At 39.4% G+C, this 144,179-nt stretch overlaps 5 protein-coding genes across 6 annotated transcripts in view; 2 read left to right on the forward strand and 3 right to left on the reverse strand.

The window, feature by feature from the left end:
• chrna5 (cholinergic receptor, nicotinic, alpha 5) overlaps positions 1-15,884 on the forward strand; it is a 16,419-nt gene extending 535 nt beyond the window's left edge. Inside the window, exons 1-6 of one of the 2 annotated variants that reach the window (XM_088921839.1) lie at positions 1-413; positions 6,951-7,102; positions 8,870-8,914; positions 11,259-11,368; positions 12,748-13,585; positions 14,806-15,884. The exon at positions 1-413 is cut by the window's left edge and continues 535 nt beyond it. In XM_088921839.1, coding sequence (XP_088777965.1) covers positions 338-413; positions 6,951-7,102; positions 8,870-8,914; positions 11,259-11,368; positions 12,748-13,585; positions 14,806-14,964 — 1,380 coding nt within the window. In that variant the 5' untranslated portion in view covers positions 1-337 and the 3' untranslated portion in view covers positions 14,965-15,884. The remainder of the gene's footprint in view (positions 414-6,950; positions 7,103-8,869; positions 8,915-11,258; positions 11,369-12,747; positions 13,586-14,805) is intronic. The other variant, XM_088921840.1, reaches the window with a different exon arrangement.
• Positions 15,885-17,984: 2,100 nt separating this feature from the next.
• Positions 17,985-19,035, forward strand: LOC148831436 (endonuclease domain-containing 1 protein-like). The gene is made up of 2 exons (XM_088920026.1): positions 17,985-18,155; positions 18,484-19,035. Exons 1-2 carry the CDS (start codon positions 17,985-17,987, stop codon positions 19,033-19,035), a joined length of 723 nt encoding a protein of 240 aa, XP_088776152.1.
• Positions 19,036-25,797: 6,762 nt separating this feature from the next.
• Positions 25,798-41,986, reverse strand: blm (BLM RecQ like helicase). The gene is made up of 22 exons (XM_088920398.1): positions 41,160-41,986; positions 40,690-40,801; positions 38,820-39,631; positions 38,509-38,647; positions 38,139-38,251; positions 36,511-36,643; positions 34,803-35,590; positions 34,130-34,306; positions 33,626-33,744; positions 33,351-33,464; positions 32,292-32,390; positions 31,720-31,868; positions 31,155-31,261; positions 30,532-30,692; positions 29,983-30,178; positions 29,598-29,788; positions 28,627-28,771; positions 28,242-28,441; positions 27,664-27,859; positions 27,413-27,535; positions 26,912-27,119; positions 25,798-26,539 (listed from the first exon to the last, which is right to left on the reverse strand). The coding sequence occupies exons 2-22, from the start codon at positions 40,785-40,787 to the stop codon at positions 26,362-26,364; spliced, it is 4,446 nt and encodes a 1,481-aa protein (XP_088776524.1). The 5' UTR covers positions 40,788-40,801; positions 41,160-41,986; the 3' UTR covers positions 25,798-26,361.
• A 1,140-nt stretch (positions 41,987-43,126) lies between these two features.
• On the reverse strand, positions 43,127-51,063 carry ctsh (cathepsin H). The gene is made up of 12 exons (XM_088920399.1): positions 50,882-51,063; positions 50,442-50,473; positions 49,766-49,871; positions 49,607-49,677; positions 48,996-49,100; positions 47,981-48,067; positions 47,492-47,547; positions 46,188-46,269; positions 45,831-45,899; positions 45,575-45,681; positions 44,320-44,445; positions 43,127-43,979 (listed from the first exon to the last, which is right to left on the reverse strand). The coding sequence occupies exons 1-12, from the start codon at positions 51,000-51,002 to the stop codon at positions 43,904-43,906; spliced, it is 1,038 nt and encodes a 345-aa protein (XP_088776525.1). The 5' UTR covers positions 51,003-51,063; the 3' UTR covers positions 43,127-43,903.
• A 4,674-nt stretch (positions 51,064-55,737) lies between these two features.
• Positions 55,738-100,520, reverse strand: rasgrf1 (Ras protein specific guanine nucleotide releasing factor 1). Its single transcript, XM_088921837.1, has 27 exons — positions 100,191-100,520; positions 83,993-84,099; positions 79,102-79,249; positions 77,270-77,362; positions 76,398-76,651; positions 76,043-76,122; positions 75,129-75,322; positions 74,542-74,651; positions 73,923-74,041; positions 72,741-72,901; positions 72,053-72,116; positions 71,490-71,632; positions 71,247-71,329; positions 70,486-70,734; positions 68,549-68,919; positions 66,824-66,943; positions 64,805-64,975; positions 64,303-64,409; positions 63,636-63,748; positions 63,124-63,184; positions 62,006-62,109; positions 60,653-60,737; positions 59,996-60,193; positions 58,282-58,361; positions 57,576-57,693; positions 56,910-56,978; positions 55,738-56,132 (listed from the first exon to the last, which is right to left on the reverse strand). The coding sequence occupies exons 1-27, from the start codon at positions 100,464-100,466 to the stop codon at positions 56,040-56,042; spliced, it is 3,771 nt and encodes a 1,256-aa protein (XP_088777963.1). The 5' UTR covers positions 100,467-100,520; the 3' UTR covers positions 55,738-56,039.
• Positions 100,521-144,179: the final 43,659 nt, after the last annotated feature.

Below are 144,179 nucleotides of genomic sequence, written 5' to 3' on the forward strand. Positions count from 1 at the left end.
GGGCTTGAATTGTCGAGAAGTGTCTGCTCATTTGCTAGTGCTGAAGCAGCCTGGAATGGTTGCTTAGGAAGCTGGCTGACTGACTGACTGACAGTCAAATCTTTAGGCATGTATAATAGTGTCTACCCTCTGGCTGCCAGTTGCCTCCCCTGAGGTTAGGGGAGTGTGTCAGATGGACAGAGGAGGGATGGAAGGAGGGGGGAGGCAGCCTGTGTCTGTACACTGTAGTCTTGCTGTTATGTGCACACAGCAGACAAGCTGTACCGTGTTTATGGATGCCTAACAACACTGCTGGGTCTCTCTCCTCCTCTCCCTCGCTGTCTGAGGAACTACTAACATGATGAGAGCAGACAGGAGAATCGTGATGCTGCTGACATTCCTCTGTTATTCCTGCTACCTGTGCAACTCTCTAGGTAAGTCTGTCTTACCTGCCTCCATATCTCCCTGCTCTCTCTCCGCGGAGAGTGTGAAGGAAAGGAAACAGTGATGCACTTACAGGTCAGCAGAAATACAATCACAGATTGAGAGAGCCAGTCCTTTTGCACACAAGCCAGCAGATAGAAGTTAGATTCTATTAAATGACTGTAGAATACATTTTATGATAATCAGATTAATTTAACAAATAATCAGAAAAGAAACAATGGGTGAAATCAGCATTCTATCCTGACTTCAGTTTGACCTATATCTTTGTTTTATTTAATTGCTTTGACAGAAGTTTACTGGCAGTTAATGTAGGTGAAATGTCTTTGGGGCCCTTTGTGTGAAAAAGCTCATGGTATTGTAAGAGGCTCTCCCAAAAAATGTGTACAAATATTGACAACACACTGGGGGAATCAACAGAACTGGCAACGGACATTTAAAATAGTTGTCATATGAAGTTTTCAGAATGTTTTAAATAATATAAAGATTAGGAAGTGAATTAAATCAACCCTGTAAAGAATGTCGAATGCTTTTGTTATTAGATATTTATTTTTTTTACATTTATAAAAAAATACAATTAGAATTGCACTGGAAAATCTTGATGCAGATAACTGCATTTTAAAGAACTGTAAGAACACTCATTTTCTTTTTTGATCATTGTAGTTTTTACTTTTGTGCATTTTTCATACTGTTCAAGATATCATCTGTAAAGTTACAGTAAATTAAACTGAAAATAAGGTCTTCTAGGTTTCGAATCCTCTCCAATTGTAGTGTCAGGAAAGAAAAGTATTAAGGAGTAGTATTTATTTATATTTACACACTTCAGCAGTATATACAATTAACATTAATTTGAAAATCTATTAGGAAGTTATAAAATGCTCCCTAAACGTTTTTAAAAATGTTCTGAAATGCTCCCTAAACTATTTTGGAAATGTCCATCTGATCATTACAGTATCAAAACAATAGGAGAAATAACACGAGAAGCATAATTTATATCATTTTGTTTTATTAGCATTAGCAGTAACTGACATAACACGTTGCTGTGACATATTATTTAACATGTTACACTGTAACATGTTGCTGAAATTGAATAACTTAATATTTATGGGAGAATGTTGAGGAACTGTCTACAAGTGTTGAAGCAATTTCCACTCTCTGAAGGCAAGAAGAGTATTCAGAAATGTTATTACTCCTTTTGTAAACACATTGTGGGCAGAGTGTGAGTTTGTACTATGTACATACAGTATGTCTGTGGAAAGAAACTTTAGCTTTAGGTTATTAGAAACCAAATGAAATCAAATTAGAAACCACATACACAATGTGTTATGTTTTTAACGTTTGAGTGTTTTGCCATACTTTATTTCATATGGTACTGGAGACATCTTTTCATGTCCCAGATGAAACCATACACATTTATTGAAAGTCTGCCTTGGCATTTTTAGTAAAGATCCCACAATACCTTGAAATAGCAAACAAAAAATAGAAATCGAAAACATCTGAGGCTTAGAATATTAGTAAGGTTAGTGGACAATGTTTATTTGGTTAAAAATAAAATATCTGTCCTTAATTTCTTTTAATTCTGTTCCATACTTTAGAAATAAGTGCTTCATTGCGCTGATTTTTTTTTCTATTTCAGTTCCTTTTTTAATGATTTATTCTGAATTAGAAAAGGAAGGCATGGAGGCAGAAAATAATTTTTAAATCGTTTATGTGAATTTTGTACGAAATGTGGAGTTTCTGCGAACAGTCTGCAAGAATGTAGTGAAAGGGTCACTGAAATGGTAATATGCTTCTTTTTCTCACAGCACAAAGCTTTCATTTACAGCCAGTGTTTGTTTCATATTTGCCTCTCCTAATAGAGGGCAAAGCTTATCCAGCTGCAGGACTGAAATACTGTAGACGATATTTTGAAAGTATTAGGCAGTCAGCAACTGTAGCCTTGTGCACTGACCTATACATGTTTTATTTGTTCAGAATTTCTCTCACCCCTCATCTTTCCAAGGGTCATTACAACACAATTTCAGCAAGAAGTCTGCAATGAGGATGATTTTTAAATCCCCTAGTAACAAAATAATTAATGGTAATATCCGCATTTGAAGCCTAATAAACTTTTCCATAATCGGTATGTACCAAGACAACTGTATACAAATCAGATAAAATAAAAAGCTATAGATGATGTTTTCTGGAGCAACATAATGACTCCATCCAGTATATAATAGTTCATAAGGATGTTATTTAAGAAGTCTTGTCACAAAGGAAACTTGTACTATATTAATTATATATAAAGTAAAAATATATATACAGTATAACATTTTTAGATAGCAGCCTTATACTTCAGCCTTATATTTACCGTATACAACATTATCCAATGTTGTGTAATAAAAAAGTTCCTTTTTGATATAACACAACACCAAATTTCAAACATTTTGTTCAGCTGTACTTTGAAAATTACCCAAACCAAAGACATAAAAACTACTATTTTTCAGTGCTGTTAGTACGCTTGGTGGGACTAACAGGACCCATTGCTTTTGAGGATAAGGGTTAATCCCACAGCGAATTACAGAAGTACAAAACCTTCCTATTTCTATGTTTCTGGAAACAGAAAGAACTTAATTTACCAATTTCTTTACAGCATATAAAGTCAGTTTTATCTAATGCATACCCTTTTTTCTTTTTTATTACACTGTACATTGGATTTTTAGTCAAATTATTGACTATTCAAATCCTAATGATCATGACTGCTGGACTTCTGTAGCTACTACGCTTTTCTTGGTTTGAGAATAAATTAAATTTCTAAGACAACAAAAGAGACAAAAAACTAATAATTCAAAATAATGCAATCCTTTAAGATAAGAGAATACGTTTGACACCGAGGTAAAATAGAAGAATTGATCAGTGGTTATATCGTTATTTCACAAAAATCCTTTCTGGGAATATATCTGTCACAAATCTGCGATTGTATCTTTCTTGCAGAAACAAACCCTCGAACACAACTAAATTGGATCTTTAGAATCCCATCTCCTTAAGGCTTAAGGTTTTGCGTATTTGAAGAATACGAGGTAGTTAAAAATACTCCAGAAGGAAAGGCATTGCCCAATACTCTCTAAAACAGCAGAGACTTATTGCCCCCCTAAGATTAATTCTTATACAGAAATTAGAAATCTCTGTAGGCTAAATGAACATTTACTTGTGACCCTGTGTTTATTTCAGATTGCTGAATGTCTGAAGTTAAGTTAATCAGAGAAAGCTTGTTGGTGTTGATGACCACATGTGGACCATGCTCTGGGTAGAGATGGCACCTTCTCATAACCAGGATTAACCAGCGACAGGATTAAGACAGCTGACTTTAAAGTACATGGTATAGTGAAGGAGTGTTAAAATGAAGGCTGAGGGTAGAGTTGAAGTAAAATTCACAGCCCCCCCTCAAAACAAATACTTCATGTAGTAACAACATATTTAATACCAGATTGTTTCAGGTTACAACTGTGCCATCACCATTTCTTAATGCTATAACTGAAGAAAAAACCATGAGCAGAAAGAAAAGACATACATATGAGGAATTTTAGTATTGATGTTTAGTCTTTTCCTACCTCTTCCTGTTTTTTTATGCTTATATTCCACACATTCTATAGGCATTACAAATGAACTCTCTTTCTTATTTGTAAAGCCAAGATCAACTATGAAAATCATGAACAGCACATTGCACAAATAGTAAAAGAGAGACAGCTGACACTTCTTTTTTTATTCCTGAGTAGGATTCAAGGCTATAGCTGGAAGTGGGTTTAGACAGATGATTCAAATGAAGAATAGGCAGCAGCTCACACATTTCCTTGCTAACAGGTGTAAAATTAATTGCAAAGTGAACATGAGAGTCAAGAAGCATAATGACACTACTATACTTTGGTTTTTATAGGTTGGACATTGGTTCTTTGTGTTCAGCAAATCCAATCAGGACCCCCAAGGAACAACCAAGAGACGTGCTGTCAATAAAATCTTGATTAATTAGTCTTTTACTGGGACATAGTTAATCATCATTGTTAAGAATAAAGTAATAAAGAATATTTTCAATTCAGAATGACAGGAGTTGATATTCCAGTTGGAGTCATTGATCGGACGTTTGGATTGGGGTAACACTATTTAGGTAAACATAGCTGGTAAATAGGTTCTGTTACTGAACCATGATATATACTGCTGAATGAAAATTTGTAGTCCATAGATTTTTTAATTATTTTTTTATTTTAGAGGAAGCCTTTATTACAGCCAGCTTTCTCATGCAATCATACATCTTTGTGCTTTATTATACATCATTAGCTTTACAATTTTTATTACAAAAAATCAATATTGTCACTTTTCCCAGAAACATTAACATATAATTCGTCTGTCCCTTGATAGGTGCAATTTCTCTAAAATATCAATTTATATCAAATAAACATGGTGAGATTTCCTAATGTGCTATCACATTTTGTGCCAAACAATACCATAACTGTTCAGTGAAACTTTAGCAAAATTACAGTCTGAGCTATACATTTTATTTAGCCTCACTCTTTTCAAGAGAAACCTGAAATCTGATTTTATTCTTTCTAGAAAAAATTAAGATAGTAAATATTACCATAATACAACTTATTTTATATTTTGCTTTAGATTTGGTTAAAAGTTTTAATTTGAGACAGAAAAAAAAGACTTTCATTTAAAAATATTTTTGATGATTTAAATGTGAAGTCTGTAGTTGAAATGTTAAATATGTAGTTTAAGACTACAAACCCTGGTTAAAATGACTTTTAACTAAAAATGTCAAACCTTTAACAAAAGTGGATAAATACAAACAAAATTGTGACACAAAACACAATTTTGTGGTACGAATATGGTACGATCCAAAGTTATTAATAGCCAGGCCTGTTGCTTGGCATGATCTGTTCTTTTAACTTCTTTCAGTGAACTTTCAGTTTTATTCCTGCTTGACTACAGATAAGGGGCTGTCAGTACTGTATTTGCTTGTTAGCAAATTGCACCAGAAAGCACATCACATCTTTCTCTCAGTTGTCACAGAGCTGCACTGTGATTGATCCCAGATTTCGTGTACTGAGGTTAGAAGGTCAGGGCAGAGCAATTGACAGACAGGCTGACTATGGGAAACAGACTTGACTCCTCCATAAAGGACTCTGAAAGAAGAATAAGCCAAAGACAGCACTGAACTCTTTCCTCCCATTTACTTTCATATAGTTATAGTGATGAGCTGCGGTATGACTAATAAACAAATTAAAGGTAATGTATTTCATATAGTAAAATCCGTCACAGTGTAAAATAAGAGACACCTTTTAGGGATGTAATAATTATGCATGAATTATTTACTTTCATAGAACACATGATAGACACCACCATAAAAAGGCTGGCTTGGTACTTATCACCTTTCATCAGCGGTAATGAATTAACCACACACCTGAAGAAGGCTCTGAGTAGAGTAGAGGAGTTTATTGCCATATGTACATGTACATTGGAATTCTTATTTGTGTTGATCTTTTGGGATATACACAGTATAGCAGACAACACCACACAATTTAGGCAGTACATTACTATATAATAAATAATATAACCATAACAATTAATATTTTGTAGATATAAATTGTGGCTCTGTAGCCAAAATTAAATGTTATTCTTATTTCTTCATCCTTTATACAGTAGTAACAAATTAGCCTCTACGTGTTCCAAATTAAAACATACCCTTCCTTGTATTACAATGAATAAGGCATGTACAGTATTTGTGTTTACTAGCACCAAACAATGTTTCAGTAATGATTTAGTAATGCATACATTATAGGTGTCACCTCTTAAGAGTTACTCTAAATCATTTATAAAACATGTGAATACACAAGAGAAAAGTATTGAAGATTTGTTTTTCAGATTTCTGACCAGCCTGAGCTCTTGTTTACTTTATTCGTCTTTTTTTACTTCATTATTCAATTTTAATGTGTTTTCCAGGTCTTCAACAGTTCCTGACTTAATGATATGTACAGTATAAATCCTTTTAGGATTCTAGTCCCTAGAGAGAGACAGGATACTGGAAATCCATGCTAGAGAAGGACAAAATCTATAGTCAAAACCATGTACAGTGAATAATAATCATTATGGATTATGGACCAACAAAGACATTATTTATGTCTCTAATTTCGGGTTCATCACTTCCACTCCACATAGTATCTGATTGCTGCAGAGTCAGCATTTTCAGAGAGTGGAAATGGCAGGTATATACCCAAGCTTAAGATAATTTATGTCATTAATAAATTGTAATAAAAAAATTCTACAATGAAGGTTGAAAATAATATGTGATAGAAGAAAGGTATTATGTAATGGATGTACAGCAAATGTGAAAATGTTTTAAGAGTTTTTCTTTCAACCCTAAATTATTCAGAGGATGAAATGCTTTAAAGATTTTCTCTATATTTATTAAATGATGGGGGGTATTATTTATGTTCTTCTCTCAGTGGTCTAAGTAGAAAACTCTCTAAAGCTTGTATTTATGTGTTCTCCACAAGGGATTTCCAACCTGTCTTCCTATGCAAAGACTGAAGATAAGCTTTTCAAGGAACTCTTCAGGAACTATCAGAAGTGGGTGAGGCCAGTGGAACACCTGAATGGCACAGTGAGAGTCAAGTTTGGACTAGCGATCTCTCAACTTGTTGATGTAGTGAGTATTTTCTGGTTGCAGAGCCAGTATCATTTTCATAGTTACAGACATGACATGTGTTGTTGTTTTGCTTGCTGAGCTGTGTGTGTCGATTTCACTATGGCAAAATCAGAAATATACAAGACAGGGAGTGACGATGCCTGCTTCACTTGTAGAAAAGAATAACGGACTGAGGCAGCAAAACAAATCAGAATTCTCCATGCTAACCGAGGGAGGTGGAGGGAGAAAATGATAGCTCAGACTACATAACATTTCATTCAGTTTGGATAGAATGGGACGCTGGAAACAAAAAGGATATGCTGGAATGACAGAGAAAACAGTGTTATAAACAGTGCAATAGTAATGCAGGTTTTGAAACCATTTCATATCAGAAATTTCTGTTCCACTATATTTCCAGAATGCCACAGACAGCACTAATTTCATCACATGGAAGAATGAAATTACATTTTAAAGCCATTTTTAATCAAACAAAAACCTGCAAAAGAGATTAGTGTAACTGAACTTTAATTTTGCTGTGAACCTGAAGTGATACAGATCTGCTAGTTACAGATGTGATATTTATCCTATTAACCTCCTTCGCTGGGCCATTGTCAGCCAGCCCCAGCCTGTCAATCACAGATGGTCCTGCTGTGAAGAGTGAAGGCACTATTATGATCTAGGTTACTAACTCACATTTCCACATTAGCCACAGGAGATGAGACATGACCATCTGTGATGTCTTGATTGACCTTGTGGCTGTAAAATGTGAATATCTCTCTCCAAGATTTTGCTTGTGTTTCTGTTTTTTTTCTGTCTCCAACCTAGGTTACTCATTAACATTGTATAGTAAGGTACTTCATAACACTGTTTTTCTAATGTTTAAAACATTTATGGAACTTTTATATTGCAGTTTTGGAGCATTAATTAAGCAATACATTATAACATTAGACACGGGCCAGATTTGCAGTTCATTTTGACTTCACTTGCTTAATTTCATATTATCCCCGTGTAATAAGTGAAAAGTATTCATCCCTTTTAATTGATAGAATAAAATATGTTATTGATTGTTCTATATCCAAAGAAACATTTCCTTAAATGTTATATTGTATAGGTCATGAATCACTTAGAAGTGAATGCAAGAAAAGAGATCACTTAATGTTAGAATTAATTAGCCATTAAAGAAAATTAGAGGAGTTCAGCCTTATTAGGCTCAATAATCCAATCTAATTAGATTTAGACTGGACATTGTACTGTGTATACCAGAATCTGTGGGCATGGAAATGTCTATGTCTGTAATAGAAAACATAATCTATTAAACTGATAATGGCTTAGTCACTGATCTAACAGGATTAATTGTTGATGGTGAAAAGTAAAAGTAAAAATAATCTGAATTTTATACACTATGTTTATGGTTTCTACCTAAGGTTTATAGGACCTTAATATTCTTTTATAGTGTTACAGTATTATTTTAACAAGAGAGAGCTATTTTTTTCTATTTTGTCATAGTATTTATTGTAAATATTATCCCTTGGTTTCACTAGTGATGATAATACCAGAACACTAACCTCATGTTTGCAAGCTTTTAGAATGTTGGCTCACTTAAGAATTTTCATGCAAATAAATTAATATACAGTATGTATCAAAACATTTCAGTTACAGTTACAAAGCCATTGTTAAATGGCTTGATAAACTTCTACAGTAGATGAATATACAAATCGTGGCCATTTCACACATACACTGTATATATCATTATATGAATTACTTTTCAACGTGCTTAATTTGACACAGGATGAGAAAAACCAATTGATGACAACAAATGTCTGGCTGAAACAGGTAAGAACTGTCTTCGACTAGAATATTTGTCATCTGCTGTATTATTCTCACTATACATTGCATGCTTTGAATAGTTTATGGAAGGGAGTGAATACCTTTGTCTGTAACAGCAGCATTTTTATCATTTTTCAAATCAGTATGAAAACCTTTAAACAATAAGCTATAGGAAAACCATTGTATGAAAATAAGTGGTGTACACAGACATAGAGAATGTATGATACCACAGGAAGTACACAATTAGCCATTGTGCCTCTATAAATATATAAAAGGGTAAATGAAAAAAGCAGCAGCATATTCTAACAAAACACTTATGCATTTGCTATTATGTATTAGCATGTTAATCACCAATGTTTTCTTTTTTACACTTCAAAATAAAAGATTACTGATTTATCTTATTTATTCACTAATTTAAACAACAGTGTCCAAAAACCTGTTTTTGCAGTCCTGCAGAAGACCACAAATGGTATACGTATATGTATGTTGCACTTAAACTCTTAACTACGACTTGGTAGGATGAGCAAGTGCTCTTTTACGTTTCATAGCGTTTTCCCCTTAAAACACTGGGGAGTAACAGTGTTAGAGATGGAGGTTTCAACATTTATGTCTGAAATGTTGATCTATACAGTATATCCTTGATAAACTGTTATTTGCGTTAAGTTCTCTCTTCCCCTTCTCTAGCTCTCCTTTCTCACAATTGTCTAAATCCACGCCTCCACAGCTGCTGCAGTGCGGGCACCATGTCTGACAGATTTACGAGAGACCATGAAACAATGCTGCACTAAGCAGGCTGCATTGCCATTATTCCTGCCTGTCACTGCCTGGGGTCACAAGTTTACAGGGTCCTGCTCTGCAGGGCAACACACTGCCCTTGCAAGCAGACAGATGGACAGTCTTTGGTTTGTCATCCCTTCAACGTCCAGCCTTGTCTTCCCATTATGCCACTCAAACTTTTGCTCTCAAACCACCTCCAGCAAATCTGTAAAAAAAAGCACTCCCGGCTGCAATCAATTTGAGTTAATATACCTGCACACAGTTCTGATTAAACACGTACCCTTCGTGTAAATCATGTCATTCAGTTACTGCAGACAAATTAACATCAATTCGGAACTGAGTGGATTTTTTTTTTCAATGTAACAAATTGAGATAGTTTATTATACATGGTTAGTGTCACACCATTACCATCAATTGTTATGACAGGATGGTAGAAACTGAGTTGCGAAGGCCAGATGATCGTGTAAGGTGAAATACTGAGCATTGCAGAGCAGTTTGTGTTTTCTTAACCCACATGGGTGAATATGCTCTTTTGGGAATATTACAAGGCAGTGTTTTCCAGTAATGGTCCTGTATTAACCCCACTCTTCCCACATATTCTGGTCTTCATTCCTGCTGAGCTCTTGATTAATTAATTGTATGGAACTATTGAAGAAAAAAACAAAACATTCATAATTAACTAAATACAAATATAACAATGTGATGTTATAATTCAAATGTAGACGGAAATAACATTATGACTAGATATTGTTCTTATCGATGTGATTTTCTTCTTGATCTTATTTGACGTGTGCAGATGAATTGGTGGTTATCTGCATGCAAATCTGAATGGAGTCTGAACACAACATGTTGTGTTTGAAAAAATGCTGTGATCATTGACTTGCTGTCAGGGGACTGCCACATGTGAACCCTTGAACACTGACAGATATCGCTTAAAAGGAAGCAAGACTTGCCAATAAAATGCTTTGATTGCAAATCCATATTCTCTTTCATTTCAGCATGTGTTGAATTCATTGTCATGAAATACAAAATCTAGTGAGATGAAATCTCAGAGTTTTAAGTGAGCTAAATGTTTATAAGGACTACAGTATATTTGCTCAGTATGTGAAGTGTTACAGCATTTTTAATAGAATGAAGGGATGTTAAATGTACAGCAGATTTTTAAGCATAAGGACCGCTGTCATCTATTACTTCCAGTTGACAACACTTCTTATGGTGGCCAATACTTGATTCATCTGTTGACTACATGACTACATTGTAGGAAACTAATCTGTCTTATTTATCATATAGATAATTCATACATACATTTTTAGCACATATATTCTGATTAAAACAGGCAGACAGTCAACATGTACTGTATATTGATGAAAGCCTAACAATTCATCAACCACTGGAGCAGTACTGACATCACAGAAAGGTAATGAAGCATGAGATCAATCTCATTTAGCAATTAATGGGTTATCGCAAAGCACCTTCTCCTTTGAGTGAGCTGGTTCATGGATATCCCATGAATGTGTGCTTCGCCAGTGGTCATATCTCACCACTGAAATGATCTTATACTTATTTTGGTTAGGAATGGGTAGATGTCAAGCTGCGGTGGAATCCTGATGACTACTTGGGAATAACTTCAATCCGAGTTCCTTCGGATTCAATCTGGATCCCTGACATTGTTCTGTATGACAAGTGAGTTCCTTACTTCTTACCATGTTATTTCTTCTATATTTAGAATTCATCATCATCGCAAGTCCTTGGGGAGAGTAACAGTTACCTCAATTGTCTACCTGCAGTATTATCCTGGAAGGGAATTTATTGTATTGCAAAATTTCATCTCGGTTTCATTTTTTATGATTTTCTGGTAAACATTGAAAACATATTTCCATACCACTTTATAACATTAAATCCACTACCGTCTACAAAATAACTTCTGCTTATATACAGAATCCAAAATAAACATGTCACTTCAATTTAATGAAATTAATGATTTAATTTAATAAGTTTAATAAAATATTTTCAAAATTTCTGCTACTTACATTTAGATATTTATAAATTTGCTGAAATGATCATCTATGAGTGCATTCAGGATGACACCTCCTGAGGAAAGAGCTCAGATTGCTGCTATTAAGAGAGAGATGTGAAATGTAGTGAGTACAGATAAGTCTAAAGAGCATGAAATACAGTTGCATTACAAAGAGTGCCGTTTTCTCTTGTAAGGTCACATAATTAGTTTTGTAATGTGGCAGAAGTCAGTGAGTCTTAATGGGAGAAATTAACAATATTTTTTCTACTTCGAGCAAAATGAACAGGGCAGACATTCAGTAGGTCACAAAGACAGACTGGTTACTTCTAGAGAAGCTTTATCTAAATGCGCAAGACAAGCAGCACAAGAATATTAATTCTGCACTTTGAGAGGAGTAAGAACAAATTACATTTATTAACAAACCACTGTCTCTCATCTGGTATCAGCAAAAACAACAGGTTGTGTGCAAGCGATCAAATAACTCCCGTCATGGAATCCTTGCACCTTGCACTGGCTTCCTATCTGGTTTTGAGTCAACTTCAAAATCCTCATGCTCACCTAAAAGGCTGTGCATGGCTCAGCACCTCAGTACCTATATGACTTATTATCTGTCTATGTCCCACCTTGCAGCCTTCGTTCATCGGACTCTGGTCTTCTATATGTCCTCCAATCTTGTTTACATTCTAGGGGTGACAGGGCATTGTCTTGACATACCCCAAAGCTCTGGAATTCTATTCCCAAGGATATCAGAATGTATTTGTTCCTTGAGTGTATTTAAATCTAGACTTTTATTTAGTGTCTGCTTCATTTTCCAATGGCCATGGATCTGCTCCTCTAACCTATTGTGCTTCTTACTGTACGTGCCTGTTTTGTCATTTGCTATCCTTATACAGTAACTGTTTTTTACAACTAACATAAAGGGCTTTGAGAGCTATTTCTAAAGTGAAATATACAATCTGATCTTGATTTCAGTACATACTTTTCTATGACATTTTGCAATTTTAAGATGTAATATAAGAATATCTCTTCAAATCTTTCCCCAAAGTGCTGATGGGCGGTTTGAAGGTTCAGTCACCAAGACGGTGGTTAAGTTTGATGGTACCATTTCCTGGACACCACCAGCCAACTACAAGTCTTCCTGCACCATCGACGTCACTTTCTTCCCCTTTGACCTGCAGAACTGCTCAATGAAGTTTGGGTCCTGGACCTATGATGGTACCCAGGTGGATATCATCCTGGAGGATTTCCATGTGGACAAACGAGATTACTTTGACAATGGAGAGTGGGAGATTGTCACAGCCACAGGCAGCAGGGGTGTGCGGACAGATGGTTCCTGTTCTTACCCTTTCATCACCTACTCCTTCATCATCCGCCGGCTCCCCCTCTTCTACACCCTCTTCCTTATCATTCCCTGCATAGGGCTATCCTTCTTGACCATACTGGTGTTCTACCTGCCATCAAACGGGGGAGAGAAAATCTCCCTTTGCACCTCGGTGCTGGTGTCTCTCACTGTCTTCCTCCTCGTCATAGAAGAGATCATCCCCTCCTCTTCCAAGGTGATTCCACTGATAGGAGAGTACCTGGTCTTCACCATGATTTTCGTCACCCTCTCCATCGTTATCACTGTCTTTGCCATTAACATCCACCACCGCTCCTCCTCCACCCACCATGACATGGCCCCATGGGTTCGGCGTATCTTCCTGCACCGCCTGCCCAAGCTCCTTTGCATGCGCAGTCATGTGGACCGCTATGCAACAGCCGCGGGTGGAGATGTTAAAAGTCCTGGGTTCGAAACACCCTCTTCCAGGTACAACCTGCAGGCAGCACTGGACTCCATCCGTTACATCACTCTCCATGTGGTGAAGGAGAATGAAGTCCGTGAGGTACAGTATGTGACGCCAAAGAAAACAAAGAACTGCTGCAGTGCCATCCTTTCCAATTCAGATAACAAAATACTTTTCAAAAGATAGAAACACTAGTTTGACCGAAGGCAAAACACTTTGAAAGCAGTTTGAAGGGCACTGCATCTGTTCTTAAATGTACATGCTTTGAATTTTCCATTTTTTTTATTTTGCCAAATACTGCAAATATGTGAGATTTATGTTTTCCATCCTCGACTTTAATCACTCCAAAAATTTTAGATATTGAGACTCCACTTTATATGGAGCTTTGAAGTGAAAATTAGATACCATATACTGTACAGTATATGTATGTTGAATCTTCCTAGCCAGTGCTCATCTCTATATAAAATATAGAATTAACGAACATGAAAATGTAGAGATGTGGGTTAGCTTAATTTAAAAGGAGTAATAAATTACCTCTGGCTTTATGTCCAGCGCAGGGCACACACACTCAAACCTTATCCCAGAAGCTAGTAAACCTACCAGTATTTTTTTGACTGTGGGAAGAAACCAGAACACCCTTCACTGCAAAATTTTAGATTATTGAAATACACTTAATAAAATTGGTTTTGTCTCCACCTTTTATTTTACATTAATGGGGCTTTGAAGCTTTTGTTTGCTGTTAAGAAGGGAAAGATCCATCCATCTATCCTTCCATTAATTATCAGAACTGCTTGTTCTGGTGGGGATCATAGAAGTAGGAACAAGTAATAGGTTTATTCCATGCTGAAAAGAGAAGAAAGAAAACACCTATTACTAAACCTAAACCTATTACTTGTTCCTTTGCAGCTTATGCATGCTGACACAGCTTTCTGCCTTAACTATCATAGAAGTAGTACCATTAATGCAGATGTTTCTACAATAATAGCTTCATTTTATTTTTTTAAAGGCATTAATCATAGTGAACCATATAAACATTACAGAAATGTAGACTCTTATAACATTTGACTGTTGTAATATTTCTTTTAATTTAAAACATTAAAAATACCTCCACTAAAACAATTCAATGTTTTTATAGTATTCTGATATTTTCGAAGACTGGTGATCAATATTTTAATCCTGTAATATATTTTTCCTCCAGAGTTTAGTTTTAATTCTCGATATTTTTTTATTACGACTGAAACTTGGTGAAGAATACATTCCATTCAAAGCTGGAATAAAATTATAACTGATTTCTAATGTTGTAATTTTTTCTTACTCAGGTGGTAGAAGATTGGAAGTTTGTGGCGCAGGTGCTGGATCGAGTGTTCCTTTGGACATTTCTCCTTGTTTCAATTCTGGGATCCATTCTTCTCTTTATTCCTGTCATTTACAAGTGGGCCAATATCATTGTCCCCAATTATGTGGGTGGCAGCAGCTAAGAGCTAAGCAGAACAGCAAGAGCCGTGCATCACAGCTCTTCTTTCTTGAACACTACTTCCACCCCTGAGATACTTCTTCAGGAAGATTCAGTTTCAGGAGAAAGACTTACAAAATGTATGTGTAATCAACTTCATTCTTAAAAATGAACTTGTCATGACCCCTGTTTGGTGTTTACACAAGAAGTAACAATTTAACAATTTCCATTTGTTTTTATTTATGATACCATAGAAGTTAATTACTGTAAATGAGATGCACTTTTTCTTGCCATTTCTTATAAGTATATGAGGTGTTGGAAAGAGCACGGTTATATTTAAAATTTAATATAAAGTTCCCATTGACCATCCATGGATCAAAGTAAGGCCTTCCCATTCAGGTTGTGGTCTACAAGAATGTAAAGCACTTTGAATTTTGTTCCACACTAGTGAGAATGTTAGAAAATGTTAGATGGATTCCGTTAAAATGAAACTCTTTCTGGTTAATGCTAGAAAAGACAATGTTGATCCATATTCTTTGAAACATCTGAAATCAGGCTTTAAAGCAAGTGAGATAGTAACTTGTCCGGAATGCACAGAAAACAAATAGTAAAAGAGTAAAGACAGTGGTATTGCTCATTATTCCAAAAAAATCTATCACATTAATGTATAATGTGTAATTAATGTGTGATTTTACTGTTACTGATTAATGTGCTTTTAAATACATAACATGCATGGAGAATCTATGCAACTTTAGCATGGTTTATCAAAACTCTCCATGGTTACGGGTGTAATCTTTTAGATTTTGATGGCCTTTTACTACTGCTGTATCTTAAACAGAAGCAAGATACAGAAATATGGGACTATCAGCAATGGGAATGCCCAGTTCAATAAAAGTAGTGTTTATATGCATTTAAATACCAATAAAATATATTGCAAGTCTTGTATATTTATCATTCTTGTTTTCTGCATTAGTTAGAATTGTTTGGATTTTCTTTATTGGTCTGCAGATGAGAAATGCTAATCATAATATATAAATGCAGGAGAATATGCCACTGTGAAATGTATTTTGGTATATAACGTCCCACTGAGTTCTGCTGAATTCCTCACAACTAATATAATTTGATGAAATACGTTCCTGTCAGACAGAAATTGTGTGTGTGGAATGGATGAGAATATAATAGAGAAATGCTCAAAATAATGCTGAATAGTTTATCTTAGAATATGTTCAAAAATGAGTTAAATTAATGGATTGTGAGCAAGCAGATGTTTTGCATTAAAGCCAACTAAATTTTCAAAAACATTTAATAAATTGAAAAAATAATATTTTTCATAATGTCAAAATAAAAACTGGTGCTTTAGGACCTACAGTATACAGACCACAGGATGAGCACCCCCTACTGGTCCCACTGACACCTCTTCCAGCAGCAACCTTTCCCAGGAGTCTCCCCTCCAGGTACTGGCCAGGCTCACGCCTCCTTATTTTCAGTGGGTAGCCTGTTATGAGTTGCAGTGTGAGAGAACTGCTGGATTTTGATCCTCAAAGTAAAAAATTCACATTACAAAAACATTTTTTGTATTTAAGAAATGTTCACTATTACCATTTTGACTGTTGCTTTAAATCCACAATATTTCAGCACCTTGTGAACCTAAAGTCAACAACTCTGGTAAGAGTCATAGGGAAAAAGCATTGTTACATACAGTATACTACAAACAGTTGTTTTGTCCTGCAGTTCTTATATAAAATTATATAATAGCTTTGCTTGAGTCATGTTCATTCGCCTCTAGGATTTATTTTGTAACCTTCTTTGTCCATCAGACTCACAATTCAATGTATTAAAAAGTATTTTTTGCAGAAGGACAGTTTATTTATTAAAGACTATATTTGTGTATGATGAGAATAGTTTAAAGACAAAAATGAGAATGAATTTACAAATCTGATTTAGAATTCCATTGTTTAATAATTAAAAGACATAGAAAGTGATATTTATGAATAACTAAAATAAAAGTTACTAAAACCCTTTTTTTAGTAACTACTACTACCACCATGTTGTTATAGATCAAATACTGCTATTATTGTTTTACGTTAATCATGGGGAAACATTCAAATTCATATTCTGGTGTTCCGTCTTATCAAATACATGCAGCATTCAGCCGCTCTCATTATCATTCTGATCCTTCTTCTGAGAAAATTATGGGAATTCTCCATCCTCCACTTTCTCTTTGTGAAGTCTGTATTTTAAAATGTTAAATACAGAAAAAATTATAAAAGGAAACAGACAACCACAGCCACCCCCTTCCTGAGGAGTAGAATATGCTACAGTGTATATAAAAATATAAGTATAAGCCAGGATCAAGTGATGACAGGGCAGCAAATTCATCACCAACATCTTTTTAGCTAACAGTCAGACAAGTCAACCAAATCTGTACTACTGTCAGAGTCTCAGATAAAGTCTCGCAGGCATACCAAGTATAAATAGGCATGGCTTTGCAAAATTGGACTGTTGATATTGTATTTGGAAAGGTGAAGCATAATTTAATACATCCAATTTGTCCTCACTCTTCCATGTTTTTTATTGTCCTTGTTGTTTTCACCTCGTTTAATCTTTTTGTACTAGTTCCTTTACATGCACATAGTTTTTACAGTCCTTCACTCACTTCTTTTCAGGTTTCATGCATCCACAATACTGGCCCTGTTTTTGTGAGATAAATCTGTCAGAATGGGATGGGCACATTTGCACGCCAGTACTCCACGTATTCCCCGGGAGGGGCCAAATCAGCCTCAGGCTATAATTTAACTGTTGCTCGTTCATGAAAGCAATATGCAGCTATGATTTGAAAGGCAGATCTGCAATTAATTTCAAAGCCATTTTATGTAAAACGAGAAAAGAAACCAACAGTATTCTTTTTTAAAAAAAATGTATTTTTGCCATCTCTTGCTGCTGTATTCTTTCCTGGAAACTTGGCAAACAAACGGAGAGGTAGTTAAGACTTTCCTCACCTCAAACTGCACCTTTTTCTTCAAAAGCTTTCTGGAACCAATCGGAATGGAGCCTAACAGACCTGCACGCATATGCCAGGTCTATGGCAAGTTTGCCCGTTTTGCAACACTGTATGACAGAGAAAATCGCATTCCTGTCTATTCTGCATTCATCTTCACCCCAGGACCACTGCCCTGCCTTTTCTCTAGGAGGGAAGAGTGGTTTATTGAACCACAGGTAAGTCTCCTTTTCTTCTTTATTGTGTGAATTTAGATGGAAACCTAATTCTAAGTGCATTCCCAAACTGCCACAAAATGCAACAGAAGTCATTCTAATCAAATGCACAGAAAGTTGGTGTACATTTAGTCATAGGGAAAGTATTACATTACAATTGGAAAATCCTGCTGTTAAAGTATCAATAAAAATAAAATGGCTCTTTGAACAGGGACTATGTTATTTTATACATACTTATAACACAATAGTCATTCTGTAAGCATGCCAAGACCCGGCATATTTAGACTTCTTGTTTTGTACGACATAACAGGGTTTGTTTAATGTTTTTCAGCTCACTTACAGCAACCGGCCACCAGAAATGATGCTAATGGAACACCTCTATAATTCTGAACACAAGCCAAGGCCAAAGAGTGATTTTTGCCAGCTCATTACAGACAGCCAAGCGACAGACTGTGACTATGCCGCTTCTGGTTTTGACAAAGGACACCTCAACCTCAACTGCTTCCAATTTGCTGAAGGACGAGATGCTACCTTTACCCTCACCAACGCGGTGCCCATGTACGAGAATTTTAATCGGGTTGTATGGAGTAAAGCTCATGAGAATGTAATGATGTCAGGTCTTCTCACAGCTTGCCCTCCTCCTTTTGTTGCTTATGTTGTAACTGGGGCAGTACCTTCCAACCGGTTTGCACTTGGTCGGGTCAATGTCCCTGACTGGATCTGGTCAGCAATATGCTGCTCTGGCAATGGATACAATATTGCCTTCATAGGACAAAATGACCCTAATGGTTTTGCGAAGGTTGTACCAGTGACTGAACTGGAACGGCAGCTTAAACTGCTTTACAATCATTTTGTCACAATATTTCCTTCAGGGTGCTACTGAGCTCCAATTCGATCTCAAACACGTAGAGCAGCCCAAAAACAAGAAGGCCAGTTTGATCCTGGTGGTATTCAATAATTGAAACAAAAATATCATATATCCCCCGAGTTAGTATTTGTTTCACGGACTTCAAACTGACTTCAGATTTAATAAGAAATTAAATGTGATCAAGCCAAATGACACTGTAGAGGTGTTGGTGAATTCTTTTTTTACGTGTAGTTTGATTTGAACTAGTCTGAGTTCCAAGGTTTTAGAAGATCTTTAAAAAGCTAGTGAATGTCTGACATTAATCTATAGGTGTTGAAAGTCAGTAGAGCTTTGCAGTTTCCTTTCTGTAAGCTCTTAAGTCAGTGGGTGGACCTGTCACTTCCTCTAATGTTTTCAATTAAAATAAAATAGCCAAAATTAGTACCTCACACTATCATAAGGCATCAGTTATCAGCTGCTTTTATTTCTTTTGTACAAGTGCCTGATATGTATATCTGTTTTGTGTTATTGTAAGAGAGCAGAATGTTTTTATTTATTTAATTATTTTATTTAATTGGCTGTTACACAGGGTTTTTTATTTTCTCTTACATAAGGTAGAATCACATGTACACTAATTTTACACACAACCCTGAATATGTTTTTACTTTGTGATGTTGGCTAAGAGCAAGGTTTACTTACTGAATTTATGTACTGTATAATTGTAATTTTTGCATTGCTATGTATGATAAATGGATATTGATTAAATCCTGCCTTTCATGTTAAAAGTTTCGTTCATGATTTTTCCTTATATCAACTTTATTTTATTTTATAGAAGATGTTAAAGGAATTGATGTCTCCCAAACACCTCATGAGGTTATATGATCAGCTAAAGATGAAAGAGAAATACTTTGTATTATAGTAAAAGCTTGTAAACTCAGTGATTCTAGTTACCCTTACATGAGCTGGCAGCTTACAGGAGCTTACATGAGTTGTCAGCTGCCAGGACAAGGAATTCAATTAATGATGTTTTCAACCTCTGCTACTGACCACCAGTTTGAAAAGGCATTCAGCACTGACAGATACAAATTCAAGAAAGCAGATTTTCTGAGCGGATCTTTAAAGATGAAAAAAACTGGAAATAGATGACACTTCGCCCTTTTTCTGTGCTGCTAGCAAACACAGTGATGCATTCTGACTTCATCACCTGTCAAAAAAGATCAGACTAGTGACAGTCCAGCAGGGGGCCCTAAAGTAAAAGAAACTGCACAGTATACTGTATCTTAATGATTCCCTTAGAACAGCACTTTTCCATCCCAAACGATCCTGAGGCATGGCATTCAAGTTTTCAGAAATACTATTTAATTATGAATTAGCAACTTGATTTTTTGTTTGTTTAAAGCACTTAATTTTTGTGAGACTTTCAATCGATTATACTATCTGTGACGTTGAAAATCAACTTGTAGTGGTGGATAAGAGTTTAATAAATGCATCCTTTGTGATATCTTATATATGATAGTACACATAACAAGTCCCACTATCTGTGTGTCCTATACTTGCTGGCCTTGGTGAATTACATTTCAATAACAAGAGACATTTATTGTAAAACAAGTAGAAATTACACTGAACATTTCTACTACAAAGAGGGTCAAAGTAATTGTTATCATACATTGTGCTTACATCGTTGCGGTGTCTGTTGGATTTAATGCCCTAGTATAGTGATTGAAACAGTAAGTGACCGTTGTGGTTCTGCGCGGGCTCGTGCCCTCCGCCGCTCCACCTCGCTGGTTCATCCCGCAACACCTGGGGTGTGAACCCAGGTCTCCGGCGTAACGCAACAGGGAACCAGCCGCCTGAGCTAAAGGAGACCTCCCCCCGCCAAGGCGGCTGAGGTCCCTGCTACGCGCAGGGAGGGTGATGACATCTCTGTGTCCAAACTAGCTCCGCTACAACTATACTGTAAAAAGATGCCGTCCTTCAGATGAGACATGAGGTCTTGACTCTCTGTGGTCATTAAAATCCCAGGGTGTTTCTCGAAAAGAATAGAGTGTCACCCCAGCCTCCTGGTCAAATTTCCCATTGGCATTTACTAATCATGGCCTCCTAGTAATCCCCATCTATGAATTGGCTTCATCACTCTGTTTTCCTCCCCACTGATAGCTGATGTGAGGTGAACATACTACTGTGTGCACTATGGCTGCTGTTACATCATCCAGGTGGGGTTGAACAGTGTAGGTGGTGGAAGAGAGTCCCTATTATCTGTAAAGCGCTTTGAGTGGAGTGTCCAAAAAAGCAAAGTGAAAGGAATTATTATCTTGTCAAAGAGATGAAAATAGAGTGCCATCTGTCAGTGGGTATTAGTATTACATCCAAGCACAAATTAACTTCACAAAGTTAAAAAAATCTATAACCTGGGACAACTGAAATCCTCCTATTGCAAATATCATTAATTCCTAGCCATTTTAACTCAGAGTATCTTGTTTTATTTATAATATGAAATGTCTAAATTTCAAAATATAGTTATATTAACTATGAAAACAAATAATTGAAGTGTCAGTTGATATGCTCTTCTGATAGCAGAGAATGCATGGTTGGGTATGTGAGAAAACCCTGGAAAGAAAATGTAAAAATAAATTTAAAATTGGCTCGATAAATATTTGCGTTTTTTCCACAGGTTGCCTTACATTGATTCCATAAAGATGAGTTAAAATAAATGACTCATAATAAATAATAAATAATGTTAACTGAAATTCTGCTTCAGAAATCCTATCCAGTTCAACATTGTGCATTTTCATTCACATATCATGAGCCAATCTGTGAACAGAAATTTGAAACATAAGAATTGAAATCTGCCATAATATAAGGCAAAGGGAAACTTTTGTAGCATTGCCTTCTGGTCAGCAGTTAAGCTCTACATATTGAAAACACATTACTATCTGTACATCAACATACTATCAACATACTGACATACTGATGTCAGGAACTAAATATATTTCTTACAGAATTTATAATTTATAAAAGTGACTAATGTTCAAAGTTTTCTGTGTTAATGAAGATACTGCCTAATTTAACACCGTTTCTAAAATTCAGAATGTTAAATGACAGATGTTTTTTAAAAGTTTTAAAACAACTTCTTTGTATACATCAATATAGACACTTTTCAAAATGTCTTCATCCTTTTTAAATTATTGACATGGATTTATAATAAGTACTGTATACTTTTGTTGTTTTTGCCTGTAAGCCTATAAAGCTAGCAGACTCTTCAATGTGCTCTTCCCCTCACACATGCTATGAGTCAATCCACTTTGAGACTCACCTAGTCACCTCTGGCTCTGATAGCAAGTCTGGGCCAGTCTCTTAAGATGTGCAGCCAGAGTGCTTCCAATTCTTACATCTACTGGTTTCAACTGAAGAACTTCAGTGAGCTACAGCTGGTTTACCTCACTGTAAATTCAGAAGTTTCTGAAAAGGGTGGCATCATCTTCAACAGGTTTACTGTCTCCAGAAAGACAGTATGGAGCACAGCTCTCAGCACTGACAAAGTGGAGCCTGCTGATGCTGGAGTTTACTTCTGTGCGTTGAATGCCACAGTGAGAAAGTCTAAAGATTCTCCTTAGTCAAAACTGGCCACAAATCCAGCACTGAGCATAAAAACTGTTTAAGTAGAGTGTGAATGTTAACCCAAACCCTAGCTGTGGCTTCAACAGAGCAGTTCCGCAATTAATATCTGAAGCCCTCCAAACAAAACCAAAACAAAACAGTTTGAATGAAAGTGAAACAATCAAAGGCATTGAAAAAAGAAGTTTCAAATGTGTGAGATTCTATGTTTGGTTGCAACTTTTGTTTCGACTGACTCAGTTTTGGGATACAATTACTGAGCGGTGCACCGTGACATTCAGGCCCCAGAGAGTTATCCAAATAAAAAAACTATTCAAATATGAGCAAGAAATCTCTCATCTGATTCTATATTGCTTGGTTACAAATTTTGATCCGACCTACTCAGTTCTGGGATACAATTCCTGCACGTTGTACCCCACCATCCAGGTACAAGAGAGTTTCTGAAAAAAATATTGATTGGAGCAAAAAATCACTCGTCCTAAACTTCACCTGTGCACCAGGCTTAAAAAATGTCTAATTAGAGTGTGAATGCTAACCCTAACCTTACATGGGGTGTCAACTGAACATTTCTGCGATCTATATACGGACATCTCTAGGCTTCAGATTTTGACATGTTCACCAAACTAAAAATTATAAGTGGGAAACAATCAAGACCATTGATCAATGCCCATGCAATTGAAAGTGATTCAGTAATGCTTGGTGACAACTTTTGATCCGACCGAATCAGTTTCTTGATACAACTACCACGCGGTGCACCGCGCCATCCAGGCCCCCCAGAGTTTAGGAAAAAAAAATTTCAGATAAGGAAAAAGAACACTCATTCTAAACCTGACTTGGACCCCAAAATACGCTGCTAAGCAAATAAATTGTCTAAGAAGAGAGTAAAAGCTAACCCTAAACCTACCTGGTGTGTCAACTGAGCATTTTGGTGTGTCTGCATCTGAGCCTCTCTGGTCATGGGATTTTTACATGTTTCCCAAATCAAAAGGCACGAGTGGGACACATTCAAGACCGTTGAACCAAGCTCTTGCCATTGAAAGAGATTTGGTAATGCCTCGTGACAACTTTTGATCCGAACGACTCAGTTTCTTGATTTAACGACTGCTAGGTGCACCACGCCATCCAGGCCCCCCAGAGTTTCTGGAAAAAAAATTCAGATAAGGACAAAAAAACACTCGTTCTAAACCTGACTTGGGCCCCAAAATCCAGCCCTGGGCTTAAAAATTGTCTAATTAGTGTGTGAATGCTAACCCTAACCCTAGCTGGGGCTACAACAGAGCATTCTTGTAATCTGTCTCTGAAAATCTCCAGTTATCAGATTTGAAAATATTCCTCAAACCAAAAAGTAATTTTATCTCATTCAGTTTTCTAATACAATTCCAAAGCACTGCAATATACCACAGCCAAAAGTCTCAAAAATAAAAGTTTCAGACAGTAGTAAATTATCATTCGTACTCACGCTCTCCTTACACCCAAAAACCAGCACTTAGCTTAAAAATGTCTAAGGAGTGTGGTTATGGTAACCCTGATCATAGCTGGGGCTTCAACTGAGCAATTCTGCAATCTCTCTTTGACCACCTCTAGGCACCAAATTGGCAGATGTTCCTTAAACCAAAAGGTACGAGTTTAAAACACTCAAAACCATTGAAAAAAGCTGTTGGAATTTGATGGGCTTCAGTAGAACAGGTTTTCTTACAACTCTTGATCTGACTCGGTTTTAGAATATAACTTCTGAGCGCTGTAATAAGTTGTAAATTGTTGATAGGAGCCTATTGTCACTTGTCCTAGTGCTGACTTGGCACAAAAATCCAGCGCTGAGCATAAAGATTGTCTAAGTCATCTGGGAATGCTAACCCTGACCCTAGCTGAGGTTTCAACTGAGGAGTTCCAGAATCTGTCTCTGAAGATCTCCAGTCATCTGATTTTGAAATGTTCCCCAAACCTATAAATATGAGTCTGAAACAATCAAAACCATTGATAAAGCGTCTAGCAAAATAAATTATGTTAAATTATCTATCTTCTTGAGGTACATTTTCAATCAGTTGAAAAATGCTGGTAAAATGGTATTTAAGAGAGTTTACCCAATAGAATAACTTTCCTAAAAATTTTTGATCTGACTTAGTTTTGGAATACTATTATTGAACAGTGCAATATATAACATAAGCAGTCATTTCTTTCTCTCAAAGAAAACAAATGGAGATAGGAGCAAATTATCGCTCAACCTAAAGTTGACTTGGGACCCAAAATCCAGCTCTGAGCGTAAAAAATGTCTAAGTATTGTGGGAATGCTAACTATAACTCTACCTGGGGTTTCAAATGAGCAATTCTGCAATCTGCCTACAAAAGCCCTCTAATCATCAAATTTGAAAACGTTTCTCAAACCAAAACTAGGAGTCTAAAATAATCAAAACCAAGCTCTTGAAAATTAATCTTCTTCAATAATGTTTTATTTTTAGGTTAACTTTCAATCAGCTGGAAAACACTGTTAAAATCCATTTTATACTTCAGGATAGTGTAGGGTTAGGGTTACAAGAATCATTAAATGTTGACTGCAGTTATACGTCTAGCTGCAGTTTAAATGACAAAATTAATAAGGGTTTACCCAATAGAATAGATTTTCTTACAAGTTTTGATCTGATTTATTTTTAGAAAACTATTACTGAATGGTAAAATATACAGTATCTTACAGTATGTTATGACAGATTCAGTTAATGCCTATTGTTTGCTCTGTTTAGTATTATATCCTGACTATTCTAGGTTACTGTCAGAAAAAAATGATAATTCAACATTACCGAGTGCTGTGTTTCTTCTTGAAGCCTGTAATAAATCAATACCCAGCCTGGGTGGTGTGAGGCAGGCTTTCTGCACCAGCTGCCTCAAAATGCAACAAATTAGATAGTAACAGCTTCACCAATTGAATTAAAGAAGAGCCTAAGGGAAGCCAGAGTGTGTCAGAAGAGGAATTTAGCTAGTCCACCAACTAAAGTACGGTTTTGAAAAGTGAGTCAGAACCTTGGCTCTCCAATCCTGCTTACAATGAGGCTCCATCATCTTAACATGAAAGTCATAGCTCAAAAAGGTAGTTTATTAAAACTGACAAATTTAAAAAATAAGATTTATTATATACATATTATAATATTAAAAAACCAAAAGCACAGCATAACTGTGCTTAGTAAAATTTAATGGCAATATTTAAAATATATTACAAAGGTAACATATTGAGCCAGGGTCATCAGCTGCAATGCCCATTGCTGGGCACATCTATAAACTGCACAAAAAAATAACCTGAACAAAATAAACAAGCTGAGCAGTATATGTATTTCTCTGAACACACAAATATTACTAACGCTGTTCACATTGTATGTTCCATTAATACAGATTTGGTTTACTTACATATTTACCAGTTTGTCAAGTCATGAAAAAAATCAAGTTTTCCCTTCAGATTGTACTTCAAGTAAAAGTTGATTTCAGAATTGGATCTCCAGGTTTTTAACAAAGTAAGATTTTTGGAAATATTATACTAGCACTTCATAAACAACAAGTTTACAATTTCTATCTGAAAGTTCTCTACAGGCTCGTATCCACTCTCACCTTCAGAAGTTCTGAAAGACAAACACTACTTACTTACACACCTGTGTTACAATGTCACTCGCTCCGATCAAAGGAATAGGTAGACACATGTTTTTAATGTAAATCCTTTAAACAGTGCTGCTCCTTATGAGAAGGTCTGTGTAAATGTTCCATATTTCACATGTGTGAAAAAGCAGGCTTCAGAAAGGGACGCTGGTTAGATCGTGGAACTGGTGGTGCCATGAAGCCTGGTCTCTTGGTGGCCATCGCTGGCTTAGAGCTTCCAGCTGAATTTTGACCTCTGTCTCTAGACCCACCTTTGGAAGCTGTGGATGATGCCCTAGCGTTGTTGCTGCTGGACCAGAGGAAAAGAAATCAACACGTTTACACAGAAACAAAGTAAACCAATAAGCCTTATGTTTGGCGCTCATCTCTGAGAAGCTGGGAACTTACAGAAACAAAAGGATCACTACAGGAAAGCATAAACACAAGGAAATCATAACTCGTTCAAACAGAAGGGGATATAAAGAAAATACCGGCATCAGAAAGTATGGAATTTAACAAGGATAATCTTTCTGTCTCTGTTTAATGAAGACAATTCACAGTTTTAACCACTGTTAGGAGAAAGCGGGGAAATGTATACATTAGCTCAATAAATGACATGCTATACAGTTTTTACGTTAATAGATAAATGATACTCTGGGAATTAAGACTGTATGACAGTTACCCTTTGATGGAGGAATTATAGCCTCCTTTTCTCCTCTTGGCCTTGTTGAAATAGGAAGGTTTCTTTCGCTTGCCTCCCCTTTCACTTGTGCTCTTGAAATAGCTGGACCCTCCTGCGTCCTCATCGCAGAGCTCCTGCTCCTCCCTTCTGTTCCTCTCCACATCAATCCAGCCGTCATTGCCGACTGGCTTTTCCGTGTGCTCCTCCACTACAGATCGAGAAACAAGTCTTTTAATCTGAGGAGCTAAACTGTGGAAAAGCAATTAATGCAACACATTAATCAACAGAGACCCATTTGCTGACGACCGGGTTTAACTCATTAACAATCTCCAAAAGGAACCTCAAGCTGTTTTACATAAAGGAGCAACACCTGTACAACTGCTGAAGAAATAGCATAAAACAGAAATACCTTCCACAGAGTGTCTCATACCACGGTGCAGTTAAGCATGCAAGCCAAGGGAAACATGAAGACGTTGATGATATTCTCCGGTGTTCTCTTACCAGGCAGTTGCCAATCGGAGTACTTCTGAAGAAGCTGAATCAGCTCAGCTCCATACTTTTCCAGTTTGTCTTCTGTCACTCCGTCAATCTGAAGGAGAACTTCAGGATCAGCGGACAATGTCTCTGCAAAAGAGTGTTACATGAGGTTACATACCATATCGCAACCAGAAGTTAAAAATCAGCACCAGTAGGTGAAGACTCAGAAGAAAAAGCCCACATTGCAAAACACGCTCTACAAAGATTTGGTTTACCTGCAATCTTTTTTAGAGTGGCAGTAGAAAAGATATTGTAATAGTGTATCCCAAAGATTTTTCCCAGCTTCTTGCACAGATTGTTAAGCTCCTGAAGGCAATTCTGGACCATCTCTTCCCGCTTCGACATGTTTTTGGTCACTGACGCCCTATGTTTTTTGATGCTGGAGGCACTTTCAGTGTCGTAGAACTCTATCTGTGGGTGAAGATGCACAAATACAAAGACATTTGAGAAAACACTGGGTTGTCATTTATAAACTGACTCGAGAACATTAGCCAAGATCTCAGAGACTTGGCACTATAAGGTGGTAATGCTCCGGTGCATTATGTCTGTATGCATTTCTTGCAACAAAGTTGCCTACGTACAGTATTTGCAAGGTGATCAACACAAAACAGCAACCCTTTGTTTTTGTATATGACCAAGATACCTATAAACATCAGGTTAGACAATTCTTTATGCATCCGGTAGATCTGGTAAACTACCAACAACAGTTTAAAGGGAAGCATTCACCCAACAGGTTCAAGAGAAATAACGTGTTTCAGTTACAGCAAATCCCGCTATCACAGCCTTTTCTTACCTGCATGAAGCCACTGAGAACAGCTGCAGCTTTCTGGCCTGCAGAGATGTATGCCACAGCTTGGTCATTGGCTGTGATGTACAAACTTTCCTCTAAAACATTTTCCAGCACCAGCTTTCTGAAGAGTCTCTCGGCATTGTGCCTGGAATAGGCTGCTCCCTTACCATACAAGCCCGTTTGGATACGGGCACTTTTCGTACCTGCAAAATGCATAAAGGACACAAAAATATACATTCAGGTACCAGAAACTATTGATAATTTTAATAAAAAGCATTCACGTGCAACATAACTTAGTACAGGATCACTACAACAAAATTTGATCATGTCTCACTCACAGTTTTCATAAATTGAATTAAGTCTCTTTTACAGTGATTTCTCCACTTACCAATGAAAATATCCACTAGCATATTAAGAGTCAGTCTGTTCAGCTGCGCTGACTTGGCCTGTCTCACTCCAACCTTTGCACAGTGTTCCTGAACAAATCTAACAACGTTCTTCACTTCTTCTGTCACATTCCTTGACTTGTATAGCTGCAACGTTACGGGTTTTGAAAAGACAGTTTAATTCCACAACAAAACAATGCAACTCCATTGGGCTAGCTTTAAAATTCCTATTGTAAGACTCACGACTTACGACAAGAAACAGTAAGGCAAGTTTCACCTTCAACCAGATGAGAAACAAACGTATCGTTGGTGTTCTATTCCCAAGACAAAAAGTAATGTAGAGGCCAATCGCATTTTAACACTTAATCCAAGGCTAGCTTCACAAGGACTGGAGAAAAAAAGTATAAAACTTGAATGAATATGACAATTTTCTCATTTTCACTCCTGGCAGCCCACTGAAACTAAGCAGGTGTGAGCCTGGCCAGTACCTGGATGTGATCCTTCCTGGGAAAGCTTACGTTAACGTTAACTCCATGGTCTGTGTGGGTCCTAATGCCCCAGTATAGTGATGGGGACACTAGAGTGTAAAAAGGCACCATCCATCAGATGAGATGTAAATCTGAGATCCTGATTCTCCGTGGTCATTAAAAACCCCAGGGCATTTCTTGATAAGAGAGAGTGTCAATCCCAGAGTCTTGGCCAAATTTTCCAAAGGCCCTTACTAATCATGGCCCCTAATAATCCCCACTTATGAACTGGCTTCATCAGTCTGCTCTCCTCCCCACTAATAGCTGGTATATGGTGAGAGTTCTGGCGCACTTTGGCTGCCGTTGCATCACCCAGGTGGGGGCTACACACTGGTGGTGGAGGGGATCCCCATTACCTGTAAAGCACTTTGAGTGGAGCATCCAGAAAAGCCCTATACAAGTGGGGTGAAATAATAATATATTAAAAATGAAAAAACACATCTTACTTTAGCTCTGGCACAATTGTCACAGGTGACATCAGGGTGCTCCTTGCAGAAATTGGGGTTAAATGTGCGCTCCCCAAAGTATGCCAACAACTGTGTTCGCCGGCACTCGACCACATTCTCGCAGAAATGCACCATACTGTACAGGTTGGTGATGTGAGTCTGTTTGGTCTCCTTGTTGCCATCTCTCTCCACTGTGTACAAGAGGAGGATGGAATTAAAAAGTTAAGAGAAAAAATAATTTAGGAGCACAAATCTCAAATCTGGAAGTTGAAATATGCGGCACAGTTTTCACAGCCCCATCTGAAATCATCATCATCATGGTAAGACTGCAGAATCACACTTCGCTGCACTGCAAATTGCTCAAGAAAGGTTTTCAGGGACTTACTGTTTATGAGACGCTTGATTCGAATAGCATCGTTGTAAGAGTAGAAAAGGACACAATGGGAGATTTCACCATCCCTGCCAGCCCTGCCTGACTCCTGGTAATACCCTTCCACAGACTTGGGCAGGCTGGCGTGGATCACAAACCGCACGTCTGGTTTATCGATGCCCATTCCAAAAGCAATGGTAGCACACATTACCTGATGGACACAGAGTTCAAATCCGTTAAAATAACTTGTATTGTTATGCAATTAGAAACCTACAACGCACATAAAATCAGATGATCAGATAACAAAATGAAAACCACTAATACAGTGGCCAAAGCCCACATTTTGTTAGAAGTAAAACATTCATTTCTTTTGACCAAAAAAGCTAAAATCAGCTAAATCATTTTTTTTTACATTCTGAAAAGGGCACTAGAAGCAATAAGAGACGGAGCAATTTAATTATATATTCTTAAAAGATATGCAGTTATAAGCTAAGAAGAATATTTAATTTCGAGGCTAATAATAAAATTGATTAATATATAAAATAAATTAAAATGCCTACTCACCTGGCACTCATCCTGCTCAATCCATTTCTGCTGTACATAATCCCTGTCACTGTCCTTCAACCCAGCATGATATGCTAAAGCTGTAATTCCACCTCTCTGCAGGCTTTCAGCCATGGAATCACAGTTGTTTCGAGATAAGCAGTAAATAATCCCAGAATCACCTGTATGCAGATAAAAAAATAAAGATAGGGCTAATTAACTGAATCTTTCCTTAAAATGGAAAATAATCTACAAATATAAAAAGACAAGAAAAGCCCACCCAAAACTGCTGGGGTTCTGATCAGTAAGAATCAGTTAAAATAATATAATACTTTTTGGAGTACAAGGAGTTTGCATCTGTATCATGATGAGGGCTTGTACAGTATATGCTAAATGTTGACATGTTCCAATAAATTAAACTTAAAATATCAATGAGAACCTCATTTTTTCATGCTTTTACTTTATTTATAGGACTATACAAAGCATTACTCTTTCCTGCAAGCTAAAAATATAAAGCCTTTTCACCTCAAAGTAAACTAAACATGTTGAACTGTTAGTATTCCCATTTTCATCGGCCGTTTAACCATATGTATGATGCTACCGAGTGCACGACCCAGGCACACACGCTGTGGAAGCGTACATACGTGGGTGGTATTTCTTGATCCATTCAAGGCAATCCTCAGCAATCTTCTTGGGCTTTTTAGGCAATACCGCATACTTTAGGTTATGTCTGTTGAAGCTCATTGTAAAGCTACAAAGAGAAAAATAAACCATTAGTTTTCTTTTTTTGAATAAACATCTTTAATACTGATAAATCAAAAAAAACATCTATAAACATCAACAATAATGAAAAATTTCACTTAGTGAAAAAACAAAAAACGTTTGATAAATACATCACCAAACCCATTTTCTGGGTGGTAGATGTGAGAGAATACTGAATTCCCTGACATGTAGAGTAAGACATGCTAGATTTTATCGTAAATAATGCCATTTTCAGGTCATCAGATTGATACTGCTGCTTTCATTTAAACAGTCTTTTTTAAAATAAATATCATCACAAGGAACACAGGGACAGGCTAGCAATGGAAGGAAGTGCCTCTGCCCATCCCACCCCATGATTATTATCATTAAGAGAGGAGGAAAAAGGAGGACGCCGTCCTCGTTCGGCCACGTGGTTGTCGAGCCGGGCAGCGGCGCAGGGACACTCACACCTGTGGCTTCAGCATCTGCAGCTGGTTGAGGATGTCCTTCTGCACTCGGGGGTTGGCCGTGGCCGTCAGCGCCATGATGGGCACGCTGGGGAACATCCGCCGCAGCTCGTGCAGCCGCTTGTAGTCCGGCCGGAAGTCATGGCCCCACTGGAAGAAGAACGGTGTCCGTAAACCCCCGACTTTTCACCGGGAAGACATGGACAAACCCCGCGAGAAGAGCACTTGCTCTTCAGAAGGCTGACATGCTTGGCTTTGGCCTGACCGTTTGGTCTGAGGACCAACCGCCTGGCTGTATGGACAAGAACAGCAAAATCCCCGTATTATCAACCAAAGGGCTGGTGCATTGGGGATGGAGGAAGGGTATCGGCATCCTGAATTCAGCAGGTAACAGCCTAATGGTCTGTATTTCTATCCCAGCCAGAGAACTTCTCCAAAGCTGCCATAATGAGCTCCAATTAAGACGCAACTAGGCTGGCTCATGCTCTGCACCATAAAATATTTTTTAAGCCCTTAAATTATCACGTATGATAAAAAAATACATTGTTTTACAATAACTAAAAAAAAACTTACCTGGCTAACACAGTGAGCTTCATCGATGACGATGCGCGAGAGGAGACTTCTCTCGTACAGATTCCGAAGGGCACTGATAAACTTGTTACTTGCGCAAACCTAATTAAAGCAGAAACATAAAAATCATCTGGCTCATTTAAAATTCTGCTACTTTTGTTCCAGTGCACCTTCGCAGAAGTTCTCTTTGATTTAACATATCTGTGTGTATGGCAATTTTCCTCTGTGAATAAAAACCGAACAGCATCAATATGTGATGCTCCAGTCCCTGATGTTTCAGGGCCATGGTGAATGACAAGCCAAGCTCCAAGCGCAGTTGTCAGAGGAGTCTTGGGAATCTTTGGGAAGGCTTGGCGAGAGCGAGGCAATAGTGGGAGATGATGCAAGTTGATAGGAAGAGCCAGAGGAGCTGGATTAGTAATGAGCAGGAAAAGGCTGCCTTGGCTGCAGAGGAGACAGGAAACAGAGCTGGAAACAGAGTTAGTCTGAACCAGGCGAAGACTCCCTGAAGAACGGGACTGTCTGGTAGTGGCAGTGGACAAGGCAGGGGAGGAGATGACAGTGAATCAAGGAAGGAAAAGGGGTCGAAGATCACGAGCCGGGAAAAAAACAGCGAGACCAGAATAACCCCGTCGATTCAGTGCTTGGGACACAGAGCAAAAACAGGGAAAAGGGTGCTTTTCAGGTCTGCGTCTCAATTACTACGAGGCTAGCACTGTACTCTTATCTCATAAGCAGGGGAAAAAGCCTTAAAAAGCCTTCTCAATCGCCTGAACGATTTTGGGATGGTCAGCCTGATTCAAAGATTGAGAGATTCAAAGCCTTTGAGAGATGCATCCCGAGTGAGTTCACAGGGGGTCGAAAGGAGGCCGATAGCCCGTGTGAATGTGCTGGTTGCCTGGGGCAACATCGGGAAGCAAGCCGCTCCCAGCCCAGGTGCAACACAATATAAATAAAACCTCAAGACACAACAATATAAAAATAAATCAATGTGTGACTTATGCCATTATAAAACTATGTTTAGTTCAAATAATTTTCTGTTTTGTAGAAATTATCCCCTACCTTCTCTGGGGTGCAATATAAGAGTTTAATGATGGGATCCTTCTTTGACAGCTGCATGTAAACTCTTGCAGATTCACTGTCACTCTTGAATCCTGTTAAACCTGCGGCAGGAATCTGTGGTTTTCAAAAAATTAAACAATAAGGAAATAATTCAGAATACAAATGCAATTTCAATAGTAGTCCAAAAGATGCCCAATAATGAAAAAAAAGTGAGTTTAGATGGTCGGTAGTATGAAAAAAATCTTCAATTCACGAACATTTATCATACAACTTACATCCAATGTTGTGAGTTTCTGCACCTGGTCAACTATCAGAGACCGGAGAGGAGAAATAACAATGGTTACTCCTGGAGACACACAGGCAGGGAGCTGATAGCAAAGACTTTTACCACCTCCTAAAACACACGAAGGACAAAGAGATCAAATTAGGAACTGGGCCATCACAGCACATTTTTTTTACAAATTAGAACTATTAAGTGTTGGAAATAATGAAAAATACCAAATTCAAAGAAGCTACAGGTACATAAATATTATAGGAGTTTTGTATTTTTTATGTCTTGCCTATATAAAATGGCATACTACATTTGTAAGTTTCTTTTACTTAATTTTGTTTGCATTTTGCTTCCCAAGTTTGCTCTGAAGGTGGGGGGATTCAGTAGATATTGTATATACCCCAAATCCAACTGCACTGCAACCTGCAATGTTGTTGCTAAACTCACTGCACTAAATCATTTTTAATGAAATCAGTGTGCCTTGGCTCAGCACGCATTCTATACATACCAGTTGGCATCAGTACAAATGTGTCTTCGCAATGCAGCGTGGCATTGATGGCTTCCAGCTGGTTGGTTCGAAACTGACGAAGACCAAATCTCTTGTTGAAAATCTTCGTCATTTCCTGTGAATAAGGGAAGTTGCATCCCCTGAAGCGATCATGTGCCGGGTTTCTGTTAATGGGCTCTACAAGAACAATGGTGATAAATAACAACTGAGAAAAAAAGGACAGCAACTTAATGGATCGTCCACGATTTATATGTGATATGCTGCTCACTAAAAATCCAGTTGGTACAGCTAATAGCATCGATATAGTTAAACGCATAAGTCTCAAATGGAATTGTGTACCTGCTGAACAATATGAGTACACAAAAGAATGATATTAAAAAGAAGTCTTGGTTTGATACTACAGTACATTGTGCTCAACTATAAGAAAACAAGATTAGCATGTGCTGTATATGTTAATCACGGCATGTACACACTTTGAGAAACACCTTAAACATTCTAAGATTCTAATTCTAACATTCTAAGTACATACAATGTAGTACACACTAAGTACATGAACTTACTATATTGATCTTTAATATTAAATACCTATAAAACCCTTATTTCTGCTGTCCAATTTGACGTGTGATCATACTAGCAAGGCACACATAACCATAGCAAATAGGAAACCACTTGCCTGGCAGACTGCACTCAGACGTAGGCTTCGAGGGTTTGGCAGCTGAAGACAAGAAAGACGAAGAAGGACTTTTCTTTTCCCACAGTGATTTGCTGGGGTGCCCTTCTCTTACTGGCTGAACCCCCTCAGTGCCCTGCTTCTTGGAGGCAGAATCATTGCCTTCAAAATAATCCCCCATGTCTTGCTCATCAAAGTCATCGATGTCAAAGTTATCAAAGGTGAACTCGTTGTCGATGTCATCCAAAGATGGGTCCACACCGTGGGAGTCCGAGACGCGATTGTTCGTTTTGCTCTGAATTCTGAGCGAAGGCGTATCTGCTAGACAGACACAGTCGTCAGTTTCTTCCAAGTTGGGCATTTGATTGCCGGCACTGCTGAAGGAGGGGAATTTCGAATAAAAGGTGTCTGAACGAGAATCTTTACCATTATTGCCGACGCCAAGTTTCTCCTTTCGAGAGTCAGATTCTCCGTTAAAACTCACGTTAGGGACACCCCTCGGCCTATAAGAGGGACTCGGAGACTGAATTCCACCGATATCACTCAAGTCGGACTCCTCGAACACACTTCCGTCACCGTCTGCAAAAGGTACGGAGGAGGGTTTCCTGAAACGGAAAGACTTCGCAGAGGATTGATCCTTTCCACTGGGAATGGTTTTGAATGAGGAAGAGTGGGAAACTGGGGTCTTGAAGTGAGACCACTGGTTGTCAGTTTTGGCGTTGGAGGCTTCGTGACTGCCAGTCCATCTTGGCGCTTGTGGTGTTCGACATGATTCTGCAAAAAACCTTCTCCTAGAAAAAAAAAAACAACGTGTTACTGAAGAGTGACAAGTGACAGACCTACTCATATATGTTTTTAATGCACAAATACACTGGCTAAATGGGTTTGTTTAGGGGGGGAATCTCAAATGGCTCAACCAGTAAAGACGCTTGCTCTGAGCACAGGTTGAGCTTCCTGATCCTGGGCCATGCCACTAGCTGACCGGGACCAGGATTCTCCAAGTGTTGACCACAACTGGCGGCGCACTGCAGAGTGGTCACACACCACTTCCCTGGCTCTGTCAAAGGCTTGTGGTGGTGGCAGTGAGAGAGGTACCCCACCTCCTGTAAGTCATGGTGGGGCCTGTTACGTAGGAACATGGGTGGGCAGGTCAGAGAAATCCGCCTGCCCCTTTTCATGCTCCCCGTGAAGTGGGTGTGTATAACTGCAAATAATTATTAACTCCTACATATTAAAATATCAAAATAAAAGGGATTTGCCTGCTCAGGTTTATATGTAATCTCTTCAATAATATCCCTGCACTTAAACTGGATGCCTCAGATCTTTCAACAAAATCATCCACAATGAATAATCTTTTAAGGACATACGTAACAATAATGCACAGTTGAAAAGTTATGTGTATTTTTTTTTACTTTCTGAACGGTCTCAACAACTCATTTTTTTAGACTAAGGAATCACACTTCTTTGAGCTGCAATCTCATTATGAACCAGACTGTGACTTACAATATCAGAAAAAAGAATAGGAGGATACTGTTTAGTCCATAATGCTTAATTAACATTTTTCTTAAGGTGACACTTCAAAACAACAAAAACATGCATCTCAAACTTTTACAAACAAAAATCACCCCACTGCAAAACTAGACAGAATATCATTCACACAGTTGGTCAATGGCACTGACCAATTCCCTAAAACAGCTGTTCAGACACGTACCTACGAGCCCGCTGGAAAAGGAGATCTCTACCACAGGACAGTGCTGTCAGCTCATGCTCAGGTATTGAGTCCACCAGCTGACATATCTCTTCCATGATGCTGAACAGCTGATTTTCTGAATCTGTCCCACTGACTGCATAAAGCAAAAAAAAAACATATGTCAAGGACTCAGTTACACAGTAGGATGTAGATACAAAGTGTCCTTAATTTATTAACATTTTAGTTGAATTATATGAATGTTTTTCTGACTACAAAAGATTTGTCTCCCAACTCTGAAAAATGTATGGCTATATAAGGGTAGATTATCTTTGAAAACATCAGAAACGCTGTTCATGGTCTAATTTTGGGTTTATATATGCAAATATTAAGTCTGTTGATAAAAGACTATAATTAATACTTATATTCATATAATACATATACACCTGGAGGCATTATAAACTTAAAAGAGTAAATTAACTAACTGCATTTGTTACATTTCAGTAAATCTCTCTCTGTACATATTAACACCTATATACGAAGCATGAAAACAGCTTATGCCTTATAACTGCAAACTTTTTAACAAGGAAATCATCTTCTTTGCATCAGGTTCACAGGTTTAATAGATAAAGAATTTACCTATGTTGTATACTGATTGACATTTGCCCTTGACAGGGATGATCAACTATCAGCATAGTTGTTCTGGGTTTTATTTCTGTCCTATTCCTGTTTTAAAGCCTGGTCAGGCATGTGCCTGCTCACTGATCCTCACATAATGTCACAGCTCATCCCATGAATTTTAAACAGAATTCAATTCCCACAAACAAAGCATCTATGCTTGAATTGCCACATGGCCATATTGCGAGAAACCCATGGTTACAAGACATGTACAGTATTGTTGCATTGGGACAATGGGATACATTGATGTCAGAATGAAACTACAGGAAATGCAGCAAGTGAGGTCCCAAGACATAGTTAACATGGCTCCATGCAGTCAGAGCTGGTTAAATCACCACAAGTGGAGTTCTGTTTACACCAGATACTACTGCCAGACTATCACACTTGGACCTGCCCATCACCACAGGCGAAGTGCTGTGACTTGCAGTCTGTCATTGATGGACTGCATTGTTTAGCTATAACATCCTAACATCCTTACAATTGAAAGTGAACACCACAGACAGAGAGCAACAGTCCACCGACTTAATCTAGCTTCAAATTTACCAATGTCTTAAAGATGCCGTTCTTATGAGAAAAAGAGGAAATATCAATCCTCCTGTGTTTTTATTTTTTTAATTACATGAGGCGTGACTTTCAACAGGTTAAATCTGTTACCAATCAATTCTCTCAATAATAAAGTGACTTAGCGTCATGAATGATCACAACTAAATAACACCAAAACTGTTTCAAATCCAAAATCCATTTACATTATTTTCCTAAAAAATTACTTATAACATTAATTAAATACATATATTCACACCTGCAAATATCAAAACCATGGATCTCAAATGTCATAGCACACCTCATGATATATGGGTCTCGATAAGGGTTCCTGGAGCCTGTAGAGTATTTTGTGATTGGGATAGTGTACACAGTTCAAAAATTGATGATTGATGTTCTCTGGTATTATTTTTCTTTTGTCAGAAGTAACTTACCTTTTCTCTCTTCAGAATCTCCATCATCAGCTGTTTTATGTTTCTGCTGCTTGGAAACCAATTCCTTTGATGAAAAGTGTCCATTGTAACTTGATTCATGAGTCTCAGCTCCACTGAAATGAAGTTCGTTGGATATAACTCAGAAGCATCATGCACACAAGTCAAAAACACCAACATTTTTAAACAAAACACTTAAAGTATTTTTAGGATTCCCTGTAGAAATGCTAAACTAGCATTTTGTATAGAAAGATAATATAAAAGCTTCAAAATTTGGTTTTGTGTATAAAACACGGAGAACCAAAATTGCTGCTGGATCGCTGAGACAAGAGACAAGAAACATTTAACTGCACGTCGTAAGATCCTGATTTACCTGGAAGGCTGCTTCATAAGCAGTGGAGAAATGGTTTCACTCTCAGGAGATGGAGGGACAAAATCAAGTTCCTCGTTGTCATTCTCAGACCTGTTGTCAATTTCTGCAATAGGGGTGTCTATCTGCTTACTCTGCAAATCTTAAAAAAACAAAATTTGAGTTATTAATTTGAAAATGGCCTTTTTCTTCCCAACAAATTTCCTTGCAGCTTAAGCATTTTGTAGACAAATAAACACTTGATCAATTAACATGATTAAACTACCTCGTTATAAAGGAGAGATAAAAGCAGTAGGGTGTTGAACAAAGCTTACCTTTCTTTTTATTGGGGAAATCTCCCTCCTCAACACAGTCATCTTCACTGTCACTCAATATCTGAGCAATTTGCGATAAATGTCTTTTTCTTGCAAATTTTATGGGAACATCATCTTCCTCTTCCTTATCCTCGATGCACCCCTGAGGTTTCTCAACAGCAGCAAAGGCATCTGGTAAAGGTCTGCACTGGTCCGTCAGAACTGCAGGGCCGTTCTGGGCTCCGAGCGGTTCTTGATTCTGAAGCCCGTTGCTAATGTTGTGATCTGAAGACTCAGACAGAATTGTTTCGGCAGCTCTGCTGGTTTTCAGACACGGTTTATTCAAATTTGAGGCACTTTCCTTTTTAAAGTTCTCTCCAGGATGACTCTGGCTCAGCCGTGTAACACTTTTCTCTTTAACAGGAGTACCAAAGTCAAAATCATCAAAATCATCCCAGTCATCTATACTGACGCTAAGGGAGTTATTCAACACTGCCTTTTCGCTGTCATTTTTCTTTCCAACATCCGTGTTCACCAGAGCTGACTGCGGAGAAGCTTTTGTAGTGGACAAACTTAGTTTGATATTGCTCACAGGAGGTCTTGTTACAACAGGTGTAAAGTTCTGTGACTTGGCTTTGTGAGTTGGCTCAAATAAACTGTTGATTCTTGCTTGCTGTTCTTCAGGCTTGTTTAAAGATGTCAGAGGTTTAGTCACTTTACTATGGTGGAATGCATTGACATCCCTGTCCACTAAAGCATTAGAAATTGTTACCTTGGGGAGGACTGCAACTTTAGTAATTCCCGAAGCAGATTTCTTTTTAAAAGAAAAAGTCCTGTGTAAAATAATAGGATGAAAATTAACCCACAAAAAATAAAATAAAAATACTATATCGAGCCTATGAGAATCTTGATAATCCCTTGGTTATCAACAGAATGGAACCAACCAAACCTTAACAGATACAGGCATGTGAGCTGTCAGAAAACCCAAACAGTGCGGCTTCAGTTTCCACTTAAAGCTACAATTCTTGTGCAGTATATTTGAAAGGAAGAAAGAAAATGTTTTTTTTCAATAGATAACAGTGCACTTTAAGGTGCAATCACATTACAGGATCAATGACTTATTTTTTTCTAAATTTTACAAAGCACCATAGCCAAATCAATGAGAAAGGTTTATTCAAATTGGAGATCCCAAAGTCCATTTTGATGGTCTGCTGTTCCTTGCTTTTTCCCTCCCATCAGAACTTTCATTTACATAGTTGGTCTAATTATTTAATTAACTGCATAACTGTAATCCCTCATACAAGGCTCTGATGCATTTGATAGGTAATTGCACCTTTCAAAAGTGAAAGTTCTCAGTAGTCAGATATGCCAGACCTTAATCCTATATTGACCTAAAAAAATCCCATCAGTGAGTAACTGAAATATACAGTACTTGCCACAATACTGTTCACACGGTTGTTGTCAGGAAGCATAGCTCCTTCATTGGTGGTGTTAATGTTTAGAGATTTGAATATGAATTTGAAACACCTACTAAGCAGACAATGCATAAACAATGACAGTGCAGAAAGACAAAGAGCCTACATATGCAATTTAAGAATCTATTTTATCTAATTTAAGGCGTAGAAGCTGGATACTTCTAATTTGGTTGGATTTAAAACAGAAATAAAACGATCAGACACCAGCAACCTAGGTACTGATAGCAAACTACCATCTAAGTCAAACCATGCTACACATATTTTGTACAGTACAATGACAAATTAACGAGGAAGCTGGTATTAAAATAAACACGTGTATAGATTTATAAACAAAGATAACAAAAGAAGCCAAATGGAGCTCCCTACTGATCTGTAGAGTGTGTTACTACAGAGGAATATTAACCTGGTGTACTTACCCTGATCTGGGTTTATTTAAGGACAGCCTGTTCTGCACAGCTTTACTGGAATGCAGCTCCAGCTGTTTCTGTAGGTTATTTTGTGGAAGAGCTTGCATGGTGTAAATTATAGCTGTAAATAAATGCAGCACGGGCGTAAGTTGGCTGTGCAAATACACTTTTAACTCCGATTAAAAAGGACAAAATTTAATTTCAGTGTCGACATTTGAAGATGATAAAAAAGATCTCACTTAAATTACACAGGAGGTGTTCTTAGAAGTCCAAATAAAAAGTAGTGATTAGTAAAAAGATGACTGCTCAATATGTACTGACTACGCGATGCGAACTCGCACACAATAATACAACGTAGGAGCATTTACAGTTTTAAATTCCTTTTTTCTTCTGTCAACTAAATACACGTCAACGCAAGCATGCTTTTTATCGTTTAAGGTAAACACACAACATTTAAAACAAAATACTAAAGACTTTACCTTACGTAACAGCACTACCCATTCAACAACATTTCTGTATTTTACAATTTTGCCGCGGACTGCCATGACAAGTTCTTCCGGTTCATTTTCGGACAAAAACGGAAATGGCTCTGTTTTGGTTTGTTCCGTTTTGTTCACTGCGATATAACAATGCTTTAGAAAAGACATACTTTCAAAAACAAAAAATAGCATTCCTGTGTTATGGAGGTGTAACTTGAATGCATGTGGCTTCGAGAGAATCGTTTCCTGTATTGTGGTAGTATAAGACATAAAAAAGATCTTTAGAAAATTATGCGCACCAAAAATGTTTTTTTTTTTAGGTAAATACGTCTCGTTGTACCAGTGTATATATGTACTATATTTCAAGGTTTCTAACTATTAGATACCGCGGTCCTAGGAAATATAAACATCGCCGTAACTGTAAATAAAGAATATTAAGAGGAAACTGTTAGTCTTGATAGTTAAGTACCGTGAAAAAACGTAAAACTAGCAAAGATTATTTTACATAAATCGCCTTGCAAATTAGAGCACAATACCGAAAAAACAACCCTAGATTATGACATTATAGAAGTGATGACTACCACACACTGACTATGAGGCGAATGCATGATTTTATTGTATTTCGCACACGGATTGCGGTCCTACTGTATTCATTTATGATAAGAAATTAGTGTAAAGTAGTGGATTAGCCTCTGGATTTCGGACCCTGGTGGATTTTAATTATAGAATTTACTGCTGTGAAGGTAAATGGCTGACCCTGCGCTCTGACCCCAAGCTTCTCTCCCTGTCTGTGTATGATGGAGAGCAAGCTGGGGTATGCGTAAAAGACGAATTCCTAATGCAAGTAATTGTATAGGGCTAATAAAGGGATGTGATGTTATGTTCTGTTAATTCACTCGAAGTTTCTCTGCAAATGTCCTTCTTTATCCGTCTCCTGGACGACTTTTGTAAATGAGAATTCTCTGTTGACCTACTGGTAAAATAGAGCAATAAAATTTGTTTTTAAATACTGAACTGTGTCAGGTCAAATGTTTGCCGATTTTGTTGTAACCACAAAGTATTGAAAACATTCTACGTAAAACGCCAGCGTGTAATATTCCCTTAATATTCCAATGTTTTACTAGAATTTACTAAAAATCTGTGTACATCTTTTATAACAGGAATGGTTTATTTTATCTGATGCAAAATTTAGTAAAGTTAGCATTCTTATTTAAAATACTTAAAGTAGGCCAGAAGGACAGTCATTTTTTTTTTCAGTTCATCACGATGCAATGATATACTCCATCCGTATTATTCACTCCTAGTTCTCCTGAATGGCTGCTGTGTCTCATTTTGTTTTCTCGGTGGACCCCTAATGACTGTATTGGAATCAGTTATTGACTTAATCACCCGTTTCCAGTCCTTTATTTGTTTCCTGCAACACCTAGCGTTCTGCATTCCTCTAACAACTGAAATTAACTGGTCCTCTAAACCAGGAGTTCCTACAAGCCGGTAAGCTTCCATGTTTTTTTTTTGTTTCTATTTAAATGTTGGATAATTTAAGTTACGTAACAAATGTAATCATTAAAAAGCAACCATTAACATGTTAAGGCACTGAAAATAAAGAGTTGAAATTAATCATATTATGTATCTTTAAGTATATATTTCCTCTGGGTGCCGAGGATTCTTCACAGAGTCCAAAGACATACAGTTGGATTAATTTGCGTCTGGGGAAAATTGGCCCGGGTGTGAGTCTGTTTGTGTGTGAGCCTAGCTATGGATTGGCGTCTTGTCCAGGGTGTACCCTGCCTTGTGCCCATTGCAACCTGCAACGCTGTATTGGATAAAGGTTCAACTATTTAACTGAGCATGTGGGTGGAACACAATCCAGCTGGTATGTGGGTCTCCCAGCCTAGGACTGGGAATCGCCTGCTCCAAACTATTTGCTTTGCATCAAAACATTATTACTGAACTTATAGAGAAAAAAATTATCAAGTCAGACTTTATTCATAAAATCACAAAAATAAAAAATACAATAACCCAGAAATTGAACAAAACAAATACATTGTGCAGTAATGGAACAAATGCAAAATATCTTTTTTTTTTGGCAATTATGTGTTTTAATGGTATTTCATAGTCTACCAAGTGTTCCAATTACTGCACAATTGAATGTAGTCTTTGTAAAAGACGAATTAGGCTAAAAGGGTAAATTAGGCAAAGTGTAAACGACTTTAGTAAAAGGAAAGAAAGGATAATCACAGTACATAACAGACTTATTGCCAGCTCCATTCAAAAAGTGCTGCAACATCAGACCCATTTTGTGAGCAACCTAAAGATTCTTTAACTTATAGCCTAATAATGCATTATTATCATGTTTGATTACATTATGTTTTTTTAGGAAGAGAATAAGGCACTGAATAATTTGGCAGGTCAGGCATGGGAATCTTTGTTGAACGTTAGAAGGTTCCTGTGTTTGGCTTTGCTACAAAGATCACGTGGCCAAATTTAAGAGTGGAGAGCAGCAACTCTGGCTCAGCATTTGCACAACAGCAATTTAAAAAATGCTAAAAATATTTTTTAAACACCACAGATTTTTCCAGTTCCCCCAAAACTGATTAAGTGTCATTTAGTTTGATTACATGCTGTAGTGCTGTTAATAAAAGTTGGGAACGTGAACTTCTAAAGAAGGTGTGCAGAAAGACATATTGAGCACTGAGCATCCCTTCTCCTCCCAGCCTCATTTCAAGTCTGCCCATCTTCACAGCTCACACCAGAGGGATCGGATAAGAGGAACAGCCTGCCAGCCCACACATGTTTTTCCCTCTTTCAATGTAGAAGTACCTGGGGGGAAAAATCAGCTAATTTATAATGAGTATTTTTTACCACCTATCAATAAATAGAATTAGTCTAAACCAGGTCCAAATCACTGATTGTTTTGCTTACTATACTATTTGCTGATTTAGTTTACATTCTAAGCATTGTGGTACATTGCTCATCAGCACTTTGCTTTGTAGAATGTACTTTTTTGCAGATATGTAATTTAATTGCTTTAGATTAAGAAATTTTCAGCTTAACAAATTCTTTTTTTTTCTGCTAAAGGATAACAGAATTAAAATGTTTTGATTATACTGACACCCACTGCAGATGTCCTGGAAGAACATGGTAGCATATGGAACCTTACCCATTTATCCCCCAGTATTTTCCCCAGGAGTTCTTTACAATCCAGCAAGGGGTGCCATTTTCTTCTCCGTAACCCACAGCGAGCACAGCATGGTTTACTTTGTCTGTAGTGTTGTGACATTCAGTGCTGCAGGAGAAAAAGGCAGAGTCATCCACAGGGCTGGCAGTGTCCGGTACCCCAAACAAGACACAGAACACCAAGCCTCTGCTTCTGTGTGGTAGGAGGCGAATACTTCCTAACTCAAAGGGGAACTGTAACCCTATTTTTAAATTTCGGGGTTAGAAAGAATCGACACTGATCATCGCTTTTCAAACCACAATGAAAGAAAAATGTGCACAGTAACTTGTAAAACCTCCAAATTACACCACAAAAGGTGTGCACAGCGCTATGTTCTGCGATTCAGAACGAGGCAACAAAACGTCCGGTAATGTGTGCGGCCCTATGACATTGTGAACAAGCAGGCTTGTGAATACATCTCTTTTAATCCAATAGAAATATTGCTTTCGATTTTGAGACGGATTTGCCAACAAATACTACTTGTTAACTATGCATGCAGAATAAGTTGGAATATTTCTGTGGTGAAATGTCTGCTACACAGCCTGAATTGATTCACTTGTACATCACGTTACATTAGTCATAACAGAGACTAGTGAGGAGGAAGGGCCAAATTATGTCGCTATTAGTGGGAACTCAAATGCAAATTTGTGACAATATGGCTACTTACGGTACATTCACAAAGTGCACAATTTTATGCTTAATTTGACATTTTAATTTTTTTTTCTATAACCTCAATGAATTTATTTTGTTACCAAGATTTAATAACCGGTCGGAGAAATTGGGACTACAGTTCCCCTTTAAATGGCTAACAAGTTAATACAAGAACACAGTGTGCAGCACAATATTAGAAAAAAAGTTCTGAGCCCCTGTTAAGAGTAAACCTAGGGCCCCTAATAAAAGCCTTTTCATTAATTTGATCATTTTCTCCTTGTCTTCCAACCCTTGTACCAAGCATTTACATCACTCTCTTGTTGTGTGCTGCACCTCACAATTCATATCTACAAGGAATCTGCTGCATGAACTGCATTTTCTTCCATGGATCGAATCACTGCACACTGGGGTCCTGCTGTGATTAAAAAGAGGGCCTGTCTGGGGCAGACAGGCAGGGATACGATGTTGTTCACCACAACATCAGGCTGAGAAGATCAGAGGGACAGGGCAGTTGCCTGTTGACTCTCTGCAGGCCAGCTCAGCTCACCTGCTGTACACTCCATCGTGGTAGTGCATGAAATCGGAGGTCACTTCATAGGCAAAGCTGACGGGGTTGAATCTGGCCACAGCATCCACCATTCCCATTTCATCATACTGAGGGGGAAACAAGAAGAATATTATACAGTATATAATATAATGACAGTATATAATATAATGAAAAGGTCATATCCAGCCAAAAGCGACCCCGTCTCCCCTCTCCCTCGGGGTTTTCAGTGTAAGTTGAGCAGCAGGTGGAAACTCACTTTTGTTATGTTGATGACCTCTTTCACAAAAGCAGCAGCCTTCTCTGGCTTGAACTTGCAGCTACCATTCTGTAAGCAGTAGATAAAAAGAGTATGGAGTTTGGCATGGAATAAACTTCAACGCCTGCCATAGGATGCTTTCTCTATAAACCTGAAGTAAACCTTTAGTTGTGTCTAAAACAACACTTGAGGGTAGAAGGCAAACTATGCATAGCTAGAAAGGCAACCATAAAAACTGTCATCAAAAAACTCTTTACCTTAAGCACTTGACCACACAACTTCCTGCACCTGTCCCTACAAGTACTTTTCCGCCACATTTACAGCTCCTACTGCCGAGAGTAATAACGGAAATCCTACCATTGCTTCATATGGATAGTCAGCTTCACTCATAAGGCCCTTGTTATATTTGATGTATTCAAAAGCTTGACTGGGAAGTCCACTGTCGGAAAGAAGAATGGTACTGGATTACTCATAGTTTGTGAAGAGCATTGTCAGTATATATAACATCTCCTTTGGAAATATGTTAAAATGTATTCTTACTATGCTGCTGTAATATTCTGATGTTATTTATGTTATTTTATTTTACAAGGTGTCACGGGAGTAGGAGATATTCTTGCCTTTATTATGAACTCCCGAAGCCTTTGCAGATGGTCTATCACCTGCTGTTAGAGGCGATTTGCTTTTCTAGACTGGTTTTCACACTATATAAATAAAATCACTATTTTGCTCTTTTGTGTCCATTTCCCTAAAGCACTGCCTATTTAAAGAGAGCACAACACTTTGATACCCCACCTGGTGTCGTAAGTAATAGGCAAGACCCATTTATACAGCAGGACATTTAACTGGAACAGTTCAGATTGAAATAACTGAAATGACTGCTGAGCTCTAACCACTACTCCATGCTGCTACCCCTGATCTGAAACCAGGCAGACAGTAAGTCTATAATCTCATACTAGCTAAGATACCTGCAGCCCATAGTTGTGCTTTGGGGTGAATCCTTTTGTGTCTTTGCAATGCAGACTGATGCCCACTGAGCAATACAGGAGAGGCAACTGTCTTGTGATGTTAACCAGTTGCAAACCTGAGGTTCACAGGGAGATTTGGGTACACTGTCTGCCACTTAGTGTGATCCAAATACCCCTAGGGGTTTTGAGTGATCTTCCACATCAATCATATTCACTAAGGCTGGCAACAACATGAATCTGGATGTTGTAAAGCACTACTAAAAACATTAAGATGGAAAATAAGGGGAAACAGACAATGGAAATCCAGTGTCCAGGTGCCTAAAAACCTTGGTCATAATTTTTCCTGTAGGCAAATATCCATCTCTTTGAAAGTGAAATGGAAGTCTCTGGAAATGCACTCCAAAGGTTTCCCCATTTTCCTTGGGAAGAAATGCGGCTAACACACAGATGACATTGAATTGTAGCATGCATTGTCATGGTTATGGTCAACAAAATTTCCAAAGACTACAGATAAATGGCCATTAACCACTACATGTTGGGAGATGATTACAAAACAATCTACAAAAAGCTTTCCTGTACCGTTATGGTGAAAGAAACAAAAAACAGACCAGGCCAGTGAAGTTTTATTCATGAAGAGAAACACGAGGAGCCGAGTAACTGTGTACTGCTAATCACCTTCTTGGAATGTATACTCACCCTGAGCAGCCATGATTATTGAAAGCCTGAGCACAGTCCACCAGCTGCTGTTCTGACTTTAAACAGAAGAATACAAAGGAAGAAGAAGGAACAGCCAATTAGTGTTCAGATATGTAAGAATTTAACCAAACATCACAGTTTTCTAACAGCATCAGGGGGAGAGTGGCCTAACAGTTTATCCTTTATCCTAACAGTTTATTATGTGGTATAATTTTTCCCAGTCTATATTCTTTAGAAAAACTTCCAAATAAAAAATGCTAACAAACAGACCATTTGTTTTAAAAAAGGTCACAAGAGGGAGAGTTTTTATCCAGGTATGTTTGCTGTTCCTGTTTTATTCCATTATCTTTCCAGACCAATAACACGCCCAGATCTAAAGACTTAGTTATTTTAAAATGGCTAAATTAAAGAGTGCGATCTATTGTCTTTTAACCATCTGGTTGTATCTTGTGGGAAAGTTGCTGACAAAAAAAGCAGAACTTTACTCACCAGAAGGGGAAGTTTCTTTGTTGCTATGGCGATTACAGACTCCAGGCAGCCTGTGGTAGAAAATGTCCAACAGCTGCCACAAGGCCCCTGTAACATCATACATGATTGAACTTCTCAACAAATGGGCACACTCATTTCAGAAGTGAATGAGCAGAAACTATGTTCATGCTGGACTTCTCCACCTTTTGTCTGTCTCCCTCTGCCTCTGTGATCTTCCCTATAGTACAGTACACTACCTGTGCAAGGTTCACTGGGCCATTTTCATTAAACATTAACCACCACCATACCTCAGATACATTTAAAAAAAAATTATAAGGAGATGTTTAAGTTGCCCAATTGGAGCTCTTAAATTATGATACTAAACCTTTCCTATGGTACATTTCATTGCTTCAGAGTTATTTTTCTGTTTGGAAACGCGCAGACATAAAACTCATACAGTGTGGTAATCCTTGGTACTGTACTGAATCATACTGCCCAATCAGCACAACTTTACAAAAATGAACAAAGAATGCAGACATAAAGAACTGTTGCAAGAGAACAAGTACAGGTTTATTCCATGCGGAATGGAAAAGAATCGAGACACACGTTTTGGCTGCGGAACCTTCTTCAGGTGTGAAACACTGCGTCTCTTTTCTTTTCCTTTCAGTGTAGAATAAACCTGTACTTGTTGCTTTGCAGCCTACATGTGCTGAAACAGCTCTCTACTTGAACTCCGTAAAGAATTGTTTGTATGTATGCAACACATATACAAACGGTTCTCCTTCAATTCTGCTCTCTTTCCCCTTCAAAAGAAACCAGCTGCTTAGAGGAAGTGGCCACTGTGATACTGTGGCTAACATGCCAGAGTGATCACGAGTGGAATTCAGATTAGAATGACTTGTTTTATCTCTTGGTTTCTGGTGAAATCCTATCTTTTGTGCACCTGATGTAATTTTGCAGGGCTCTGTCAATTGTGCCTGCACATCCTAAAGGCACCCCACTCCCTGTGTGTGATCTGTGAGCAGCTGTACTGTACCTGATTCTTAACAGGTGTTACAAAGTCCCCTTTCTGTCTCCAATCTACAGAATCTGGGTATGGCCCACGGCTGCTGAGATGGTTCCCTTTAGTGGCAGAGCAGTTCTGAAAAAGGAAAGTTCCTCCATTCATTAGGTAATCATCAGTGTTTATAATACAAAACAATAGAGCAGCTGTGATACAGAACAGCATGCTATTCATATAAGATAGCACACAAACCACAGAAGTCTGTGTACCATGTATCAAGTACTGCACATGATATTCATGGGTTGTGTTAAGGCATTTAGAAAAATTAGTTATAACCTTAGAAAAACCCTCACCAGGAAGATGGCTTTCTGAAAATGACTGGATGAACATAAATAATTAAGTACAGTTCCACTGGGACTAATATGTCACTTTAAAATCAGGATCTGATTTTTTTTGCACACACGACTGGGACCGAGCTGTGCACTGAGGTTGATGATATAGGGTGTAGTACCGTTGCCAAGCCCTGCAACAGTGAATGTGGCTCTGAAACATTAGATTTAATCTTTCTGATACAGTTCTGTGATCTTCTGGGCAGACAAGGGCAACTAACCGGACAGTTTTACATGTGCAATACAGTACAGTACCTGGGGCTCTGTCAGAAGAAAGGATTTCCTGAATTCAGAAAAGGTCATGTCAGAAAACTGATTAAGACCCACTGAAAAAGATAAGTTCATCATTAGATTCATTAGATCCTAAATAATGACAAAGAGAAAAAAATGATCATGTAAGCTGTGGTTCCCTACTTCTAAATTTGTGGTTCCCTGCATTGTGATGATCTATCTTTCTCTTATTCTCAGTGAAAATCTGCAGCCTGTGGTAGTACTCCTCCAATTCGTACTGCTTGTTGTACTGCAGAAGACAGAGGAAAATAAAAAAAATAGTCTTAATGAACAATGTTTTCTTGCAGTCAATGTTAACATTTGTTTTGTATTTTCTAAACAAGTATTTACAATTAAAAGGAATAAGATAAGCTAAAGGGATTCAGCCAAGAGAGTGAAATTTTCCATTTTCATTCATTGTATTCTACAAAACACGTACACTCCATTGTCTCTATCAAATGACCTGTATCAATACCATTGTTTAAGTAAATCCACTAAATAGATTTTATGACTTTCACAGGTACCTCAGAATCACACCCACAACATTTTTTTTATTCAGGCATCTTTGGTACAGTATGTATCTTCCCATCAAATTCAGTTGTGACTCATTCTCGTTCCTGTTTCAAATGTATTGTACATTTTCCTGCCCCTTTACACCACACGGTTTTAACGGTGAAAATTATCATTTCCCCGTACAGTAAAACCTGTTAAACGCTGACATCCGTCACAGAAGTCGACTGGTGCTTTTTCGCCGCGGAAAGCCCCCGGTTTTTCTGGCCTTAACAGCATGTACAGACGATTAAGTAATATACTGTATTACCTGCGACATCCAGAACTTGAACTGAAATTCCTCTGCAAGATAAATAATGATGGTTATGAAGACGACGTTCTAACGAAGGCAATGGGAGTAATGAAAATCTGTGTTGTTACCATTATCAAAATTAGCTATACTGTAGCTGAAGCTAGCGTATAACTGTATCGGTATTCATGTCAAAGCTGAGGAGTACCGGCTGCACCTTAAGATGATACTGTAAGCACACCAGCAATCTGTTATTTCATTAGTGTACAGTATTCGTGTGACAAGGATCAGCTTTTATAACGTAATCAAAATTAATCAAGAAACATCGATTTCTTTTTTTATGGTACTATGCGTCACATTGCCCGGTGTCTAGATGTGTACGGGGACAATTGGGAACTGCGACAACTCTTTCTGTAGCAAGGCAGTCCAGGATATTTAATATGATTTACTGTATAACTTACCTTCTGTGGACACCAGCGGGGAAAGGCTAGCGGTGTGTAGTCCTACTAGGATCAACAAAGCGACGCTGAGGAGCGCCATGGTCCGTTCTGTTTCTCGCAAGACTACAAACTGAAGTGTCATTTTATCTCAGGGTGCATCACGTGATGCACGATGTCTCACTGTAGTTCCTGGAACGTAAACAGTCAGCTACAAACCATTTCATTTCCTTGTGAAACAATGTATTTCTCTCTCACACACCATTCAACACAACAGAATTAAACTAGCAGAATGAAAGCCACCTTAACTACTGACGGAACCGTGTACAAATTTATTACAAATCCTGTTCTGTAACAAATAATACATTCTGTGCTTTATTGATCTTAAGCATATCCACTATACAGGACCCTTACGTATTGTTTACTGTCACTAAAGTAGATTGCACTTTGTACTGGTACTGCATATGCGGCTAAATCATCACCTCGCTTTGAGGGGATTACAAGTATTCAAGTCAACACAACTTATTTCTTCAGAATGAACAGTGAAACACAAAGCAGTTCAAAGTGTTTTCACACAAGTGGAAGCTGCATGGAAGAGCATTTGAGACATTTCTTTGGTCAGAAGGTTGTGGGAGTGTGGAACAAGCTGCACAGCCATGTTGTTGAAGTGAACTTCAGCTCTTGGCTGGATAAACTATTTCACAACTCCTGAATGAGATACAGTAGAAGGCCTCCTCTTGTTTATAAGCTTTCTTATCTTCTTATGGCTGGGTGATGTGGAACAGTTGTTTTTTTCTTCTGTGCAGTGTTTTATGTAAGCCTGTTGTGTTTTTAAATGTGTATGTGTGTGTGTGTGGGGGGGTCTCATTATTTAAATCTTTACTTTTACTTAGAGCAGTCTAAAATCAGTAGTTGTTCATTATAGAAAATAAGTATTACCCTAACTGTATCACCTGGAGAAGATCCATTGCAAGGCATAGCATTGCCATAAATATATATTTATAAATATTAATATCTTAAGATATATAAATATGTATTTATACAGTTCACTGCAGTAAGAACCACTTACAGTACATAGGAAAAGTAAGCACAGTCACTTTATTATTTCTGCCAGCAGTTGACAGGTCTGAAAGAGGAGGTACAGTACAACAGTATTACAGCAGTATCAGTAACTCCATGATACTTCATCAGATATACATTTCCTTCTGTAAAGAACAAGTTTTTGCTTGAAACACTTATTATTATATTAATCATGTCCATCATTAGTGTTGCAATCAGAACGTTATATTGTGGAACATGACAGTCAAATTGTGAACATTAATTTCAGAGGTGCAATAGGTTTCTCTGCTTCCTTCCAGCCTCATGTGCAGGTTACCAAAGAACAACAAATAATTATCTGACAAGGTCTCAGTATATAGTTACTGTATATTGTACAGATTTATGGAATTGAGAACAAAGTGTCTCAGTGTTAGAGTTCCAGTGGATTTGATGGATTTGTGTGTGTGTGTTAGATCCAGATTTTCAAATTCCACCCAGTTCCTCAACATCAAACTCAAATCTCTTTGAAATCAGCGTTTTTGCACTCGCACAATTCACCTTTGTATCCATCCAAGCTCATAAGGCTTATGACAGGGGAAAGTATTTCACAACTTAGAATGGACAAAAGGCTACAATGAGAAAAAGGTTTCAGCAACAGTGCAATCCATAATTCTGGAATGAAAACTTTGCAGGAAACCGCAATGAAAGTTTGAGATATGTCGAACAATCTAGCAAGAATGACTCATATTTCCTTGGCTTCCTCTTATCAAAAGGTTCTGCGATGGGAGAGAAATGCAAAATAAAACACTCAAAAAGACAACTTTCCCCCTGAGATAAAGTAGATTTATTAGCAAGAGGTAATCAGGAAACATACATTTTTATACAAAACTGGAAATATTTTGCGAGCTGTAAGTGGAAATAAGTTTTAAGGATTGAAAGATAATTCTCATACCACTGAATATTGCTCACAGCAAAACGTTTGTCTTTGTTCTCTTATATATAATTAGATTATTTCTTTTTCTTTAAACCTCTGGTAGATATAGTGAAGCATGCCTGCCACTGGAGTGTTAGCTGTATTGTATCTGTACTGTACATTGTAAAAATACATACAAATATTCACAGAATAAGCACTACATTACTATATTCCTGCTAAAAGAGTTCGTTATAGACAGGATTACAGTATATGTAAAACACTTGAAAGTTGTCCTCTACTTCTACATTGTGGTACTTAATCACAAATTCTTTAGCATTTTTATTTAACTAAGCTTGTCTTCAGCATGTAATGTTGTAAAGAAGTGTGCTTCACACTGGTACACATTAAGAAATATATAGTGCTGTATGTAGAAAATATACAGCATACGATTCCTTTAGGTGAACTGGAAAGATTCTACAAAAAAATACTCAAAGATGCAGTATCCCTTCAGTTTTTCCAAGACTTTTGCTTTAAGCTCTATTACAAAATTACGTTTTAAAATGCTGCAAGCTGAAAAGCATATACATTTTCTTTATACTGTACAATAATCCATATGACAATGATAATGTTCCACAGTTAGGAAGAAAAGAGGTGTTCATTAAAATATACAGTATTATTAATTCACGTCATTTTTCTTCGTATCAACTGCAGCACTTTTCCTTTAACGTATATTCTAATGTTGATTTATTATCATATCTTCTCAGTGCAATCTACAATAATAATCCACTCATCGTCTATAACTGCTTAGTTCAGTGTAGGGTCATGATAACATACCCTGGCAGACAACAGATGCAGGAAAGAAGACCTCTTGAATGGTACACCAGTCCATTGCAGTGTAGAATAATAATATAATTTATTTAGCACACACTTTTGTCTAAGTCCACTTAGCCACTGCAAGTGATTACAAAGTACTGCTGCAGAGTCTTTGACAATGGGACTCCACTCTCAAGTCTCATTTGAAAGGCAGAGCACAAGACAGTTCTGTAACCTGTAAGTTACTTTGCAGACAGTTTCAGGGTGTGAGACAAGAATCAAGTGTCACACTCTGTGCTCTTTAGTATTTGGCCATCTTGTCTCAAAATCATCTCTGAAAGAAAACAAGGGGCTTCTTAACAATGTGGACTGAACTCCAGAAATATACACTACACCTTTTTCACTCTGCCCTCAGAATACAAAGATCCTTGTAGAAAATATGTTATTTCTGTCAATTTTATTGCCAAAACAAGAAATACTGCATCTTTATCCACTATTCCCATATTTTCTTATGTTAATTTAATTAAATTCATTTTAAATAGTTTATTTCCAAATGTATTTGTAAAATTTGCCTTTAAGGATTGGAGCCTCTTATTCCAGCTCACACTTCATCATAGGAAGATCATAGGAAGGTTCTCCAAAGATTATGGTGACCATCACTCACGATATCAACAACAACAACAAGAACACGAACATAAGAGAATAATACTGGATTGTACTGGATTGGGTTGAGTGAAAACTTGTTTATATCTCACAGAATAATTCTGAAGGCTTATGCAAAAACCTCCTTCAATCCCAGGGACTCCAGAAATTGCCTTACACATGGCAATAAAAACATTATTCAAACAACTTGAATTAGCAAACCTTAAAATTTGTCTTTTTACTGTTCCTTTTTTCCTTCAGATAACTTTGTAACTTTATAACTTTTACTTAAGTAATACCTATTACTGCGATATATCAGAGTTAAATAGCTTTCTAAGCAATTAAATGGATTACTACTTAGTTCTATAATGACAGGTAATTCAGTGATTATCTATTCTCTCCAGTAAGAAGGACTGGACAGCTTGAAGGGTCAACTGCCTGTGTTGTAGAACACGGCTTCCCAATTCTGTTCCCAGAACCAGAACTACATACAGTACCATCTGGTTTCTGTTGCAGCCCAGCTTTCAGTTACCCAATCAACCCTTAATTGACTTAATAATAGGATTAATTTGAACTGTTTGACTGATTTCAGCTCTTCAACATGTTGGAAGTTGCATTTTAACTATTGTTTTTCACAAGTAACACGAGATCTTGAATGTCAAATGTGGTAATTCAACTAAGGCTTAAATTAGGTAACGAAGGTGGACTGAAATAAAAACCAGTAGGTGTGTGGGCTTCCAGGATCTGGGAACCCTGTTCTGAAACAAAATATAAATGCCCAAAGCCATTGTCAAAGGAGCACCTGGAAATAATACATCTGCAATTAACAAGATTCCGACTGCTCACGTGTGATGTAGTCTGTCATATTACCTATCTAGAACAAAGGGGAAATCTGATATTTAAGAATGGGTACTGCTGCCAAAGCCATCAATTTACTACTAAATAGAGATCCTGCAATGTGTAATCACGGCCATCTGAGACAGATCTGGCTCAAGCAATACAAATAAAACATTGTTTTTTATCATTGATGCTGGCTTTAAACATTAATCAGCACTAAAAAGCAAACAAAACTAAACAATGTTTTTGTTTTATGGGAAACTTGACTGTCCTGTCCCCATATTAGATTAACAAAGCTTCATGGTTTAGACTACCACGTTTATGTGTTAGTTATAATATATATAGTATATTAGTTATAGTTTTATATTAATATTTGATTCCTATTTTTTACATTGCTACATATTTTTGCACTAGCTAATAATGAAAATAAGTAAATGTTTCTCCCCTAAATAAGTATTTATCTGCTCTTATTGAATCTTACTGGAAGTGCAGGATTTGACTCTATATAAAGAACTTGATTTAAAAATAATTTTGAAATATTTTTTAATGGTATAGTATTAAAATACACCTTTACACATGCCACCCATCAGTAAGATTTAACAATGCACAGCTGGGTACCCAGTAATAACTGCTGTCATTTGTTTCCTTTAATCTTCCTTTTTATTGTTGTAGAAAATAACTGGATTGTATGATCAAATGCAGACAAAAAAACAACAATAAATAACAAATAAGCTTCTAAATATATTCCCTCCCCCCAAAAAACTTTTATCTTTACATATAAATTCTCATTAGGCTTCTAGTTAACTTCTAATAACAAGGATACACTGCTCCTTTCAGCAACACATACTAGAAGGATATGTCTAAGGTTATCTAATACAAATAATAGCCTATGTACATATAATATAGTATTTGTACAGTCTGTGGGCCTCATGTTCCTCTTCAGGCTGGTATTTTTGGCTCTATTCTGAGAGAGGCTTCATACAGGCTTTCTTCATCCAGAACGAAGCTATTGTCCAGTAAGTACTGTGTCACCTAAAGAAGTAGCATAATAGGATTTAAATAAATTACGATATTCACTCACATGGCTTTTCTAAGGCAATATAAAGGAAAGCAACTACACCTCTAAGCAATCAGTGACAATCGTGAAGAAGGAAGATTATATGTAAGATGTAATGCAATTATGAAAAAGTCCTAAAAGGTGCCGACTGAGCCAAAGCGAGGGAGATCATCAAGATCAGCACATACACAACTATCTAAAGTCAGATGTGGAAGATAAGTTTGGGAAGATTTGAGATAGAAAATAGGAAGCACCTTCTTTACTTTGCTTGTGGTATAAAGTCTTTTAATAAATTAGATTGATGGGATTCTTTCATTATGCTGCTAGCAGCCAAAGAAAGAGTCTCCTTTGGTTTGTAACTTTTCTCAGGTCCTTAAGATGTCTCACAAAAAGCACATCGGGACAGAAAAATCTTAGATAACTAATAAATCAGAGTAAGATACAGTGCACTGAACAGTGCAGCCTCGTATCTCTTCACACAGGACTAGAGCTAGGGATGGTGATGTCCTTTGTTCATGAATTAGTAAGTCTGAACGTAGGATATTTAAGTTCTGAAGATCTGAAAAGATATGTCTAACTGTGAAAATGTTTCAAAGTGTATGCTGTGCTAGGAAATACTCCAATCCATATACGTATTGCTGAAGAGCACAGTGCTGTCATGATTCAGAACAAAATTACTTTGCAGCTGTAGCATTGACATCCACAAATGCAAAAGTTCACTGCATTTTGTCACATGCTTAAAAAATGCTTACCTTAGGCTGGTGATCAATTTTGTAGGCTGTTTGTTGGAACTGTCTGATTTCTCTAATGATATGGGAAATCTGGGGACACAGGAAGACCTTATCTTAAAATCAAGGTTAAGAGGGAGATGGTGGGTGGGGTGAGGGTGAGGATCTTTTTAGTTTTCAGCACTCTGCAGTATGCATTTATAAAGCAGTGCAACTAAGAGAGTGCCTCTCAACTGGCACATCTTCAAACCTTTCTATTACTGTTAATTATTTGCATTCTCCAACACTGAGCCAACACATAGAATAAAGCCAATGGGATGTGCAGCTACAGTATTACTGCGCAAGACCTCTCAGTTTGTTATCTGGATTTTGAGTGAACTTTGCCAGCACCTAAATGATAAAACATATTGACTTACCAGAACAAAACATCCTAACTGGCAAATATAAAATAAGTTTTACTGGAGACTGACTTTGAATTTGTGGTCAAGAGGTGCTCTAAGAAGCATAGACTGTACTGACTGTGAACACATACTGGCATGCTGTGAGGTAGATAAACGACATCAATAAAATTTGTCACAGTAGTAGGTTATCAACACTACATTTAGGCCATATTTTCCAAAGTATTTTCATCTGAGGGAAAATGGTTTTGCTAAATAAACCTGGAATGGGTGGTATATGGAACACATTTACCATCCTCATCTTAGAGAAGTTGACCAAGTTGTCCTCAGTGTAGTTGGGAGTCCCTTCCTCGATGAAGGCCAGGTCTGTGAGATACATGCCCAGGTAAGGAACACAGGGAGGGTCACAGCTGAAACACAGAGAGCAGAGAGGCAGAGCAGATCAGATACAGTACAACCATCCACAGTTGGGGATCTTGATGAGACGAAGATGGAATCTTTTTCTGTAGCATGCTTGATCTAAAATGCTCCTGTGATGCATTTTGCAATGCATTGATGCATTGAGATAACACAGACATTTACAATGAATCACAGAGATTCTGTTTATTACATAATGTATAGACACACTGCCAAGTCTTCAATATCACCCAAGGCAGTGAACATGCTAGTAGTGTCTTTTGAATTTATTAAAGTTGATTCTGTGAGGTCCTTTAAGAAAATGACTTGATAACGTTCTTCACTATTTATGTAAAATATTTCAATGTTTCCTTTAAACTCTATTGACACACAGCACATTTTTGCCACTCCTCCAGCTGGGTTTCTTGGATTCTGTAAGTAATGGCTCAGGGCAAAGGAAGGTCAAACATTTGGCCAGTTCTATCTGGTCTCTGTACCACTCTGGCACACAGCTTGGAAATTAAGTTTTGGATGGCAAAGCAAAGAACTCAGGGAGACATTAGAGTTGTATTTGTCTTGTTAGGGGTCAATGAAACACTTACTTCTTCAAAGCCTCCCTGAGGTTTTTAAACCTGCCCTCGGATGAAACCAGCTTCTGCAGCTTGTCGGTCAGAGCCTTGGTCTACAAGAGAGAAGACAGACCTTCTTTCAGTTATGGTAGCACTCCACAGTAAAGGAAGGGACAAACCTGACAGGACTCCTCTCCTTCTTAGTGAATGATATGATTATGAGGACACCTGTTTTCTACATGGGCTAGAGAGCTTGAAGGTATAAAGGCAGCGACTTGCATGATTTTTCTCTTTCTAAAGTAATTTATGTTTATTTAGAAATTAAGTTTCATCACAGAGAAAAAAAGGGTTCACAGAACACTTTGGTTGGGATGTTATGCAATAACTTAATAATTGTCTATAAAGTGTATTATTATGTCACATGCATGTGCAACTCTTTCCAGCACAGATGCTTAGGTTTTTAGCTGTTAAGCAAATATAAGGCAATCCTTCATGAATAAAACCAGTAGCATGGCATAGCAAAACCGTAGTAAAATAGAGTATAATAAAGCACTGTTAACATGTTAAGTCACAATAAAATCCAGACGAAGCCATGTAAGGTAAATGTGTGGTATAAGCATGGTAAATGTGTAGAAATATGGAAATATACTGAGCTGCAAAAGAAATATGACTCTGCTAATACATGTTTTTGGAAAAACAAGGTAGGCATATTCTGAAGATAAGATCACTTTATTGGCCATCTACAATTTCTTGCATCAGGAATTTGCCTTTTTGCATACCCCAGCTTGCTCTCCCTGACACACGCAGGCACACAGACAGGGAGAGAGAAGCTTGGGGTCAGAATGCAGGGTCAGCCATTTACTGTATATGGCATCCCTGGAGCAGTTGTGGTTAAGGGCCTTGCTCAGGGGCCCAACGGAGCAGGATTCCTCTGCTGGCCACGGGATACAAACTGGCAACCTTCCAGCCACAGGCGCAGATCCTTAGCCACAGAGCCACCCCACCACAAATGAAGTTTTTGGCTTCATTTTGTTTGATTTTAATGCATTACAAAAATATATACAGGTACATGATTCAGGACTGAGCATGAGACACTTGAGTGACTTTGTTTTATGACTACTAAATAAGCATTAGTAAGAGAGATGACTGAGCACAGGTGACAAGGCTATTTAACCTGCTGAATCTCAAGCTGGTAAAAATCAAGAAGGCAAACCCAGTGACCTAGTAAGATGTCACAGATATACGCAGTCTGACAATAACCCAACTTTGATCTGGGAAGTCAGAAGACAAAGCACCTTACCAAGATCTACAGGGAGGGCCAATTTGAAATTAGCAAGAGTATTAAAGAATTCCACTTGCCCACTCTCCCAGCCTTCACAGTAGAGAAACAGCAGAATGAGTGTACCTGTGTCACGCCAGTTTAATAAAATGTCAGTGCACCTGCTACAAAAAGAGATGATCATTTTTCAGTCATAACTTAGTAAATTTGTTGCAAGAGACTTATACTGTTCTTTTGAAGTTCTACATACTGCACGACACAAACCTATCACTGTTACAGCCAGAGAAATGAAATGACTGCCTTTAATGTCAGAGAGGTATGAAAAATCTCTTGTTTCTTTTTTCCAGGGGTGCTGGTCTACAGTGTGTCTTTGTACTCACCGCATCTGCATGGGTCACAATGTACTTTACTTAGCTCAGCAGCACGCTGAGTAAAAGGCTGGGACTCCAGCACATCGGGTGCCCCTACCTGCTTGGAGACCTTGAGCCAGGTCTTCTTGAGGCGGAAGATGGAGCTGCGATTGAGCGAGGAGGTGACCTCCAGCACGGCGTTGTAGTTGTGGAGACAGCGGCAGATATCAGCCACGGCCACCCACTTCTCGATCACGGCCACCCGCATGTTCACGTCCTCGGAGCGCAGGATCTCCGAAGCGATCAGGTTGCTGATCTTTTAAGGAGAGCGGCACAAAGAGGGATGAACGTGCGAATGTGGAAGGGGGAGACAAGTCAGAGCAGGCTGTTCTCTCTGGCTCTCCTTGCAGATATGGGGCAAACCGCTGTAGCCGTGTCTCCTGTGAAATCTGTCCTTGTAAAGCTCTTGTGAGGATCTAGTACTGTACCTGCCTTGAAGTGATACTCCACTGAATTAGGACTCACTGAGATGGAACAACTGACTTGCTCAATGCTTTCTTTTATACTGTACTTTTCAGTAGAAGCAAAAGTGAAATCAATTGCTTTTTTGATAATGTGTTGCCTGAAAAGGCCTGAACCACCAAATTATATCTACCTCAGATGTAGTCAGATACACAGGATAACACACATGGTTAACCTCTGCCACATACTGTATACTGTAGCTACAGAGGTATATTATTTATCCTTTTGTTAAAGGGAATTCATCAATACTTACATCATTGAAGTGTTTGGTTGTTTTCATGATATATGGAGTCCTCTCATTTTTGTCTGGTTTCATCCAACCTTGCCCAAAGAACTCCCTGTATTACACACAAGAATTAAAACCAGTAAAATCGGATGGGATGAATACAACAGAGCTGGATCATTGTATTGACTCTTATCAAAAGGAACTGTGATACTACTACAGTCTGACTGAATGAGGAATGCAACGTACTCTTTGGACTGCATCTATGATTCCCCCCACACACTAAAACAGAAGATACTTATTTTATGGAGTCTTTCATTCAATTATACCTTTTCTCCCAAACAAGCAAATGGAATAAAACATATTCTACCTAAACAGTACACAGCTAAACTGTAACTGTACTTAACACTGTATCCTGTTTTTCCAATGACATTTTAAATTATTTTGGGTTTTTCTCTGTCATAGGAAATTATACCTCCAGGCTTCGGTCATATTAAAATAAGCACCCCTAAAGAAAATTCCCATTTTTTACACAAGAGACCCATGCCTGTTGTAGAAATATCAGCTAATTGTATATACAGTATGAACCTCTGCATCAGGCCCTATACCATGAACATGGCCAGACAGCTAGTAACAGCTACTGTGGAAAGTTAATTTTGCCAACATACTGTATTTCACAGAAAAAGAACAATAATAAAAAAACTTTGCATTTATATACCCCTTCCATCCCACAGAATGCCAAAGCTATTTACAAACATTACCCATTCCAAAGCTTTACATAACTTAGGAGATTATCCACCTCCTGTACAGCAGTGACACCCTCCTGTACAGCAGATCAGACAGTGAAATCACTAACTGCTTCACCAGGCACAATGACGGGGAACGTAAATAAAACAAGATTATACCAGCCTATAGAGGATTTTAGCTAGGACACTAGGGTTAACACCTCTTAACCTACAAACACCATAGGCTCATTAATGACCAAGCAGTCAGGACCTCAGCTTAATTTCCCAAATGAAGGACAGCACCTCCTACAACCCATGGTCCCCTGTCAACATACTGGGGCCTTGGTTCGGAAACCCTGGGCCAGAGGGAAGAGCAGCACACCAACACCAACACCACGTGAAAAAACAGAATAATTAACTTCAACGTCCAGATGGGTCTTTTTAATAAACACCCACTTTACCACCGGCCGTTGCTGTCCTATATAAGAGATATAACAGTCTCCCTGTAACAGAGCCCTGGTGTCTTTGAGGGGACTGGTTGGCTGAGGCGTCTGGAGAGCTGTGATGAGTTGGGGTTAAAGGCTTGTTTAAGTAGAGCATTTGCACTTGAAGGCACCCCATCAGCTATAACGCCTTGCCCGCCCCCCTGTTTGCTCACTCATAGGGGATCATCTTGAACACCAGGTGGTCCAGTAGAGTGAGCTGCTCCGCGACCTCCAGGGCAGAGTGGCTCTCAAAGGGCTCAGGCTTGCCTCCCTCGGCCTGTTGGAAACACCCAGCAGTAAAACACAGTCAGCAGCAGTCTCACGGCCCGCCTCCTACAGCAGAGGTGCTGTATACGATAGACCTAACCTTTCACAATCCCTCCTAAATGTCAGATGATATTGAAATGATCTTCATTTTAAAAAAAAGGACCCATGTTTAAATGGAAAATGAACCCTCCTACGATTCCTGGATTTTCGCGGTCTTTAAACTTTCAGTAAGAATTGCGGAATGCTCATGTAAGAATGACGTGATAATTAAAATGAAATTAGTTATGATAATAAAAATGCTTCATTACAGCTGGGATGAAAAAACTAAACAAAAAGCACCATGGCGATGGAAGATATTATGGTGACTGTTCAAGTAATAACAGTGATACCAAAACTCCCTGCTCACCCCGCAACAGCATTTGCAACCTCCCACTCCCCACATACCCACCCAGCCCCTGTGACAGTGCGGAGTGGGTGCACTGGGTGAGGGGACCAAAAATAACACAAAAAGAGTGAAAAATAAACAAAAAGGCAAAAGGAAAGTGTAGCTCTGTGCCTCGTGATCTCCAGGCTGGGCTTACCCTATTTAACGGGGTCCAGCCTGGGAAAAAAAAAGAACTGCTAGCACAGCGGTGACCAGACTGGACGGACCCTCTTTCGCGGGTTCAGTCTGGTAGAGCGGGGCACGTAAGGCTAAAAATAAAATAAAAACTTGTGGAAAAAGAGCAGCCTGCCCTGGGGGTACTGCACTGTGGGTCAGGCAAAGAAAGAAAAAGAACAGCAAAAGAACACTTTACGCGGGTGCAGCCCCGGACTGTCAGTGTCAAAATCCCCCTTCCGGGGCTGTCCCTGCTCGTCCCATTGGGGGGTGTCCAGTGTGTCTTTATAGGACCTGCCCAGCTGTGGCTCATCATCTAGAAGCTGGGGCAGCTGGAACTACAAAGGCGAGGTGTCGCCCGTCTACCAGGGCTCCGCCTCCACAATGCACATGCCCCCATGTAATGCCACACCCAGTCACACTCACCATCTGTATCACCTCTTCCAGCGTGATCTGATTGTCCCCTGGGTCATCCTGGGTCAGAGTTCTGCAGTGAAAAACATCTTTCAGGAGTTTTTAATCCATCGATCTGAACAAACTTCCAATGGCCTGATTATTGGCCTGCCCATCGGTCATCCACATTCCCATATCAACAACCTCACATTCACGTATGACACGTATCTATCTGTTGAGCCATCTGTTTATCCATGTATTGATCTTTGTCTGTGTTTTGTTTCTTTCTCTTCTCAGTTTATATTCTAATTGCATTGCTAATAAAAAAAACTTAAAGGATGTAAATTCACAGCTTCAAGCCATTTCTTAATCAATGTTTTCACAGATGTCTGAATGTTTTGCCGATTTGTATACAGGTCCACTGGATACTTTAAGATTAGACAGGATGATCAAAGTTATCAAATTCATAGAGGTGGTTTCAATTAGTTTGATCTAGCTGTTGAATATTGGAGAACAGGGTACACTGAAAGAGCTTGCTCCTGTACCTGATGATGTTGGCTGCGGCTTTCCTCTCCTGGGTCAGCAGCTCAGGGTCGTGAATCACTTCCTCCAGGAAACTGATCACCTTCTGCTTCAGATCAGTGTTGGCCTCAAAGTCCTAACATGTACAGAGACCAGAGCTGGAGTTTATATTAAAGTTAGTGATAATAATGCTCTGAATGCAGTCACACCATGTGGGCCATTGATACATGGCACCACCCATGTGGTTTTATTGACTGGAGGGTTGAGATAGATAGACATTGATTTATTGTCAATTTATTGCCAGGTGGTGATCAAATTCTGGATGACGACAGCATTGGTATCACACTCAAATTACTCTCTCCTGTCTTTCTTAATTCTACACATTTTACCCTAGCAGCACAGTTTATCGTTTTGTTTTTCAGATTTATAAGATCCATTATTGGATCTGAAAATAATCTAGATGTTCTTGGGTGATCTCATGCCTTCTCTCATTACTTTTATTCTGCTACTGCTGGTCAGAAGATTTGTTTATTGTTTAATCCAGAAAGCTCTATGGCAAAAATGCCCAATTCTAGTCTACAAAAATTAGTCCATTACAATATAATCTACAAATGTAACCTCCTATGGTATCTGGTGTTGCAGACATTGAAAAGGGTTCTGGCCTGTTTCTCGTTTTTCAGCAGGGTGTACCTGTGAGTGTTTGGACACCCAGTGTCTCAACACATTCAGAACACGGTTGGTTGCGGCCCTTCGGATAACAAACTCCTTGTCTCCATTCCTCTGGTCCGTAGGAAAACCTGAAGCCAGCAGACAGATGCATTACAAATGCCGGATTCCAACAGCACAAACAGCATGTTTCAACAAGCATATCACAACAAGCTGCTTACCATCAGAACAAACCTTGCTGTGTTTCAAAGCTCTGGGCCTTTAAAACCTGTTATGCCTTTGGGTATTAAAAATGTGGGACAAAAAACATTTACAAGTGGTCAGGGACTAAAATCTTATAACTTGTGCTAGCAGTATCTTTGGTGGTTCATAGCTGGCTACATTTGAGAATACATAGGTATTCCATCTCTCAACTACCCAAAGTCTTACCCTACCTCTAAGTAACTCCAACCTGTGATGTTACGTTAACTGATCAAACCTGACTTATTCACCCAACAGATCTTGGAAACACTGCCAGCTGACTGACCTGTGCTGGCCAGGGACATGCGTCTGTACTTCTCCTTGGTGGGCGTGCCCTCGTTGGCGCCAGCAGTGGCAATGGCGAAGGCAGAAGCAGCTGAGAGCGCGCTGCGGTTATTGTCAATCTCCCGGCAAGACATCACCACCACGCCGTTGTTGTAGGAGAACAAGGAAAAGTCTAGGGAGAGGGAGAGAGGGTTCCTGTCAAGGCCAGCTAGAGGTTAGCTAGGATCCACGCACAGACTCATGGTACCAGAGCTATAGAGCCCAACCTGCTCTCAGACACAATGTCTTTACTTGTTGAGCCACTTGACAGTCTCAGAGGGACCGTTTTGAATCAGCATTAACAGGACAAGACGAGCAGTTTCTCCCATTACAAAGTCCTTTGCTGCTTTCTATGGAGCACATTTCATCATAGATTCCCTGCAAGCTGAACCAGAGCTCTGTAGCTGTTGCGGCTGTGATAGAATCAGGGCTCAGCTCATGTGTGTTTTTATTTGACCAGCAGAGGGCAGCAGAGCCCATTACAACTGAAACTCTTACTCCTCCAGAGCACCAATGCTTGCAATGGGCATTGGTAAGTTTTACAAAATAAGAGTTTTCAAAAACAGAGGTTGCTGTATTTGAAAACATGTATTTTGAATAAACCTATTTTCATGATCAGATTGCACAGTACAATCTTTCATCTTCCCAGACAGCTTCTGCTCAACCTCTCAGAGAGTGTGAGGACGCCACAGTGGTCTTATCGTATCAATGTGCCATGACAGCAAGGTATAGCCAACAAATGATTCCAATTTGGATTCATATAATGTGATGATTTTCCTTAAACCCTAAAGATGTTAGTTTAATTCCCTATTTTTAACCTTTAATGACTTACTGTAAAACACCTGTGTTGCCTGTTTTGTATCTTTCTGAAAACAGTTTCTTGATGCTAAAAAATATTACTACACACTTAAATTAGACTTAAATTAGACTTCAGATCTAGCCAGTGCCTAAATGTATCTTCAAATGCTGTTGGAACTATTTTCTGTTTTCATCCTTCTGTAAGTAACCACTATCTATCCGAAATAGAAGAAGGAGGGACTGGCTATGTTATTCCCCACTAAACCCTTTGCACAGCTTAGAAATGCTGAATAAAAACGATAGAAAGGAACTGAATTAGACACTGGAACATACTTCTTCAATATATTAGGAAATGGAATGAAAAACTGAAGCAAAGTCATTCTGTAAGTAACACAGCAAAAATGACCATATGTTCTGGGGCTCTGTTTTGAACTTTGTCTTTCGACACCCTGTGAACTGTCAGCAGTGTCTCATAGTAGCACCCAGACACAGCTCTATAGCACACCTGCTGCTGGGGTGGTTGCTAAGCTAGCAGATGGTTGCTAAGGCACAAGTTCCATTTTTCCACCTACACACACATGGCTTTGGAGTTCCCTGTCTAAAATGCTTCCTACAGTTTAAATGGGAGTGACAGGCTCCTACCAAAATAAGGTGGCTCTTATTTAAGCTGTGTCCTTATTATTAAAATCTTTACTGTAGCAAAATCTTCACAGCTACAGTATAAACAGGTTTTGCTGTTCAAAAACCCACAGTGTCTTGTGAAACCCACATGTACCAAACAGACTCAGTTACCACCATGTGGCAAAGTGTAATTCCTTCCCTTTAACCAATTGACTAATTATTTAGTAATGCCTCAAGTGTGCCTATTTACAAGTGCAGTATGAGAGGCTGTTAAAAAACTAAAATCTTTCTTAGATGAATGAAAAGGAATCTAAAAACAAGGATTATACAGTACAGAACAAAACCCTAGTATTTAACTTAAGTACAGTATTTATTCTTAAGACTCAGAACCTTGGGTCTTTCATACAGTAGATTATGACAGAAAGCCTGCAATTTGAACTTCATTCCATGCACCTGGTGCATTTAGACAACAACACTTACCACCGTGAATATTATCTCAAAAAGCACACTTTCCCTACGCCACAGGCAAACATGCAAGGCATGCTATCTTGATACAGCATACCTGGGGAATTTTTGCATTTAACATTTTTTGGGGTAGTTGGGGACTTCGTTGGTGATGTCTCCGTTTCTGCCTCGTCACTTTGGGTTTGGTCGGTGTCACATTCCTCCCTCACAGAGGTGTCTGAAAAAGACTCAGAGTGACTTCTGGGACTCCAGAGCCACTGGCACTGAGTACATTTGACAGGTGACCACCAGCTCTCTCAGGTCTCGTTCTGGTTCGATGTTTTACCTTGATGGACATTCGGAAGCCATAACTTGCATGCTAATTCAGTCTAAACTGCGTCGCTAATATATACAGTATTGAAGAATTAGGCAAAAGATAAGAACTTCAAACAGCAAGCTTCATAAGAAATAAATTAGGATTGCATTGCAAAATTGGAATAAATCTAGGCAATTATTTTCTGAATATATTGACACATTTACCACATCATCCCAACCACCTGTCTGCCTGCCCCAGTAATGTGATTTGACTATTTTTTAATCAGAATACCAGGGATCTACATACTGTCTGGCGAGATATACAGTAAATTGAAGTATGCATTCTAATTGGTAATGTTAGGCTAACAAACAGTACGTTAAGGGTTTGAGTGGCCAACAGGGAATGAAGTGTCCAGGGTCTGCCTGTATCTTTAGTATTCAGTGATTTAAAATAAAATACAAGAGATTCTTTGGATGGCACATAGGAATAAGAACGGTTACAGATTAACAGAGACCATTTGGTCTTCCCAGCTGTACTGATACAGATTGATGCAATCCAGCTGCTTCTTGAATGAAGCCTGGATATCAGCTTCAGCAACAAGGTCGGGTCTGTTCCATACAGAAGTGCCTTCTGTACAGGGCTTTAAGTGCATTTCCATGTAGTTTACACTTGTCTACTAAAAAAGTCTGCCGAAGAAGAAACTCTGAAGAGGAACCAAATATATTATACTGCTGACTTCATCAATGCCTTTGAGAATTTTGAATACTTGCATCAGGTCCTCTCATAGTCTTTTTTGTTCAAGGCTATAAGCGTTCAGGTCCCTCAGCCTGCCAGTGTAGAACATTCCCTTAAGACCCAGAATGTATCTGGTTTCTTTTTCCTGGACTGACTCTACAGCAGCAATTTATTTTCCATAATGTGGTAACCAAATTTGTAGACAATATTCTAAATAAGGCCATATTAGTGCATTATACCATTTTAACAAGACATTCATTTATTTAAATTCTGTGCTTTTAACTATACATCCATACATGTCATGTTTTTATTGCTTCTCCATATTGTTAGAGCATTTAAACTCTATGTGTGTCAACATAAACACCTACAGTAAGTATTCTTCAGAAGCATCCACTTCTGGCTCAATGTCTCCCATTTTGTATCTATGGATTTTGATGCCTGTATGCGAAATCTTGCCCAGTGTTTGCCCAATCTTCAATTTTACACTGCTACGTTTTAGATTAAGCATTGCAACAAATAATGTATTTATTACCATTTGCATTTAGTAACTCAGTTAAGAAGCAAAGTACTGTACTAAAGTACTGTACTGTACTGCGATCGCAACAGAGGTGCCAACACCGGAAAAATAACTTGCAACTCTCCTGGAATGGAGCTAATGGGCCCAGATTCCAGCAAGTGATCAGGTCTGTATTCGGCTCTGGCTCTGTGAAGGAAACACCAGCCCAGCAATGCCTCCGAATTCTGCCTCCATCTCCCCTGCCTGTTGGGATGGGCACAGCAGGGCAGACTGACCTTGCTTGCTCAGGGAGGACTCCTCTGGCTTGTCGGTTTTGCCGTCGGCCTCATCGGGGATCTTGTTGGGGATGGAGCTGGACACGTAGAGCTTGTTGATGTCCAGGGTGGTCTTGCTGAAGGGGGACATGGAAGAGTACATGCTTGCATAGCCATTGGAGGAGCAGCTGAGGGCTGCCAGGTCCAGAGCTTTGCCCCCGGTGATGATGGGGATGTTAAGGGAGAGTTTCCGGCGTCGGTTTGGAGAGGACGATTTGGTGATGGAGAGCGGGGGAGGCGAGGAAAACTTGCGACTGGCCCGGGGGGATTTCGGAGGCTCTCCGTACAGCAGCTTGTTGTTCTGACTGCTGGCAAAAAACAGCTCCAGAGACCTTGGACACCACGCACACCAAAAAAAAAAGACAAGACAGGGAAGAGAGGCGCATTGTGACACAGGAAAAGTTCTCTGTCGGATTACTTTCCAGAGCTGGAAACCTCTACCCAGTCTTAAGACAGTTACTGCGAGTCTGGACATTTCAGTACGGCTCACAGTTCTGCTGTTCAACTACAATCTTCCAGTGTGAAAGCAATGACAGAAGCAGAACCGATGATGCTCCAGAAAAAATGTAAATCAAGTCCTAGAAACTGGATGGCACATAAAGAGGCACACGGAATTAGGAGAGGTGCATTGTGCAGGCTGTTAATAAAAGATAACAAGTACATCATATTGCAAATCTAATAGGAAGCTGTAACATGGGGGCCATTCCAAAGTACAGTATAATTTACAAAGTTGCACTGCCTGCTGCTCAAGAATTGTTTCTTAAGCAATTCCCCTCCACAGCACAGGCCACCCTTCCCAGCTGTCTATAAATAGCCTATCAAGTGACAGCGAGGGTGGCAAGGGTGCTGCCAACAGTAATGAAATGGAGGTGGCCTGTGGAGATACCCTGTATGTCTGCATAACAAACCTCTGCCTGGATTTCCAAGGAGTGGGCGCCTCTGAGAGTGGATGTGAAGGATGCCCCACACCACTCACCACCCCCTTTCTTTCTTTTTTTTATCTGCAGAGCCATGTCTCTTCTTATCTCTCCGCTGGATTACAGACGAGGTCTGGATGCAAAGTGCAGCGATAAATATTTAATACTATAGATCCTCTGCAGATGCCTGGAGAAGGAGCGGGGTGGGGTCCTGCAGCACAGCCGCGGGTTTCCATGGTGACGGCAGGCAGCAGCAGGGTAGTGCGGTGTCGGAGCACTGTCAGACTGGAGAGGAATCTGTCCCTAATTAGGGGGTGTTTTACAGCCTCCCTGTGGCTCTCTGTCTGTCAGTTCTGCTGCTGCCTGTGTTCCGAGTCTGGTTCCTGTTTGTGCTCCACCCCGTGCGCAGCAGCCCTGACACCCAGGGCGATACAGTGTTGTGCATCAAAACTAATAGCTGTTGTTATTACTTCTGAGTGAGCTGTCAGGGCAGGCAAGCAAGTCTGCGTTGAGATGCACGAGCCTTGGACTGCTGCAATTCAGCATCACCCAACATCTTGGTGTGAATCCACATACAGCACGCTATTATATGACTAGAACACCATTCTCTCCTGAGCTCTGCAGCTCTGACTTCAGTCAAGACTCATGATGCAATGCAGTCTTGTGTTAGTAAAGCACCAAATGCTTCCCTATGAAACTGAAATAATTACACACACAGTAGCAGACAATGCTAGAAGAGCTATAGCACACAGGAGGCCGTCCAGTTCAGCAGGTTAATAAAGCCTATAAAACAGCCTGAATTTGTTCACCGTGGTAATAAACTGGTTTCATTACAGCCAAAAGCCGAGGTAGAACAACAGCTGCAAGAGGCTTCAGCATTCTTTTGATAGCATTCTCAAAAGGGTTAACCCGACCCATCCCCTGTTCAGAATTTCTTGTTAGGTGTCCTGCAGCCGCAGGTGAGTTCAGGGGTGCTCGTACCTTGCCGGGATTGCACTGATAGGCTTCTTGTAGATGGTGATGAGCTTGTCCAGCACCACGTCGGCTGTGGTGAACACCCGGTAGGAGTGCAGGAAGGTGTTGAGGAAGTCGATGCTGAGGAACCGCAGGTCGGTCAGGCGCTCCAGCAGCCTCTCCACGCTGGCGTAGCGGATCTGCAGCACCTTGCAGGAGTTCATCATCTTGCTGAAGCGGATGTCCACGTCGTCGCAGTACAGGCTGGCATCAGACCTGGCATCCGGGATAGAGGCATCATTAACCACCCCCTTTCTTTCTTATCAATGGCATCGGCCAGCCATTTGGCCTCGCCTGCACTGACACACTTTCTATCTCATTTGTGCATGAAAGTCCACAATGCTAGGTTCCAAATTCTAGCTCAGTGGCCCTCACGGGTGTAATAAAGTGCTTTAATCATCCTGACTGGAATGCAGCAGGATGGACAGCTGGTGAGGTCAACTGAGTACTTGGATCGATCTTAGTAGGGAGCTGTGTCAGCATGTGTAGGCTGCAAAGGAACAGGTAAAGGTTTATTCCAGAGGAAAAGAAAAGAGACACAAAGGTGTGACACCTGAAAAAGGCTCCACAGCTGTTGTCTCTCCTTTCAGCAGGGAAACAACCTTTACTTGTTGGAAGAACTCTTGGACAAAAGCAGGGATCACTACCTGTGCTTTTGGAGAGCAATATTAGAGTTGCACCGCTATGCTATTACTAGAGCAGATACCATTCCTGCTTCAGCTACTCACTTGATCATTTGCGGCACTGTGACTTTCGAGTTCTCTTCAAAGGCGTTCATCATCAAACCGTTGCAGCGGATATTATCGATGCACTGGGAAAATCCGACACAAAGAAAAATTCAAAAGCACAGATACAACTGTATAATGAGAAGTAAACTGAACAGAAAAAGAAGGGATAATCGCTCGCAGGCTCAGCTTGAATCATTCCTCTACAGACTACTGTTAAGACCAAAGTATTGGATCTCAGCTGACCTGGCTGATGTCACTCGTCCACGCTGACTTCTCCTGGCGAGATGAAGCCACAAGAATGACAGTGAAGGACTGGGTGTCTTTTGGCTCAACGACGATTTTAAAATCCAAGTGCTCCATGTCCTGCCCGCTCTTATCGGGTTTTGCTTTATGACAGAGTAAAAAAAAGTAAATGATCTATTTTTTAATTTTGACTGAGCAATTACACTTTTAGAATGAACCAAGTTGTTATACTTTAGTGTTAGTAAGATAAATTATTTTATTAAATACCTTTATTTCTATCTTTATAAGAAGAAGCTTGGCTGACACGGGTCCATTTTATTATTAAAAGTGAATTTTTAATGTTTTCCTAAAAACGGCTTATCCAATACAGTGCAATATATTTCTGTGTCAGTCCTTTTTTTCCAGCACTTTTTGCTTATATCATGACAAAAATCGGCATGTGAAAACAATACACCTCAGTTAACAGTAACCAAATTGGCACAGATGTCAAGCTGCCATTTAGCCTTGTGTCTTGTCTAAGTATGTGTTAACCCCACAACAACAATGTCCCACTGCAGACTCACACTCATCATCTGTCCCCTCTGGTTCCTCCATTAGAGTGCAGTCAATCAGTGAGATCACGCCATTCTGTAAAACACAAATCAATGCATCAGCAAAGCACATTCTGGTATTCACCACTGGCTAAACCTTCTGAAGCAAAAAAAACTATTTTCTTTGCTATTTTCTTTGCTCAAAAATTGAGAGAAAGCAAAGGAAAGATTTAAGCGAAAATAGTTTCGCTTAAATATTTTCGCTTAAATCGAAAATTTTCGCTTAAATCTTTCCTTTGCTTTCTCTCAATTTTTAATACCACTAGCTAAAATAAACCTCCATCTGCATTAGCAATACTAGAGGCGTATCAAAGGGTGATGTCTGAAACCCAGCACAGTTAAATATTTGAACAATAGGAGGTGTGCTGCATGTAGCAGCTTTGCTTTATGCAGTTTGGCTCTTTACAAGGGTTATGCATCAATCCATACTGTATATCAGCTTTCACAGGAAAATATGGACTTTCAGAAATCTTTATTTGATAGGTACAATACGAAATTCACATAGCAACTATTCAAATCTTTTTTTGCTGCTCTAAGAAATCATCCCATGCCACAAACAGAGCTTACTGACATGCCTTAGAGGCATGCTTCATTCTTTCTGCTTTACAGTTTTAAATGTGTGATGAACCGTCACTTCGCAGTTTTAGTAGTCTGTGCACACCTTTGTCAGGTGTAATTTTCCTCCAGAGCCCCTGGTGCAGATGATTAAGTGTTTGGAGAACAGAAAGCACTGCCTCTCCCCTTCCTTCTTCAGAGAAAGAGACCCCAGACGCCCTCTAGTGATTTTGCCCTTCTCACTCATTGGCACTTGGATGAGTGAACCTGGGTCATAGGGGACACAAAGAATAGCGATCAGCCCACGTGTGACCAGCAGACCTGCAAAGACTGATAATGGGGCTTACAGAGCTATTAATGCACACCTGACAGAGGATTTGTAGGGTTAAGTGATTTCTACATACATTATGATTAATGTAATAGCCGACCAAAAATCTGACATTTAAAATTCTTAACTCGTGTTATAATTGGTTATGACTTGTCATTAACTATTTTCAGCCTAATTAAGCCTCATTATATTTGGCAGCAAATGTTTAAAAAAACAACCCACTTTTTCGTGTACACCACTTTACCACTGATAACTTGTCAGGGGTTTTGAAAAGTAATTATTCCACTGGGTCAGCACAGAGGCACAGTGGACAGTATTGTTGCTTCACAGCTCCAGGGTCCAGCGTCCAGTCTGTGTAGAGTCTGCTTGTTACCAAATGTCCAACTATGTCTTCTCCAGGCTCCCTGGTTTCCTTGCACAATTCATTTATACAACGTTTAGGTGAATTGGTGTCTCGAATACGTGTGTGTGTCCTGTGACAGACTGGTGTCCCATTCAGGGAGGAGAACTGACTTGAACCCTGTGTCTTCCGGGATATGCTCCAGCTGGTGCAACCTCCTCAGGATGAATAGGTCAGTGAAAATGGATGGTTTAGTCTACAGTCAATGAAATTCTTCTGTTTGGTGATGGCTAACATGCACCAATTCAAAACAGGGTTTCAAAAAATGAAATTATACTTCTGAAGATTGGCAACTACAAATTTTGTTTCTCTCATCTTATTTTTGAATAATCACTGCTTAAAACCAAGGAAGACATCATTTAGAAATGTTAGCTATGGTAATATTGCATTATTCCAAGTATTCCTATGATTATTTTTTCCCATGTTTTATATCCATGATTACCATATACACAGATACAGTATATGTCTGTTTTACTGTGCATGTGACATGATTTACCACAGATTTACTGCTTCTGTGAAGTAGCTTAATGTGCAAATGTCTATGTGGCTGTAAGACTTACCTTGTCTAACAAATGTCTGGCTGGTATCTAGCAGAATCTCACATCCCTCCACAATCATTCGCTCAATGGCCAGGTTCTTCCTTATGTTCTCTGTCTCACTCACTTCGTCGTGCATGATTCTGGGAGAAAACATCTAGCCACTCAATTTCCCTCTTTCTTCAAAGAACAGTACACGTTTGTATGACAGATAGACAAGTACTGTATGGTCATTTCCCATCAGTAGATGTCAAAAGTATGATTTAGCAATAACGTCATGGGACTGTAACACTTCACTGTACTCTAATGTAGCCGATTTGCATAAAATCACATTCTGTTGCTTTTACCATGTTAAGTTTCAGTTTTCAACATAAACAATCTATTTAACAATTAATATATCAGATAATAGTATTGTTTCTGCTTCTCCGAATCCTCGATAAACATTGTCAAATCTGTGAACATAAAGATTTCTCTTTCTTATAGTTTGATCAAAAAATGCAGAAATATTGTGCATACTTCAGTATTGCAATTTTTTTTTAAATGCATGAATTGACAAGTTGTGTTAGCATGCATCTTGTGCGTGAGAGTCTTCTGAAGTGCCAGGAACAGGTTGTTCAAGGAGAGCTCCAGACAGATCACGCACCTGGACAGCTCCTCCAGCTTTGACTTGGCGTACTCCAGGCTGTTGCGCTCCACATGCTCGTGTGGGGTGTGAGCCAGCAGCTCATGCAGGGTCAGGATGTAGCGGGGAATCTGAGCAAACAGCAACCAGTAAGTCAAAGCTGGGACAAAAGCTAACAACATGACGGGACTCATGTGGCACTGTGGGACACCATGGGCATATCTACAATCTCTTCAGTGCCTCAAATCAGAACAGCTGCAGTGGATTAGCTGGGCATGCTAGTATTGTGTAAACTACACCTAACTGAGTTTTGAAAGATCCAGACCTTAGCTGAAAAGGACATTGTGCAACAGTATGCTCTAGCAAGTGCCACTTGTACAAGTCATTAGAACTGACAGACAACAGGGTATACACTGTGTTTATTAAAAAACTACTCTCGTGAGACACAGTACGGCATTTGAAATTCAGATGTGCAGATTTCTAGGTAAAATGTCTTTATAACTACAACAAAAATAGCACTTAAAAAAATGTGACTCGGTCATCTCGTATGTTTTCCCATGAGAAAATCCCAGGGGATGTTACAGGTGTCTGCAGAACTGGGATTGTACCTGGAACATGGGGTAGGTGAGGAAGGTCTCCAGTGTGCGCTCCTCGCAGTCTGGCTTGGCCTCGTACTGCTTCAGCAGCTTGTCAAAGTCCCGGTTCTGCTTGCAATGCGCCAGGATCTGGAGGCTGTACTGGTGGTTCCTCACAAACTCCTGGTAGATGTTCAGCATGGGCAGCAGGATGTCGAAGAGGTCAGCTGGAAAGTAAGAGACACGCAGACAAGACTGTTTCCATGCTGTGATTCCAACGCCACTCATTCAGAGCTAAGATTCTGCTTAAAACAAGACTTTCACGGCAAAGTTCACCTTGCTTTGACTCAAAATGAACTTCTTCTGCCTATTTTCAAGTCACATGTAATTGTCCACCATGCATTAACAGTATTAGGGCAAAGCAATATTCTAATGAACTTCAGTAAACATAGTTTCATTAGGAGCAACTTGATGACATGTCCCACAACATAATCTCCTGACACATTATTTGAGAGGTTGATATCTATATAGAGAGGAATATTGTATATACTGTATACTGTACAGTATATATAAGTTCCAGAAATTATTTCTGCACAAATAACATTTGTAGTATGTATCTAATCTGCTTACTAAAGTCAAGCATTCTTCTAATAAAAGCATCATCATTATCACAGTTTAAGGACAAAGAGATATAAGGAAGCTTAATGACTGCTGAGATGTCAGAACTGGAGATCTGCCTTACAACAGGTGTGGGACAGGAAGACTGAGAGGCCATCCAGCAGCATTAGGACCCGAATTTTGCTTTTGAGTTCTGAATCCATGGAGAAGGTCTCTGAAAATGTGATCTGCAGGAGCTATACTATCTCAGAAAGAGTTACTGCTTAGCCAGAGAGGAGTAAGGAAGGCCAGAGAGAAAGGAGAGAGAGGTAGGCCCTCTTGTTTCTTACCTAGCACTAATGTTGGCCAGCTTGCTATCCTCGCCTTCAGCCCCTGGTAGAATATCTGGTGTAAAAACATGATGGTTTCACTGTGGAGGAGTAAAAAGAAACAAACAGTAAAGACTCGACCTTCACTCAGATGACATAACGACCTCATTAAAAATACCAATCCACTTGCAACTTGAAGAAGAGCACCAGTATCTAAAAGCAGCTGCAAAAAACATACAGACGACTTTTGTTTTCTCCCGTTTGAAATGAATGGAACTGTAGTGCGTCCCGCACTGTGTCTCATGTCAGCTCGCAGCCGGCTGCTTGTGAGGAGCCGAGCAGTGCTGGGACCGAGGAAGGGAAAGTGTGATGGCACCTGTTCAGGAAGATGCTGCTGACGTCATCGTGGGTAATAGGTGGCTTCTTGGAGCTGGCGGCCATGCGCAGGGGCCGCAGGAAGTTGTTGACCAGGATGTGCAGCTGCTGGACGTACTCGGCCTCGGCCTCCAGCATGCTGAAGACTACCTGGTTCCTCTTGCGCATGCTCTCCGCGTGGGGCGAGCGGATGTAGTCCTGGATAATGGTCTTCCACTTTCTGCGGCACATCCAGCCCCTCAGGAAACTCTGCACCTGACAATCAGAAGGCAGTCGCATGCCAGTCACATGGGACAGAACCCTTGTTACACACAATGTGCTGCATGTCAATCTCTCTTCCCTTGTACAGTATATACAGTATGCACACGTATCCATAATTATGTATACATTACACAAGGGAGAGCTTTTCTTTCTGTATAGGGCCTCTTTCCATAGCAGTCTGTAATTAGTTTGAGGGACTTTGACCAAAAAACAGGACTCCAGTATATTTACTGCACCACTACACCAGTAATTTAGCATTAACGGACAAGAATAACAGTAACAAAACAATTAAAAAGAAGAGCAAAAAAATCCTACAAGGACATGTTGGGATATTTTTTTTTATTCCAAAGAGACTTTAAATACAGTCTCACTTCTCACTTCTATAATGATTGTTATAATTCAGGTTGTGTCATGCTTTGTGTGAACAAAATAGAAAGCATAATACATAAATGATGATTACAATCTCAACTTTTTTGGATGAGATTCATTTTAAGTTCAATGGGAATAAAATTAAATGCAGTGCATTTTCTCCACCATCCCTTAACATTAACCCTTTATAGAATACACGCTTAGTTTTTACTGTGCTCTTAAATGAGCCCTCAGCAAGCTCACCTTTTTGATTTTCTTGATATCAGAGTCATCATCACTTGGGGCAGCTGTTGGATTGGACTGAATCCTTTCATTGTCTTTAAGCAAACCTGCAATCTGAGAGAGACCTTGAGTGAGAGAAGGGCTTTGAAGAACAGAGTCTTGTGCTGTGGGTGTGACTCAAAAAATCAGAAAACAAAACAGTCCTCTATAACATGATCATTTGTCATTTTAGGTTTCAAAAGGATTTTCTTTTCTTTTCGATTTGAATTCTGAAAAGAAAGCAACTATTTCCTCCTTTTAGTCCCCTCACTGTTCTTAGTTTTCATCCCCTTACAAGGGAACAGTTCCACACTAAAACCTCCCGAGTGTGGGTTTCTTTTACCTTGGGGAAGGTGCAGGGAGAACCGATGTAAAATTTTCTGTTATTATGGAATTTATGTCTATATTGGTGTTAAGGTGCTTTGGTCCCAGAGCTAAATTAAGTGTTTAGTTTACGTACGTGTCATATAATCTTAATATATCTGGCTGCATGAAGAGAATAAAAAAAGTGGCCTGGACTCGATTAGGATCTAGAACATCACAACGTGGCACTTGATGTTATTGCCAGGAGTTTGGGTAAGGACAGATACAGTAGCAAGGTGGTGGAATGATTTGATCCTATTCATGCAGCTGTAAGTAACATATTCATACAAATGTAGCCATCAGATGGGCCATTTGACCGAACTAGCTCATTTGATTTGATTTTGCTGTCACTTGAATGATCTGGGGATCAAGTTGTTTCTTTAAAGAAGTCAAGGTGTTATCTTCCATATTGTGACTTGGTACTGTATCCTGTACTTCCACAGTTATGTAAAGAGGTTCTTCCTGAACTGTTTTAAATGCCGTATCCCAGAATGTACTCATTTTACAGCTGATTCTGAAGGTGGCCGTAGCAGTGAATTTGCTCATGCCTATGAGGAGTTTAAATACTTGATCTAATTTGATTTGGATGTCTTATAAATAGATGCTTCTGTTACAAGATTTTGCACCATGCCTCTAGAAATCTCCTCATTTGTGGAAAATAAAAAAGAAATGGTCTTGGAAGCTACATTATGTTTTTTTGCTATCATTAATACCATTTGCACATTGGCTATGCAATGCATGTTAGGCATTGCGAATATTTATCTGGGTTGCATTAAGAGATGGGAAATGAACTAAAGCAATTTATACCGCACAGCTGGCACAAACTTACTGTAATTATCCCTATTTACCTCATATGGACTAAAAGGGTTTATTTCCATTTTTCAAAGATAGCTGCAGCAGGTACAAAAGTGTTCATATGTTAATACATATTCAGCACTGGAAAAGTGTTTTATTTCAAGTGCAACATTTGCACATTAAAGTGATATGACTATTTGATCTGTTTTACAAAGAATACTCCAGGGAAAATTAAGTTGCTTGGGGGGAGTTTTTTATAAGTACAGATTCAGTGGAGTTCTGAAACCCAGTACTTAATGGCCAGTCATAAAAAATAGGTAATGGTGGAATACATACAAACACACAATACCTTGTTTTGGGGTCATTTTTCTTTTTTATCACAAACTACTGAGGTAATGCTCTAAAACATCTATAATGCATAAAAAAGGATCATTTCTTCCACTACATTCTAGTTTTTAAATAATAATATTGGTGGTTTAACACAGCACTTAATACTTCATGGCATGAAACATGTAAAGGACCTCACTGATGAGTTGTACCTTATATCCATAGGCTTACTATTGGACAAGGGGTTCCTCATCACAAGGCTGTGAGATTTCCATTTAAACTGGGATATCAAAAGTAGAATGAATTGAAGTTTTTTTTTTTAAAATTACCTCAGATTTTAGGCGTTCAATCTCTATTTCCCCATCCTCAATCTGTTGTCGAAGTTGCTTAGCAACTGTTTTCTCAGTCTCCACAATCTGGAGTAAATGGAGATACTTCTGCATGAGGGTCTCATGCTCTGTGGCGAGGTTTCTGTAACTGTATGAACAGAGTGACCATTAGAGGACATGCAGCTCTCCTTTCCTCTTCCCTCAGGCTGTGAGCAGCTGTGAAACTCCTGGACTGCTGTTGTGGAGCATTCTTACTACTGCACATACTAATGTCTGCGTCAGGCTGAGGAAGATGTTTTAGAAGAGAGAAGACACTTGTCATTAACTGCAAAAGTAAAGTGCACTGAGGGGTTATTAAAAAAAAAGACACAAATACTCAAACATAAATAGTTTACTATTTAACACTACTCTTCTTGCTGATGTAAATACAGCAGCTCATCTCTTACAGTTACCACCATAAATCCAGCTAAACATTTCAGCACTCAAGCAAAGTATTATTTTCTGATTCCAGTGTACAAAAGATTAGGTTATTCTTGTTACCCCAGCTCCATGAAGGAGAAGTCACCAATCAGCGGTACTGCTGCCCACAAGTTGAACATGGACTGTGTCTTTATGCCAATGTCATTGGTAGCCCAGTCAAGAGCAGGATACCCTATCTCCAACCCCACACACAGAAATGCAGGGTCCATTTCTTCTTCTTTCAGTGTCAAAACCATTCAGGGGCTGCTGAGCTGCCCAAAGAGCATGATGTCTACTGATCATTTTCAGAAAAAAAGGGTTCCATGGTTACAATAGTGCTGCTACCTTGGAGCCTAATCTCTGCAGACCTCAGAAGATAAGCAGGGCTGGGTCTGCTCAGTACAGGGATGGGACATCTTCACAGAGTGCCATGTTGCTGTGTAAGTGGTGGAAGCACTACTCCCTCTGATCTAGAAATTCTAGGCTAAACCCTCACTATAATATAGGACACAGAGCAGGTAGAAGTGATGTCCTTTGGACAAGACATTAAATTGAGGCCTTGTGTACTGATATTGTGGTGTTGGCCTAGCAGAATATAGGTAAGTGCAGTGCAGGATCTGAGTGCCCAGGCATCAGGTATAGTTCTCATTGCTGCTTACATTAGCACCAGAGTGTCTCATACTGTAGATAACATGTATATTAGATAAAAGGAGGGAAGTAGACCCGTCTCACTTAGTGGGCTGGTAGAAACATATTGATCCAAAAATCCAGATGGATGTAAAGGAAATAAATGTCTATGAAATGGTGGGGCATTGCAGACAGCAATAACTTTAAAGGAAGAGTTTTTTTCTTTATTTTCACTCCAAAAGGTTTATACAGAGCAAGATCAGAAACATGCAGTTTCAATGTTATACCACAGCTGCACGTACAGTATATTGAATTTCTATATCAAACCTCACAGAATAGGTATTTTTTTAAATAAATTAAAAACGAATTTCCATAGTTTTACCCATTTTCTTTTAGTTTTCAGTTTACAACAAGTCTCCATCCTTAACAAGGTTAATTGTTGGTAATGAGTGACAACAGATATTCTGCCTTTTCTGCATGTGTGAATTGTTTAGAGGCAATCTCTGCTTTTAACAAGCAATCTTGTCAATGATACTTATTATACGGTGTGTGAGAGTATTTTCAAGGATAATGGAAAATACTGCTTCTGTCCTTCACAGCTTGGCACGAACTGTTGTTAGACTTACATAGTGAAGGACAATCCATCATGAGCACAAAGTCCTTGCTAATGTTATTTAAACAATGTTATCATAACAATGTTATCATATCCACATCAGACTGGGAAAGTACCATGACTTTCAAATTAAGTATATATTTTTTTTCTACACCAGACACAACAGTTCACACTCCTGGATGATTAATGGCTAGTGAGTCTCAGGCATTGAAGTCCAAAGTTTGTCCACACCAAGACACTGCCAGTTATAGCACTGATCCATTGCAGCTCCTATTTCATCTTTTTATCTGGAGAGAAGCCTTAATATAAGTTAATAAACAAGAAGTATGTGTTTTAGAAATTCAGGTGGCTGAACTTAAAGGGCCAAATCGTGGCAGGCAAAACATATCTAGCAACAGGCAAAGCCCAGTTACCGACTTCAAAGGGTGGCCAAAACTTTACTGGGGCTTCAATGTGACTTTGGAGAGCATGCTCTGTGCAGGGTTGCAGCACTAGCTCTGGCAGCAGCAGCTGGCACAGCGTTTGAGGTGTGAGCCTATTAGCATTTCCCTGTGAAGTGATATTGATGAAGGTGCAAATCCATCTAATTAGTGTCTTACATCCATCCGTCTTTCTAAAGAGCCATCTCTGAGACACTTTTTCACAGCATAGCCCTCATTCTGAACTACTCTACGAACTGTTGAACAGGGAAGAAAAACTCAGGAAGTGGAAGACACCACGAACATGAAACAAGAGGGAAGTACATAGACTGAATGTAAAAGTACTATACAGTATATACAATGACTGATCAGAAATAAAGATACATAAATGACAGACAGTACCTTACATGTTTTGCTTTTGATATTTTTGCAGTTTTTTAACTTCCTTTACCAATAAGAGTGTTCTGATTGAGCATTCAAGTTTTGTACACATCATTTGTAATTCCAAGGAAGTAGGTCATCATTGGAAAGGGGTGAATTATTTACACAGCACTGTATGTATATTATTAAGAAGAAGAGGGAGGTCTGAAGCCATGTCTCTGTTTCAAACACCCTCAGTGAATACATTGTATATTGCCTCCATTGTGTGTGGACACTATTCTCAAGGTAAAGCTAACATTGAATGAGTCTCTTTCTACAAATTTATATAGTAAATGCATATGCTCTGTTAATGCTGCTACTAGCAAACTGTAACTCATTAAATACAGAAAGTAATAGAACTTATCTTTCAGCATTAAACATTTGTAATTTAAGTATTGCAACCAGCTATCTAATTACTATAATGTTGCACTTGATGTTCAATGAATGTTTTGTAATGGTATAGCAGTTACTGCTAGTACCATGAATACTAAAAGGGAATATATAATTGATTACTTCTATAAAGCAAAATGAACCAAATGTAGCATGTGCTTACAACACACAGGCAAAAGGGGTACACAGAAGACAGTAATATACTAGAAATGTACAGTTAATGTTACAATACAAACCTAATCAGAATGATAGGGATGATAAGAAAAGTTACAAATTAGAGGAGGACAATTTACTCTTTTGGGTAGTTAGTGGCTGATTGCTCCAAGAACCTCATTCAGCCCTTTCTCAAGAAAAGCCTCGAAATCAGCTTTGACAACGTGGCTGGGCAGCTTGTCCTATACTCCAGAAACTGTCACGGTGTCCTTTGGTGAAGAGAGACATTCTTAACACTCAGTAGTGTTACATACTGTACCCCCATACCCTTGAGCAAGACATAAAGACATTGCATTGATTTTCTATTAAAAGTCACAAACAGTTAATTTAGTCACTTAAGTCACTTATTTACTAAAATAACTTTATTTGATATATCGATGATGCAGACAAAAGGTGATGACAATGAGCAATCTCATGGGCCACTATTATCTGTCTTCCTTGTATCCATCTATGCTGGACACAGCAGGGGCACTATGTGAACTTCATGTGAATGATGTGAATATGGGTTTTCTGCTGAAAAGATACTTCTGGTTACTGTTGTAAGATGCAGAAAATTCTTTCCTGTCTGAGCATCCAATAGCTGTAATAAATGACCACTTGAAAGGTATGTTAGTAGCTCGCGGTTGGCCAACAGTTTTGCCTGCCTCTCTGCAATGATTGGTTTAACGATTGCGCTGTGCGATTATCCCCAGAGAGTGATTTGTTTAAAATCACTCTTTGGGGACGTGCCACCCCCTCCAAGAACGTCTCTATGGCTCCCGGCCCATCATCCAGGTGGGGCTGCACACTGGTGGTGGTGGAGGGGAATCCCCATTACCTGTAAAGCGCTTTGAGTGGAGTGTCCAGATTATTTAATTATTTAATTATTTAATTATTTAATTATTTAATCCTGCCCCCAGGTAATTAAAAGTTGCTCTAAAGAATTTTAAAAAAAGCAAAATAACAAAGAGTACAGAGGAAGAAGATGAAAAGCAAAGAAAAAATGATTTCAGTTTTTCTGTTGCCTAACCATCTGCAACACCCAGCAATGCTGAAATACAAGTAATAATCACTACATTTCCATTTTCTGTTCACTCTTTTGCATCTCTTCTTCAGCCTATGCAGAAACTCCTTGTCATGTTCACATCTAATGAGTTGCCTTATCTTACTCACTAGCCAGCCTGATTAAATTCAGATTTGTATCTCATAGAGAGCTGAACTAAGCACTCAGTACTAGTGGTTTTGCCAAATCCTGTATTAACATGTGATTCAGGCAGTGATAGTATGAAGATTATTGATTTGGTTCACTGATGGGTTGTTTAATCATGGGCTGGCTGTATCTGAGCAGCTTTCTTAACTATTATTATTACAAATATTATCACTCAAAATAAACCCAGGTGAACAGCAGAACAACCATCCACCATGCCCTTTAACAATGGCATCTTACTCTACAGGAGGAAAAGGTGAAAGCAAAAACATTTGTAGAGTTATAATGCTGGTTTCTGAATTGAAAAGATCTCAAATTGCAAAGGAGAATGCAACCCTCTGCACTTATTTAGCTCAGGCTCTGTTCCCTGTTTGGTGACCTGGCTTTTCTTTTTGTGTCATCTGGAACCACTCAAGCTCCCTGTGCCAGATTTCTCATTCCGTGCCGCACTGAAAGAGAGGGAGGAGCCGGACAGAGTGAAGAGAGGAGAGAAGCAAAGCTTCATGGAGAGGAGGGGGAGGCAGAAGAGAAGTGAGAAGAGGTGGGTGAAAGCACTCTCTGTACCTTGCGTGTGTTATTGCTGCCACCCATTCATCACAGTCTTTCACATCCTCCGTGCGCAGCTCCAGTGCCTTCTGGTTGTCGTGGTTGAAGTTAACAGTGAAGTAGTACTGCAATAAAGGAACAAAGAGGATAAGTGATTCAGGGTTTGTGCTCTTCAGGCAGAGTGGTCAGTGACTGACCTACAGCCAACTCCTGGCTTGTGCACACCCGGCTGTTTCCATAAAGTAAGGTAAATGAAACGAGTCACTGTATTATTTGAAGAATATTGCATAATGTTGTGTGCTACTGCAATGTCCTTAATATGGCAACATTACATTTCCTTTTTTCATCCCAATTAAACTACTGCAATACTAGAAAAGGTATCTACTAAGGTAGACTTCTCAATAAGCTTCAGAATGGCTGGAATTTTGTGGCTCACATGCTCACTATAATGACTCTGCCTTGGCATAAACTCTTACTCCTGCATTGTGTAAACTGGCCTCATGCAAACTATTGAGTGGACTTTAAGGTTCTCCAATTAATAGTCCAACTCCTGATCACCTTAAGAGCTTATTGCACATATATCTTCAGTACAGCTCATCACTTAGTCTAATATCTGCTGCTTTGGGCCTTCTTATTCAACCTCAAACCAGGCAGTAGAATGATAAAGTTCTCTTTAAGGAAGCTTCCCAGTTGTGAAAGTCACTGCATCAATCCAGTAGACCCTCTGTGACTGTCTGCATTGATTAAAACGTAAAGTAACCCATCGTTTTACTTCAGTTGTTAAGGTTTAGTTTAGTTTAACTCTTAGTTTTATTTGAACTGTTTATCTTGTGATATGTTTTTACATCAAAGTGACTTTTTCTTTGTCATTAGCTTAACACAGTCATGCAAATGACACACATCAATGTCAAACCACCATATCAAGAAAAGAAGCTGCTTTGTAGATTAAGACAAAACTTAGTTGTGTGTTTCTTCCTGAACAGAAAGAACAATGACTTGTCCTGTGTTACATTGTAGAGGAATGTGACTTTAAAAGGTACAAATTGTCATGCCCTCTGCAGCCAGAGGGCGCTCCTACTCTGTCCTGTCCCTAGTTTCCTGTGCGTTGCTGTCCTTCCGGTCTCTCTCTCTCTCTGGGGCTACATATTTCCGGGTCTCTCATTCACCTTCACTCAGCGTTGACGTTCGGATCTCCTGAGACCCGCCTAGCACCAGGGCGCCGCTCCATCCGTGGCCTGAGGGCATAGGTTTTTATACAGCACTCCAGAACTCTCTGCACTGCTGAGCCCGGGCTAACTCCCCGTTCCGCCGCTTCGCAAACGGTCTTTTTCCGCTCTCCTGCCATTCCACAGTTCGTCCCTTCCGACATTCGTGACACAAATGTCTTTAAATTTAGTAAAAAATTAATTGTACATAATACACTTCAGCTCTAGAATTTAATATCCAATCGTATACAATAGTAAGAAAGCCAATAACTGCTATAATAACCCACAACAAAAATCTGAACATGAACAATGCTGGATATGTACAGTGTTCCTTTGCAATCATCATTCTGCTCAGAGTATGAATGAAAGAGAAATCAAATACACATGCAAAACTAAAGAAGGCAGAGGCCGGTGTTGGTATTGAGTGCCATGATGGAAAATAAAGAATTAGCCTTTGGTAAAATGTCTTTTGATTATAAGCCTTAGCAGGAAATCAAAGAAATGATTTTAACTTTGAAATAAAAAACACACTAATACAGTACATAATAATAAAGTTTATTTTATTTAGAATTGTTAAAATCAATAATCTCAAATCATTATATAAAATACATAAATTATAATATATTGTATAGTGTATACTATTGTTCATCTATCTACACTTAAACGTCCTTCCCAATCATTCATAATCATCCAATTGTGTGAATCCTATATAAAATGATGCTGTTCTGTACAGTTTTATTCTGTGGACATACTGTAGACTGCAGCATAGTGGGCAAGTCTCCGGGCCAATAACTGTTGGGTTGTGGGTTCAGGTCCCTGTGGCAGATGCTGTTGTTGCACCCTCCAGCAGGGTACTGTACCCTGACAGCTGTGGTTCAGCCAGCTGTGGAGATCTGTTTGCGTGGAGCTGGGTCTGTGATGGACAGGCCTGCCATCCAGCTGGGGAAGTCTTATGTTCTGTGATCACTTAACACCTTGGAAACCAGGAGAAGCTCTGGCCTGATGAGCTGTTGTGGCTCTAATACAATGCATCTCTCTTACCTACAGTTTTAATTTGCAAGGGCACCTGTTTTGTTTTCCTGAACTGAATGAGTTCCATCCTAAGTTGTCTTTTCACATGGCTGAAACCTGCCCTGTTCCCCAGTTTCTTCTTCAGATTGGATGTTACAGAGATTTCCAGCAGGAACAGGGGGTTTTCGACAGGCACTAGAGATCTGAATTGCTCTCAGCGATGCCTCTGCCGAGTGTGCTGAAGACACTCAAAGGAAAACGCCATGCAGTTAACTGAAGTACATGGAAGTGAAGAGCATTTTTGTTAATGTGGCACCAGACTGGGAGCTGTTCCAGCTGTTCCTTAACCACAATCCTGTCAGGAGGGTTGACTTTTATCATGATTCCTACACTGATACTTATCAAAAGAACAATATATGCAAAGAAAATCAGTCTTCCACCCATGCACTGCTTTGACTCAAGGTCACCATATTTTGAATGTCTAAAAGTTAGTTTACTGACATAACTCTACAGTATGTACTAAGGAAACTCCACTTTATAATCCCCAAATCCTCCAATCTGGCCTCCAATCACCAGCAGTCATTATTTGACATGACACACTACACGTTCCATGGAACCTGACAGGAACGCTGCTGCTAATTGAAAAAGAGGTGTGTCTGCCTCTGATGTCTCTACAAGCCTGGTAAAGTCTCAGGAGCCTCTGTTAGCTGGAAAATTGGCCATCCAATCCCAACCCTACTCTAGGGGCACTCTGCCAACTGTACGCCACAACCTGGGGAAGCTTTTGGTTGAGAAACACAGATCGAACACCAGCATCCAGAAACCACCAAATCTATTTTGCAAAACCTCACCCACAGCTTATGAGAGCTATATAAAAGGTACTGTTTATTTACGGATAAAGGAACAGCCACTTAAGAACGTCATGAGTCTTTCATTCTAAACCTGCACACAGCTCTGTACCTCTTGCTCAAACCCAGGACAGCACTGTGCACAGTGTGCTTCTGCATTCCTGCATGTCCACCTCCACAGCTCTTTTCTATTCATACCAAAAGCATTGAGGTTAAACAATCGAAAAATAAAACAGCATCAGCCACGAAAAAAAATATCTCCTTCCAGTCTCCCTGCTCATCTCCCGTGAGAGAAAGTGATTAGATCCATAAGCTGGAAATACATTACATAACTATATGCTACCTGTTACCTAGCAACTTATTTCTTGGCAGATCATGCTTTGCTCCATTTTGAGCAAGTCTTAATTCTTTATGTTCTACAATTGCCTTTCTCCAATTAATTATTATTACTTATTAGTATGTTTCTTTCAATTCTAGTTTAAACATTTTGTAGCAGGTAGGCAATCTTTTAGGTGAAAAGAAAAAATATAATCCTACTTTGATACCTACTGTGCTGAAAATACAAGCTATATCTAAAAATCTTCCAGTGTTTCAGAAGAAATGTCAGCACAGTAAAGTAGACTTATTCAAGACATCTGTGAATAATGAAGCATATCTGTCTATCACACACAATCTATAAGTTAGGATCGACACTTCATTAACATTGAATTTAAAACACAGCTAACTGAGAAAAAAGTAAAGGAAAATGGGAAACAGCATTTTTATGACATTTTGGGATTATATATTTCTTAACAATTTACGAGGTTAGAGATAAGAAGGGGCCATTCTGCGCATTTAGCCACATGAGTGCTTAGCTTGTTCCATACACCTGCAACCCTCTGGATAAAGCAGTGACTCCTGTTCTTAATTTTTAATGCAGTTTCATATACAGTAGTTTCCACTTGTGCCCCTTGGTCAGTGTTTTACTTTTCATTCCAAAAAAGTCCAAAGAAGTCTGCTGGGATGACTTTGTCAGTACCTTTGAAATTTTTTGAAGATACAATACTTGTATCAGGTCTTCTCATAATCATCTCTTGTTCAGACTAAGTAGGTTCAGTTGCTTCAGTTTGTCAGTGTAGGACTTTTACTGAAGGCCCTTGAATTTCCTTTCTCTGGATGGATTCTAGAGCAGCAATATCTTTTTTATAATGTGATCAAAATTGTACCTAATATTCTAATTAGGCCCTACTAATGCCTTATCCAATTTTAATATAACATCCCTTGATATAAATTCTACTCTGTTAACTATATTTATTAGCATTTTGTTTACCTTTTTATTGCCTCTCCACAGTGTCTTTAAGACATCTGTAAAGTCTTTTTGGTGTAAATTTACTTCCTTAGAGTGGCTGTCACTTTAGGACGTGTGAGTGTGTATGAAAAGCAAATACAAATTCGTTTACAACTCATGTTGTATATGTCCATATATTATATTGCATTGCACAATACATCCCTGTGCATATCATACGTGTAAATAAAATTTGAAGCCACAGAGTTAAAAAAGAAATCACAGCTCCACTCCAGCACAGCCTTTTGTAGCATCATTCTTGGGCTGGGTGGAAATTATCTTTGCCCCCTGTAACCTCATTAGTGCCCTGGTAGTCCTTGGTATCAGTCAGTTGTATGCCTATACCCACAGAGCTTCATCATAGACTTTCATCTGGAAAGATGAATACTGTAACAAATGTAAATAATCTCGTACCATTATAAAATCATTTAGAGATTCCTCAGGTGTCCGCTCAAAGTTTTCTCCAGCTATCAGTTCAGCTTCTGTATAAAACCTATTCTGTAAAACAGTGACTGCTCCTTACTCACAGTGCAGCTTTAACCATTTCAAGTGCAATTTCCTATATGTGCAGCTTACTAGTCCAGTTCACTGAATGTGGCTGCTCTGATAGATTATCTGCACTGCCTACAGAAACCGCACAAAATGGAGCCTAATTTTGAAGCAGTCACAGATTCACACCTGCACTAACTACAGCCACCCACCTTCCTCCTCACTCCCAGCCCACTAAAGAACCACCCAGGATTGTCATAATTTTTCATGTACATGGATCAGTACATGGTACATGGGATCTTGCCTTAAAAAGTGGATTTTGTCTGTGAGGAGCTTGCATGTTCCTGTGGGTTTTCTCTGGTAGACTAGTGAGCAAAAATGGCCCTGTGATTGACAAAGCCCCACTGCTGTCACCAGGACAACTAAATTGTTGATGATGGATAATGATATGGATGGTTATATGGGTCTAATTCGACAAAATTTCTTAAAAATAGACATACTGTAGAACACAGATTCAGAATGCATAACATTTTACAGATGTAAAAGATAACTAAAAGAAGTGTGGAACAAAATATAATTACCAAAAGAGGAAAGAAATTAAAATTGGAACGGACAAGAGAGATTTCAAGAAGAATGAATTATCAATGGACTAAAGAAACACTGGAGAGGATCAAAAGATAAGAAACAACCAACACCAGGATTCCCTTAAAGAAGTGAAATCAAAGTTTATAAACTAGATGATAGCACATGAAAACAGGCTGAGAATTCCTTCATCCAGGAATGGACTGACAACAACTAATGATGATGATGATGCATGTACTATGTATCTCTTTATCTTCGCCTTCAAGCTAATATTCATCATGCGTCTAGAAATGAAGATTAAATTTACACCTAATAAATCATATTCGTATGGTACCTAGGTTTCCTATTTCTTTTGCAGAAAGATAACAGTAGGTTAAGCAGGATTTTTTCTAAATTGTGTTCTAAACATAATTTGGTTAATGCTTTCCAGGATCCATTTTCCTGTTTTTTTATGTAGAGGCAAGTAAATTTCACTACAATTTGATTGTAGATACTGCAGAAATATTCTTGTTCTGAAAGGCCAGCTGGAGTGAAGTATGAATTAACATGATGGGACCCTGTTCCGATAAAGAAATATTATTGATATTAATGTACCTCTACAGCACAAACCTGTCATTATCATCGATTGCTTTGGGTTTAAATCTTTTCAGAAACGACAGTCAATAACATTCCCATATCCCATCAGACTTTGGATTAATAAAAGTTTATTACTATTTCTTTACTGGTTGAGCTCCACATCAGCTGTTCAATCTAGCTAACCTGGTAAGGAAAAGTCTGTCTATTTTCTGGGTCACATAAGAATGAATATCCTCTGTATGGGAAGCATTCCACAGTGAGCACGCACAGTGTTTGAAGATGATAACATGATCTATTTGCACCTTATATTCTTTCACTGAAATACTGTAAGTGACTCCATTCCAATCTGTCTGTGCACATGATACAATCACACAGCAATACAACAATGCCTTTATATTGAGTCCTTGTGCTTTTTGAAAGCTTCTCAAGGATGTTTCATATTGACTTAGACTCTGCATGCCCTATTTATATTTCAAAGACTATTTTCAGCATTATCCATGTGCAAATTTAAAAGCATAAGGACTGTTTTAAATGACCTTTCAACCCATCTTGTTGGTTTCATTGCTGGTGGCTCATTGATGAGGAGATATCATAGCATTTAAATATGCCCATTGCTAGCCCCAAATAAAACAAAACATACACCTGAGCAATGGCTTCAGAGCACGAAGGCTCACATGAACCTATTTTCAATTTCCCTTTTGGATTTGCTCAAATCTAATGAGAGTTCACCAGAAAACACTCTTTTAACTTCAAAGAAGGATCACCTCAAGTAATACACATAACAGACATGTTTCTTCTCCTTCATTTTCATAGCGCTGCTTTAACACTGATCACAATGTCCCATATTTGGCTCAAACATAGATTTAAACAAAACGTATTTTTGTGATGACATATCCATTAAAAAATAGTGCTGAGGGAACAGGAGCTTAAATCCTATTCTGACACACATTAATACTGTACATTAAATAAAGTACACAAGAAATCCAAATTCTTAAGTGCATGATATGTGTATAGCAGTGTAAAACATACCATTTTCATTTTTATTTCATTACAGTCTTTAAAATGTGAAATGATTTATCAGATCAAAATTACTGTTTTAGGAAAATTGCTGTTTGGTCTAACTAACCTGGTAAGAAACCATGATTCGTCTACTACGTATTAACACTGCTCAGTGAAAGCAGTTACCTTACTCTTCAGTTCAGCACACCCAATGTTACAAAGGCCTGTAAGTGTGTTGTCCCTATTACTCAATTTTCAGGCCCCTTGCTTGTTAATCTTTATTTAGATCCTTGCTCGAGCATCATCCACTTCTGTCTAGCTTTCTCCTTGGAAGACCTCAATATACAGTACTAGGACGACTATCAGCACAGCTGCATCTTGAAACAGTATTGTTCTAGTGCTGTTAAATCTGTCATGATTGTAGTCCCTCCCCCCTTAAGGGCACTCTGGCTCTTTCACTTCTGACTTGATTTTGTGCACCTGCCCCCTGTTCCAGCCTCCTATCCAGCCCACCTTTAAAGCCAGACGCTCACTCTGTTCCGGGCTTTCCATTGGTTCCTGTACCAGGCGAGTCCGGGACCTGTAGCGTCTGGTCCCGTTCCCCCCAACCCTCCACCGGATCCCGCTCCAGTTTTTAATCCTGTTTGTCTTCATCTCTGATGGACCGCCCGGCTCTGGACATTTGCCACATCTTGGATTTCTCTTTGGACTTCCTTTTGGACAGTTTGCCTTGGATTCAGCCCCCAGAACACCTGTGCACCTTGGACACGCCCCCTGTTTTCATTCCTGACCCCCCTTTTTTCCCCCATGTTTTCCTCACTCTACCCCGGATTGTGTCGTCTGCATAGGGTCTGGAAAGAACACCTCCGTTACAGAGTCACTCAGCAACAACAAATTGATTACTCAAATAAAAAGCAGTAGATTAAAATATCCTGTATTCTTTCTATTGCATTAAAGATGTAAATTCTTGCTGAGCAGAGACTCACCAGAATCACTCCTAACAGCGCAGAGAAACGAGGTGTGGTGATGAGCTTCCTTTCCTCACTGGGATGGACAGGTAATGAACCCATGGAAGGGCCAAATCATGTCACTATTCATGGGAACTCAGATGCGAGTTCGCAACGACAAAGTCACAAAAGTCATTTACAGTACTTTCACAAAGTTTGCGATTTGGTGCTTAATTTGAAATTTGTCATTTTTTTCCCAGAATGTCAATTAATTTATTTTGTTACAGAGATTTATAAACAGTCTAAGGAACTGGGACTGCAGTTCCCCTTTTTAAGTAGCCAAAATGCTGACCCTGCAAGCATGGTACAGGTGTCCTGTCTCGGTTGAACCCACAACCCTGTTGCTAAGTGCTAAGCACCCGTGTCAGGTTATGTTCTTAAATGGTTAGGGTCCTCCTGGTTAAACAGCTAAGCTAAAATAAGAGGGAAAAAATAATTTATGATAGTATGTATGTCTTACTAAAGAAATAATGGAAAAAGTATCACAGCACATGAGCATGTCCAGCTGAGTGGAGTAAGAAAGATGTGAATTGCTTGTAGCTCAGCTCTGCTGGTCAACAGAATTAATTAAATCCATGTATCAATCCATATTTAACTGAGGTGATGACTAATTGTATTGAGCTAACAGTAAATCCAGTGAGCATACACACAGAACAGGATGGCAACAAGAGAAAGAGCTTGTCGTTTCAGTTTTAAAACCAACTATGCCAGTTTGTAAGGTCCTTGCAGATAAATAATTAATTTAGGGACATCTGGAGAGTGAATGAAATAACTTCCAAGGTCAGTACTTATGTATGGTACTTGTGTTATGAGTGACTAAAGTAAAGTAAGGTCAGAACTAGCTGTTCTAGATAACATATGAAAATGATCCAGTTTTCATTGTATGCTGTAGGTATCCCAGGGCGGACCCTGAACCCAAGGACCCAAGTCATGCTTCATAGTGATTATTGTCAGAGGCCTAGTCCTGATTTTGAGCATAAAACAGTCTCTCTGGTCCAAATCTATGTTTGAAAGTGTAGATCACAGCCTGTCTTTCTATGCGGTGAGGTGAACGAGTGGAGCTTTAGAAAGCCCTTAAAAAGCCCATCGTGTAACTACACGGCTTCTGTCAGTGTCACACCTTCAGGCTGTATTGACGAGATGATGCACCTCGCTGTGCTCAGAATTTTGCTGCTATACTGTATCTCTCCCTCCACACCTGCGTTACACAACTCCAGTCCTGAATCACAGTATCTTTAGCTCTGTATTTTTCAGTTGTAAAGGATCAGGAGTTTTTAAGTATCATATTCGGTACAGGAATTACTGTAGCTTAACTGGTCAATTTGTAAATTTTCAGATTATAAAATGTGTGGACTGGAGGAATCCAGAGTCACAGATATCAGCCAGGGACACTGCCTTTCCATAGTGCTTTGAGGGCACATGTGGACGTGACAATTCTGTAGCATATCACCCCACACACAAATATCACACACATGTCTGGATCTCTTAAAGTGCAGCAACGTTCCACTGTCTCTCATTCATTCTGTTTTATTCTCTATTGCAAACCAAAACTAAGTAAAGCAGCTAATTGTTGATGCTTAGACTCATTAGAAGAAACCATTTGGATGGTAAACAAAGTTATATTGCAGAATCCTCCTCCATTTTCTCACACGTTGACCTGCATACAAATGGTAGAGGGAGTCTGATTTAAGCTAGCCAGCCATGTGGATGAAGCTGGTACTCTGGCTTCTTTCAAGAAATGGCTGGATGAGATTCTGGGATCTACTAACTACCAGAGAGCCCAGACAGGCCGAACGGCCTTCTCTCATGTGTAAATGTATATTCTTATAAGGACATTTTTGACTCTAGATTTCCAGTAAGTAGCGACATCTTCAAGTTCTGTTTTTTTTTTTTTGGTGGTGAGTATATCATGGTCTTTGGACCATAACATAGTTTTTTTTTTCCTTTGGTGAAAAGTTGTGGTTAGATTTTCCTGGAGTTTTTAACAAATGTGTGTGAGGGAGGACAACAGCCATGTTCAAGCTGTCAATAATTCATATTCAATCCTGACATACAGTAATTTCCTCACCTAAATCATTATACATACTGTAAATAATCCCATTCTCTCTCTCACGTACATCTTTTGCACCTCCACCCATTCTCCGCCTCTGCAGCTGCCCCTTGGTCACCCAGCATGGGGGTCCCGGTCTCCTTGTCCTCTGGCCAGGAGGTCAGCCCTCAGCCAGGTTGAGACAAATTAATTAGGACTTGCACATAGTACAGCATGATACAATGGTCATTCTGCTAGTGGAAATCAACTTTGAGACAATATTAAAAAGTCCTGGAGAATATCCATCTAAAAGAAGAACACAACTGAAGACAATGGTTTTATTGAATAGCCTCCCTATTTTTTCAAAACCTAATGCTTAGAGATGACTAAAGCATAAGCAGAAGAGTAATATTAGACGATAAAAGATTACATGGCAATATATTTAATTTGTCTCCTTTTATGTTAAAGTGTTATAAAGTAGTTCATACTTCTCAATGTTACAAAAAAACAAACTCAGAAATGACTGGACCTCCCTGTACAAAATGGACTTTAAATTACAGGCATGGAGAGAGCAGTGAGCCCACCCTCAGAGGGAGGGTAGGAGGAAAAGCATAGTGTACCCACTTCCTAACAAGAACAGTCCCCTTGAAGAGGGAGAACATCTTTAACCCAGCTTGCATTTGCATTAATAGCTGAGGCGCGATGCAAAGCCACATTGCACACTCATTGGCCCCTCCACATTGCTTTTTCAGATGCAAATAGGAGTTGCCATAGTAACTGTAGTCTCTAATGCAGTTATTTTTAAATAAGGAAAAAAGACATTTAAAAAGTGGAACATTCAGTCCAAGCATATAACCCTCCCCCCCCCCCAAAAAAAAACAACAAAAAAAAGAGAAACCCTTTGTGACATCATAAGGAACAGAGCACCTTGGAGGGAGCCTCCTGACAGTCTCAGCCTTTGACCATTTGCCCCCCATTAGCCAAAGAGATAATGCTGGCTCTTCAGCCCAGTGATTACCCAGGTTGCACAAAAACAAGACGATTTCTAATTTCTATACTGGGGCCATTTCTCACTGTCTCATGATGTGGTATTTGGATGCGCTGGGGGGGGGGGTCGATATTCACCGAAACTTCAGCTGTTCAGATCACCCTCTTTCTCACACACTGTGCTAAAGAATTTTAGAGCCTATAGTTCATTCTCCAGCTTGTTTTGGTCTCATTATTTTACCAAGTAGTCTAGCTCAATCAACAATAAATTCTCGTTTACCATGCTGGAACGCAGAATCGGTTGTGTTTATTACAGCTGTATTTACTACAGCATATTACCTGGAATTTGAACCAATGACACTCTGCTCAGAGCCGTAATCACTACTCCCTTGAACTTTGAAAGCTTGTTTCATTTTTAATGTGTTGTAAGGTTACACTTTCTAAGAAGTCTTTGGAAGTAGTCGTCTGTTCTGAGTCCTGTGTTCTGTACGTAAATGTTTGATTTGATTGTAACCACCGTCAACCACCATTGGTTGACACACTGGTCATTTTCTTTCTTACCATAAACCCGTGAAGAGCAGTGTGCGGTACCCAAGAGCTGCTGGAGCATGGCTCACCAGCCTCCAGTGGGCACTACACTCCTCTCTGCTTCTTCTCTTTTTGCCTTCTAGAGACCCTGCTCTTCTCTGGAATTCTGGGAAACACTATACACTATGAAGGTTTATAAAATCCTTTAGTTGAGTAGTTTACATAGTGGATGGGGTGCATATTAATTTTGGATAGAAACTTCATCAGGATTTTCTTCATTTGAAATGTAGTAAGACTGCATATTGCCTTTCAACAACACCTGCACATAGTTGACATCAGTACTGTTCTTGAGGATGCTGACCTCAAACTCTGGACTGAAGTTATTTCAGTTATTAATAACATCATCATTTTGATGAATGTATTAAATTAACATGATTATTTTTGTCAGCTTGGTGTGTTCTCCGTACCAGAAACATTTTTCCTTGTGTGGAACATTGCCAGGTTTGAGTTATTTCTCTATCTGGTGCTAAAACAGTTATCAATATCTTTATTTCATGAAAATTGAAGTATTGTATACCTCTCCAAACAAAAGGCTTGATAAATGCTTTTATATAATCACAGTTAAACTACTGCCAATGCTAGGGTGTTAAATAAGCTTCAATATATCCAGACCTGAACTGATAACTAAAACTACTGGCTACACTATGAAATTTAAGGTACATTTTCAGATGTCCATACTCATCTATAAGGCACTGAATGGTTTAGCTCCATGTATTTTTGAAGTCTTATTTGATGAGTACAAGACAACTTAATCATAATCATAGTTCTGCTGATCTACAGGTCTTTTTTTTTTATCAAAAGCCAGTCTCCACACAATGAGAGGCAAAGCCTCCTTGTGCAACTCCATGATTGTGAAATGCATTACTTGAATCCATTAGAAGACTGGATGGACATTTTTATAAATGGCTTAAAGATTTGTATTTTTGTGACGGGTTTAATGAACATTTTGTTTAAACATTTCTGTTTACTGTGTGATGTTTTACCTCTCTTACTGTTTTTATTATGTGTTTTATGCATGCACTTCCAGGGTTTTGATATGCTCTTAGAAATAAAAAAAGATTGTTGAGTATTATGTGAGCAAGCCGAAAGCAACCAAATTGGCATGGTGTGGAGATCTGCACTTGTGCACTTTTCCGCACTTTTTATTACCACTATTGCCATCACATGTCATTTATCCTAACAGGTCTCTGTTCACATATTGCTTCCAGACTGATTGCATCCCTATTGCAGCATCAATACAAGACCTGCACTATGTCCATGGACAAGCTAATACTAATATGCTTTAAAGACTTGATAAAGCAGAGGAAACAAGTATAGGAACATGAAACATGGCCCTTGGTGTTATAGCAAGATAGCTCTCTCTCTCTTTTACTGAGGTTTAATTTAAAAGGACTCTGATGCTTAAAAGAGATGCTTTTAGCAATAGGTTCTTGGTGCTAGCTTAAAGTCTCATTGCAGATGAGGGGTGAGGTTGCTCATTTGCCAAAAAGGCATTGATTTGTTTGTATTCTTGCTTGCAATGAGCCTTTTTAATGAAACTGTTTATACACTGGGCAGTTCAACACGATTAATGGACGTGCTTGTATACACTTGCAGTAAAAAAAAACAAACATCACACTGATTTTTTCGAGCTCCATGTCTTGGAGTCTGTCTTTTCTCTGGTTTATGTTTTGTACGTGGATAAACAAAAAAATCCCACACTGAATGACTTTTCCAATATGTCTGGGACAGCTAGCTCATCCAGATAAAATGCTCTGCTAAAGGTGGTTTTAAGTGTAAAACATTACAGATGCTAATAATATTAATAATAAAATAATCACTGTCACAGAACTGAATATTCACATTGTTCCTTTCAGTAAAGAGAAGGAGTGGGTGGTGGATGTGTGTGTGTGTACAAGGGACCAGAAAATATACTTTTTCTTTTACTTTATTTATCAATTAATTGTACAACTCAATCAATGGAAGGGTGATTATTCTTTTGCTCCTGTGAAGCAGCTCTAATGCCCTTTTAATTAGAAATGCTGACAGCCCTTCAGCCCACATGCTGACAGTGCATTGGCTGAGGGAGCTCCTTGTCCTTGGCCTCTCTGGGTGAACAGCCCCCCCCCCCCTCCTCTCCACACACCCCCAGCCTCACACCTGGTGCCCCTTGCCTCTAGGAGAGACGGGCAGGGACCGTGCCGCCTGCTCTCAGCACTGCTGTCACTCGAGTATCAGTCGAGGGCTCTTATCTCCAGCCCCCTGCAGTCCTCTAAACTCCCGGCGCTCTGCAACCTGTGGGGCAGCAACTCCTTTCCTCCTCGCTGCTCAGTCTCTCCCATCGTCCAGTCCCTGCGGCCAGCTGCAGAGGGGCACCTCCAGGGGGAGGCGCTCCCTCTGCCAGGCTGTGTCTGCACTGTCCAACATCTCGCCTGTCTCACAACAGACTACCGCATATAAACAAACTGTCTGTGCAGACCTTGATGTCAAGTAAACTCCCAATGAACACTGATCCCCTCTTGTATTATTCAAGCTTTTACTAGCTCCTTGGATTATGTCAAACCACAGCCTTGCATGATATGAGACAACAGAAATCACTCTGTAGTCTCAGGGACAGCCTTTCACTTTTTTTTCAGTTTAAGTACATATGGATTATGGCAAAACATAACTAACATCAGGGTGTGCTGTCACCTGCTATTAAAAGGAGGGAGAGACACTTTGATGCCCTTTAAAAAGGCCCAGGACACAGGCAGACACACAGTTAAGAGTCCGTGGTCTATGTGCTCTTGCAAAATTAGACCAGAGCAATTTCCAATAATCGAGTAAACAAGCCCTTAATAACCTATCTAACGAATGATTCTGTCCCAATATTGGATTCATTTTCACCATGTGTCATCACAGCCTCCGCTGATTGTTACAGGAGACACATTTTTCACACTCCACGTTTAAATGGATGTTTTTGCGTGTAGTGAAGCAGGCAGACAGGATCTGAAAGGCATTTTATTCAAAAGAAGCACTATTAGAATTTATATTGTTATATTACTCAGGGGCATACAAATATTATATACACGTAAGCTGAAACTGTTACATAATGTATAATGTACTAAGAATGTGACGCAAGCAGTGCTTAACTTTATAAAAGTGTATTTTACATTTATTTATTGTGTAACATTTCACACAATGGCTGTTTGAAATAGTGCAATGTGTGGAGTTTAAGGTTCTGTTATTCAAACATTTCCTTTAGTTTCTATTAAAATCAAGAGCTATGTGTACCCCTCTACTTGATATGGTACCTGTTTAAGTTTTTTATGTACTTCAATGCTACACTTTTTACAGTGTTCTAAAACCTAATTTTTTGGAACCTATTGTTGAGTGTTTCACATCTGCCCTGCAAAAGCCTTTGAACACATGATAGTCTATTACTGTTGAAGACAACAGACTAGAGAAACGACAAGGTACGTGGACACTATAGCAGATAGCAAAATTTTCTAAAATTAAGCCGTCTCAGAAAAGGACCACTACATGCTTGGCTGGTTTAAAAGAAACACACTGATTATTAACATCTCGAATAAATGGCTTCTTGTTTTGAGCTTTAGATTGACCATGTCCATGTAGGACGATATTAATATAGAGGATTAAGACTGGAAAACAATATAAAGGGAGATCATTGCACATTTCCCGCCAGATGGCACTCTAGAGACTCGTCCAAGTGCATAATTAGACTTTATTACCCGTAAAAAATAGGGGAACAACTATTTCCCGAAAAATCAGAACTTAATTAGCTAAGCAACGTTTATTTTTATGATATCTGAAGCGATGATTTACATACGGTCTTTTGACTTTACTGTGGCGAGAATAGTTTTGAATTAAGTTCTTTACAGTTAAATTATGCTAATTAAAAACAAATCGATTATGTTCGTTGGAAAAGATAGGCGAGTGTTTTTTTTTTTTATCCAAACGTGTCCGTGTAAGTTAACGCACTGAACCAAGCAATTAGATGAGATGTCACATTCATCGATGTTTGGATAAGGGCTTTTTACCTGACATGATTTGTACATTTATACAGTACCTACACGTTTCCTAGCGGGTCTGGTTTTCTATTTGTTGATGTAATTACGTTCTGCCACAGATGAATTTGCTGAACTGGGGTCAGGCGCGAGGTTTGCGGTTCCTCTGCGTCGCCTTGAAAATCAGAGCGCGCGGCCGCCGGAAACCCAGCGAGCTCAACGCACATCACTCAGGACGAACACAGGTACACGTCTAAGTGCGGCACAATTACAAAGGTCTCCTGTGGACCTGTTTCTGGGCTGCTCTGCCTGCGCCTTCCTCGCATTTCATTGCAGTGGCAGCGGTTTGCAGGTGTCTGCAACACTCACGCACGCATCAGATCATCTGTCCCACATGCAATTAAAGGTGGGGGGAAATCAAGACGTACGGGTTTTTTTTTCTATTCTATATTTTCACGAAAATAAACTATGATCTATTGAATGTATATACTTCTTGAAAGCTGGCCACCCCCTCCTCCTCCCTCAAGAAAGTAGAAATATACAGAATAAAAACCGTTTAGGGTTCTTGCATCGACGCCTTCTTACCTGTTTTTCTAAACATTCCTTGGCTGAGAGAGACGGTTTCGGCGACGGTGCCCTGTCACAAACGCATCCTTCCAACAGGTATAATCCCGAGGGCCGAGAGCTGGAATCGTTCTCAAAATAAAACAACATATTCTGCAGCAAAGCGAACCATTTGGTGTGCCATTTTGTGTTGTCCGAGCTCTTCTTGCTCAAACATCCTCGCCTCGTGCCGTCCTTCTTTGCCAAAAGACCCAGGTAGGTGACATGGCCATCATTAAGTCGAATTCCTTTCTGCATTTTTGTTCTGGAGCCACTGGGGAAAAAGGCTTTTTGATCCTTACATCTTCTCCGTGTCAGATCTCCAAATAGATGTGCACTTTCTTAATTAGCAGGAAACTATAGCCTGCTGTACCCATCCACTGGAATCACGCCACTGGAAAAAAAATGATTCTACCATCCAAAATATGAGACTTGAATTGGCTGAATTTCCAAATTCCACATCTCTGGCCAGATCATAACGCTCACAATTGCAGTACAACCGTGCCACTGAGCAGAATAATTTGCTGGGTGGCTTGTCGTTCTCTTGCTAAAGTCTTAACAGAATCCAGAGCTTACAGTATTGAGAGAAGCAGAGCAGTCATGTGATATGTCTCTGGAAAAGCGAATTTCAGTACCTCGGACAGCGAAATCCACATTGGCGTGAACTTGGCGTGTCGAAATGTCACGGACTTGGTTCGATCGAACACCAACGAAAAGGAAAACTTTAAAAATCTGATCCAGGCACACTCGAGGTAGCCTGATTTTGACGTGATGCATTTTTACGTGCTGGATCCGATCATTGGAGAAAACAGTCGAGCTTTCAGGATGAATACACTTAAAATCCGCATCATTTCACTTGTTTCTTCATTGTTTAAAAAAACATTTAATATCTCAGACATATGTCCTTATATATCGCATTTCTAAGTGATGAATACCACATAACGCTTATTTATGTAAAAATAAATTACGGGACTTTTTCATACGTTTTTAAAAGATATGATCCCCATTATAAAACAACGGGTCTCTCTATAATCGGAGAGCTACAATAAAACTACATTTATATTAGAGAAAGCATATAGTATTATAGCTCAATATCTATCGGATGTTGAATACTTTATATAAACACCGTTAAAAGCGAACCTCAGGTAAGGAAAACATTAGCTTGCACGCCTAACAGGCTGTGGGAAACCTTAATGACAGTTATTCCGTTTTTATTTTTAGAAGCTTCTCGCCCACGTATTTGCCTTGCCTTTATTACTCTTCGTCCTATCTGATTCAAGGAGAATAATGCCTGTGTTGTTGCTAAAGGCGTTCTGTCTCCTCGTTCCGCACAGCCCGTAATAGTAGCCCGATATGGTAAAATACCGGGGGGTGACGATGATCAAGATTTTACCTCAATACTTTCTTTAAAAAAATAGAGCTTGAATATCTACTTCCAAGCAGGAACTGTAATATTTATTTGAGATATCCACGGCAAACAATTAATTGCATGGAAGTGGATAGGTCAATATTTGGTATGCAAACGATGGGGCTTAATAACGCACACGTCTGTTGTTAAATGTGTTTCCAAAGTAATTGTCTGACCTTTATTGCTCGTTTCACTCCTCTTACTATCTAGTTTCTAATTGTTACATTCTCTGGGCGCTTTGCCTGAAACCAGCACCATGACGACAACAAAGTCAGCTGTGGAAATTTGCACCTTTTCAGCTAAAGAGTTTGTAAAACCTGGATTTGGTGTTTTGTAAATACTGTACTACGGTGATACCGATTCTCTAGTTTTCATTCGATATAAGTATTGAGTTAATTCAATCAATTATTGCATTAAATTGGTATCAATTAAAACTGATATGAAAACTGATTTTAATAGCTGAGGAGGTGTGAAAACACTAGGGGTTTTAGGAGCACTTGAATACACTGATATTTAAGTTACTGGGTTTTGCGTGCCCGCTATAATAAGAAATTCATCAAAGTCAAAATAATAATAAAATCTGAACAATATTCTGACATGGGATGAAATACAATTGATTTGACCCCATAGCTACTTAATTGTTTCTCTTGAGACAATACAGTCTGAGCTTGAATGAAAACCAGAAACAAATGCTCCACTCCGTGACCAGGGTGCCTGCCCTGAGCTAGGAGGCGGTGTTCTTCTGATACAAACGGTCTTATCTGTATTCAATGTCTTGGACTGCAAAACTTTGTCCAGTTCCTATATCCTAGTTTGTACATTGGCTCTGTAGAGATGCAATGGCAACCGACGTGCTAGAACTTGGAGATTGTTACAGATTCTGCGGATTGTAGAAATTGCACTGGGAAAAGTAAGTTATCTGTTAGGTATCCGGTTCGCACTAAGTACATAATTACATAATACCGTTTTTTCTAGACGTGAGTAAGCATGCGTCTCTTTGCTTGTCCATTTCTGCCATTTTACCAACACAAATGCAGGGACAGGTACATCTAGGCTCTACGACGAAAAATTGAACCCGAAGAGTAACGTCCCCTTATAGATTGCCTTGTCACAGTCATCGCATCTCTGACAGTTACCTTCACAGGCAAATCTCAGCCTGACGCGCATGTTCCCCGACAGCACCATCCGTCCCTGAACCAACTGCTCGAAAGATGTAGAGCTCCAGTCTGTTGCGCGACACGGGCTGCTGGCTACGCCCAACAAACGGTCATCGTTTTCTATACTGTACATACAGTCCAGATCCAGCACACCTTTATTTGAACATAGGTTAGTCATAATGTATTTGTCCATATGATTACGTCTGATCTAAATCGCACTGTGATAGTGAAGCAAATTGGATTCAAAGGTTTCTTACAAGACCTGAGAAATTGTGACATCTACGGTAACTTAACTTGAGATTGAATATAGAATGTATATCAATTCTTTATTACACTTGTAGCTCCAAAACAGATTTTTACATGCACAGAGAGAACGATACCCGTGTCTGAGACGATAATAAAAGTGGGGTGTTATATACTGTGGCTTTCGACACCCAATGGGAAAGAGCCTGAATATGTGTAACGTTCGAATACTCTAATTGAAAACACTCTTGTTATCATCAAAAACACTGTTTCGATGTGGGTTTATCAGTTTAATTATTTCTGAGTCATTCTTTATATACAGTAGCTGATTGTATCCGTGTAAGAATCGATCCCAGAGGAGCTAGTGTTTGCCACGGTAAATTAGTGCCCAATGACAATAGGCAGATATTGGCCAGTGTGGGATTATTTGGTGTGGCTAATCATGGGATACTCACCGACTGGGCAAAGTCGACCCCCTCCTAGAAATTAGAGACTTTCTGATGAATGTCTGGACTGAACCGCAGATGCCTCTGCTTTCCTTTGAACTATGTTCTTAAAGTTTGTACAGCGATGCGTGCTTTCTTAATAAATTTCTTAATTTAACAATGTTTGAAATCTAGAGTAGTTAAAAAAATTAGCATATACTAGTGTAGAAGTTTAGAATTCTCTGAAGAGGATAAGCCTACCTAGATGGTCCTCAGAATCTTCAGGACTGCTCCACACATACACTGTATGCGTCTTAACCTGTTCCATGTTTTAGGTCATTGCCCGGAGGGCTATCAGTTCTGTATAACTGATATTTAACTATAAGCTAAATGTATGAAGCAAAATTCTAAATAGTATTAAATTGTTAATGCCGTGAGTGATCTGTATGAGTGTTAGTGGAGATCAGTGGCATCATATCTTTACATCTTCCATATTAAGCACAAGGGGGTAAAGCCTCCTAAACAATTGTATCTGCCTGCTGATTTCACCAGGTGCTGCAGTTGTGTACCAATACAAGCCCTCAGTGCACTCTTGGCTTATTGTCCTCATTGTCTGTTTCCTTGCCATGTTCCCAGGATCTTTTTGGTGTCTCACTTGAGGTTGACCATCATGCAATGCCTGTACTTTATTACACTTGAGAGGAATGCAGTTTTATTTTGTCATGAAAGCACACTGTTTTCCAAACCTAGATGCCATGTTATAACAACAACAGTGACATCATCCGACTTTAAATAAGAAGAGAGGTGCAGAGAGAGATACTAATGTGCAGACAGGATTATTAAAACTGTGACACTTTCCTGTTTGAAGGCAGAAGCATTGCACCAGGCAATGAACTTTAGTTTATTCCATGTCTGCTTTTCTGCTCTGTCCTTGGAAACATCTGATTTAATAATCACAAGCAAAGCAGCAGAGCAGAAAGGCCTTTAGAGAGCAAGTAACACTTCACCAGGACCATCTAACAAATCTGAATATTCATCTTAGACATCACAAACCTTCTATATGTACTGTAAGTCATTATCATTGGACGTAATATTCTAGTACTATACTTGTTGCAAATCAAATGACTTATTCTGATAGAATGAAGGGATTTTTATTTTCCACTTCACAGAAGTTGCATTGAATTCTAAGCTTCGCTTGCCTTCTCTGCTATGGTGCTGCCTCCCTCAGAGGTTGTACTTAAGCTTATGCTAATGACCAACCATCCATCAGCCTCTGCCATCTTTCCCTGAGCCAGCACAGTGATTGTCCATAAGAGTAGAGACAACATATTTAGCCCAATGTCAGCTGACAGCACCAGGTCCATCAGTTTACCAGTGAATCCAGAACGTTATAGGAGCCATGGTTTAATGATCTAATTTAAGTCACCTTATATATTTATTGTACATGTTTGCATTCTTTGATATTTGTTTTCTGCTAGTTATGGAAACTTACAGTATGAGGTGTTTAAAAGAAAGAAACAGTAAAAGCAATTCACCAGAATTGTTTCAACAAGTTCTCATAGAAGCCAAATAATACATTATTTTTAAGCATTTGTGTATAGAATGCTTTCTGTCCATGTCTGCCCATGAATAATTATACAGAACATACCCCATTAGTGGATTATTTAATATGAGGATTTTTGGTAGAATCCTGAAGGATATACAGTACAGTGCCTGGAGCATCTACTGCATGAATCCATGAGGCATTTAAAATGTCCTGCAAGATTTTTATGCATGGATCTTGTGGAGATTATGTTTCACTCAGGGAACTGTCAATTATGTTTTTTGCAACCACATTGCTTGCCTTACACACTGACTTACATATTTTGACATCATGGCACAGCCATACAGATGCATGTGACAAAGAGAAGGTTTGCAGGCACTCTCCCCCCAGCCTGCCTGTCCCCCTCCAGGAGTGCCACACTCAGCTCATTAGAGTGACACTCTGTGCAGGTTTGTATCACACCATGTACCTGCACTGCTTTGCAGCCAAATATTATTTTCATGCTTCAGGGGCTGAGTATCATGTATGTTGACATGTACTGTATGTTGATACATTAATTGCTCCTATTAAAAACATTGCACTTGTGAGGTGTTTGCTTTTAAACTGATTGCTACTTACAACAGCAAACTCCCACTGCTCTAGGGATCTATAGAAGGAACGACAAAGGTGCAGTAGTAATTCACTGCATAGAAAAGAAAATCTAAAGCTGAACTACCAGCAAACAGGACTATATTAGAGCCATTTTACAGAAGTATAACTGCTTGAAAAAGACAGAAGCTCAAATTCTTCCATAAAAGCCATCCAAAATGCCGTTTTACTTCTTTTCCTCTGGTGGAAATCATGAGTGAACTCTTCTGAATTCTGTCTCACGGTAAAGCCAGCTGTTTTATGATGCTGGAAAATCTTGTGCCACCCCCCTTTCTAGCAGTATACTGTAAAATTTAATTACAATTGAGCCCAGCTCCCTGCAGGGCAAGCGTGGTGTTGAAATAGGTTAGTTGTACCGTATTGCCTTTTGTGAAGAGCAGCTGGTTAATGGAAATCAGCCCTCCTGGTTTCTGTCGATGGATCATAGCTTTTCCCCTCACAAGGTCTGGGAGATGAGTATTGGAGTTTAACTCTATTCATGTGTGTTTAGACATCCTTAGTGGTGGGCTGAGCTGATAAAGAAATAGAGCAAGGAGATGGTGGCTAGAAGCCAAATTTGCAAGCACCCTTGTTTTTCAGCTCCATCTGTGCTTGAAATTACTTAAATGGACTAATTAATTACCTAATTCAGTCAATTTAGCATCTTTTTAGCTCTTGGAAAAATTCATTAGCTCCAGTAAAACAAGTAGAGGAGAAGGCTTTATGGAAGAAGGACCTTGCACCTCTAGTCTTCTTCCAGGAGAAGACCCTTCGTATATAGTACATAAAACAACACTAGGCTTCGTATTTAATACATCTTTTAAAATGCAATGGACATTAAAGCAAAAAAAATGGTAGTGTGAGACAGAAAAATGATTGTCTCAATGCGTATTTGTGTGTTCAAGAGTTGCATTGCTCAGGACTAGCACATACTATATGTGTACAACTCTTAGAAATGAGTGATTACAAGGCTATGTTTCACACAACAAAATGTGTCTTCGTAAAGAAAATTATAGGCATGAGCCCATCCAATTTGTTTAAAAGTCAGCACACCCTTTAAACCAATGTGTATTTATAGTCTTCAGGCCACTTCTTAGGCTAGACTAATTACTTTGTCCCTGCTTGTATCTTGAAATCCAGGTTTGTAAGAATTTGAAAACAGAACATACTATTTTCAGCCTCAGTAAGAACCTAGCAGACTGGAGAGGCAAAGCTCTGGGAATTTAGCAGGCTTCTGCCAGGAACCTGTGGGGTAGAATTAGCAGAGAGAGGAATTCTCATCCCTGTCTTACATCATGTGCTGTTTGCCTTTAACAGTTAGAAGGAAAAAACATCTGTCATGGAGTCAGAATCTGCATTCTTTTGGCTGCTAACGGAGCTGCTTCCTTCTTTACTGCTGGGCTGGAAGAATCGTTCAGAGGGCCTGGGCTGAGGTAATTCACTGGAACCTCTCAGCAACCCTCTCAACATACTGTTCTGCACACCACATGGCAAAGTAAACAGCACATGTGACTGTATGTACAGGTCAGGCAAGCTTTATTTCAGGGTTATTGCAAAAGCAGCTGTACTTGAGATCTGTGATTCTCCATGCCTACATGACCATGCAGTATTTTCAACACATTTTAAAAACACTGCAGTTTCTAACGGTGTGGGGTCAGATGACTGGTTTAAGTTTTCGAAGTTTTTCTCCTGTTTCAAATGTACTGCAAAGTCTTCTATATCAACCTTTACTTTGGAGATCTGTGTGAGGTATGTGGGCTAAAAGAGGATAGAGCAGAGCCCCCTGGTCTCTTACCTTCTGTCCTGGTCTTCTGCTCAACTCATTCAAACGGTTCCAACGTACTCAAAGTAAAGGGCAGAGCTTACCTTGTGCGACCTCCTCCCAGCCTTTTTTCAGACCATTTCAACAGGGATCACTAACACTCCTATCCCATTCTTTATCCCCATAGGAACAGCAAAGCCATAACAATCTCCTTATGCTGATAAAAACAATAATTAAACTTGGGCAAGATTCACACACCAATGATCTTCATTATACAAAACATGCCCTACTAATCACTTAGTGAGGCAGGCTCATACACGCTCATTAACATGAGCCTTATCCTTTCCACAGTACCTATAACATTGTAGTGCTACACTGGCAGTCTAGTTCCTATTGGCAGGCGGGTTCTGTCAAAATGAAGAGATGACAGGAGTACACCAAGACATAACATTGCTGTGAGAATATGTTTTTTTTCCAAAATTGTGAAAAATACGTGATATGCAATATGTATCATGCAATGTAGGTGTAATTCATTAATGAAACTGCTTCAATGGCTGTAAGGCCTTTTATTAAATCAAATAGATTAGAGATTGCGGTGTCCTCTTCAACATTTTCATTGTCTTTGTGTTTGCCTGTTTAATCAGGGCGGCCGATATCCTGGTGGTCCTCTATACCCACTCAGCTGGACAGGTGGGTGTTGTGCATAATGCCAGGGTGATCTATGTGGGAACAGGTCAGCTTCTTCAAGCCTTGAAAACCAGTCATCATAAACCCATCTTTCCTAGTCATTCTGGGCTGAGGGAATGGCTGCCATCACCCCTGACTTTAACTTCAAATCACAGACTCAGCAGCGAACCTAGAAGCCTTCTGTATCAAAGAGTAGGGTGGAACCTGCCCCGCTGAAAACCCAAGGCTCCTTCACAAGGCTCCATCTCAAGGAGGGGAGACTGTACATTCTTAGCCTGGCCCAAATCTTTCAAAACATCCAGGACTCCTCAGAGAGAGGTCAAATCAGTCAATTCTGGTCTTGCAGCCAAAACGTCATTGCAAAAACAAAGTGGAAAAGCAAACACAAACTTAGGTTTGCAACATGAACAATAGAGAAAGTCTTGAAGGATTTTGCACTCCCAGACTCCCTGACCAACAGCCTGACACTATTTTCTTTCAGGATTAGAGATCAACCCTCATCCATCCACCTATAAGAAGGGGTACAGCTTATACAACTACAGCCTCTGTCACTTGCTGTCGCAGACCATTGAAAATAAGGCATTTTGTTGTTTTGAATTGTTTTAAGTTTTATGTTATTTGAACATTGGCAGTGTGCCTTATTTTCTGTGTTCAAAAGAGGCTGGGAATTATGGAAGGGATTTCCAGCCATGGCTACAGGGGCAAACTATCAATGTGTAATTGCAATGTCATAGTACTCTTACAATAATAATTCCAAATTGAAAATCTGTAAAATTGTGTGCTGGCTCTCCTCAAACCACAAGACGTTGAATTTCAGTTTTAATCTAGAAGACCCGAGATTATATTATAAACCCATGACAGCTCGAAGGACACACATTGTATCACCCAATTATTCATATGAGAGCTCCCTAGTGCTGTGGGAGACTGGTCTATCCCTAATTACATGATCCACTTGGTTTCTAATTTCCCCTGCTCTTCTCAGACAACATTCTGTAATTGCTACCTGCTTTTTATAGTAACAGTGCTGTCCTCCATTTCATCAGGCTCCTTATTTAAACTGTTTCTGCTAACTGTTTCTACAGTCATGTTCGCTCTTGGTTCCCTGTTTCATTCTTTTTTTGAAATTGTAGCAGCAGGAGACAGAGGACCATGGCCTGCTCTGAAGGACCGGACACGTACAGTACATTAAAAGAATAGAGCTCCTTTGTCAGCAGATTAAACACAGCTAATGCAATGCGTAAGACATACACTTTTAACAGAATATTAAAAGAAACCTGTCCTACTTTGAGAGACAGAAGGAGAGAGCTGGGGAGAGGGAGGCAGGAAAGAAGTACGCTGTGTGTGTGTGTGAGAGAGAGAGAGGTGGAGAGCTGCATGGCAGTAATAATTTCCTATCATAATCTATTTCCCTGCACTCTATCTGAAACATACCAGCAATCCTGAAGTGACTGCTGCAGGCTCCTTGGCCCTTGTCAAATCTTAAACAGCACAGGGTTTCAGAAGCAAAGGAAACAGCATTGTCTTCAGGACACCCGGGTTTCACTTGCGTATCGGAGGGCACAGTTGTTTCCTACCACATATTAACCCTGTTTGAGCCAATTAATTAATCTCCCAGTCAGTCGTTATTTTTCCACATTCGCAGTGCCGGAACCAAAAAGAAAGACAGAATTTCATTTTTTTTTTTCACAGCAGAGGATAATAGCGGAAACTCAGCATGAGCTAACACGACAAGTTACATGCTGAACCAGAACTGGCAGAGCTACAACACCTAGATTAATACCATTCTGTAGCAGAGCTGGCGTTTGGAGGATGCTGAAGACAGTAAATAACAGGGTAGAAAAGGAAAACGCACACAACAAGCAAACAATAACAACTGGAAAAATTGAGGACTCTTGATGTGTGGAACCATTCTGATACCTTGGGGGGGAATCGTGTTTAAAAATAAAAACCATACTAAAGTCAGGACTGTTGTTAGGCTCATTTTAGCTGGAATCGTGCAGCAGTAAATAGAAGAGACCAGTTCTAAGATCCCACCAGTGGAACTGCTATTGTATTGGAGTTGAGTCCAATATAAAAACCGATATAAAAACTATTAAATATAGCCAAATCAAAACTAGACAGAATGTCATTGGGGTTGGAAGAAAGTGCAACATTCTGACAAAAAGCCCTGTGTCATGGGGAAATAGGTGGATTTCATGCAGACAGCTGGACTCAAATCCAGGACACTAGTGGTGTGAGGCAGCAATGTTAACCAGTATGTCCTCGCTGAGCCGCATGGTGTGGCACTACTGTCACGAAGCGTTCTTTCAGGACCCTATGCAGACAGCACAATCTGGGGAGGAGTGAGGAAAACATGAGGAAAAAGGCATGCTAAGGGGCTTGAAGGAAAACAAGGGGTGTGTCCAAGGTGCGCTGGTGTTCAGGGGGTGTGTCCGAGGCAAACAATCCAAAGGAGTCCGAGGCAAATCCGAGTAAGATGCAATGCCCAAGACCGGGTGATCCATCCTGACAAAGACGAACAGAGTAAAAAGCCGGAGCGGGATCCGGTGGAGGGTCGGGGGAATAAAAGGGGGGTCACGGAACCAGACGCTCCTTAGTCCCGGACTCAGAAGGTCAGGACGCCATTGAAGCCAATGCCGCCGAGTCACTCCTGGACCTGGGCTTCAGGGCGTCCATCTTCCAAAGCTGAGCCCAGATTGGCAGGAATGCCTGGATTTTATAGAACGGGGGGTAGGAACTGGAGGCAGGTGCAGGGGATCAGTACAAAACAAGGAAGGGCTGGAGTGTCCTTAAGAGGAGGGGTTTATGAGCGTGACAACAGCACGCTCGCGTACAACACCCTTCCGGGACTGCCAGTTGACTGATCCTCCCCTTCTGGGGTTAACCCCCTCCGAGACTGCCAGTGGACTGATCCTCCCTTTCTGGGGTTAGCCCTGCTCGTCTTCTTCGGGGGGGTGCTCAGCGTTTCTTTACAGAGCTCCTACAGCTGCCGCTTGTCTTTGAGTGGTGCACAAAGGCAAGGCGTGGCCCTTCCTCCAGGGCTCCGCCTTCACACTGATCACACCCCTCGTGTGTAGTGTCACGATGGACAGACATCTTCAACAAGATGCAGCTGTTCTGATATGTTATCTGTAAAACTGGTAACGGATCTATGGATACTATGGAGTCTATTTCTCTCTTATCTCTCAGCTTCTTTTAATGTCAGTTTCCTTATTTATGGAAGTGACAGTCACTTTAGTTGTGTTTGATTTCATGCATGTTTTGATGACTGGGTGTTTTATGAGTGTACTGATAACCCATCCTTTAACTAGGTAAGTTATACAGCTTATCAGTTACAAGACCTGATTCTCTCATCTCACTGCTTTTTACACCTAAGCAAATCACAAAGCATAAGAATTACTCACCATTTTAGCTCCAGACAGACAAATAAGACAAAACAAAACACAAAATGGATTATAGGTGAAGTGGTATGCTATTCATTCCATCTAAGAACAGAGACTCAATGCATTGATATTTGTTTTGTATTTGGCTAAACCACATTAAATAGAAACCACAGAACTAGGAGGTTTCAATTTATTACAATAAACATTGTTTTACTGTTCCAGTACTCAACTCTGAAAAGATGTGTTATTAATGCAATAATGATGCTGATAACCTGCCAGAAAATCCAGCAGCCAGACATATAATGTACCTCCAGTTCTAAAAAAGTGCTCAATCGCAAAAACACAGGGGAATTTAAATTGTGCTGTCATTCTGTTTCTCAGAGATGCAATCAGAAGGATTCCTTTGTGCATATTAAACAAATTCAATAATCCAATTGGTCTGGCTAATAATTCCTTTTAACGTCACAGAATACTATTTTTGGACAGTGCTTTACAGCTGTTAACCTGAATTGTGGAGAGACACATTAAGACAAATGCATTGTACCAGTCAATAGGTTTTTTCAACGCTACAGAAGGAGGAAGAGCTTGAAGGAAGGTTGGAAAGAAGATGGCAAGGTCTTTAGTATACTTATTCTAAGAATTAAAAATTACCCCTTGGGAGGTCAAAACCTTTTCGACATGCAGTTAAAAAATGTAGCTACATTACATTACCAAAATTAGCCACTTCATAATGCTTGTAGCAGCATAGAAACCAACGGTACTGCTCTGGTGAAATGATTATCCTGATAATTGTGGACACCTGGCGAGACACATTGTCATAGACAGAAATGAACAGATGTAACCATATCTTAATATGTTTTAATCCATCTGAAAATAAGTACAAGGCTCAAATTTAATCTCTGCCCATAGCAGAATAACATGCTGACCATCATCTGTAAAAAAGGGAGTGTGTCCTTCCCTTTTGGGTGACAGTTTTGAGTTGCATTTCAGGGGAGGTTGGAGTGGACATTAAGTTGGAGAAATGTTGTTTGGTTATTGTTACGAAGCGTAGATCAGGATGCTGTCATGAAGTGTCTTTCAGGACCCTATGCAGACAGCACAATCCAGAGTGGAGTGAGGAAACACAGGGAAAAAGACTAGGATAGGAGCTGGAAGAAGAACAAGGGGCATGTCCAAGGTGCGCTGGTGTTCGGGGGGGAGTGTTCCAAGGCGAACTAGTCCAAGGGAGTCCGTGAGAATATCCAGAGCTAGCCAAAGTCCAAAGCCGGGTGATCCATCCTGACAGACAAGACAAGAGTTAAAAGCCGGCACGGGATTTGGCGATGGGTCGGGGGAATAAAAGAGGGTAACGGGGCCAGGCGCTCCCAGCCCCGGACCCAGATGGTCAGGACGCTGTTGTGAAGCCAACGCCATTGAGTCGCTCCTGGACTCGCTGTTAGGCGGGCTTCCTGGCATCCATCTTCCAAAGCTGAGCCCAGATTGGCAGGAACGTCTGGCTTTTATAGGACGGGGCAGGAACCGGAGGCAGGTGCAGGAGATCGAGAATAAACGAGGAAAGGCGGAGCATCCTTAAGAGGAGGGGTTTACGGTCGTGACAACCCTATGCAGACGGCAGAATCCAGAAGGGAGTGAAACAAACACAGTGTGGTAAATCAGGACTTACCACAAAACTAAAGATTACAGTAGTCTATGAAGTGGCCTCGCATGTAACAAAATTCTCAACTTTCCTTCTTACTGCGTTGCAAAATAAACACCCAGCAACGAAGTGCCTGTGCAGCTGGTGAGGATTAACAAGCTACAGATACATCTGAGAATTTTGTTCACATACACAAACTGAGAAAGTGTATCTTTTTTTTTGCCCCATTTAAATCAACACAGTCAACTCGTGCTTCATTTCCTGCACAGCAGTGTTTGTGAAACAGGGGGTTGTTCTAATGATCTCAGTGCTTGGTTGCACTGCCAAGCACTGGCTGATGGTCACAGGAATCAGAAAGAGCCCATCTCTAGACACAAAGTACTCTGTCTTCTATATGGTAGCTTTTTATCAGAACCAAAGCAATCCCAAGCAATCAAAGCTGATCTGCAGTCACAGCCTCTTTGAGGTGTTGATGCCAGTGCAGAATTGATTTATTAGAACAGTGCCACCAAGTGGGTGACTTTAGCAATGCCATTCTGTAAAAAAGAATTTACCACTTAAGATACAGTAAATTGGCAAACTCACGTTTAAGATAATAGGGTTTGAAAAGGCATGCGCTTCAGGTATTGGGTCTCAATTGTTCAGGTATTTGGCTTTCCAAGAGATATAGCTGATCTGGATCTACTCCTCTCTCATATAAAATTGAATTTGAACTACGCACTGGTGATGTTAATAAAATACAGTACAAAAAGTTTTTTTGCAAGACCATTAAACTGTTTATTTCTAAATCACAGTACCATACATAACAGCAGAGCTGAGCTTTTTGAATCGGCAAAGGAAAAAAAACTAATTCAGAATCTAAATGATACACAACATTAGCAAGATTCCGAGGCGCTCTTTTTTTTACACGAAGAAAGAAAGGAATCTAATTTGGCTCGTGTTACTAATGATTTGAGTAAGGCAGGCTAATTTCACCCCAGGTGAATATTAGTCCACAAAAAACAAAAAGACAGCGTTCAGCACAACTGCACACACAGGCCTACACACAGGCCTGGGCCTTCTGCTGAGTCAGGCAGAAGCCAGGACCACTCTGCCCTGGCAGACTGTCAAGAGGAGACTCTCATGGCAGATGACCTGCTGGGCGTCCACCTGGCCTGGGCTTCCTAGGTCCAGCTCTCTACAAATGATTTTTCGATGCTTTTTAAAATGGAATTCAATGCATGTTCATCTTATAAGAATTATATCAATAGGTTCCGACTCGTTTTGTGATGGTTAATGACCATTCAAAAGCACCTTGTTCAGAAAACTAAAAGAAAATCTTGTACTGTACATGGTAAAAAAAAATCAGAAACTTCTATATCTTTTCCTTTGTTTTTTTGCTTTGATAATTGATAATTGGACTCCGTCCTGAAGCAGGTGATCCTTCCCCCTGTACTTCCACAGCCTCACAGTTGTCCCTTCAGGAAAGATTCCAGTCTGTGCTGTGTAAACCACTCCTGCAGCCTGTGGGCATGTCTGAGCTCAAGGGACAGGGGGGTCTGCAGTAGTCCAGCTGAATGACGACAAGTGAAAGTGAAACGTTACATTAGAATATGTGTGGCCCTGGTCAGAGAGAGTTTTATTATTAACTTTTCGTCAATCCAAACAGGATAATTAAAATTGTGTTTTTCTGCTCTGTGTGTTTTGGAATCCTTCATTAAAAGATCTTTTTGGGCCATTGATTTGCACGTCAATTAATCTAGGCTGACCAATAAAGGTTTTTGACAGAAAAAATAAAAACGGTGAGCATGTTTTTTTTTTATTTTTCTGATTTAATCTGTTAACTTCAAGTGTACCAAAATGCAATAAATCCATTTGGCCAATTGCCACTGCAACAGTTTTTTTTACTTCTTTAAAAACTATGTACATTTTACTTTCTTCTATTTTATTTTTGTTATTGTATCTGCATTTTATATTTATAGTGGAGTACAAACTCTGCAAAACCTGGAAATATACAAATAAATTGCAAATTTGGTTTCCTCTTACTACCATACAGCTAGTGATAATAAACCCCTTTCACATGTGAATAAAAGTACCTGTAGGGTGCAGTAAGTTGTACAAGTAACTATATGACAACACGCAAATGCAGTTACCATTGCAAATGTACACTAATTAGATCTGGTCAGTTTATTACAAATTATTTTACTTGGAATTGTAAGGTCATGTGCAAATCTTTGACCAATGAGTGTAGACGTAATTTTCCCATTATCCTGCATCATTTTTTGCACCTGAAAACATTTTTTTCTCACATGCTCACAGTAATACAGTTCATCCAAACACAAATCGATTAAGGGACTTTGCATTTTTGGTAAAAGAACCATAGCAAGCTAGCGAGTGCAGTGCAGAATGAAGTACCAAATTTATTCCCTTTAAATGTTTAGTTTCTTCATCTGATGACTGTGAAATGGAGCTGCTTCCATTGGTCAACCAAGTGGGTTCTGTGCGGTCTGGTTTTGTGGATCAGTGGATCCTGTTCCGTAAAGGAAGCACTTTGGAATGAAAAGCATTGCAGAAACACAAGAAGTGATTGTTATTTTTTGTGCAGCTTATGCATGTGGTGGTGGGGGTTGGTGGCTCTATTGCAATACATGTACTCCCTTTCTACAGTATGCAGTATTAGAAAAAGAGGAAGATGAAAACTAAGTAGGCCAATTATTAGTGACCGTGATGTCTGACATTAATGCAAAGTGGCATAGCCTGAGACTGAGATACACAGGGTGTCTTAAAGCCCTTTTCTCTACATCAGCCACTATTAATACGAATATAGCAAAGCTCGGGCAAAAGCCTTTCCTCAGTTATATAATACTGATTCTTTTTTCAGACATCTCCTGGACCCTCATGAATGTGCCGAGCAGGGTGCAGCATGGATCAGGGAATAGATGCCTTTCTTGACAGTTTCCATGAGACGGAATATGGGCACTTATATTCACTTATACTGTGCCTTCCAAAGCACGTAACAGGTTTCCCGAAAAAGAAAAGAGATACACGTACTTAAATCTCTCGCAAAACGCATGGAGATCAAACCAGGCTGGTGGATTTCACCATCAGGTTGGCAGATTTGTGGAGTATGTTTATTGCAAAATCATCTTGACCAAAGACCGTAGGCCATCAGCTTACTGTCTGAAGTGAACAGGGGACAGCCCCAGTTAAAAAAAAACAGCTTTTCCTGTGCTTTTGCTTTTTTCTCTTTGTGTCAGTCTTTTCAAGAAGCAACTAACTGTATCCATTAATTGTGAAGTTCACAATGAGCGACTCAGTCAGGCCTCTAAAAAGTACATTTTCAACATTTGTTTAACAAAACATCCAAAGAAATGTGTGAACCTGTTGGTGGGATCTTTTTGTACATTAGGCATTTTGTTCCCCAGAGTACACCCTGCCACAACAAAGTTACTTACAGAAGGAGACAAGGCGTCTTTATAAATTTAAAATGAGATATTGATCTGTAAGCTATAAATAAAACCTCTAGCCACTTGACAAGAACTGGTGGCTTTTTTTCCTTTCCTTCTCTTTCACAGCCATCAGCTTGAGCACAATAGACGTTTACAAACAGTGTTGGGAGGATGCAGTGTTTGGACTTCATGTTACAACAATTCTCTCTCTTTTAAAGAGAGGAAGGCTGTAGGGGATTTCATACTAAGACAGCACAAAAGACAAGGCAGTTTACACTTGGGGCTGGCATTTGATTCCCCTGTGAAGTGAAGGTCTAAGCTTAAATTCTCAATATTGCTGACTTTCACATACCCTTCCGTAAATAGAACACAATATAGACCTCATACTGGAATTCTGTACAACATTACATTTCTATAATTATCTCTCTCTCTTTAGATATCAGATACAGAATCTGTTATTTGAAAAGTTGAATATGTTAGATATATCTATCTATGGAACAAGTAAAGGTATATTCTAGGCTGAAAAGAGAAGAAAAGAAACACATCATTTCGGGTTGTGGAGCCTTCTTTTTTTTAATTTTCTGTTAAATATTCCCACAAAATGTATTTGAAACATTTGATCATGTCGGCAACATTAAAACATTATCATTTTTCCAGTCATTTATTTGTGTACTTCATTGCAACCTCATGTAGGTAAGTATCTTACAAGGACACCTTTCAGGGTTTTAACAGGAAGCAATCAACATAAATTATAAGAAATAAAAATTTTATTAGCTCTCACTGTTTCACAACACTAGGAGGAGACAACCATCTAAACCTTCTGATTCTGCTTTTGTTTATATAAGTCAACATGAGAATCCATGGACTGATCCTTCAATATTATTTGGGCTCACCAGTATAACTGCTTTCTTTCCAATACCACCCGGATGCTCTGGTTTCTATCTCAAAATGGATCATCAAAAGGTCCACTCAATTTGTTATTTCAGAAGTCGCAGAAAGAAGGAACTACAAATCTTTGATTTATGGCTATAAATATTTCTGAAAGATGTGTATCATTTGGTTGGGAGGTTCAGAGTCTTTGTGTGAAGTTTCCTCCTTTACCCACTAGTACTGTTGCATGAAACAGATGAATAACAAGTCCCTGATTACATTGGCCATTGTGAGGAGATAAACAGAGTGATAATCCAGTGTGCAGGCTTTAGTTCCAGTGGATGTCCTGAAATTAGCACAAAAAGCAAAAGTGTTTTTTAATTAACTGTGTTCCTCATAAGCATCAAAGAGAATTTTGATTAAATGGTGCGCTACATTTAAATTGCTAATTCCGGGGCCTCAAGTGAGAGATAAAATACCACAAATGGTTTACAAATTAAATTATCTTTTGAAAACAAGCTGTACAGGGCACAAAATTAATTTGTCATGTACAAAAATGAAAAACAAAAACATCAGAATGAGGATACTTTGTGGTTTCTTCGGTCTTTGTTACAAGATCTGAGCTGTTGCCATTGCAAAAAGTATATTTACATATATTAAGTCAATATATACTGTATATATACAGTTAAAATCACAAGGTTACCTTGTAGTGGTCAACCCTAAGCACTGATGGTGTAACAATCTGGAAATCTTGTAGAATTAAACTCTGCTAAGAAATGAATATTATACTTAGAGAATAACTAGCAGAATTCAAATCTGATCCACTGGTGGTCAAGAGATAATATACTGATTTTAAATGTTCCTTGTTTCCGGACTTATATCATTTACTAATGCACCAGACTCTGGATTCCTGTACATATTTTTCACTTTGCTTTACCCTCCTGCGAAATATTTGACAATCTTTTCTTTTAGCCTGACAGTGTAAGGCCTTCCTTTAAGCCCAGGAAAGAAGGTAGTATATTTTCTTTGAATGTCAGAGCAACAATATATATTGTTGTGTAAAGCGGTGACCAGTATTGCACACAATATGATCATGCTATTATAAATTTAACATTACATATCTTGATTTAAATTCTACACTTTTAACTAATCCTGTATCCTATACTGTATGTATGTCCTAATGTTCTGTCCAGCATTATAGCATCCTATCTGTGTCTAGAGAAGAAAATGACATGGTCAGTATAAATACCTAAACATTTTACATAGTTAAATTCTTCATGTTTGGCATTTCTCATGTTGTATTTAAAAGTTGTTTTTTCAACTTGCATATAACACTTTGCACTTGTCCGTATTAAATATCATCTGCCAGGTGCTTTCTCTGTCTCAGATCCATAACCTACAGTAAGTACCTGTGTTGCACAATGAATTGCAACATAAGAACATGACTTTTAGTTCACAGATCATACTTCCACTGCTACTGTAAATAGAATTTCTAGTGACGTATGTAAAATTATTGTTGTTGACATGCAGAATAGCTCAAAAGAACTATAACAAGGGCAGCCCTTGAGTCCTGGGGACATGCCAAGAATGTATTGGAAACTATGTCACTATTCTATCTTAATCTTACTGATTTTAAATGATGACAATTTTCTACTCTTTATAATAAATATTGCCAGACTACCATGTATTGAACACCCAGGAAAGCACCAGTAAAGATGGCTGGTGAATTGATTGACTTCAGACGGGGTGCCAATACATAAGCTGGTGACTGTGTAGATATGTATTATATGGTTGTTATTATTATTTTGTCCCTGCAGTACATTAAAAAAATCGGGATACATAGATTTCCTCCGGTATCTTTTATGGATTTTTTCTTTTCATCCCCATGGCACCATTATGTCAACACTATTTATCCTTTGTTTTCTCCATAGAGCGTATGAACACATTCGCCAAGACCACATTCCTTCCCCTCCGATAATAAACCACACACAAAAAGAAAGCGGGAACAGAGAAAGGTTATCATTCAAGAGGCTCTTTTCCATATTAAAACAAATTAATTCTGCCGGTGGCTGAGGTTGCCAGACCCCCACTGACCGCTCGAAAATCAAGTGAGAGAACCCAGGCATGATGGGCCAGCAGCTGTGCTTCTATGCAACAGGTGTTTTCATGCCCAGTGTACACTCTTACCACTGCAGCAACAAATGGTTCCTCCTGTGATAGATGCTAATTAAATGCTAATGATTTCATTTAGAGAGCAGGAGGTGAAACCTACTATCAAAAAAGAAGGGTCTGGACAAAACAGGACCGCGAAAATGTTGGCAGTAAACTGTATTTAACGAAGCATTTTCAGTTTTCTGTCAACACAAAGAGTCAAGAAATTACTCATTCTCATGGGTTCACATCTTTCTTTGTAGACACAAAAAAAGAATTGCTTCATTTTAGTAGCATTACCATCTATGGCTCGGTGATTGCGATCTTTTTGTTTCTAATTAGGCTGTGACAACACCAGCAAGAATAAATAAACTGTCAAAGACCGAAAGTTATTTTGTAAAAATCACCTCTGCATTTTTGATGAAATGGCTGAAGACATACAGTATGCATGGTTCACTCTTTGCATTACAGGTGCAGTCTGTTTGGTTGCTAGTATCTGACTGACCCAAGAATTTCAGCTAGCCATTTCTTGACGTATCCCAAGGAATTAACTTCAACAACAAAGCTAGGCAGTTTGTGCAGACCCCCCCAACCCTCTGTATATATACTATTGGGGATGGGTAGCTGGTAATAAAGAAAAAAGTCATGGCGCACATGCTTGGATAGCTAAGCGTTAGTAACTCCAACTAAGAATGACAAGTAAGTTTGTGTGCAGTGAAAATAGGTAGGATTTCTTCAGCATGAGAGAAAAATTCTTTCTGTTTTAGTGACAGTTGAGCTACATTTCCAGCTGGCTGATCAAATGCTATTACAGATTGCATTGATTTTCCCAGGAAGATGGGCTGTGAAATGTAATTGCATTATACATTCTCTGTGTGCTTCCTATGGGTCATCTAAGGCTCTGCCATTTCCAAAGGCACCCCAGTGATTGCAGAAGCAAAGAAGACAGTTTTGTAGATACATAGAGCAGAATTATTGAAAGGTCTTTTTGAGGGGGTGCATTGATCTAAAAACTGAAACTCAGGATATCAGACTTTCAAACAAAGAGTCTAGGAATCAAAGATTTTTATTTGCAGTTATTTATCTCTCTGTGGTTCTCAAAATACCACTGGATTTACAAGGTATAAGATCATGCAAACCTTATTTTGCAAAAAGTACTTTTTCATGATTAAAGGACATCTTAAAATTCCACATTATATGTAATTTAGGAATATTAAATTTACTCTAATGAAAGAGAATGTTTGTTCTTCATTAAGTATTACCTTCAGCGTGCTTCACAGATGAGGTGGCATTCTGAACATCACCAGTTCCTTTCCTTCTCCACATTGTAGCCTTTCCATTACTTTAGTCGAAGCTTATCTTGGTCTCATCTGTCCACAAAACATGTTTTGAAACATGTTTTGAAAAAAGCAAATTTTCAATTGTGGTGGTAATAATGTGAAGGCTTGATCGTACATGTACATGTTTCTAATGATGTACAGTATATAAAATGGCATCAACAGAGTAAATTCTGAACTTTACAGAAATATGCTTAGGTAGAAGAAAATGCTACCGTATGTATTGGGTAATGCTCACCATGTAGCATGACAAGGACCCAACACATACAGCCAATGCAATCAACAAGTTTATTAGGAAAAAAAAAACAGAAAAATCTTAAACTGGCCAGGTCAACCTCCAGATTTAAATTCAACTGAGCACGCATTATACAATACATGCTGAAGAAACAATTGAGGTCAGAATATGCCATGGACAGGCAAGGACTCAAAGTGGCAACAGCAAAACATCCCAAATGTTTGAATATGCAAAAGGATGGTGAGCACAAAACATGATGAGTACCATGGGTCATGAACATCATAACAGGTGAACGTCATAATGGCATCATGAGTCATGACCATCATTGCTTCAAAAGGAAATGCAATTAAATACTTTTACACTCTGAAATTTACTAGATAGATACTTTATTAATTAGTCAATCAATGTGTCCACACAACACAAAGTACTGTTTTGTTCTAGTATGATCAGGTTTGTACTAAATTCTGTTTACAGACACAATCTTGTGTACCTAAAAACTTCCCTGCTGTGCAGATGCCTGCCACATGTCAACCAGCTGGGTGCTGCTCTTCACTAGTGGATAATGTGGGACCTTTTCCTATAAGTAAAGCCCTTTGTGTTCCACTGGCATAAAATCTGCATGCAAATGGAAGGAATAAATTAAGTGTACATGCTATTCTGCAAACGTCGAAAACAAATAGCTATAAATTTCCCTAACGGCTATGGGAAGTAGAAAGGGTTCCTACTGCACTGTAATTTAATCCATTTCAGTCTTTATAACGATCAAGAATTGTCCAAACTGACAAAGCAGTATTTTACCCTTCCTTTAATTGTGTAAGTCTCTCTACATAACAGTTATTTCATAGCAGCTAGAAGTCTTGAAACACCCAGCACTTGTTGAGTGTATGAGTGTGCGTCTGTTAAATCTTACTTTTTTTCTGCTGCAATATATGTTAGAATTTGAACACATCTTAAACAATGCACACCAAATATGTAAAGAGGTATGTACAGTATGAGACACAATTCATCTGTACCGGCCACAGGGTTACACTTTCCAGCTTAGATACTAGAATGGACCAATTGCAGTTATTTCACTCTACAGCCAGCAGGTGTGAGCCTGGTCAGTACCTGGATGGGAAACCTCTTGGGAAAAACTAAGGTTGCTGCTGGAAGAGGTGTTAGTGAGGCCAGCAGGGGGCGCTCACCCTGTGGTCCATGTGGGTCCTCATGCCCCAGTATAGTGAAGGGGACACTATACTGTAAACAAGCGCCATCTTTCGGATGAGACGTAAAACTGTGGTCCTGACTCTCTGCGGTCATTAAAAATCCCAGGGTGTTTCTCGAAAACAGTAGGGGTGTAACCCTGGTGTCCTGGCCAAATTTCCCATGCCTCCTAATAATTCCCCTCTATGAATTGGCTACATTACTTTGTTCTCCTCCCCCACTCCGATGGCAGGCGGTGCGACGCGCCAGTTGGAGTATTCTTGGTCACAGTTAATGGCAACGTCAGCTCAAAGATTTGGTTCAAACCACCAAATGGAGACGGGACAAGCGGACTCTGCTGATGCAGGATGAAGAAGAACGCTAGGATGAAGAAGCAGTTATTTCACTCTACAACCACAAGCACTCAATCGCTAGGAAATCAAATCACTTTAGCGATGAAAGAAGCTGTCAATCATGCATGGTTAGCGAGGTCAAATCAGGATTCATGTTCTGACCTTGTTTTCTGCTATCACCTCTCCAAGCTTTTATCAGAGTATCAGTGGAATGGAGCCTAAAAAGTCTTAATGGTCTGGTATCTTGGAGGGGTAAAGTCACATTCCACAGGTCCTGCATGTAAGGCTATGTCAGAAAAATCCTACCACTGCTGGTGTATTCTATAGGAAAATTTTATCATGCCCAACTGACAACTAACAATAATTTGTGTGCTGTTTCAAACCTGTCTCTCTTTTAGTCAGTGTTCAGTTCTTACTTACTTTCAGTTGAATTGCAGAAGAACAATGTTTTCTTCTGTTTGTGAACTGAACACACCTGTTGTAGCCCAGCTCTCAGTTACATAATCAATCCCTTAATTGACTTAATACCAGGATTAATTTGAACTGTTTGTTTTCAGCTCTCAAAAGATGCCTTTTATCTACGGTCTTTCATAAGTAACCGAAAATGCCAAACGTTTGAGTTGAAAAAAAAAGGAAAATATTCCAATCAAGTAACCTATTAGTTCAATTAAGGCTCCAATTAAGTAATTAAGGTGGGTTGGAATGAAAACCAGCAGGTGCCTGGGCCCCTAGGACCAGAATTGGGATCCGTTGATTTAAATAATGCATATACTGTCTGTTCTGACCAATAATTGGATCCTGTACCTTGTTAGTCTGTCAATGTATTTGAAATAACAAATTCTGTTTGTGATTGTTCTCCATCAATCTATGAACTTCACTATTGAATAAAATACTCTGGTATGACAAAGTCCATACCAGAGCCAAAGTGGCTCATTGGGCCAGAGTCCATCCTGGTTTCAGTACTGTTAATCGGGCTAGAGAGCACACAACTCCCTCCCTGGACAGGACACAGGTCTATTTCAGGGATCACCCCCCAGTTACACTGGTCCACATTTATACAGCTGGGTGGACTGGAACAACGAAGGATAAAATCTCTCATTCAAGTTACAACAGCAGGGACTTGAGTCCACATCCTGATAGTCATGAGTACAGAGACTTGCCCACTAAGTCACTTAAACCCTCTGCCTCCCTGTTGCACTGTTGCATAAAACATATTTTAAACCAAACAAAATACTTAATCCCATCCAAGTGTGTATCCAAGAGATATCTCTTAGATATCTAAAGGATATAAAGTCTGCATAAACGGTCCTAACTGGCATGAAACAAAATGGGTAGGTTAGAAGAGTAAGACTGACAACCACACACTCGATCTCACACAAACACAAAGCTAGAAGTCATGTGCTGCAAGTGCCACGTTCGGTTAGCGTGAAATCAACCCCCTCCGCCCCTCTTTTTTTTAAGCGGGATCACTCAGATCTCTATTCTGCATGTTACACGGTCATCTCCATTTACAGTGCCCCCTCTGCCTCCCTGTCCCAGCAGCCCGAGGAGGGGCCGTGCTGCAGGGCGATCATGAGCCTCTTGCAGGCGCCGCCGGTTAGTCCCAGAGCCGCGGGAGACCCGAGCCCTGGCTGCCCGCGGCGCGCGGCACTCTCTCGCACACTGATTGAGCTGGACAAGTCGGCGCGCGTCGCCCAGACTCCAGGAGAGAGAAAAAATCAGCGGCCGTATTGTATGAATGCTTTTTTTAAAACATTACATCCTCAAAACAGTTTTTGCACAGTAGCCTAAAAGTGTAGTTAATATCTCATGTTTCCCTTGATGCGGGAAATGTAAAAGATTGTGAAGCAAGGACTCTTGCTTTCTCTGGTTGCTTTTAATCGTTAAAATGTATGCCCGTTAATGTCAGAAAGTATTATTTACATGTTTAATTTTTACTTATTATGTTACTTAAAGGTTTCACAATTTAAAATGGAGGGAACAGTCCCATTATGCCTCAGTATAATTTTCTTTAAACTGGATCTTTTTTAAAAATGCTTGGTATTGGATTATATATTTCATGCCTTTCCACTTCAGTAGAAGAAATTTGTGTCCTTGCACCTTGAAACATCACAACAGAGGTCTACTGCTATGCGATATGAGCTTTGTCTGTTTTAGGTAACGTCCACCATGCATTCCTTGGAAATTAAGTAAAACGTGCCGTAGTTTAAATTTCAAATTTGTTGAACAGTAACAGTTTTCAGGCAGCTTCAGGTGCACTGACACCAGTGTAACAGTATATACAGCTTTTGGAGATGAGAAATTCCAAGAGCCAGTGTACCCATGTGTTTAAACTTGCATAAAATATAAATAAATGCTTCTATTTTTTATAATGAAATGAATTACAATATTATAATTTATATGTAAATAGAGTGGCACTCTGAACTTTAGCGTTAAATAGTATGGTGAAGTATAATCATTTAGTTATGAGGTATAAAATTTGATTACAAAGCTCCCTGCAGTCAACGCTAATTTACTATTTCAGTACGGATTATCAGGACCTTAATATAATAACAAATCGCCAGTCATTTGACACAAGAAGAAAAGGCCTTCTAAAACAAAACAAGTAACTTACAGATTATACTGTTATACCCTGTGAAACCCTGCTAGTGAAATTCAGTCTCTTATGAGAGGTAATAAAAGTAGCTAAACTGACAATAATAAATTAATACAAATTAAACACCTCTTCCTCAAAATAAGATGGTTATTTCCCAAAGTAACACTTATCAATGACTAACATCTGATTTCAGAAGAGTTACACAGGGTTATTATCTTGATAAACCTCCAAAGAGACCTGGGCTTCTTGCACCATTAAAAGATGCTTTAAATTTGAATGACATGAATTACACATGAAAGCTGGGGACAAAGTTTAAATGAGGTTGTGTTGCTGGAGTTAGAAAATGTAAGAGCACAGATTTACCTGACACGTAGCAACCCCTGAAATCCCCACTGCAGGAAAGCCGAACACGACAAAGACAGAATAGGAACCACAGAAAACCTTCTTTCCTTGTTTGTTGACTTAGCAGTCTGTCTCTTTCAGCCTTAACAGCACTGGAAACTGTGAGTGAGAGGAGAGGGTTGTGACAAATGCTCAACAAATTCAAGGGAAGAACAAATTGATTTTGAAATGAGAAAGATCCCAGTAAAACGCCAACAAGTAGCATTCCTCAATCACACCGATTTCTGTAAAATGGAAACCTCTGGTGTGGAGACCAATCAGATAATGACCCAGGGTCAGAGATGTGACCTACTGTGGTATCTAGTACACTTAAGATAAAGCTGATGGTTAATCAGTTAACCTCAAAGACAATTTAGCCTGTGGTCAAACCCTATATAGCTGGATTAAATTTCCTGGCTTCAAATTAGCTGAATGGCTACTTCAGCCATCATGGGAGTGGAGAGACAAGTGGACAGTTTGATTGTACAATGTATATAGTTACTGATTTTAGGGAAAGAAAATTACATTTTAAAAAAGACTAACATTTCTACCTGTAATAGTGGATTACATTATAACCCTTTGCAGTTTTCCTTGTTCAGTTGGATCAATCAATCAATCAATCAATGTATTCAATTTTTCTGCACTATTAGCTACTGATGTACATTTTTATTTGCATCTAGATAGACCTGGAGTATACAACTTCCTTCTTGCATACAGTAGACTTTGGTCCTATCTGGGCAATCAGTCACCTGATGGAACTATGCATCTATGATAGCTTACATTTCACACATAACACTTTTCATTTATTATGCTACCTAATGTGGAATATAGCTACATCGTGTACTATTGTTTCAGATTTGGAAGGAGATTTACAGTATTAATTCAGACATGTAGAAAGCTGCTGACATGAAGAGCGTCATGGGATATAACCAAGTGTGTGTTTTAACATGTGTCAGTGTCTCACTGATTGATCTCCACACAATTGTGTGTATTATGCAAGAGGTGGCAAGTTTGGTGAATTCATTTTATTAATTAATGCTCAGATAACAGTGGAGTGTCTTTGGGATGGGAGACCTCCTTTGAAAGCTAAGCTTGCTGTTGGAAGAGGTGTTAGTGCGACCTGCGGGGGGCGATCACCCTGCGGTCTGTGTGGGTCCTTATGCCCGAGTATAGTGATGGGGACACTGTACCATAAAAAGGAGCCATCCTTCAGACTTCTCTTTCAGAGATGTAAAACTGTAGTCATTAAAAATTCCAGGGTGTTTCTCGAATAGAGAAGGGGTGTTACCCCGGCATCTTGACATTATTCCCAGGCCTTTATCAATCAGGGCCTCCCAATAATCCCCATCTCTGAACTGGCTTCATCACTCTGTTCTCCTCCACATTCAGAGCTGATGTGTGGGGAGTGTATGGGCACTCTATGGCTGCCGTTATCCAGGTGGGTGCTGCACATTGGTGGTGGTGGAGTATATTGCCATATGTACATGTACATTGGAATTTTTATTTGCTCTGATCTCTCAGGACATACACAGTACAACAGACAACACCACACAATGTAGACAGTACATTGCAACATATCAAATAATACAACAAGAACTACTAATATGTAGTAGTGAAAGAAAAAAAAACATGCTAGACCATGCAAAAAGTGTACGGTGAGTCTTAGGTATTGCTGTTAGCTGTTGAAGATGCATACTACAGTAGGGTAGAAGCTGTTCTTAAGCCTAGTGGTCTGTGCTTTAATAGTGCAGTACCACCTGCCAGAGAGCAGGGGAGAGAACAGTTTGCGGCCAGGATGCCTGGGATCCCGACTGATGGATTCGGCTTTATTGCGATAGCGAAATGTGTGAATCTCACCGATCAATGGCAAATCTTATCCTACAATCCTCTGTGACATTGCACAACCCTTTGTGGTGCATCTTTGTCATGCATGGATTAAGACTGGCTACAGTGTTGTGACACCAAATGCCTCTTTGAGTGGAGTGTCCAGAAAAGTACCATATACTGTAAGTGTTAGGAATTATTATTATTATTACTACTACTATCCGCTACTTCCTGGACAAAGATGGAAAATTGAAGCCAATATTGACCTGTCCCGGCCACCTCCTTCTTTTGAACTAGAAATGTAGAATATGCTATTATTTTTCATTGTATGTCCACCCTGGGGCATTGTGCGAAGCTAAAAGACAGAGGGATTCTGAGGCTCGGCTTCATTTCCAGCTCCTGTACATTTCAGGTGGCCTGGAGCTCTGGGCATCGGCGGATAGTACAAACCAAAAAATACAGGAAGACAGCAAAATGAATACAAAACAAGGCAAACTGAAGCAGGAGCAGCATGGTGGGGGCAGTGGCTAGCATTGCTATCTCACAGCATTGGGGCCCTGTGTTCAACTCCGGACCTGGGGATTTATCTTTTTGGAGTTTTTATGTTCTCCCCATGTTCACAGGAGTGTCCTCATACAGTCCAAAGACATACTGGTAGGAGAAATGGCTTCTGGGAAAATTGGCCCTTGTGTGAGTTTGTGTGTTTCTGTCTGTCTGCCTTGCGATGGACTGAGGTCTCATTCATGGTGTACCCTGGCTTGGAGCTACTGCATGTCAGGATAGGCTCCAGATCTCCCACGACCCAGAATTGTAAGAAGCAGTTAGAAAGCGGATGGATGGAATACAGAAATACTTCAAGCAGAAACCTAAGCTATTGAAGAAAATGTGGAAGGTAAGGTGAAACATCTGTATGAATAAGATTGTAGAAATAATACAAGGAAAAATATCCACCATTAAAAAGAGAAACATACTGTAAGAGTACATATGGTGTTAGAAACAATATTGTGATTGCACTTTATAAATTAGTGTATAATATTGTTGTTGTTGTTGTAATATTATAGCATGTTAATAGTTCTAAGTTCTGAGGTATATGTAAATGTATTTTACATATGTGCTGCAGTATCTGCAGGTTCAGCTATTCCCTAATTAAAAAGAGCTCCTTACTCATGGTGGTGATAAAGGGCTCTCAGTCTTGAGTAAATGCAGCGTCTTCACTGGGATTAATTGGGGGAGGAAAGCACATTCAGCATCCACAGTATCACAAGAAGTTCAAAGCGCCATGCTCATAAGAAGAGCAGTACTTTATGCCAAATTCTAAAAACAACCTGTGCATCTTTACCTGTGCATTGTTGTTGATATTTAAATAGTTATTTAAAGTTTGAAAGGCTTCAAGGCTGTTTGAAGCTTTGTAGCTGATAACAGGGCTCTAGTTTATGACAGCACTTTGGCTGCGTGATGTATGAAAGGAAAACATGAGAAGCTGGAGCTGATCCCCTTTAATAGGAACTGACATGAAGTAGCAGAAAATCAGACAGCTGTGATCACGGACAATGGCAAAGGTTTCAACTTCATTGCCACCCATTTCATTCAATAGACATGACTCCCACATGAAAGAGGGACAGGCTGCTTTCATTTTCAGCTCCACCCTGAGAGCAGAGAACCCTGCACGCTCACACAGGTTCTGCACACATGTGTGCACTCACTGGAGTAGCACGCCACTGCAGAAACTGAGGTTTGCATTAAAAGTCAACAGCATTAACTTCAGGAAGAGCAGGCTCAACATTTTTCAGTACCTTCCAGATGAATTACTGAGAAAATAAGAGGACACCTCTAAATTCTATGATCCTATCTGCTTGCTAATGTTATAAAAACAACCCATTACTGCATCTGAGCTACTGTACATGTTCTGCACTGTAAAGCCGCGACCCTAATGTATTCAGTTCTGTTTGTTCACCCCAGGATATCCAGCCATGGCTGTAGTACATAAAGAAGACATGACATAACTGGAGAGATTATAGCTTTGATATGGGATGATTTCCACAAGCAGAATAAAGAAAGATATGGTTCGCTGGGAGATGTCTACAATAATTTGTGCACTTTCTTTACATAGAGTATTTCAATTTCCAGGCTTTAGCTTTGTGTGGTGCCTAAGGGCTAATAGCATTGTATAGTACAGTGACTCCACATTATTACAACAGCATCTCCTCTGTGCTGAGGGCCAGTCAGGGTTCGCTCCCTTTCCATTTGGGACAAAAAAGAGACCCACAGCTGAACAGCCCCTGGGTCAGCCTGTATTAAAAGTCTTTGCGTTAAAGACCCTGCCCAAAGCCTCCTAACACACGCCACTGCTGGATGAAGGTTAGTGCACGAACGATTTGTATCAGCACCGAGAGAATACTTGTGTGGGCCTGGGTGAGACAGTGGGTGACTCCGCTCTGTGCTGTGCCAGGTCTTCAGAGATTCATCCTCCTGAACGTTTAGCACACTGTATTCACATAGAATTTTGACACATGCTTTCAATAAGCTTATACCATGAGTTTGCTTTTTCAGGATTTCCCCCAGTTTATCATGGCAAGTTTCAAAACTGTAAATCACAAGTTTGCTTTCCAAAGTGCTTCCCACAGTATTTCAGAAGATGAATCACAAACCACATTAGATCACCTCATGGATTGGAGGGGGGGGAGTCATGCATGCACCTCTAAGGGAACTGCCAATAGGAATTAATTATGAGGTGCGTGAACAAGTGTCTCCTGTCCTGCTGTACTGATCAGCAACGTGAGCTGAGAAAGGAAGCTGAACAAACACCCCCACCGCCCCTCTCGTGCCTCCCCCTCCTCCCACCGTTTCAGGCATTTCAATTTCTAATAAGCACATCGACAGTGCCAGTAAAAACACATCCTTTCATCCTATTAAAATCCTTCTAATTGCTGACAATTATTCTCCCGACAACTGCGATGTCCTTTCATGTCCACTCCTGTGCTGATAACAGCGCTGTGTATAGAGAGAGAGAGGGAGAGCACTCGGCCAACTCCATCTCTCACTGCTGCACACCTGCAGTCGGATGCTGTCACCATAGCAACAAGATGTGGCAACAGCATGCAGGGCACGTATTAGAGGTTGTGATCTTAAACACCTCCCCCCCCAACACCACCACCACTTTTCCTCCCTCCTCTTTCACTGCAGTAGCACTTGAAAATGCGTTTGTATTCCTTTCACTAACTTCCCTGTCTTGAGATGACTAATGGTAATTAGGGAAAAAAAGAGTACAGGAGAAGTGAGACTGTAGTAAGATACTGGGTGTGATACATGCTGTCAGCATTAGAAAAGAATTAATTATCTCTGCGTCTGCAGTTTTTCCTTTACAGATCATCAATTCCGGTGTTTGAAACCCTTAGACCCATCTTGAAAGGGTGGAGACCAGAAAATCACAATGCATCTTAAAAAATAAAGACAGACTTAAAATACACATCATTATTTCACTCCTCCACATGACAACATAGTGTGCCATTCATATTGCAATCCATGGTTTGGTCAGGATGGAACTTATTTCGGAAACTAAGTTGCAGTACACCTACATGGCCAGCAGGTGTCCTCAGTGTATATAAAATATAGTGTTCTCTAAGGTTCGTGAAGGAAACAAACGAAATAACTTTTTTTTTTATTCTAGGTCAGCTGGTGTCAATTTCTATTGTCCAGGGCCTACAGGGTCCATTTTTCATCCCCTCTGAGCTCCAAATTTGTGTTAATTGCTTCACAACACAACTGGACAACTCTTCTAAAAACAGAGTTGGTTCTGTTTCTACAAATGATAAAGAGAAACGTATTTTCTACAATTTCACCAGCACTTTCCAACTTGGGCTTCAACACAATACATTCCCACAGGCTTGAAGTGAACGTTGCTCAGTTGTCCATCAGCCTGATTTTCTACTTTTTTCATATTGTTGTTCCCAAGCAAACAAGCTGGATGTATTACAGCCAACAGCCAAAGGAGGCTGCTAGCAGTACTGTGTTGGGGTGATGTGCCGACACCAGCTTTGTGCTCTGGGAAGAAGCACAGTCACTCTGTGAATGCCTGACCGCTCACTGCCAGCTGCACATGGCACACCTGCTGGATCCGGGAATTAACTCAGCAAGGTGCGCTGAAGCACAGATGTACTGACAAAGCCTCAAATGTCAGTGATCAGCAAAAAGACTACTCCGAGGGTAGACCGCCACAGAAAAAAAAAGAAAGACTATCATGACCATTAGTCTCTGATAGCAATGTCTGATCTCCAGGTCATTCAGCTACAGTATCCATAAACCCAGGAAGGGCAGGGGGCAGGGGGCCAGCCAAAAATCATTTCAATAACGGTATTTCAAATGAGGATGCTCTGAACGTGCAGTATAGACTTTTTTTTTAATACCGGCTTGTGACGCAAAAGCAAACTTGTGAATATAACAATACAGGATGCCTAGAATTTCAAAAACAATCTATGAAATCTTCAAACATTTGCTAAAACTTTTTTTTTAGTTGTTCGTTAATAAGCACTGTGGTCTATCACTTATCTACAAAATATCTAAAAAAGTTCTTTATGTGTGTTTTTAGCTCATAGCATGCACTCCAGCCACTGCCGCTACTTTGGTATCCTGCCAGTAAGCTGCTTTAATTAATGAGTCCAAAGCTGCGGAAGTTCAAAGCTTTAAGCACCCAGCGTGTGAAGGGAATGTCTTCAAGAGAGTCCAGTTAAGCAATTTCATTGATTTTTCCAAATTCATATTAACATTATCGAAACCTTTGACTGGGAGAGCGCTCAGGGATCCTCAGTATCTTTCTCATTGCATTTTGGAAATCCTGAAATGTGTTGTTTGGGAAGAGAAAGAGGCAGCAATAGTTTCCTGAGGACACCAATGTGAGGAAACCTCTGAGGGGCTGTTTCCATGCCACTGAGTACATTAGGGTCATGCACATATACAGTAGTTGGTCACTGCTGCCTGCTACAGCTGATTTAAAATGATAAAAGTACTATAAACATGAACACTGGTGAATTAAATCAGCTTATTTCCACTGCAGAGGGAATTAAAAGAGCAGCTTTTGTAATAAGCTGAAAAATGTGTGAACATCAATTTGGCAAGGTTAGGTGGTGGAGGTGATGGTCATAAATATACCGTCCTTTGTTGCATGATCAGAAAGTACGTTAAGCTCAATGTAGCTTTCTAATTTAGGTGCACTAATTTACTATAATATTATTGTGAAGTTTAATAATTAAACCTGAATGACATGAAGTTTCTTATATAACTACACTGCATGATATCATATACCAAAACAACAATTGAACATGGGGTCACTCAGAAAATGCTGTATAATTACAAATGTAATGTGCAGTGTTTCATTGCAAAGAATTTCAGTTTCTGGCTCAAAATCAAGAAAACCGCATGGTTTGCTCTGAGGCCACCAGCCACAGCATATTGATATTTCCCTGCCTATATTGAATTTTTACTGCGATGACAGACCCTGCATTTTAATGACTGGGGATCATTTAACTTCTGCTCAGGTCTGTGTTGTGTGCTGGACACATAAAGAGGGAAACCCTTGTGAAGACATGCACATGCAATAAATACATGCTTCATTTAACTGAAAATTAAATCTGACATTATCGGAATATCTGTTGTCCTATAATGTATGCTAGTAGGTCTTTTTCATCTCTGTTCTTTCCATACATCACATTCTTTCATCACCAATGATTTGAAAAGAAATCTGCACGTAACCTCGTCAGTAAAAGCAGTCATAATGAACGGGACCCTTTCTTCTAGAACTAGATATCATACTTTAGTCATCCGAGTGTGTTTTCGTACGTATACTGTATGTGTGAGAGAGAGATCTACATTGCCATGCACATGCTTGAATTAGATACATGAAACAGACTGCAGTGAAAGATCTGTTCTTGCATACAGTACTTCAGGATTTAGACAGACCCACAGATCACTTTTAAACATTTTTTCATTTTAAAATGAACCTCATTAATTGGGATCTTATAGGTTTCATACCTCAGGAAGAAAATACCAGCTGTAAAAACACCTACTGACATACAGTTTCTTGCCAGCTTATCCAGTTCTCTGCATTTTAACAGAGATGCAGTTCCATGTCCTTTCATAATAAGGCTGTTCGACTGTTCTGCAGATAGTCTTTTTCTGATGGTTTAAGTGCTAGCGCCATCTGTTGGACACAGGAGAGGTTAACGCAGTCACACAAGCAAATGCGGTTGGACCCATTAAATGGCCACCCGCACCAACACAGTGGGGTTCTATAAAAAAGGGATCTGAATGAACTAAAAACAGTATTCCGATCATTATTGTGGTCTGTGAAAATATACTTTACATATAAAAAAACTGTGCATGCTTTAGCAAAAGTTTAAAGTCAGAACAATGTACAACACTGAGATTAAGGACATAGACCACAAAGTGAGGCAAAGAAAATTGCACCCCATTGATGAGGTCAATAATGTTTTGTCTGTACAAAACCTACAGTATATAAAGCTCTTGATTAAGGATAACATTTATTGTTCTTTAAACTGCTGCTAGTTGTGTTAAAAAAAACAATAGAAAAGATCAACTAGCATCAACATATTATGAATTTATGGCAGCAGGGATTCTAACCATATGAATTTCCCAGGAGTTGCAGCTACTGACTCCTACGATTTCACCATGTGCTGAATCTTATGCTTCAAGTGACACTTCAGTGAAGTGGACACCGCAGAGAAATGGTCACCTAAAAAAAAAAACCCTCATCCCGTTGTGTAAAGATCTTGTTTTGCAGTGATGCCACCTGGAGTGAAACGTGGCAGTTTAATAGCCCTTTGACCTTGAAGAAAAGAGTAGGCAAAGGCACAGTGGGCTCAATTTTTTTATCTTCCCTTGATTTGATCGTTTGGAAGAAAAAGTCCTCCAGCTTCCAGGCAGTTAAGCTTGCCAAACATTTGTTTTATATGGATGGCCCAAAAGGCTTGTTCGGCCCTTCCTTAATCTGGTTGTGAATCTGCTAGCTGTGAGCGTGAGGAGAAGTAAGAAGGAAGAAGGGGGAGAAAAGACCAATCTGTCAAGTGCAGTCATGAAGTTTTTTTCTTTTTCCAGGAGTTCCCTACAGGCTTGTGCAGGTGCCACATCAATATGTCAGCATTCTAATGATGGGTTCATAATGTTTTCTGCTTGCATTCCACTGTCGGCATTGATTAGCACAATGCTGGCTTCAGACAAACTAGTCAGGGTGGAATGGTTGAGAATTAAATCCTGTTGTGGGCTCAGTGGCATGGAAAATGAGTGCATTGTTTACAGCCTTGGTATTTTCCTTCCTGATGGCCGATGACATCAGCATGGGTCCAAGCTCACAGCAGGAAGTTTTGGGACCACTGGACAGGACATCATCAGAAAGAGCAATGTGTACAGCAAAACAGAAATGACATCACCACTGGCATCATCGGAAACTGCAGTATGTGTACAAAAATGGAAATGACATCATTAGGTGTTATCATATAGACCTACAGTATAAGTAAGACTTACATGTAAGGTAATGGAATGAATATAAGAACTTAATTAGAGGATGTTCAAGTAGGGAACTGTGTCAGCATGCGTAGGCTGGAAAGGAACAGGTAAAGGTTTAGTCCATGGTGAAAGGAAAAGAAAAGAGACACAATGTTTGGGCTGTGGAGCCTTCTTCATGTGTGGAGCCTTCTTCAGGTGTCTAAAGCTAAAACATTGTTCCTAAATGAGAGATTCACATTATGGAAGTAATGTCCTAGAAAATAGTCAGCATGGTTTTAGAAGTGTTAAATCTTGCCTGACCAACTTGTCAGAACAACAACTTACACCATACTCTTCTTAGTGCACTTCTCTCTGTACTGTATGTATTATATTATTATTATTATTGTATCATTCGTTATACTGTTGCTGTGTTGTCTGTGTTAAGCTGCTGTTGCACTGCAATTTCCCTCACAGGATCAATAAAGTATCTATCTACAATAGGTGTATTTAGATTTTCAGAAGGCTTTTGATAAATTTCAAGGAAATATTAGTGTTTGAATAGAGATTTGATTAGTAATTAGAAAACAGAAGGTCCAGATAAAGAGTGAATACTGAAATCAGGGTGATGCATTTAGTGGAGTACCACAAGGAAGTGTACTAAGACCACTGCTCTTCCTAATGTATCTCAATTATCTAGATTCCAAAATACTCAGCCAACTAGTCAAGTTTCAGATGATGCCATCAATTCGCAAACCCTTTTTGCTGTAGAAGCAGCAAATTAATTTCAAAAAGGTTTGAGGAAAGCAACAGGGTATTGCAAGTAGGTAGCTTCTATTGTAGGCAGGTACAGTAGTACATACACAGATTATGAAGACAAAATGGTAAATGCTGAGCTTGAAGAGGCTACTTCTGAGAAAGACTGAGGTATTTATGTTGACACATCATTTACATCTTCTAGACCATGTGAGTAGAATTTAAATCAAGGGGTGTTATAATAAAATTGTATAACTCATTAATAAGGCCTCATTTAGAATATTGTGTCAAACTTTTGGTTACCGCATTATGATATTGCTGATATCTGAATTAGTCCAGATATTTTCTAGGGCTGAAGGGGATGTCCTACACTGACAAGGTAAAGGAACTGAACCTTTTTAGTCTTGAATAGAGAAGACCAGGACGGGGTCTGACACGAGAATTCAAAACTCTGAAGGGAATCAACAAAACTTAAGTACATGTTTCAAGAACTCCAGTGTGAAAGCTCGGTAGATAAAGTTGGGCTGTGTTCTGGCAATGTTATAACCCTTGTCTTGTAATTCCTGGTTTTTGTAGACACTTCCAGATATTCCTCTTGGCCTTTGAGCTCTGAAGGCAATCTTTCCTCTCTGCATTAATGATCTCTTTATAAATGACACTCCCTGCGACACAGTACTATGATCTGTGGGGGACGAAGCCTTCTCCTGCTATCCTCCCATTTGTAGTTGAAGAGTGTTGTTCTGCACTCTTCCCTGTGAAATCAGGAATTCTACAGTACGGCACCAGTTATGTACAAATCTCACCCTGAAGCATGCGTTTAAACTGGCACTCCTGAAGATGATGTGTAATGTCTAGTTCATGTTGAAGCAATTGTCTGATTATGTTTTGAAGTTTTGATTTTCCAGGATAGCATAAATATACAGCAGAGGTTCTGTAACAGAGGTGAAATTACAGCACACAGTGTTTTACAGGTATTCTGATTAGACTGCGTATTACCTTCTTCAGCCTCAAGTTTCTAGCAAGTAGCAGAATGCAGAAAGTAACAATGCGAGACTACTGGCTTGTAAGTAGTAATGTAAAGACATCCCACATCTCCTCTTAGGCCAGTCTTAGTTTATTTGCCTTTCTATTTTTGTCTATTTCTGCACGCACGTCTGCACATTCCCCAGCTCAGCGAAAGTGACATCATCCCCCAGCTCAGTTGCATTACAGTTCCCCCCTTATTGCATAACCCACACATCCTATTTTTGGGTCATGATGGCATATTCGTGTTTCCATACAATTTCACCACGTGCCCAGAGATGGCGAGCAGTTCCTTGGGTAGAAAAATAAAGGAAAATGAGGACAATAACACCGTATCTTACAGGTGTTCAGTGAGAACTACAATTAAGAGTTACATAATGTAGGCAGTGGTTAGAAATGGATGGATGGACATGACACACGCACACAATGAAATAGAAGATATCAAACGCCTTCACTCTTTCATCTCAATTCCCACCTCCCTCAAATAAAGCTAAAGATTTTAACTTGAGTAACCATGATCCACCTCCTGATAAAAAAATGAGAAGAAATCTACAGCAGTTCCCAGTCTAATAATAGTGAGCATGCCCCCAGAGCAGTGGAAGATCATGGTGCCGATGATTATTTGTCGTGTGCTGTGGAGAAACTCTGGTTCATTTCTCACTCGACTGAGTCGCCATGTCAGACAAAGCTCCTGATGTACGCTGGCAGCCCTCTGCGCTCACATTTCATCCTTCGCTGGTCCCGTTAAAACGCTGCCCCCTCGTTCCCGTGTCCCCCTCCGCTCCCCATCCCCAGTCCTGATTCAACCCCTCTCACCCAGCGGCAACAAAATAAGTCGACACCTTCTAGTTGGCAACATTTAAATAAATATATCAGTCTTAAAAAGGATCGGATTATTGAGGACCAACTAAAGCTGTGCACTATGGGTAATCTGAAAATGTTTCTGTGATGAGGTGATGACATCAAAAAAAGATCATGCCACCGCGATTTGCACAAGCTTTGCTAAAACAGGATGGGTGAAGGAATACACTACCCTTTCATAGCATTGCTCTGTGACAAACTAGCCTCTCAGCCATTTTGATGGTCACTTGAAAGGTCCAGAAATCAAGAGCCATGCAGTCACTCACATACACTGAGTCAGTTTCAGCTGACTCCCGGTGGGAAAGGGCATTCATTTGTGTCGGCTTCCGACTGACTGCTGGACTAAATGAAACTAAATGCACATATTTTGGTCAGTGGACTGTCTTTGGCTCTACCGTGCATGAATTTGATGTCAATAGTAGTGGAAAATTCCATGTTTCAGGATTCAAGCAAAACCACATACAGACAGCGAGATGTTGATTAGATATCAATGGTTTGGCTGGGGCATTTTGACATATGCAAAGCAATAAAAACTCCAGGTCACCACTGAAAAGATCGAGAGAGCTGTCAATTACAAATGTTTAGCTGTTTCAATCTTAATGTCCCATCTAGGTTTTCTAGCCTGTAAAGCTTGGTTTACCATACTTTGTTTTCCTTGCATTGTTTAAATTGGGTGAAATATTCGAATGGATTGCTATTGCAAGCTTCTGCCACACCTTTGACAAAACATAGCCATGTCTGATTCATTTAACATCAGATCCTCAGTTACTTCACTCCACTCCCCACTCCCACCCCTGTCTTTTAACCTCACCTTAAAAGCACCAAATCATGACTAATCACAGTGGCAGATTTTTACCTGGAGAATGTGTCTTCCCTCAGTCACTGAAGCAGGCTGTAATTGAGCCAATTCAATTACAGCTAGAGCCTAAGGGGACAGGGTTAATATCCACTCATCCAGCACCTCCCATCTCAAACCTTAGATTCCTCTGTCTCTGTATGTTCCTGCTGCTGGTCAAGACATACTGCCCCATGCTCCCGGGGCGAACCAAAATAACAGTTCTTCACACAATCAGGCATTACCAACAGCGTTCCATCATTTCACAGAATCCTGGAAGTTTTAAGTAGGTGACACAGCACCTCTTATGCATGTTATCACTGCATGAGTATATTTTAATCTACTGGGTTAATTTCTTTATCCATGGGGGCTCACAGTAATATGGAGAGTAAAAAAAAAATCTCAACAAAATCCTTTACGTCAGCTCAAAAGCAATACGTCATACTGTCATTTGTACCATTGAATACCAATCTGCTACATCAGAATTCCTCCTTCAGAAAGAAATGGTTTGACGTACAGGTACAGTACATTGATGTGGGTCAGAGGGTTGCAGTCAAAATCATATCTCCTATTCCCCTTGGCTTGTTTTGTAGTGCATATGCTGAGTGAGAAACATCAGTTAATTAACCACTGTACTTTTTCTTCTTGTTTTTTAACTCTAGAAATTTACGGGCATGATAACACTTTACTATGCAAGGAACCTTATATGTTGTGTATTTTACATATCATAGTAGAAAGGGCTATGAAACTAAATTACATTCTTCGTTATCCCTCCTCCCTTCCAACATAAACTACAAAAAAATACAGAACACTGTAGTTGTTCTGTGATAGCCACAGTTTGTTGTCATGGACACAGTTTTCAAAAATCCACATGATCTGTGTCCATAGCAACTGAGTGCAGCTCAGCGCTGCCAAAAATGGATTGGAGAAAAGTCTGAAAGTGCATTCAGATAAGTTTGTTAGAGGTATGGTGCTTCCTGCAATATGCTGACAGAAGGCAGAAAGACTATTCAGAAGGCAGAACATGAGATTCACAGTGAAGGAGGTTTCACAGCATCTCTAAATGATAATATACATAAAAAATCTTATTAAATGACCATGCTGAACTATAGACTATAGAATTAAATGATGGTTTCCATTATCATTTCAAAACATTTTTGTGATTTTCCACTTCGATGATCACACAAGAATTCTGCCACATTATAATTTGCTCTGACTGTAAATGACTCTCTTTCTGAACATCATGAATTTCTTCTTGAATGGGAATAGAGCGCCATTCCCATTCCTTAAACAGCAGTCATTCAGAAACGTGTTCTATAAAACATATCTGAAGGCCTTTGCAGTACTTTTAAACACAAGTACTTTCCTTTGAAAAGAGATCAAGACCTTCTAAAAAAGAAGCATTCTTCTCTTAGAAAGATAGCTATTGTTTGAATCTGAGAGGGGCGCTCTCTGCTGGAAGGTATTTCTCCATGCTTACAACAGCAAGATGAAGAGAATGCAAGTAAAAATTAACCACGGGATTTCTGAATTATTTCTGAACTAAGCAACCATTTTCCATCTTTCTGAATTCTGCGGTAACAACAACTTGCACCAGGTTACACATGACCCAAGTTAAAATATTTTTTTCTCCTTCTCACTTAGAAAATGTGATCGCGGTAGGTATGCAGTCAACATAAGAAGTATCTCTTTTTTGCTGATCCTTAAGTTTACTGAAATCACCAGGTATGAAAGTTCATATTTTGTCAACATTTTAGCAGCAGCCTGGGTTTTGGACTGGCAACTTAGGTTGTGGGTTCAAATTCCAGATAAGACACTGCCGTTGTACCCTTGAACAAGGTGTTTCTGAGCTGTTGCAATAAAACATCCAGCTGTGTAAATGAGTCACATTGGATGAAAGCACCAGCCAAGTAAATTAGTAATTAATGCAGGATGTGTCCCCATTATATAAGCATCATACGTTAGAATACAGTAACTGCAGTGAATAAAGCACAGGATATATTACTACATTCTGAACATGAAAAATCAGAGGGCAGAAGTTTCTGATGGATATGTTTGCCATTTTCACCATCAACTATATATAAGCCAAATCATGGGCCACATTTCTTTTGACAGTGGGGACAAATATTATCGCAGCATGACCCCATTTCCTCTCTTCCCAGCTACAGCCCATCACAGTCCCCGGCTCTCTGCAAGAGTTCATTACAGAGAATTACCTGCACTCCCAGGATTTTCTAATCAAGCCTCCAGTGCCTGACTGCCTGTTCCCACTACCTTTAAAGACAAGAGGAGATTGGAAATTCAAAGTCCCCAGTGTCTCTCCCACACAATTGCCTTTCATCATTTGACAATTAGTGACTGCAGACTCTGAGGGAAGATTGATTTCACACTACAGCGCACTCTGCTGTTCGCTGGGATTGGATCTCTGGAGACCTCTGGGCATCTGTGCATACTGGACATCTTCTTACATCACAGCCCTTGATATGCAACACGGTGATAATAATGGAGAGAAAGGTAATCACCACCAAAAGACCATTCATCTCAGTGGTGCTTTTTTCAAGCCTAACAGCTAGGTTATGACCAAACTGTTTTAAAAATGACTTGCTATGAGAACATACTGTACAGTAAGAAAAGTTACAAATGAGAAGAGGCCTTTCCGCCCATCTAGTTAATTGAGTCTCACCCCGTTGTTTCTTGAAAGAAGGCAACTTGGCTGTGTGGCTTGTTCCACACTCTCAAAACTTCTTGTGTAAAAACGTGCTTCCTGATTTTAGATTTTAAATGCTTTTCCACATTTTTGCAGTTTCTACTTTAAATTGGTCAATTTAAATTTACTGTTATGTTGCTCATTTATAGTTTTCCTTGAGATGTGATCGCTGTGATGAAAGATTGCCAAGTGACAAGCTTGGTTTCTTCTCACCCAAGCTAACTTGTAATAATAAAAATCATAGGTGTTGTAACAGTAGAAAACGTACATGTTGTTGTTGTTGTTGAATACATTGTTGACGTTTGTAACATATGTATAGTAATGATTGTGATCTAATATCTAAAACTTTTGCGCAATGGTTTGCATATTAAAAATGGCAGGCCACATTAAATCCTAAATAAAGGATGAACTTTCCAAAACAACAACCATGCAAGTAAGGGTTGGAGCAGTGAGCCCCATACCTTTATATTAGCCAAGCAATGCTCTACCAAGGGAACACCTGGAGACTGTAGATACATTTTTTCTGTATATATTGTGTGCACATACGCTATGTATTCACATACAGAGATGATTCCTGAACCCTGAATGCAAACAAATTATAGAAATAACAGGCAGCCCAAAGAAGCATGGAAAGATCATGGTGAATTACGAAAAGTAAAAACTGTAAAAGAAATGAATCGGTCAGAGCACACGGGCTTGTGATGTGATTGTAAGAGTGAGGAGACCAGAGACTAATAATGCTGATGAAACCATGGCCCAGCCAGCCCAAACCCAACTGATAGCAATGAGCACCGTTTTCCAAAAACATTGATCACTTTCAGCAGAAGAAATGAAGCAGGGCTTTTGGGGAATAAAACAGCAGTGAGGCTTGTCTGTCCAATCAAAGCTGTCATGGCCTGACACTGAGTAAAAGCTAGGATGATCAGCTACAAGAGAGATCACCAACACTGATGCGCAGCCTGCTGGTTATCTGCACCTTTTGCAATTTGCTCTCTCTGGCACGGGGCCTCTCCAGTCCTCTCTCACACCAGAGGACGCAGCTCCTGGGGATCTGACAGCAGAGGAGTGAAACGAGAGCTCAGTTCAAAGCATCTGTGAGCAGACCACACTGACACACCTGTCAGCGCAGTGAAGAAAAATAAACCATTGGAAAAAAAAACGTTTCGTCTCTCTCCCCCTGTCGCTCACAGCCACTGTAGCGGTGGCTGGGTTGAAATGTTAGACGCTCCTGTGAGGCAGTGTGCACTGGAATGTGAAGAATTGTTGCTTGAAGGCTTTCCAGAAATACCCTGCTTGCTTGCTCACTGACCTCTGACCTGTTCGCTCAATTCTTATTCTTCTGCAAAACCATAGATAGGCAGTAACACACCAGTGATAACACCCTGATCCTCTGAAAAAGGCTCTCAGATGACTCTCTGCTTGCGTATTCTTGATAAAGAAGGAAAGTAGGTTCTGTAAATTACTTGATTTACTCCTGGCACAGGACATGGAGATCCATGCCATAATATCGGTGGAGTTAAATGGCGAAGTTTAACTTCAGTTAATGCTTCTGTGGTACTACTTTTAAAGTATTTTCCTTTTTTTTCATGTTTGGTAATGAATCACTCTGTCACATGGTGGTCAGTCACTGAGGACTGTCCTTACTCCTGTCATGCTCCATTTTCTCATTTTCACATCTTCGTCTTGAGGTAAAGGGAGAGGAGCCAGGCAGTTAAGCAGCAGTTTGGACTCCTGCATTCATCGTGAAGATCTGCTTATTCTGATTACTGATGGGTCTTGTGGTCTGGCAGGCAACCTTGATAGGGGTGTCTACTTTAGAAACATGCATAGACACACTGCACAAACAAATATATCTGTTTCCAGAGAAGTGTAGCCTTCCCACTAAATCTTCAGAGTTGGTATTGTCAAACACAACCCCAAACACAGCACCTAAGAACATACTGTATCTTGCATTAAAAAGCAGAGAAAATAAAAATTCAACAAACTTATTTTTCACTAATTATAAGTTCTAATTTTACCTCAAAATATCATGCTTTTTAGAAATATGAGGCTCTTTTATTAATCTTCTGCAGAATAACCTTAGAAATTGTGTCTGGGATACTCAATTGGTATGCATACCAAAGGTTTATTAATATAAGTATTACTTTTAATGGTTTCAATTTGCACTAAATAAACATTATCTTCCTCATCGTGTCATTCCATGCTTCTCTGTTCTGCGCTGCCACTGCCACTTAGAAGTACAGGGGAACTACTGATTGTTTAAGATCCTGTAGCACTGTTTGTAAGAGCAAAAGCATTAATCCTGGTGTCCTGGCAAAGTTCAGCTCTGGACCTGCAAAATCTGGCCTCCCTAAAGATCCCTCTTAAATCAAATGGTGCTGGACTCCTCTACCTGATCTGCTGTTTGATGGGGCTGCTGGTGTGAAATGTCTTAGTGTGTCATCCAGCTTGGTACTGCACTTCAGTGTGGACGATGTGGGTCCCATTCTATGTCTGAAGCACTTAGGGATCACTTGGCATGAAAGGAGCTATACAAATGCAAATAATTGGTTAATTAACATCATGCACTCTGAGCAAGAGCCTTTACTGCCTGAACTCTACTAAACAGTACAACATTGTAATAATATACTGTTTTGAGCAACTGTAAAAATGGGAAAACAGGGAAAAATGGAAAAGCAGATTCTTTCAATTAATATTCAGAACAAACAACTCGGATCATCATTCAGAAATAAACATAGGTTGGGTTTTCAGTTCAGCACTTGGTTGATTCTCTAAGGAAAACATGTATTATTGCATCCTTTATTCTGTTCCCTTACCAAGACCTGTGTCTTGTGCATATCAAATGTATGGCTCTACAAAGCACAGCAGGATGAGAAAGGCTTATTTACTCCCTTCAAATGCTCTGGTTTTAAAATGTTCCACAAACCTTCAAGATCAGAAATCTGTGCCAGAGCTCCCTCTAATGTACATACGCAGCATTACACTATTCTTATTAAATATTTTTAAAACCTTTTAAGTGGACATGTTCAATAAAGTTCATAGCTATAGAACCTGTATTTTTGTGACCTGC

The sequence above is a fragment of the Atractosteus spatula genome, chromosome 7 (assembly GCF_055471065.1).
Source record: "Atractosteus spatula isolate fAtrSpa1 chromosome 7, fAtrSpa1.hap1, whole genome shotgun sequence".
Lineage (NCBI taxonomy): Eukaryota > Metazoa > Chordata > Actinopteri > Semionotiformes > Lepisosteidae > Atractosteus > Atractosteus spatula.

Coding starts and splice junctions, on each gene's coding strand:
- LOC148831436 (XM_088920026.1), top strand. CDS start 17,985: ATGGAGCCTAACAGACCTGCACGCATATGCCAGGTCTATGGCAAGTTT. Junction 18,156..18,483: donor AGTGGTTTATTGAACCACAG/GTAAGTCTCCTT, acceptor AATGTTTTTCAG/CTCACTTACAGCAACCGGCC.
- blm (XM_088920398.1), bottom strand. CDS start 40,787: ATGCAAGCTCTTCCACAAAATAACCTACAGAAACAGCTGGAGCTGCAT. Junction 38,252..38,508: donor CTTATGAAGCAGCCTTCCAG/GTAAATCAGGAT, acceptor ACTTCATTTCAG/TGGAGCTGAGACTCATGAAT. Junction 35,591..36,510: donor CTTTTCCAGCGGGCTCGTAG/GTACGTGTCTGA, acceptor TTTTTTTTCTAG/GAGAAGGTTTTTTGCAGAAT.
- ctsh (XM_088920399.1), bottom strand. CDS start 51,002: ATGACACTTCAGTTTGTAGTCTTGCGAGAAACAGAACGGACCATGGCG. Junction 49,678..49,765: donor AGGGAACCACAAATTTAGAA/GTAGGGAACCAC, acceptor TATCTTTTTCAG/TGGGTCTTAATCAGTTTTCT. Junction 48,068..48,995: donor TAACACCTGTTAAGAATCAG/GTACAGTACAGC, acceptor ATGATGTTACAG/GGGCCTTGTGGCAGCTGTTG.
- rasgrf1 (XM_088921837.1), bottom strand. CDS start 100,466: ATGCAGAAAGGAATTCGACTTAATGATGGCCATGTCACCTACCTGGGT. Junction 72,117..72,740: donor GAAAATTACACCTGACAAAG/GTGTGCACAGAC, acceptor TGTGTTTTACAG/AATGGCGTGATCTCACTGAT. Junction 62,110..63,123: donor TGGAAGAGGTGATACAGATG/GTGAGTGTGACT, acceptor TGTTTCCAACAG/GCCGAGGGAGGCAAGCCTGA.